The 144,179-nt window shown below is 39.7% G+C and overlaps 1 protein-coding gene across 4 annotated transcripts; it reads left to right on the forward strand.

Annotated features, from left to right (window-relative positions):
* The first annotated feature begins 12,697 nt into the window (after positions 1 to 12,697).
* On the forward strand, positions 12,698 to 101,017 carry LOC126203551 (uncharacterized). Of its 4 annotated transcripts, none has more exons than XM_049937872.1 (11): positions 12,698 to 13,325; positions 34,007 to 35,639; positions 35,745 to 35,910; positions 37,411 to 37,635; positions 42,677 to 42,782; positions 49,377 to 49,493; positions 63,327 to 65,145; positions 68,517 to 68,694; positions 83,363 to 83,514; positions 88,702 to 88,796; positions 100,827 to 101,017. In XM_049937872.1, exons 1-10 carry the CDS (start codon positions 12,952 to 12,954, stop codon positions 88,774 to 88,776), a joined length of 4,845 nt encoding a protein of 1,614 aa, XP_049793829.1. In that variant the 5' UTR covers positions 12,698 to 12,951; the 3' UTR covers positions 88,777 to 88,796; positions 100,827 to 101,017. The 4 variants fall into 4 exon arrangements, 3 of the variants coding, with proteins under 3 accessions (XP_049793829.1, XP_049793830.1, XP_049793831.1); XM_049937873.1 differs by having other exon boundaries at positions 68,553 to 68,694; XR_007540297.1 differs by lacking the exons at positions 88,702 to 88,796; positions 100,827 to 101,017 and having other exon boundaries at positions 63,327 to 65,050; positions 68,553 to 68,694; positions 83,363 to 83,500.
* The last annotated feature ends 43,162 nt before the right edge of the window (positions 101,018 to 144,179 follow it).

Below are 144,179 nucleotides of genomic sequence, written 5' to 3' on the forward strand. Positions count from 1 at the left end.
AAAATAGTTTTTAATGCAACGAAATATTTTACTCAAAATTTTCATTTCTTCTTGCACTCCCTTAGGGTATGAATTACCAGAAAAACTGGACCATGTATTTTTTTATTTCTAACCTAGAACTCAAATACCAATTGTCACAGATACAGCCTAAAAATCCTTTAGTGGTTCTTTAGTAATTGTTTATTTTCAAGAGAACTTTCACCCACTATTTCACCCTCTTAGTGATTAAATTTCCAAAAACGCTGAAACATATTTTTTTATTTTCTGGCTGAGAAACCAAATACCAGTTTTGATAATTCTAGCTTCAAAATTCCCTTAATAACGATATACTTTCAAAAACCCTTTCATCCCCTATTTCACTCCATTAGGAGTGGAATTTCGGACAGTCCCTTCTCAAATGATGCCTACAAAATAATCTCCACAACCCTGTCCTAACTTCGAGTTTCTATCCTTAAGAATTTCAAGTTTCTATCCTTAATGATTTGGGCTGGGCGATGATGATTCAATCAATTAGTCTGTCTCTATTCCCCCCACCCCCTTAGGAGCTGTGTTTCCAAAAACAATGCAATATGTGTTTTTCATCCTTAACAGAGACGCCAATCACAAATTTTCAAAGATTTAGCTTTAAAATTGCTTTTGCAATGAAATATATCCATAAAACGTTTAGGGGTTGAATTTCCAAAAACATTGAAACACGAATTTTTATTTCTAACTAAGAACCTAAATTTAAATGTTCATAAAATTCGCTTTAATAATAATTTCGTAATAAATATATCCATAAAAAGACTCATCCCCTATTTCAAACCATTAGGGGCTCAATATTCGAAAACATTTTTTTATTTGTGACAGAGAAGTCAAATATAATAGTTGTATCTTTAACAATACTTTATTAGTTCTTTAACAATGATATGTTTTCAAAAAAATCTTTTATCCATTGTTTCGGTCCCATAGAGCTAGCTTTCCAAAAATGCTGGGATACATGTTTCTTCATTTCTGACTGAGAAACCAAACATCTCTTTTCGTAGGTCTTGCTTCTAAACTGCCTTAATAGTGACTTTTTTTAAAAAAAAACCTTCATTCCGTATTTCACTCCCTTAAGGTTCGAATTTCGAAAAATCCCTTCTTAAACAACGCCTACAGCATAAGATCCACATCTTCTGCTAATTTCAAGTTTTTTTGTATATAGATTAGAGGCCTGTCGAATTGAAGAAACATCAGATGAATAATTTCTAAGTAATGATCAGGCGATTTTTCAAGGACACAAAACACATGGCACTATTTTTACAAATCTGTATGGAATTTTTTAGAAGTACAAAGCCAAGTTCATAATGTATTAATTGACACAGGAATGATTTCCATAGCTAAATATATAGTGATATCCTGTATCGTGAAATTGTTTTGGGTCTGCCTACAATATTATTCATTGCATTACCTTAAAAAATTGAGGAAATAAACAATTAATTTAATTTAAGCAACAATGGAAACTTAATATTATGTAACTTGTATAGCATTACTGTATATATCAATTATTGACACTGATACAGACCTAATACACTGTTAAAAAGTTTTATTTATTTATTTTGTATAACAGAAAAAATATATTCCTCCCATTGTTTCTAGTTTTGATTGCTTTTTTTCATTTTTTGTATTGACTAACTTGCTACACTGATTCATGCAAATCAAGAACTGTTAATATATGATTGATGTTATGAGTTAGTGTGTGTGTGTGTGTGTGTGTGTGTGTGTGTGTGTGTGTGTGTGTCTGTGTGCGTGTGTGTGTTTGTGTGAATTTGTGTGTGTGTGTGTGTGTGTGTATGTGTGTGTGTGTGTGTGTGTTAGAAGCACATAATAAGGACATTAAGTGTACAATGTTGGTCAAACAGTTTCGATCACTTATTGCAACTATGAATTTGTGGTTTAAACAGTCTGATAATAAAACAGGTATAAATATATAAAGACTAAGCACCTCTTTTGCGTATTTGAGTGGTTGCTCACATAGAGGGATGCTGATGTGTGTATGCAGTAGTACTGATGTGCCTCTACTTAAGATGTTTCTAATCGAATAGACTTCATCCCGGTCAGCTACCTGTGTAGTAATTGGTTAGCATTAGTTTACAGTTCACTGTGTACATCTAGCAGCATGTCTGTGTACCTGAACAGACTCATACTGTGTTACTTCCTAATGGGACACAAGCAGGGGACTGGAATTGAAAAACGCACTATAATTGTAGTTCTGCATCAGGAAGGCTATTCTAGAAGGACAATGGCAACAAACGTAGGCCTAACCCAATCTACAGCGGTGTACACATAGCAGCAGTTCAAGCAGACTGGTCCCAATGCCAGTGTTTTGTGAACTGGAAGACCCCAAGTAACATCATACAGAGATCACATTAGATGTGTACAGAGTAAATGTCAGAGGACTCGTACCACACCTGAAATTCGCAAGGAAGCAAGTAGTATATGAGCAGCTTCATTCTCTTAAAGAGGTGCACAATGGTCAAAAGACCTTCATTACATAGCAAAATGAGATGAAAAGATTGCAATGAGCACAACATGAAAACTGGAATGTGCAGCAATGGTCCAAGGTGTTGCTCGTGAACAAACGTAAGTCTGAAATATTTGGAAGCAATCGTCGAATGTTTCTTCATCGAATTTGGGGAAAATGTATGAATTAGTGTGTGACGCCAACCGTGAAGGATGTTGAAGCGTCATCATAGTGTGGGGATATTTTGTGGCTGATAATGTTAGTAATCTAATGAGAATTAATGGAACATTGAAGGAGGAAGGATATCACAGCATAATGATCAAGAATGACATTCCATCTGACAAGACACTTGTTAGTCATGGGTTTATCTGCAGCAGAATAATGATCCCAAACATGCTTATGAATTGCTCAGAGAGTATGCAATAGGAAAGACAAATGTGGAGAAATGGAGAATATGGTTTGGACAAGTCTGTCACCTGACTTAAACTGAGGTTACTAAATATTGAAGATCTGCAGAATAATTTGCACAGTTGGACTGAAATATCTGCAAAAATATTGCAAAATCTTATCTGCAGAATGTCAAGAGTTTGTGTATCTGTTCTGAGGCGGAAGGATGGATACTTAGAACAGGTCAAAATCTAAACCATGTTGTGTTGTACTTAATGACAGAGAGAGAAAATATTTGTTTTTTGGTCTATTTACTTTGCTTTTGCAGGAAAGGAACGCTACACTATGATAAAATTGTATACAGGAAGCTGCCAATAGAAATTAAGATAGACAATAACCTCATAAAATTAAAAGCAGGCTTGAAAGTGTGAAGGTAACTAATAATGAGAAACTCTTAACTACACTCAGTCTCGCATCCCACCCTTTGGTTGTCATCATCGCTAATCAGATGAAGGTAGACTGCTCCACGATTGAGGTGTATCTCCAATCACGATACACATGTCCTGCAAAGACAACCTTGGTTTTCCATTGCATGTAAGATTATTGTCTTCTACAGAAATCGACCTAAGTAATTTACTGGTGTCAGGTTCTTGCCATGTCATACAGTCCCTTCACGACCGTAGTGCTACACAAATCGTGCTGCGGCAGGCATCTACTCTTCATTACAGAGTTGCAAACGTGGGTGATCTCCACCTACTCTTCAGCACGGTCAAAACGGTAGGACTCGTCAGGGTTTGAACCCTGGACCACCTGCACCCAAAGCAGGAATCATATCTCCCCCCCCCCTTTTTTTTGCCTTTTCGACTGCAAGTGCTCTGCCAATTTTTTTAAGGACGCTCTCCAACTTTTTTTTGTCGAGAAAAGAAGCACCTCAGGAGCAGGACGGCAGGTAGGACAGGGGTCGATACACGATCCCATCACCACACCCACACAACATGCTCTTTGTTCTAGGATCAGGAAAGGGAATAGGCAGCTTTTTTTTTTTTTAATATAAGACGACCTTCGCTATATGATATCAATTGCAGCATAGTGAAGACTTCAAGTTTGTCTTCTCGAAGAAATGGATTCCATTGAGTCCACAATCATTTCTGGATTGTCCTGTAAGTCGTTTTCCACATTACGTTTATTATATTGGATTCTCGTAACTTGTAGCGCGCCACTCGCCAGACGGTGCACACTTGAAATTGCATCATCATTGCTCCAGATAATGACGAAGGTACTCCCCCGTCTTTTTTTTTTTTTTTGTAAAAATGTAACTCAAACAGAAATGGTGGTTTCGGGCATGCCTGTAACCTAAGATCTAAATGTGTCTTTATATTTCTCCAAAACACAAAACGTTAGTCTAAAGGCACTAACCATACGCTGTGCATTCATAAATAAACAAACAAACTTTCTGAAAATTGAAACATAGACGTTATGTGAATATGAAGAGCCTTGAAGATACACTTCTTTCATTTAGGATAAGAATGCTTGCGTTAAATCAAATTCATTCTGTAGTACGAGAAGGCAGAAAGACACGACTACATACGTAGACGGCGCTGTTTGCTTTATCACACTGTTTTCAAAACTGCCAGGAAATAGCCACCCATCTGGGCCTTCCATTTTCTTTGCTGGTAAATTTTCGCATCCTCTTGCATGAGGTCGTATTGAAATTCGATTAGAAATTTGCTCTTCCTTGCGAAGCAGAACTCTATGAACTTACCCAAGAGCCAATAGGTTGAAAGTCGTTTCTGATTTGGATAAGGTCATCTTGTGGGACCAAGCAGTTCTTCCACATCTATACTGTTATCAGTCGTGCAGTTCATTATATCCAGTTTACAATGTGTCCATTGCCATACGTCGTTAGCGGCGCCACAAGTAAAACCGTGAAGTAGAGTATCAGTCTGCTGACAGTCCAAGCATTGTCGATATTTGGCAAGCCGATCTTAAAGAGACGCTCATTTGTGCGTATGGTGTTGTATAAAGCGCAATACCACGTAGCTCTTACATGTGACGGTAAGGTTGTAACATGAATGTTTTGCCAAGCTCGACCCCAAGTGATTGTGGGGAATTTCTTCGCTAATTTCCTTATACACTTATCTCCCATAAGTACTTTATAAACTTCCTTGCTTGTGTAGTTCCTACCCTTTGTCAGATGTAGCTGTTCTCAATAATGTATGTTTTAATATGCGACAACCTATAATTTATATGGCCTACCATAACTGGCTCCTTGTTATCTGGAGAAGACACTGCGTTCACAACGTATACTGTGAGATTTCCATCATCTGCTGCTAGGGCCTTTGCCGTCTGAGATATCAACACAGCTCTGCATTTGTCTCTAATGTTGGTGAGATCTAAATCACCTCTCTTTTTTGGTAGAGTCATGGTTTAATAATCTACCCTGAGGATTCGCCCTCTCCATATGAACCACACTAGAGCAGATTCAATCCGTTTCCCTATTATTGCAGGCAAAGGGAAAATACTTGCGAGGTAGTACACATTAGGAAGTATAGCGAGATTTATCAGCGTGATTTTTGTATCATATCTAGAGAACAGGTGGAATTCTCTCATAATACCACCCGGAGACTGTTGAGCTTCATTTTCCAATTCCAGGCCGCTGTCTTGACAGGATATTTGCTAAATCGTATCCCCAGAAATTTGATGGTATCCGCTTGTTTAATTGGTACTGTTTCAACGAATCCTATCCCTCTACCTAACTGTAACATGCAAGATTTACTTACATTAATTTTAGCTCCAGAATGAGGACTATATATCTGAATCATGTCCTGTATCTTCATAACATCGGTCGGATTAGTCAGATACACGGCCAGGTCATCAGCATAACATCTGCAGACAAATTTGTTGCCTCCAATTTCAATTCCATGGAGCTTGACAAGTAATGACCGTAAAAGATGCTCGATTGATAACGTGAACAGCAGCATCGAGAGGGGACAGCCTTGTCGTATCGATGCTAGGATGGGAATTCTCGCTGTGCATTGGCCATAACAAGAATTCTTGAAGTTGCATGAGTGTATAATCTCCTGATAACATTGACGAAAGAAGGTTTCGTTCCCATTTTCGACATGACATGTAGCAAGTAGTTGGGACAGACCCTGTCAAACGCTTTGTCCATGTCTAACGACATGTGGCCAATCTGCAGTTGGACGCCGAGGCGACAGCCGTTACTTCCCAGTATTCTTCCAGCGATTGCTGTATTACCCTCCTTGGGACGGCAGACGACTGATATTGAACGATGAGGCGACCAACAATGGTATTCAATCGACGAAGCACTACCCTAGCAACTATCTTGTAGTCAGTGTTTAGGAGTGATATAGGATGCATGGTTGTCAAGTCATTAGTACATGCATTTTTAGGAACCAACACTTTAAGCCCTTCTGAAAACTCACAGGGAATAGTGACATATGTATGTAGTTCGTCAAACACTCCAGTCAGTGTACTACCGATTAAATTCCAGTACTTTAGGTAAAACTCTACAGGTAACCCATCGGCTCCAGGGGATTTGTCCCTGGGGCTTCCTTTCAATGCTTCATACAGTTCTTCTGTAGTGATAGAAGCGTCCATTTCTGCGGTTTCTGAATCCGACACAGACGGGTCAACACAGTTTAAAAAGCCCTCACACTTAGCATTGTCGCTAGTGTCCCCTTCAGCATACGGTCTCTTGAAATAATCATGGTCAAACTTTTTGATGCCCTACTGGTGAATAAGTTGGATTCCATCATCATTTCTGAGAGAACTTATGTGCAGCTGGCGTCCTCTTTTCAATTCGGCCTGAAGGTGGAAAAGTGCACCTATTTCATTCTCAATGCCGCTGTTGTCTCTCGATCTTATTTTAACTCCCTCTATTTGCTGGCGTTTCAGAGCGGTTTTTTCGCCTTGATCTGTTCAATTCTCATGGTGTGACGCGATACATTGGCGGTATCTGCGTATAGTTCTCTGAGACATTGGAAGTAGAATTCCAATGTGTGTCTTTCCCACTTTTTCTTTTAAAAATGTAGCGTTTCAATGAAGTTCGTGTTTTAGTTCTGTAGCGCCGTATATTACTTTAGCACATTTCCCAGCCTCACGCTAACTCGTGCTCAAGTCCAGTGTCCATCAGGTGTGAGATATTGAATTCCCAAACGACCCTACCTCGAAATGTCGTTTGCCTGGGCATGTTAATCGTAGCCCCAACTGCCAAATGGTCAGAAAAACTCACTGGAGAAGTTTCAACGCTGAGAACACTATTTCTTAGGCGATGAGAGGCGTAGATGCGGTCTGTCCTACTCATGGAATGGCTAGTAATATAAGTGAACCCTGGGTTCGCTCTTGACTGACTTTGCCAAAGATTGGGCGTTTGGTCGGCGGCGGAAAGAACACAGTTAATGTCACCCGCAAGGATAATGTTCTCGTTCGCGGGAGTGAACTGTACTTTCCTGAAAGAAGATAGATCGATCCAGTCTGACTTGCTAACCGGACGGAGCGTAAATATTAATAAGCTGAGCTGTGCCTGTTTGGACAGAAATTCCTCTTCCACTTGCTAACTTTTTAACCTCTCTTGAAATAATCCCGTCCTTGAAAACGTGGCAGTGCTGCTTTCAGGTCCTCTATTTAGGATAGCATTGTATCCTGTGATATGTTCCGATCTGTCCGTACACACTTCTTGCAACATGACTACGTCTATATCGAAAGCGTATATAAAATCACGTAGGCATTCAATTTTTGTCAAACTAGTGATTCTGTTAATATTAACTTTAGCTATACTATACGATTGTAGACCAGTGCTACTACACATTTCTGTCAGACTCACATTTGTGTGTTAATAGAAGTTATCTTCCTTGTCTGCAGCAGTTCCACCGAGCTTCAACGGATCGCGTCCGCCTCCATGTGTTGCCGGCGGATTACACTCCTCCGTATCTTCATGCCAAGGTGAATTGCCCTGTGGTGTTGCAGACACGTACATACTGTTAGGAGCGAGACTGCCAATGCGGCGATCACTATTTTCTGTGCCAAAAGTTGCGGTTTCGCTGCTTTGCGCCGTGTTACGAAACGTTTCTCCAGAGACGGTAGATTCAGCGTCTGCTGCTTGCGATGGGGTATCTCGTGTTGGACGGAGTCCCGCTCCTACTCTTCGTGCCTTGCCTTCAGGTGTGCCACTGCTTGGTTTTGAATACCGACGTCCTTATCCTTCTCCCATGACCCTAGATGGTTGGCTCTCCCTAGATCTTTTTTCCCCTTCAGTGCGTCTGTAGGTTGGTTGTTCGTGTTTGCTGCACCTTTCTGAATCATTATGGTGTTTGTGGATTCCTCTAATTGTCCTGTTCCTCGATCTGACAGTACCTGCTGCGCTTTTTCTCTCAAGGTGGGCGCAATTTTTTTCAGCTGCCTGATGGGAAATCCTAGGTTTTTTTGTTTTCGTTTTCGTTGGTGGAACTTGCTGGTGTTTCGTCGTTTGTCATCTGTGTTTAAATTTCATGTGAAGACTGTTTCTCATTTTTCGGATCGAAGGTGGTGCCAATGTCTGCCTCGCTGCATCGTTAAGTGTCAATCGAATGAGCTGTAACTGTATCTTCTAGAGTTTCTTATGCAGTGGTCGTTATGATTCGAGTGTCCTCTTCGACGTGGCCTGTAGTGTTATCAATAACTGCCTCTGATGTCGTAACTGGGGTTCCACGAGCTGATGCGACGTACGTTATCGGTAGCTGTGACATAGTGGGTGGTACAGGTGCCTCCCCCGTGGGTAGTTGTGTCACTTGGCGCTGCAGACACTGAGCGCGTACGTGTCCTATGGAGCCACATCCAGCGCATTTTCTAGGCTGCCCCTCATAAATACCAATGGCCCTATACCCACAGGCGTTAACATAGGGTGGAGTATGCTTCATCAAGTCAATTTTAACCTGCCGCACACCATTTAAGACCGGGAATTTATGTGCACCGGACCACTTCTCAGCAATTTTACTTAGAATGGTGCCATAAGGCTTCAACACTGCATTAACCTGCTCTGAGGTTAATTCAAATGGTAGTTCGAAAATTCTAATACTTCTGATTCCAAGTCCAACGTGAGTAGCTTTAACGTTACCGGCATTGCCGTCAGAATGTTTGAACTTTAAGTTGTTCCCATATAATTTTACAATTTGGTCACTTTTTCGGGATTTTTTAACTTAAGGTAGACGGTACTACTACTGATCGACATATGAATTCCAATTATATCCTCAGCTGTTAACTACTTCTTCCAGAAAATCCTCTACTTCAAACGATTTAGGTCATGCATAATTATTGTCAAACATAAGCTTCAAAGTATCTTTTCTTCTGCCATTAGAAATCGTATCTGCTCTGCATGAATAAGTTACGAACACTCCATGGCGTTACACTCACCGACAACAACAGTGCACGGCAGCTAGCAGCAGAGACGTAAACACAGTTCACTGCCGCACGCCATGGCCGCCAAGGGCCGACTACAACTGAGCTACTCAAGCACGACTCACGCCTCGCCCTCACAGCTTTACTTCTGCCAGTATCTCGTCTCCTACCATCCAAACTCCACAGAAGCTCTTCTGCAAACCTAGCAGAACTAGCATTCCTGGAAGAAAGGATATTGCAGAGACATGGCTTAGCCACAGCCTGGGCGATGTTTTCAGAATGAGACTTTCACTCTGCAGTGGAGCGTGCGCTGATATGAAACTTCCTGGCAGATTAAAACTGTGTGCCAGACCGGGACTCGAACTCGGGACCTTTGCCTTCTGCGGGCAAATGCTCTACCATCGGAGCTAAGCAAGAACGACTCATGACCCGCCCTCACAGCTTTACTTCTGCCATTATCTCGTCTCCTACCTTCCAAACTTTACAGAAGCTCTCCTGCAAACCTTGCAGAAGCAAAGATTATTATACATGTAAATTTGTTTACTTTCCATTAAAAATGTAGAAACGTTTATGTCATTGTTATTCCCAACAGTTTTCCTAAATTAAATTCTCTACAACTTCTGTTGATAACTTTGTGCTATTGTCTGTAATATAAAAAATAAATTGGGCTAAGTAGTAAATAAATAAAAAATTTTACGAAATTACTTCTTTGGTTCTCTGGATGTTATGGAAAACTACTGCAGATGTACGTCTAGGACATGTTTTATTAGATTCACCAGATCAATAATAACAAAATAAATGGGAATTGTGCTTCACTTTTAACTTGTACAGCTTTGCAATGGCTTCATGTTAGCGAAGTTTATAATTTCAGCGAAAATCTTTTATTAGCCGGAACTCCATAACTAAAAATTTGCTGACCTATGTTTATATGAACTTTTTTCTTTAGTTTTAATTGTAGAATAACATATTTAAATATTTGCATATCTTCATGAACCACCCTGTATATGTTCTCTTTCGGCTCAAGTGTCAGTAACTATGGAATTCATACTAAATTTTTAAGTACGGAACACATCCTTAAGCTGCTGTGACAATTCCATGTGCTTTTGTAAATATAAATTAAGCAAGTATTTTGAACAAAAACTAACCCTTTAGCAATGTTCCATTCGTTGCCATGGTATAGAGGTTGTATTGTGGAATTGGATGTAGAAGATAGTATGTTTGAACCCATGTCAATTCTTCAAATTTCTTTTCCATTTGTTACTACTTTCTCTACTTTATTGGTTGTAATGGTAATTATAACAACATTACCATGCTATTCCATACTATTGAAACGATACCTCACTCTACTTTTTCTGAGTGTTCTGGACAACTTTTGGGTAAAATTCTGTCTGCAATAACCCTATGCGATACGAATGATATTGTTTCGTTTCATTTTCTTTACATATATCCCAGCAGTCAGATGTGTCCACTGAGGACAATGGTAATTAGAGGCACCAAGCTCCCAACATGTTCCATGAAAGGATGAATCCACTCTTTGAGTTAAATAACAAGTAATGAGATCTTGTTTGGAGAAAAGTACTGAAGAGCAGTTGGAACTAAGGCTCTCAAAGTATTTGCGCTGTCCATAAGGTATCGGCCTTACAAAACAATTAAAACCAACAGCTACTGCACTCGAAGCCTTCACCTTGATGGCCAAAGTGACTTTATCTGCCATTGTTTTACACTGAATTATATATCTGCTCTCTTCCCATCGTTTGTTTCTGTTTTTTAGTTCCTATTCTCAGAAATATAACAGATTTTCTCCTGATGATCAGAGACTAGTATTTTCAAAACTTTTTCTTCAGAATCACTGTTATCAGTATTGGTTATAATGTTGTCAATGGTTTCTGTCTTTAATCAGTCATCATCATTGGCACATTGATGGTTATTTTGATGATTTTCTGTAATAATGTTTCTTTTAATTCTGATTTTCCTTTTGATTCTTTGCACATGTCTATATTTTAGCTTCCACCATTTTTATCCTTTGTAATGCTTTTGTTTTCTTTTCAGAAATGATTCAGTACTACCACTTGGAAATCTATGGGCGCTCAAAATAATTATATCTTCATTCATTAAGCGAGTAAATTTTAACTTGTTTTCCTGTGAATGCTAGCAAGTTAATATATATACGATACTCTGTATTTTGGAAGCTGTCGTTTTACTTTTAGCGTAATCTGCAGAAACGATTAACCAGATAATAGTCTCTTGCTATTCGATTGCAAAGGTCTTCTTCAATTAGGCCATGCTTACTAAAGCATAATACATCTGATTGTGTTTCACCCAGGATCAATTTTAGTTTTTTGTTGCCTCGGTGTTGAATGTTTTGGTTAAGGGTTTTAACGTTATTTTTCTTTATTGGAAATCTGCTCATATTATCTGACAGTCCTCAGCCATCATTGGTTTCGTTTCTGTTTATCCACCTTTTTTGTTTGATATTGTTGAGTGTAGCTTTTTTGTACTTCGACATATTTCACTTTCTTCTAATGGTGGTGTACGGGCGCCTGATGGTTTATTTACCTCATTTAATGCGGCAAACACTGGTTCTGGTGTTGAAACGATATGATCGTCCTGTTGATTTACAACGCGATCTTTCTAATGCTACAGTTACTTCTGCACCAGTATAGCGATGTGCAGTATTCGAATCAGTCGAGCTGGAAGCTTCATTATTCCTCGTATTTGTCCAAAGTTGACAACATCTGTTTCATAATGCGAATGAAAACGGTGTTTTTTGACTGACACTTTCTACGTCACATCGAAACCTCTCATTGGCAGTTTTCATTTGACCTGTCTTCAGCTTCCCGTCAGAAAAACAAGGCTAAAAATGTCTATTGAGTCAATGACTGAAAATGCAACTATGTGTGATATTCTTAGGTTAGGTTAGTGTTGTTTAACGTCCCGTCGACAACGAGGTCATTAGAGACGGAGCGCAAGCTCGGGTTAGGGAAGGATGGGGAAGGAAATCGGCCGTGCCCTTTCAAAGGAACCATCCCGGCATTCGCCTGAAACGATTTAGGGAAATCACGGAAAACCTAAATCAGGATGGCTGGAGACGGGATTGAACCGACGTCTTCCCGAATGCGAGTCCAGTGTGCTAACCACTGCGCCACCTCGCTCGGTGATATTCTTAGGGTATTACTGTTTACGGCCTATATAGGTGTTGCTATATGCATATATTTCCAATCCGGTAACTAGACAATAACCACTCATGCTACTTGTCCAGCGGGTTTCACATAACTGTGAAATGATAGTTAAAATTGGTAACTTTGTTGTGCTTTTTAACTGAAAGGTATCGACTAATGATGGTTATGTAGACACTATCTTAGATGTTATGAGCTTTGGCCAATCGACGCGATTATTTCCACTTTTCAAATTTATGTTGACAACAGACACTTTGCGTGTGTTTCTAAGTGTCAAGGAAAGTGGTGTTCTGTTTGTTTTTGTAGTTGAAACATTTAATATAATTTTAGTGTCGTATGATTTTAGTCTGAGGGTACTACAGACGTATTAGTCTATGAGAAGAAGAAAAATTATTATGTCTGAGCAAAATGTCGAATGTTTTATGGTGGTGATTCAGGGTCTGACGTGACGTTTGTGTACAAATTAATCTACCTGATGCGGTAATTTTTTAAAATCAATAATACAGAATGTCCCACTTACCAGAGAGACGTAAGAAAAGCAAAAATTCCGGTAGAGTAAGACGAAATTCAAATGCACTGTCAGGTTCTTCTAGCAGTTATGAGAAAGAGTCTTCGGAGAACGATGGCCCTGTCCATGTATCAATCCATTCTGGACATAGAACAATAACTGATACAAAAGGTGAAACGACAGGAAGTAAATTCAGCAGTTATTTCCCCGTTACTAGTGGAGAGCCAGTGAAAGAGGTTCTAGGGTCACAAGATACGCAGGAAGTTTTTTTGACGAGTTCAGATGGTGGCGTCGGTAGAGTACCATCACCGTCGTCGGCATCGAGCGTTGCTTCTGCTCGACGCCTAGAATGGGATAGCGGCGCTGATGTTGGGTAAGTGACCAGTTGCTGTTATTTATGTAGGCTACTTGTATTATGTTGTGTAAAGCGCTGTAAACCAGATCTGCGATAATGAGCCCACCATTAAAGAGTATTAGACACTGAAATGCTTTTGGTAATACCGGTCACGATTTAGTGTTTCCCGTAGATGGTTGTTAGGTAGAGACAATATTTTTCTAAATGCATCGGAAAACTTATATCTTACCATGACGTACAAATTTTCATAGGGAATTAATAGGGAGACACTCACCGGGAATTACTTTTTCCAAATTCATTAAAAAACCTGCTTTTTCTCATGTCCCAGTGACTTTGAAAAGTAAGTGCTGTTTTGCGACTTTTGCAACTTGGGTGGCATAGATTGATTATAAAGAAATTGATCACACGCACATGAGCAGTAGTTTAGGATGGACTGCATGACCATTTAGCAAGCAGTGTCTCTTGTAAACTCAGTGCATTTTTCCGACTGAAGTTTGCCCCTTGCTGTACATGTACTTGTGCTGTGTAATGATTCCTTTTTATATTGCCACGGATTGTTGTATACAGGTATTTTTAAGAGTTGACTAATTACAGTAGTGCTTGTTCGCACTGAAATCACTGGATATTATGTTGATTCGTTTCTGTACATTTAAAGCAATTTGTCTATCATTTATCTCATTCAAACCCTATCAGGATATTTGTCATTCTTTTTTCAGATAGGCTAGTAGTTTTTTTTAGATAGGCCTAACTGAAACATATGTAAAGTGTCACAGGTTGCTATTAATATTGTCTACTAAGTCATTACTACATAATATGAATACAAGTGTCTCAGCACACTTTCTTGGGACTTCCCTTAAGTCATTTCTTCATTTGTTAATGAGTCATAATGCAAGATAATTTGCTGTCTCCTCCCAACCAAGAAATCCTCAGTTCCATCACAAATTTTGATTGATACTCCATATAATTATACTTTCATTAATAAACACTGATGAGGTAGTGAGTCAAATGCTTTTTAGTAGTAAAGGAATACTGCATCCACTTGATTGTCTTGGTACCAGGCTTTCATGACTATCTGTGAGAAAAGCTCGAGTAGGGTTTCACACGAACTATTTTTTCAGAATGCATCCTGCTTCTATTCACAATAGCTCTTTACGCCTGAGCTTAGCATATGTTTTAAGTTACAACAGATAGATATAGATGACATTAAGACAGTGGTTTTGGGGATAACTTCTACTACACATGTAGTAGACAGGTGTGTGCTTTGGTGACTTTGTGTTTTAGTGCTTTGGTCATACTGATGAGGCAACAGTTTGTTGCGAAAGCTTGAATTTTGAGTGTATGTTTGTGTTTGTTTGTGTGTCTATCGACGTGCCAGCGCTTTTGTTTGGTAAGTCACATCATCTTTGTTTTTAGATATATAAAAACAAAGATGATGTGACTTACCAAATGAAAGCGCTGGCAGGTCGATAGACACACAAACATACACACAAAATTCTAGCTTTCGCAACCAACGGTTGCCTCGTCAGGAAAGAGGGAAGGAGAGGGAAAGACGAAAGGATGTGGGTTTTAAGGGAGAGGGTGAGGAGTCATTCCAATCCCGGAAGCGGAAAGACTTACCTTAGGGGGAAAAAAGGACGGGTATACACTGGCACGCGCGCGCACACACACACACACACACACACAAAGACAAAGAATTTGGGCAGAGATGTCAGTCGAGGCGGAAGTGCAGAGGCAAAGATGTTGTTGAATGACAGGTGAGGTATGAGTGGCGGCAACTTGAAATTAGCGGAGATTGAGGCCTGGTGGGTAACGGGAAGAGAGGATATATTGAAGAGCAAGTTCCCATCTCCGGAGTTCGGATAGGTTGGTGTTAGTGGGAAGTATCCAGATAACCCGGACAGTGTAACACTGTGCCAAGATGTGCTGGCCGTGCACCAAGGCATGTTTAGCCACAGGGTGATCCTCATTACCAACAAACACTGTCTGCCTGTGTCCATTCATGCGAATGGACAGTTTGTTGCAGGTCATTCCCACATAGAATGCGTCACAGTATAGGCAGGTCAGTTGGTAAATCATGTGGGTGCTTTCACACATGGCTCTGCCTTTGATCGTGTACACCTTCTGGGTTACAGGATGGAGTAGGTGGTGGTGGGAGGGTGCATGGGACAGGTTTTACACCGTGGGTGGTTACAAGGGTAGGAGCCAGAGGGAAGGGAGGGTGGTTTGGGGATTTCATAGGGATGATCTAACAGGTTACGAAGGTTAGGTGGACGGCGGAAAGACACTCTTGGTGGAGTGGGGAGGATTTCATGAAGGATGGATCTCATTTCAGGGCAGGATTTGAGGAAGTCGTATCCTTGCTGGAGAGCCACATTCAGAGTCTGGTCCAGTCCCGGAAAGTATCCTGTCACTAGTGGGGGCACTTTTGTTGTTCTTCTGTGGGAGGTTCTGGGTTTGAGGGGATGAGGAAGTGGCTCTGGTTATTTGCTTCTGTACCAGGTCGGGAGGGTAGTTGCGGGATGCGAAAGCTGTTGTCAGGTTGTTGGTGTAATGGATCAGAGATTCCGGAGTGGAGCAGATTCGTTTGCCACGAAGACCTAGGCTGTAGGGAAGGGACCGTTTGATGTGGAATGGGTGGCAGCTGTCATAATGGAGGTACTGTTGCTTGTTGGTGGGTTTGATGTAGACGGATGTGTGAAGCTGGCCATTGGACAGATGGAGGTCAACGTCAAGGAAAGTGGCGTGGGATTTGGAGTAGGACCAGGTGAATCTGATGGAACCGAAGGAGTTGAGGTTGGAGAGGAGATTCTGGAGTTCGTCTTCACTGTGAGTCCAGATCATGAAGATGTCATCAATAAATCTGTACCAAACTGTGGGTTGGCAGGCCTGGGTAACCAAGAAGGCTTCCTCTAAGCGACCCATGAATAGGTTGGCGTACGAGGGGGCCATTCTGGTACCCATGGCTGTTCCCTTTAATTGTTGGTATGTCTGGCCTTCAAAAGTGAAGAAGTTGTGGGTCAGGATGAAGCTGGCTAAGGTAATGAGGAAAGAGGTTTTAGGTAGGGTGGCAGGTGATCGGCGTGAAAGGAAGTGCTCCATCGCAGCGTGGTGTTATGTTGTTGTTGATAATGATGAGGTCCCATACTCCGAGGAGGGTAGAGGACAATTTGGGAGACCCGCACCATCGTACTAGGCAAGGTCCTAGTGGAGGTGGTTTGCCATTGCCTTCCTCCGACCATAATGGGGATTAATGATGATGATGCAGATGACAAAACAATGCCCAGTCATCTCGAGGCAGGAAAAAGCCCTGACCCCTCCGGGAATCGAACCCGGAACCCTGTGTGCTGGAAGTGAGAACACTACCGCAAGACCATGAGCTTGTGTTTGTAGCTGAATTATTTGTATTTATTGTTAATTAGTGTATCTTTATCAGAGTGCTTATTATTGCTGGAGAAACAAGTAGCTTCCCTTAACTTCTTATGTGTTGAAACTGAGTGGACAAGATTTACATGTGTGTGACTATTAGAATTCAAGTCCTCGGGTCAATGTAAGCATCCGATTCCAACCATCTGCTTTGACACATGACGTAAGGGTGTTATGTACGATGTCATTATGGCGCGGAGTTGGAGTTGGTTGTGTTTGTAGATGTCGTCTTGTGTCTGTTGGTGATAAGTAATTTTTTTTTTTGGGACTGTTTGTTGTAATTTTCTGTGTATTTATTGTGTATTGAATGCCTTTTAATTGATGTAGGAATGTTTGACTTTTGAATTTTTGAGATGATGTGGTTTCGGTTTTCTTTTGGGTCAATCCATACCAAGTGGTCCAAGCAAAAATAATTTGTTGCTTGACCATCTCGGAAAAACTTTATATTTGCTGGGTGAATTCCCCAATGTTAAGTAGTCACAAAAATATTTTTTTAAAGAATTTATTATTTTGAAATGGCGGCGGTATATGTTCCAGGCCACATGCGTTTTTTCGTATTTGCAGGCATCTACATTTTTTACAGTTACTCATTAGTTGATTGTCCTAAGCCTTTCAGATAAAATGCATTTAGTTAAACACATACCACTCTGTGTTACAAATAAACATCATTATCACTTAGCTGAATGTATTCTTTAATAATTTTAATAGTTCAAAGTATTCGGCCACAAATTAAAAAAACTCAATATTTGAACAGTAGTTTTCCAAAGACAGATTAATTTCTCAGCTTTAATATTTTTCCTGCTATTACACTGTATAGTATAGTTACTTTTTATAGAGTATCAATGGTGAGCAGCTTACACTTAAAAAATACACTATTTTAAAATAATGGATTTTTTAAAAGTTTTCCATTTTGTGGCCTGCAATATCTTTGTTGGGGACCAGTTGAAAATCTGAAACTTTCACAGTGTAAAGACCTTTATGATATCAAACTTAAATATAAATTTCAACTTTGAGATTCAATTGGAAGTTATGGAAAAAAATTACAAACACGAGTCAAAAACACGTTTTTTAACATCTGCTATATTTAGGCTTATGGAATAAAATATATCAGTTACAGTATATAATTTAATCATATCAATGATTACTTACTTTGTTTATTGAAAATAATCCTACTAATTACATTATATTGTTCTCTTGTTATTAGTTTTTAGTGCATCACTCATTGAACATTTGAGAAATTTGTTCACTCAATTTGGGTGTTAGATTATAAATTCGTCCGGTCACAGTTGTAAATTCCATGGGAGACAGCTTCCTTAGTACATTTTTAAGTGGCGTCCAAACTTGATCTTTCTCAAATTTTTTGAAGGATGTACTTGGTCCTGGAGGGTGATAAAATACAACATGTAAATATTGGTTTTGACAGTCAATATTATCAACTTTGCCAACCCACCACTGTTCATCGTAAACACAAGCCACTATGTCTTTATTTTGAAGAACCAGTTGTACATGTTTTCCACACTGATGAAGTTCACTATCAGGTGAAGTTGATGTGATCTTACACTTCAGTAAGTTGTGTGAATGGGGTACAAAACATTGAAAAGATTGAGTGCCTTTAATCTTCTGGTAAGTGTTGTACCTTTCCTTCAAGACACTGTCATGGACTTATTGTATTTTCTCACACTGTATAAAAAGATAGGTAAATCCTTTGGTATGTTTTTTGTAGAATTCAAACATTTCTTGAGGTGTTATGATATGATTGTCATCGGTCCGCTGCAGACTTGCTTTTGTGACAGCTTGCTTTGTTGCACCCCCGACACCATCACAAGCACTCTTCCCATGGCATGAAGCGAAAAAGTGCCATTCTCCATCAAACCCAAAATCTTCTTTATGAAAGGAGATGTTAATAAATTTTATTTTGTTTTTATATTGACTTACTGCTTCATCCGAAAAGTAAATCAGTTTTTTTATGGAAGGGTGGTGCTGTTTAATGTAGTTTGTTAATTTTATTTGAAAAATGTGCACTGCTGTAGTGTTGTGTTCATGGTAGTCACTTATGACCCAAAAGCTGTCACTCATTAGTTTATCTTCATCTTTATAATAGAATTCGAATGGATGAACTGTAGCCTGTCTGTTTACCCAGTGGTGCCCTTGTACTTATCTTGAACAACAAAGGAATAATTTTCTGAAAATTCAGCAAGAACTAAGCATTCATCAGCTGCCAAAGTTTGATTTTTGTCTTTCAAAAATTTACTTTGAGCTTTTGCAATAAAATGATGCATTTTCAGATTTTCAAGGTTACCCACCAACGCTTCAAAAAAACTGTTCTCGTGATTTTATGACTGTTGCCTTTTCAGTTCTGTCATCTACATCTACATACAACTCCACAGTCCACCATACAGTGCGTGGCAGAGGGTACCTCGTACCACAACTAGCATCTTCTCTTCCTGTTCCACTTCCAAACAGAATGAGGGAAAAATGACTGCCTATATGCCTCTGTATGAGCCCTAATCTCTCTTATCTTATCTTTGTGGTCTTTCCACAAAATATAAGTTGGCGGCAGTAAAATTGAAGTGCAGTCAGCCTCAAATGCTGGTTCTCTAAATTTCCTCAGTAGCGATTCACGAAAAGAATGCCTCCGTTCCTCCAGAGACTCCCACTCGAGTTCCTGAAGCATGATCGAACCTACCAGTAACAAACCTAGCAGCCCCCCTCTGAATTGCTACTATGTCCTCCCTCAATCCGATCTGATAGGGTTCCCAAACGCTCGAGCAGTACTCAAGAATAGGTCGTATTAGTGTTTTATAAGCAGTCTCCTTTACAAATGAACCACATCTTCCCAAAATTCTACCAATGAACCGAAGACGACTATCCGCCTTCCCCACAACTGCCATTACATGCTTGTCCCATTTCATATCGCTGTGGAATGTTATGCCCAAATATTTACTCGACTTGACTGTGTCAAGCGCTACACTACTAATGGAGTATTCAAACATTACAGGATTCTTTTTCCTATTCACATGCATTAATTTACATTTATCTATATTTAGAGTTAGCTGCCATTCTTTACACCAATCACAAGTCCTGTCCAAGTCATCTTGTGTCCTCCGACAGTCACTCAACGACGACGCCTTCGCGTACACCACAGCATCATCAGCAAACAGCCGCACATCCAAAAGATCATTTATGTAGATAGAAAACAACAGCGGACCTACCACACTTCCCTAGGACACTCCAGATGATACCCTCACCTCCGATGAACACTCACATCGAGGACAACGTACTGGGTTCTATTACTTAAGAAGTCTTCGAGCCACTCACATATTTGGGAACCAATCCCATATGCTCGTACCTTAGTTAGGAGTCTGCAGTGGGGCATCGAGTCAAACGCTTTCCGGAAGTCAAGGAATATGGCATCTGTCTGATACCCTTCATCCTTCTGTCTTGTGTTACCCATCATATCATCTCCTTAGGATTCTTCAAACATGTCAAGTAAGTCTTGTTTGCCTGGACAATCTTCACATTTTCCCTTGATCATACAATTGTAACTCAGTATTGCATACCATAACTTCCAAAAGGTCTTTATAGTCAACTCTAAGATTAGCCCCACCTATCATCAACTTTACGTTCTGATGATACAAACAAACACAAACATTATGGGTGCCAGATGCCCCTGCAACAATACACCATCTTGGTCTTAACTCGCTAAACTTTGATCTTCCAATTTTAATGTCAGTATTTTCTTTTTTAAATTCAGTGAATAGTTCATTTAAATTACACAATATTAACCTTTTTTGGCTTTGAATCTTAGAACCATTTTCTTTCACAGACACACAGTGGTTTTTGCCAGACATTAAATGACTGTTATTTTACTAGCAGGTGATATACCGAGGATTTCATAAGCTGTATGTACTTTTTTAATGGTTGCTGATAAGTCACAAAATTCTGTATCTGAGGTTTCACTATACTTTCTCTTGTGAATTACAAATATCTTAGAATAACATGAGATTGACAAAAGGGCTTTTATTTTTAGAATAATGATCAAGTGTTATTTCTCGCAGACCTTTTGTTGCAGGTTTCTTATGTTTCTCAAAAGGGTCCATGCAAGACTGACCAAAAAGTTGATGACATTTTTTTAAGTATTTCATTTTATGGTATTTCATGTTGATATGACCTCTGGGCTGACTTGTAAGTAAAACAACACTTTTTCTTCTGCGCTGTAATCTTTGATTAAAGTAATGTCTTTAGGATACACTCCATACATACTTCTATGACATGCTTCATTAATAATAACACCAACAGAAAACTGAGACACCATTTTTCAACTGCACACTTCAAGAACTTCTAGCTAAATGAGTGTGAGTAGACAATTGTTGGTGTAAGGGGGAAGACAACAATCAGACTTGTATAGGATTTCAGATGCAATTTTTAGCCTGCTGAAACAATAACGACATTGTTTCGACAAGTAATCATTAGCTAGTGTAATGTGGTGTGTTACATTATGCAATAGGTATACTTTATTTGATGTTAAAAAATATATTTTTGACTCGTGTTTGTAATCTTTTTTCCATAACTTCCAATTGAATCTCAAAGTTGAAATTTATACTGAAGTTTGATATCATAAAGGTCTATTAATTGTGAAATTTTCAGGTTTTTATCTGTTCCCCCAACAAAGATATTGCAGGCCACAAAATGGAAAAATTAAAAAAAAATCAATTTTTAAAATAGTGTATTTTTTTTAAGTGTAAGCTGCTCACCATTGATACTCTATAAAAAGTAACTATACTATACAGTGTAATAGCAGAAAAAAAATATTAAAGCTTTTCTTTCAAAAACTACTGTTCAAAAACTGAGTTTTTTTAATTTGTGGCTGATAACTTTGAACTATTAAAAATATATTAAGGAATACATTCAGCTAAGTGATAATGATGTTAATTTGTAGCCCAGAGTGTGTTGAACTAAATGCATTTTATCTGAAAGGCTTAGGACAATCCACTACTGAATAATTGTAAAAAATGTAGATGCTTGCAAATAAGAAAAAACGCATGTAGCCTGGAACAAATATGGCCGCCATTTCAAAATAATAAACAATAAATATTTTTGTGACTACTAAACATTGGGGAATTCAGCCAGCAAATATAAAACTTTTCTGAGATGGTCAAGCGACCAGTGCTTGACTACTTGGTACGGATTGCCCCCTTTTTCGTAGGTGTTGGTTTTTTCGTATCAGTAGTTGTGATTGACCTATAAAGGTCAAGGAAAATGACCTATTCCAATTTTCGTAGTTTTATATGTATGTATTGGTGTTTTGGTATCGTCAGCAGTGGTCAAGGGAAATGTCTAAATCCAATTTCCGTAGTTTTTGCTGTAGGTGTTGGTGTTTTGGTATAGTCAGCTGCGGTTGACCTATATTTATCAAGGGAAGTGTCTGATTCCTATAGATTTTGTAATTATTTTTTGTTCATCTTTTTGTGTGTTTTGGGATCATGGTGTTTCCCCCCCCCCCCCCCCCCCCTGTTATATTTAGCTTGTCCCCACCCAAAAAACCCTAATTTTCCACGATTGTCCTGTTAGTTTGATTGTATTTTAGGAGGAAGATGTTATTGTCTTATTTATACATATCTTCGTGTGTGTTGCTGTGTGTATGTAGTGACATCATAGGTGCCATATTGGAAACGCTTAGAGTAGCCATTTCCGCCATATTGATGACGTCATGCATCAAAGCGGATGGGTGGAATCAGACACTTCTGTAATCCAAAGTCCTCCAATTCTTTTCTTTAGTTGGAACTTTTCCGCATCTTTTAGAGTTGTCGTGTGGTTTTGACATGGCCTTTGTGTTCACAAAGTTGATACATATCTTAGACTTTATGAGAAAAACAGTTCACTCGCACTCCCATTGGGATGCTTTGAGATATGCTGTTTTCCAAACAAGAAACCAGACTTACTGAGTAAGGCTGTCACTACTTATTTAATTTGTTATTTAGCTGAACATCTGTATCACATTTGTAACATGTTAGGACATGTAGGCCTAGCTCACATAACTTACTGTAATAAAACAAAATATTTTAATAAAACATGGAACAGTGAAATATCAGAATGAAAGTAACACAGACTAATAGACAAACATTACAACAGATTCCTCAATTTTCACCTCTTTGTTAATGGTCAAGCAACGAGAAGATATTGGATGTGGTCTATTAACTGACACACGCTCGTAAATAAGATGGTTGGATCTTAAATAGTGGCAACTATTTATTCACAACCAATACAAAAGAGTTATATGTTTGTACCTGTTACTGTCCTTCAAAGTAGTCACCAATGTTGTGTAGAAACCGTTGCCAGCGAAGTGGAAGGTGTAGTATACTATTAGCAGAGCCTGTTCTGTTGATGGTGCGATTGGAGCGGTCTACTGCTTGTTGAATCTCTGGAACAGTTCTGAAGCAAATGCCACAAAGTGGTTCCTTCATCTTTGGAATCAAATCAAAGTCATAAGGACTTAAGTGGATGGTACAGTAATTCCCACTCCCATCGGCCGAACAGAACAGCCACAGCTTGCGCTGTATGCGCCCACGCGTTGTCGTGCAGAATGATTGGTGGGTTGCACAGAAAGTGTTGCTGCTTCTTTCGCAAAGCTGGTTACAGGTGATGCTCCTAAAACAAATCGTATGGCGTCAAGCACTGTCCACTAATGCAGCAACAGCAGTTCTTCTTCAGAAATGGTAGGCCGACCTGCCCGATGCATGTGTGCCACAGTTTGCCAACCTTCGTTGAAGGCTTTTACCCAATGTGTGACTGTTCTGTATGGCAATCCCGATTCCCGGCAAGCCTCTTGAAGACCTTGACGACACTGTCATGCTGTACGACCTCTGGCACATTCAATCTTGATCCAACTCTGTTGTTCGTGTTTCGAAAACATGGTGTCACCGTTACGTTAGACCGCTCACTCACAAGTGACTGTTTCCCCTCGGTTGTGGGCATGCCGGTGATGTGGGACGGGCAAGTCCATTTGCTCAGAGATACGGTAGGTATGTCAACAACGTGTGCTATCAGCGACAGTAGTATATTCCATTGCATAGTGTCTCCACAGCGGTGTTGCCACTATTTAAATTCCAACCTACGTATTTATGGAAATCTGATAGTAAAGAAAGTATAACATCTGAAGCACCTATTTAACACAAGGGATGATTTAATCAGATAATATGCCAAGTGTACAGTGTGTATGAGTGTAATTGCAGGATCAGACTCCGGTGGACACATACTAAATGACGTGGTGCAATGTTTAGCTCACTGGGCTTATATTCAGGAGGAGTACAGCATGAAGTGCTGTCTAACCAGTCAGCTTTGATTTTCTGTGATTTCTTTAAATTGATGAAGCTGAATGTCAGGATGCTTCCTTTAAAAAGGATGCAGCCAATTACTTCTCATATTCTTGTTTTAAAATACCTTGTAGTCTGCCTGTCATGGCCTCATCATTGCCAAGAGGTTAGTTGAACTGTGATCTTTCTCCTTTCCCAACCTGTTCACTCGAACAACAGTCAAGCTGACCGAAAGTACCCCCCCCCCCTTTTTTTTTACTAGTTGGACACAGTCTGCCACGAATTTCTCTCTTGTGTCAACTTCTTCATCACAGAGTAGCATGTGTACCACACATACTCAATTATTTACCAATGAAAATAATCAATTTTGTGAAAATGTAAGTAACTGGATAGGTAAAACAATCTACTGATCAAGCGGCAACAGGAGACCGCACAAATAAAACCTCAGGCCCCTTAGAGGGACTGAGACTTCAGTTCACAGAACTTAATATACATCCCAAATCATGCATCCCAACCTTTTACTTTCTTCCTAAGATCCACAAACCCAATCACCCTGTCCATCTCATGGTTGCTGGCTTCAAAGCACCCACCTAACATATATCTGCCTTAGTTGATCAACACCTGCAACCCACAGTACAAAGATGTCCCTCTTGTATTAAAGACACCAGCCATTGCCCAGATCATCTGAAATCTGTGCACGTATACTCCCACCTCACACTTTGCTTGTCACCATTGATGCCACCTCCCTCTATGCCAACATCCCCCAAGTACGCAGTCTGACTGCTGCTGAACATTTCCTTTGACAATGCCCATCTGATTCCAAACCTACGATATCCTTCCTGTTGCCCTTAACCATCCTTATACTTATAAACAACTACTTCATCTTTGAGGGGCAAACATACCAATAGATCAGGACCTTTTAGTTAGTCAGTTGGAGAACGCTTTCCTGGGATCCATAAGCCTTCAGGCCCTAGTTTGGTTTATATACATTTATGACATCTTTACCATGTATGGACTCTTGGTGAGGCTGACCTGTTAAAATTCCTGGAATCTCTAAATATTCTTCCAATTAAATTTCACACGCTCTTAATTCTGAATCCCTGCCACTTTCCTCAACATTGGTCTCATTTTCACTAAAGGTCAGCTACACATTTATATTCGCATTAAATCTACTGACAAAGAACAATACATCCATTTTGACAGTTGCCATCCTTTCCATGTCAAACATTCCTTCCCATACCCTAGTCTTATCCTTCAAGGCAAAGATACTTGTTAAGGTGCAGATTGTTTACAGCAGTACACACCATTCTCACCTCCGCCTTCACTGGATGTAGTTACCCCTCCAGCTTAGTTCAAAAGCAAATTTCATGAGTTATCTCATACAACCCGGGTACTACTGATTCCTCCATAAAGCAGCTTTGGAGTACACCAGTTGTCACTTAGTATTATCCTGGTCTTGAATGTATTAATCAGCTACTTCGACAAGGCTGTGACTTTCTGAAATAATGTCCTCTATTATGTAAAAACTGTTTGGTCTCTCTGTTAAGATGAATAGGCATAGGCAGAGAGTGTATACTGCCAACATACAATATCCTGTTGTAGAGCACAGTCGTGACCTCTTGTGGTTGTTTCACCACACATGCCATCTGGATTATTCCCCTCTCGGAACTCCGCTGGTGGGAAATGATGCTGTGTCCTTGGTTCTTGCCACCCATCTGGCCTAATTTACATTAATTTCTTTGGTATCAGCATTTCTTCACAGTAACTAGGCCTGTTCCTTTCTTCACTCCCTTTTGGTTTTCTGCAGCTTTCTTTTCCTGACCTCTATTTTTCGCCATCCCCCTCCCACCTCTATCACATATGATGCAATTAGCTTTTCGCTCTTATTAACTCATGCACAATGTTCTAGCAGTAATCTCTGTCTTGTATATTACCCTATCTTCCACCTTTAAACTCTCAGGTTTTCAAATCTCATTTGGTGCAGTTCCCAACACCCAGTCTTTCCTTCTCATCCCCTCTGGTAAGACTTCCTGACCCAGGGTTCTGGGTGACTTTTACGAACTGTACTACTTTTCTTAAACCTCACCAGTCCTTTTCCTTCACCCTTCCTCCTTCCCCTTCAACACGTCTGCCAGAAGCAGCAGTCACTGCCTCCAGAAGCTAGCAACCTTTTATTTACGTGTTCTCCTGCTGTTGCTTGGTGAGTAGAATTTTTTACCTACCCTATTATTTATACTCAATTATTTGTTAGATGTAGGCCCTATTCCATTTATGTCTTACCTTCCACGTTTTACCTGTCTCAGCTCCCACTCGTAACATGGAAGCTATTTCCTGATCTTTATGTGTGTTGTATCATCCTGTTCCTTCTTCTTCTCTGTGTTTTCCATATGTTCCTTTCTTTGTCAGTTCTGCAGAGAACCTCCCAATTCTTTCTATTCCATGTAGCTTTCAGTATACTTCTATAGCACCACAGCCCAGAATTTTTATCCTGTTTTCTCACAGTTTGTGATTCACTAACCGTACAATGCTGTTCTCCAAATGTACATTCTCAGAAGTTTTTTTCCTCAGATTAAAGCGGAGCTTTGATACTAGCAGACTTCTCTTTGCCAAGAATGCTCTCATTGCCTGTGCTAATCTGCTTTTTAGGTCCCTTTTGCTTCATCCGTCATATATTACTTTCAATGTAAGAGAATTCTTTAACTTCATGGTCCCCCATTTTGATGATAAGTTGACTGCTGTCACTTCTGCTACTTTTAATTTCTTTCACCTTCTCTCTCTCTCTCTCTCTCTCTCTCTCTCTCTCTCTCTCTCTCTCTCTCTCTCTTTTTTTGCTCTAAATCTCTATTGTTTACTCATTACACTGTTCATCCACTCAATGTGTAGGCCTACCGTAATTCTTCTTCAATTTCCATGTGGATAGCAGTGTCATCAACAGATCTGTGTGTGTGTTTTTTTTTCTCCAATGTATAGATTGGACTGTAGGGCAAAAGACTAATCAGAGCACTGTGGTCTTGGTCTACCATTCATATTGTTCCACCTTTACTCTGGTACATCTTGTGTATTATCCATCTTTCCCTATATCTTACTCTTATTTTTTTCAGAATTTGAAACTTCTTGCCCCATGTAGCATTGTTGGATGCTCTTTGCAAGCCGACAAATCCTGTTAATGTGTGTATTAAGTTTTTTTTAAGTCTTCCTTTCATTATCAATCTCATTGCCAGAAGTGCCTCTCTGGTGCCTTTACCTTTCCCGAAGCCAGACTTTTCATCATTTAACAGATCCTTAGCTCTGTTTCCCATTCAGCAGCTTGAATGCACGAGCTGTTAAACTGATTCGGCGATAATTCTTGCATTTATCTGCCCTTGGTTTCTTCAGGATTGTGTGAATGTGTAGTCTATGGATGATTTTTTTCAGTCTGATGACATGTCTCCAGACTAATAGTCTACACATCAACTAGAACAGTCACTTGATTCCCACTTCCCCCAATGATTGAAATTCCAAAGAAATGTCATCCATCCCTTCAGCCTTACATGATCACAAATCTTCCAAAGCTCTATTACACTCTGACTTTAACCCTGGATCCCATATGTCTTCCATATCAGCTTTCATTTCTTCATGTGTCACATCATCAGACAAGTGCTCCTCCTCACAGTGACCTCCAGTGTAGTCTTTCCTGCACTATGCTCCCACCCAGCTGCACTTAACAGTGAAGTTCCCATTGCACTCTTAATGTTGACACCCATGCTTTTAATTTTACTGAAAGTCTTTTTGACTCTTGTAAGCTGACTCAGCCCATCAGACAGACATTTCTTTTTTGATCTCTTCACATTTTTCCTGGAGCCCTGTTGCCTTAGGTACTGATGTTTGAATGTTGCTGACTACTATTTAATTTGTTTGAATGATTTACATCCACATTAAAGATTTAAATGGACCTAAAATATTACATTACATTACATTACATTACATTACATTACATGACATTTATCATTTCCCATGGATCACATTTTTCGTGGAGCCATGCTGCCTTAGGTACTGATGTATGAATGATGCTGACTACTATTTAATTTGTTTGAATGATTTACATCCACATTAAAGATTTAAATGGACCTAAAATATTACATTACATTACATGACATTTATCATTTCCCATGGATCACATTTTTCGTGGAGCCATGTTGCCTTAGGTAGGGAATGATGCTGACTACTATTTAATTTGTTTGAATGATACATCCACATTAAAGATTGAAATGGACCTAAAATATTACATTACATTACATGACATTTATCGTTTTCCATGGATCCCTTGGAGAGGAGTCTCTGGAATGTGGAAAGAGTCCAAGTTTTTTTTTTTCTCAGATACATAGATATTGTACAATTCTAATGCAGACAGAGTCATGAGCTATAATCCTTGTGAAGATATTCATCGATGGATTGGAAGGAGTTGGCCAACAGGAAGTTCTTTAATTTACTCTGAAACTGATCTTTATCACTTACACGACCTTTGATATGCTCTAATAAGTTATTGAATATATGGGTACCCATGTATTTGACTCGGTTTTGTACTAATGTTAAGTTTTTATAGTCCTTATACAGATGTTTCTGGTTCTGGTAATATAATCATGTTTTGCACTATTTTGTGTAAAAAGAGACATGTTGGAAATGGCAAAGGGCATCAATGAGTATACGTACTGAGAAGTAGTAGTTAGAGTACCAAGTTTCTTAAAGAGATCTCTGCATGATTTAGAACTGACACCAGATCTAATTCTAATGACTTGTTTCTGAATTTTGAAAATGTTCTCTTTGTGAGAGGAGTTTCACCAAAAGATGATTCCATAACTCATTAGTGAATGGAAGTAGGCCGAATAAACTAACTTATTCATTTTTAAATCACCTATTTCTGCTATCATGCGTACTGCAAATGTAGCTGAACTAAGGCGTTTCATTAAGTCTAGAGTGTGAGTTTTCCAATTTAGCTTGTGGTCAATTTGTAGCCCTAAAAATTTGACACTGTCTACAGCTTTAATTTCATCATTTGAATACATTATACTTATAGGGTCAGGTATTCTTTGTGAGGTACTAAACTGTATGTACTGCGTCTTGTCAAAATTCAGTGACAATCCATTTGCTGTGAACCATCCATTGATACTTACAAATATTTCATTAGCTGATTGCTCAGTGAGATCACGGGTACTGTTTTTTATACCAATACTTGTATCATCTGCAAATAAGACAAAGTTTGCATTTTGTGACACTGCATATGGACAGTCATTAATATATAAAAGGAACACCAAGGGACCTAAAATAGAGCCCTGGGGCACCCCTTGTCTGATGGTTTCGTATTTTGAATGACTATTGCTATGTGGTAAGCCTGTTACAGACACATACTGTTTTCTATTAAAAAGATAGGATGAGAACCATGAGCCTGCTACCCCTGTTATCTCATAATATTTTAACTTCTGTATAAGGATATCATGCTTAATACAATCAAAAGATGTAGCCAGATCACAGAATATTCCAAGTGGCAATAACTTTTGATTTATTGATTCTAATATATCATCAGTAAAAGTGAATATAGCTTGATCAGTTGACAATCCTTTCTGAAATCCAAACTGATTGTGAATGAGAGTATTTTTCTTTACTAAGTGTTTATAAAGTATATTGTACATAACCCATTCTGACACTTTTGAAAGTATTGCCAATAATGAAATGGGATGGAAGTTTTCCACTGATGATTTGTCACCTTTTTGTGTAATGGTTTGATGATAGCATATTTAAGCTTATCTGGAGAAGTACCACTGTGGAGTGATTCATTACATAAGTAACTCAGTATGTCACGAAGTTCTGAGGAGCAACATTTAATTATGGTAGTGCTGATTTCATCATAACTACTGGAACATTTGTTTTTAAGAGGGCTAATAACATTGGAAATCTCTTTCGTTGAGGTAGGATATAGCTGAATTTTGTCAAACTTCTGCGGAAATGCATTTTTTAAATATTTTAAGCTGTCTTCTGAAGAACTGTGCAAACCTGAGTTGTCTGCTACTGAAAGGAAAAAGTTGTTGAAAGTGTCTGCAATTTTGGAGGTATCTCTAAATCAACTCATTATTTACATTTAGCATAATTTCCTCATTTGTGTGATCAGTTTTTCCTGTCTCTCTTTTTACGATGTTCCATATAGTTTTTATCTTGTTATTAGAGGCATTTATTTTTTCTTGAAAATAAATACATTTTTGAGGTTCTCATTACTTTGTTTAGAATTTTACAATATAATTTGTAATGTGATTTAGCTCTGTATTCATCTTTTCCCTTGACATTAAGTACAGTCTTCTTTTTGTTTTTCAAGGTACTTTTATTCCATTTGTAGTCCAAGGTTTTGAAACTTTTAATCTATTTGCTTTGATTACTTTCTTAGGGCAGCAGTTTTCAGTGTGACCTGTGACCGTATTAGAGGAACAGTTACATTTTTCATTTATCCCGGGTGAATTGTGTACATCTTTCCAGTCTGTATTCCTCAAACAGTTTTTTATACCTTCAATTCCTGTTTCATTTATTATTCATATAGTTTCCCACTTCCTGTTATTAGTTAAATCAGATCCCACTATATTAAATGTAAGCAACTGGGCATCATGATCTGAAAGACTATTAAATATTGGATTTATACTATGATTTGCTAGTGTGGTAGTATCTATGAAAATGTTATAAATAGCAGTGCTGCTGGTACCCATAAACCTGGTTGGGAACTGTACTAAGGGAATGAGATTATAAGAAGTGGTAAGAGACTTTGGTAAGGATCTTGAGTAACAATCCTCCAAAAAATTTAAATTAAATTCTCCACTTAGTATGAGTTCATTATTTTTAGAACTTAAGAAATTCAATACTGCATCAAGCTGTTTAGAGAATAGCTGGAAGTTACGAGTTGGAGCCCTGTATATTGTGACTATAATTATTTTTCTTTTGCATGTTTCTACTTGTGTGGCACGTGCTTCAAAATGCTGATCACTACAGTATTTAAGAATGTCAGTGTTTTTATAATTGTGACCCTTTCTAATGTAAGTGGCAACTCCTCCTTTCTCCATCTCCTTTCTACAATAATTTGAAGCTAAGCTATACCCTTCCATATTAAGCATTTCAATTTCACTACTTAAATTATGTTCAGAAATACAAATAATATCAACAAGATTTGTAGGCTGTAGCTCATCTAAACAGATCTGAAATTCATTAGGCCTACTTTTGTTTTTTAAACCTCTGATATTTTGATGTAGTAAATTTACCGTTACTTTTTTTTGTCTTCACAAGTATTATGCTTAACATATTCTGATACATTCTGTTTCAATATTTTTAGAGTGAATGTAGTGTGTTAAAATTAAAGAACAAGAATGTAATTTATATTGTGACTTGTGTTACAAATTTAGGACATCCTATTGATGATGTACATTTTAGGTCGAAAGTATCCTCAAACTATTAAGAGTATGGATCTGGGTTTTACCACAGAAAATGCATAGTAGTTTGGCATTCAGATGACACAGTTACAGAGTTCTAAAAATACCTGTACCTTGTAAAATATTGTATTATACTGAAAAAAGGCGCATGACTCAATGTTACGTTAGTCATGTTACTTGCCACTTATTGTTGGAAAAACTTTTTCCTGCAAGCAGAGAAATGAAAATATGACATTATTTACCAATAAGACAAACTTAACAGTAACATTTCATATTTTAAACACTGCAAAAAATTATAAGAATGTGACATCTGGGAAAATAACTGTGAATTCAATTAAAAGTCAGAGAACTGAAAATACCATTTTGCATTGATGGCATCAAGTGGAATAATTTTCTTTACAATTTTGTCATGTGTACAGAATTCCACTACATTTTGCAGGCCGTTTCCAATAGTGACCAGCACCCTTCATTGCACTGTTTAGGTAAGAATTTCCAAAAATTGCGTGTACTTCTTGAGTGTAGAATTTATCATCATATCCTACTTTGTACCAGTCTCCAATTTCCACACTTTCTATAGGTTTTTCAGTATGATGATCTGCAGCAGGGAAATTCTGGATAAGTGTAGTAATCCTTTCTTGTAGTAAAAGGACTGGCTGCTTTTTAAGTTTGGTAGTGTTGATGCTAAAGAAAATATTGGAACCAGATTAAGTTTCACATTGATTCCTTGAATTTCATCAGTAGGCATACGATAGATCTGCATAATTGTGGTAGGCCTTCTTGAAGCTGCCTGAGGAAAAGTTGATGCATCACCTACAATGAACTCTCACTTTTTTACCGCATTCCACACTTGGCAGTTTCACAACTGCACCTGTTCCATCTACGGCTCCCTTACTGTGAGATGTAGCGATAAAGTTCCAATAGATTTCCATTTTGTGGAACAACTGAAGTTGAGGTACAACAGCAGTAATATATTAGTTTTTAAACCATGAGGCAGGTCCATCTCATTAGATTGAAACTACCTTTTTATTTTCAGGTGTAGTTGACAGTACCTTGGTGATTTATGCAGTCAGTGTCTCCTCTTTGAGATGGTTGTAAGCTGCTGAATTTACTTTTCATATTTATACAAATATAGGCTCATGAAATTGTCCGGAAAATTGTGTTCATAATACATCATGAAGAATCCAAATGTTGATTTGCGGAAAGTAAGGGAACTGGTGTTGTAAAGTTACTGTCCTCCACAATACATTAAAACAAGATCTGTCTTCATAAACTTACACCTTCAGACAATGGAAAAACCAGGATGAAATTTAGCAATAGTATGAAAAGGATAGTTGCTACTCACCATATAGTCTAGATGCCAAGCTGCAGATAGGCACAACAAAAAGACTGTCACAAAATAAGCTTTTGGTCAACAGAGACACACACTCATGCAAACGCAACTCACACTCACATGACCACAGTCTCTGGCAGCTGAAGCCAGACTCTAGCTTCAGAGTCTGGCTTCAGCTGCCAGAGATGGTGGTCGTGTGTGTGTGTGTGTGTGTGTGTGTGTGTGTGTGTGTGTGTGTGTGTGTGTGTGTGTGTGTCTATTTTGTGGCAGAGGCCTTGTTGGTCAAAAGCTTATTTTGTGACAGTCTTTCTGTTGTGCCTATCTGCGACTCAGCATCTCTGCTATATGGTGAGCAGCAACTATCCTTTTCATAATAAAGATACAACTTCATAAATCTAACACTTCAAGTTCTTCTGTGTTACACAAATGCCACACCAGTGTGCCAGGCCGTAGAAACTCTGTAATCCTGCATTGACAACTCTGGCAGACGCTCTGTGTGGAACTGAGGTTGCCTTTACACTTAGAAGGGGAAAATGATGTAGGACATTGAAACTCTGAAGTATTTTTAATGTAACAATGCTGTAACTATTCTCCCTCACAATAAAGCGGACAGACAAGATGAAAAAGCTGTAGATCTATCAGCATCCTCCCTGCAGTCTTCAAGATATATGCTAAAATTAACACCAACCACATAAACATCTTTAAAAGCAAAAAAATCTTTCAGAAATCAATGTTGGTTCGGCTTTGTGTCTACAATTTTCTGCCATTCCTTAAGAAATAGAAGACCACTGTCACCTTACTTCCATCTTCTGGTGAAATTATCTATTTAACATGGTGATAAGTATGTGAATTGGTGACAGACGACTCATTCTGGGAATGTGTTAGACTGTGTCAGATTCTAGGGCTTGTTACTGTTTACCTGCAATATGTTCCAAAAGATCTTTGTGAATTACAAATTGAAGTTCTTGGCAAGAATTTTCTTAGTTCAGTGTAGATATGGTATTTGTTATATGTATTTTTAAATTTATATTTTAATGACTGAATAATGAATAGTTACAATGAAAGTATTGTTTTATTCTGTGTGCAAAGAATATAATTTTATGCAAGTTAAATCTACTATTTATTGTTTCCAGTTTTCATCTAACATTGTCTGCTAGACTTACCTCTCCAACAGTTTTCTGTTTATTGTTACAGGTACAACCTACATTATACAGATGATACCAGGAATGATGAGAAGCGCCTGAGCACAATTGAAAGGCTGGCCCTTGCACAAGGCCATTTAGCAGTGTTTCCAGAGAGGTCTGAGCCAGAAGGGAAATCTGGACCCACTGCAGTAATAAATACCACAACACCAGGGACAAGTGTTAAATCTACTGCATCAAGAACTGCTGCTGCACACTCTACACCAATTGATACATCACAGATTAGAAGTGCTACCCTGTGTACAACTAAAAGTGAAAATGATATTACACCAATTATGCGACTTGATAATAAAGTGCTTCTGCAGAATGTAAACCAAAGCTGTAGTCCTTCTGATGCATCAATTGGAGAAAACAAAAGTGAAGGAAGGAAAACGGAAATGTCAGAAGTCAAGGAGACAGTACAAACAACCCCAGAAGAGGAGGACGATAGATGTGCTGAGAACTGTAATCTGGAAAGAACAGGAAGCTGCTCATTGGTAGATTTAAGACCAAATCAGTTGTCAGATGAAAAAGTAAGTCTTAACCTCCATAGAAGCCAGAGTGACATAAATCTCTTGCTGAAACCTTCAGATTGCAATACACAGAAACCAGAGGTACAACTTGGAATTCATAATCCTCATGCCAACAATCTAGCTGTGGCTGCAGTCCACTCAGCTTCATCATCTTCCATAGCAACAGTTGTGAATAACAGACCACCTCAAAGAAAACCTGGCAGTTTGAAAAATCTAGGAAAAGTATCAGTGTTCATTCAGACAGATCACAATGCATCATCTCACAGTGGTAGCTCGTCTCAGGTTAGTGATACCCCTGTAAGTAGTAGGAGTTGTAAAGAAAGAGTAATGGCCTCCAACAATGTTGACAGAGTCTTGATTGGTGCAGAAAGTATTGAATTTGTGAAAGGAAAGCAGTATGTTGCTGACAAGACTGTTAGCAATTTTGGAATACAAACTGAGGTATCTAGCAGCAGTGTTCAAGTGCAAAAGGAGGGGAGAAAGTATGAAGATGATGAATGTAGTCACTGTCCAGGTAGAACTTGCAAAGGAGCTCATAAGAAAGTTCGTGGAGAACGGAGGCCGGATACAGACACTCTTGTAAAAGAACGAGACAGAAATCCATGCGTCGGTGATGTAATTCAAACTGTACAGTCACAAACTTCAAGGTGTGCCACAAATGGATCTGAACAATCACATGAAACAACAGTGAATGCTTCTAATATCAATCAAGCAATTTCTTCGGGAAAGACAGTTGAGGTGAGTGGAGCAATTGACAGTGCCAACAGCTTTGAATATGTGCCAGGAGAAATTTATCAAAGGCATATAAACAACAGAGCTGATACTGTCAAAAACTTTAGCCCAGGAGAGGAGAGACCACATTCTGCTCCATCTGACGTGACATCAGCATGTACAAAATCTGATGTCACTGATAGTGGTGAAGTACAGGCATCTGGTGCTAGCACACTAGCTCGTGATTTGGAAAAGAGTGTTCAGATGTTGCAAAAACTGGTGGAAAATCACAAATCAGACGCTGCACTGCGGAAGAAGCTAGTACGATCCGTTGTAGACAAGCTTGTTAGCAGCAATTATGATGATGATCAAGATGATGATCGTGAGAGACCAAGTAAGCAGGTGAGTGGATAAAAATTAATTTGTACATTAGTTTAATGATAACTTTCTTTTGAAACCTTTATGTAAATGTAATTAGCTATAATGCGGCTTCTCTGGTATTTTCAGGAGGTGTTGAGACAGAAAAATGATATGATTTACATGGGAAATGTGCAGGAACAATTCCAGAGGTCATCTCGAAGTGTGGGTGTTGGTTGCTCTAGCAAGTCCTTGTCATCATCAAATCAGTCAACACAGTCACAGACACCTAGTACAAGTAGATGCGTTGGGCAAGGTTGGTACAGTGCACATTCAATTTGAGTTACAGACTGTGGTTGTTCTTCAGAAGGGTATGGATGACTAGCACTTTAGTAATAGTAAATCTTTCACTTAGTGAAATTTTAAGGTTAATTGTATCAGTGGAATTATTTTGTCCGGGTAATGAGGATAGTAGGAATGGATGAAATAAGTGAGAGAGGAGAATTCAGGTGAGAGTGCTTAGTGTGAAGAAAGGGCAGGGAAAAAGAGATTTGAATATGCTTCTACTGAGAAGGTTTCTTTGAACTGCTTAGAAAATTGTTATCTCACTGCTTTATGCAGCATTTAATTTGACATGTGTACCATGACTTATAACTGCCCCAAATAGTTGCCTTCCCTTCTTTTTCTTTTGTTTTCCTTGCCTTCCTCGTGACCTGTCTGACTTTGGTACTAAGCAGTCTAATGCATATAACTGAAATATTCATATTACAGATAAATGTCACACATTAAAAAATATGAAAAAAATTGGACACAGTGTGGGTATTTAATTATAAATCACATATTATGTGACAACATGTGGTCTGCATATCTCAACATTCTACAGTTTCAGTACTTAAAAGCAACTACAAAATTTAAAACATACCTCTTTTTACAACTTATTTCATTCAAGTTTTCTGTATTTTCTTCCATTCTCTTTCCATCCCATCCCATCCCATCCCATCCCATCCCTATCCGGTGCTTGGGAAGCTAAAAGGTTGTGTACAGTGCTCAAAATAAACTTTCTACCTGATTTGTGGATAATACCTGTTATATTTTTTCTGTATACATTTTCGAAGGTAAGTGCTTTTTAGGCATAGTAAGAAAATGACGGCAGTTTTGATGATATAATTGGAAATTACTGATGTGTATGTTGTTATATTGTAGCTCTTTTGGATGTGAACTAAGTACCATATTTTCAAATGCAGTGTGGCTTCAAATTTTTCCCAAAGATGCATTTCAGCAAAATTTCTCATTTGTGATGCTCAAGAACCATCTGCAGTAGATGAGGATTTTTTCCATGAGGTTAAAACTTGACTTTCAGAACTGTGAGATACATTTAAAGTACTGTGAATTTTTGACACAATTTGCTATTCACAGGCTGTGTTCATAATTGTTTGAATGTCACCATCTGTATCTACATACATACCCCACAAACCACGTTATAGTACATGGCAGATAATATTTTGTATCACTGCTATTATAGTCATCTATCCTGCCCCACTTGCAAATAGAGTGAGGGAAAATGGTTGCTTGTATGCCTTTGTACAAGCCTTCTGTTTCCTTATTTTGTCCTTTAGGTGCTTACATAAGGTGGACGTTTGACACAGTAGAATTGTTGTGCAATCTGTTGGAAAAGCTGGTTTTCTAAACCAGAACTTCTCCGAAAGTTTAGCCATTTTCAAATAATTCTTTCTAAAAATAGAGAAACCATTTAAAATATGATTTTAAAATTTAATTTAACCTTCTACTATCTTTTATTGATTTTGTACACTTTCAGGACGTTCCTCTCTGAAGAAAGTGCACCCGATGGTGTCCCTCTCCACCACAAGTGGCAGTGTGTCGTTACCTGTTCCTGCGGATAGTTGCACTGATGCAACACCTGGTGATGAGTATTACAGTTCCTCTCTTACAAATTCTTCAGCGAATAACAGGAACCGGATGCACTGGAGACAGATGAAAACAGTATCAGAACAAGAATTTGACACGCAGCATTCAAAGTCTGGTATCAGCAAATCTACAATTTATGATTTATTAATAACTTCATTAAGAATTGTGATCATTCTAACGAAGAGCTGCTCTCTCTCTCTCTCTCTCTCTCTCTCTCTCTCTCTCTCAATCTCTCTCTGCAATTACATTTATAAGGAACTTGGCAGTATGAGCCCACTTATCAGTGGGATGCAAGCACTGATTTGGTTCTGAAACATAGGGCAAGTGTATCCATACCTGAGGCAAACTGGGTCACAGTTGTTATAACTGGCCCTTGATATCCTAGTTACTGAAAGTGGGACAGTTGATGTTTCAGCTGGTCCCACACATGTTTTATCACTAACAGATCTAGAGATCTTGTTGGCCATGGGAGTAGAACAACATGCTGACAGTCCCTTGAGACATGGACCCTGTGTAGATGAACATTGCCCTCTTGAAAAATGGCACCTTGATACTATCGCATATGAGGGAGCACACGGGGATGTAGGATATCCGTGACATACCATTGTGCCATGAGAGTTTCCTCAATCACTACCAGCTGTGATCTGAAGTCATACCCAGGGGCTCCCATGATGACAGGAGTAAGACCCCTGTACTCTCCAGAATGTTGGAAAAGCGTTCCATGCTATCCAGTCACAGCACCACTCCAAACACTTTTGTGTTGCCTACACTTTCAGGACGTTCCTCTCTGAAGAAAGTGGGATGGTAGTTTCCTAGTCCAATTGCTGTTAATCTCTGACCTGTGGTGTGGGGCTACACAGAATGTTGCAGGGAATCCATTACTTGTTCTCAGAGGGCAGGCGCAGATGTGAAGGGGCTACAACATGCTTGGTGCACAATACAGCAATCCTCCCTTGTGATGGTCGAGCGGAACCCTGACAAGTATGCCTGCTCTCACAGTCCAACATTGTACGTCATGTTCAAATGCCCCACAAATCTGGCTATTGCAATATCCGACCAGCTGGACAAATGAAGACCCACAGTAGATTCCTTTCAGACTCTGTCAGTTGCAAATAACCCTGTCTCAAACAAATACAAGGCACCTACATGTCCTTCACAACAGTGATCGCTCAACATCTCATGCTATTATTGTCGTTTATACACTCTACTAGGCCTAGTAACAGCTCTAAACACGAACAACATTAATGAGATCTGGTGGTCATTCTACTTGTTGTACAGAATGACAAGCCTATCATTTACGCATCCGTCGATTGTGTGTACGTGTACGAATTATAGTGACACCCGACAATCTACCAGGGCATGTGAATGTCTACACGTGTGTGTGTGTGTGTGTGTGTGTGTGTGTGTGTGTGTGTGTGTGTGTGAAATAATTTCTCAGTTTTCCGGTGGCTTCTGCAATTATCTGCATTCAGATTCCATAATTATTCTTTAAAAAGTTACAGTACATAGATCTCAGCATATTTATTTGTTTTTACCACCAAGGGAACAAGATCACATGATATTAAAAGTGTGACTTTATTACTGCTGAAAGATGAACTATGGTTTAATGTGGCTTCCTTATGTAGTTTTCTCATAGTTGCGATAAATTAGTTGAGTGTTAGGGTGGTTGCTTTATAATTTTTTGCTTCATGATCTAAACTAACCCAGTGCCCTTCGTTTGCTGATGGTGTTCTCTAGGAGACAGACAACCATTAGATTAATAGGTAAGGATTTTCTAGACCTGCTTTCTGCAACTCTAAGAAATGCAATTAAGTTGTTTTCACCAACATTCTCTTGAAGTGCACACCTTCAGAATCCAATTTATATGCATATCCTCTCTCATTTAAGACCATTTTATCAGTCTTTGACGATTTTATTGTTTGGGAATGTAAACTATGTAAACTATAGGGTGTCTAGTTAAGGAGTCCTGATTTCAAAATTAAGTATCTCGAAAATTAGGATTGATAGACAAGTTTATTGTGAAAGCTGTAAGAATTATATGCAAGAATTATACAGAAGTTTAGAAATAGTTCGAAAAGCTGTTAACAAGTGGTGCTGTAATCACAATACGTAGTGCCTGTAAACAGTGTGTCGCATCTCAGAGTGACTAGTTCTGCTGTTGAAATGTAAAAGGACGATAGCGTACCAAAGGACAAGGTAGAAATCTTATATTCCATTGAACAACAAGTTTTTCCAGTTCTGAAGCACCACAGGTTAGTACATAGCACTGCTGGAACAAGGTGCAGTTATCAAACACAATTCAATGTTCCAAAAGGACACAACGCAAAAGTCATTTGCCAGCTCTTTGTCAAAATCCAGTAGACAGGTAACATGGCTGATCTATCATAGAATGTTGGCCCCAAGCAAACTGTAGTTACTGCTGAAAATGTTAACACAGTTTCTGGGATTATTCAGAAAAATCTGTGGAAAGAATTGAACTTAGGAGCTACCAAAAGCGTCTCTTAAATGACCTTTCAGCGAATGATGCTGTGGAGGCCCATACACAGCACCTGGTTCATGCACCTGTGCCGACTGCTGTTCATTGGTGATGAGGACTGGAATTTGCATGCCAGTACAGCAACTGCATGTCCACTGAGTGGGAACAGGTAGCCTTTTCGGATGAATTATATGCTCCATCAGACAGATAGCGTGTACATGCAATTAGTTTTTCCTTGATACAATGGCATTTACCAACAGGAGAATGCAATGTGTCACCAGCTCACAGTGTAGGTGTATGGTTTGGAGAACACCAGGATGAGTTTACCATACTCTCCTGGTCTCCAAACTTACCGAATTTAAACACAATCGAGAATCTGTGATTGGGCTGTTCCCATCGTGGCTTCTCAGCTTACAAATCTAGTGCAGCCGGTTACGGCACTGGAGTGAACATGGCTCCACATCCCTGTTGATACTTCCAGATCCTGATTGAAACTCTTCCTGCACATCTCGCAGCGGTTGACAGATAGTGACATTAATGTGTCTGGACGATGTATAAAGTTAACAGAAAATCAGTTGCTTCACATTTTTTCTGGATATTTTGCTGATCGGCTGCAATTCATTGCAAATGCTCTGCTCATGATTTATGTCTTAAAAGAATAAAAATGTTATTAGAAATTTTTTACTGAATTTTGCAGTCTTCCCAGTTTTACTTCATTTTCACCAAAAACAAATTGAGTGCCGCCAGGTGGCATTTTTCACCTGAGGGATAAAAACAAAAGATTTACAGTGATACTACGAATGTATGGTGCAAAGTGACCACACAACTCAAGCTTAAAAGTGAGTGCAGGATTCCCATCAAATGCAAGTCCACCATACCGTACTTTATACCGAATGCACAACGTTTTTAGGCTACACCTGCAACTTACTAAAAACTGTGGTGATTGATTTGCAAGTACAAAGAATTTCGTGTGACAAATGCCACCAAGTGGCATTTTCAATAATTTCCAGGTCCAGACAGGCTGTAATTGTGTGAAGTGCCCATTATACAGTGAAAGTGTGTCATAAAATTTCATTGGTGAAAAACTGGTGATGAAAAACATAATTTTATGACCTCAGAACCCTTGCGATGACCCCAGAACCATTGCCATATGTTCACTATATTAGTTAAAACTGCATTTATGCCTCAGATTGGATATTACGTGCATATTTTATGTGCATAGGAACGGTAACTTTGACCCTCTGGATCTTGGTAATGGATAGCAATATCGAAAAGAGTTTCAAGGTTCTCATAAAACATCATCTTAAGAACAAATGGTAAAAATTTCAACGATCTGCCACCAATAACAATTGTAGAAGTGACCATCTGTACAAGTGGTATTTTTTGTACCCCAAAAAAGCTATTTTTGGATGGGGGGTCTCAGGAACTGAATGTAGAAACTCTGTCTAAGGTCACCACAGACAACAAGTAATGCAAAAGAACCAACTGATTTGCTCAGTTTGCCTGGGTTGGAGGAACTGTCTAATGTTTAAATTTTGACCCTGTTCTGTAGGATATCTACAATATGCATATTCTTTAGATAGGTATACAAATGATTGTTAGGTCAAGGGCTGTTCAAAACACTTAACCCCTTATCTGTCTGGTCAGTGTGACTCCCTGAAAAATTGCCATTTTGCACGCAGGTTTTTGTAATGTATTGTTATCATACTCTCTTGTGCATGAACTGATGAGGTATGATAGTGAATATGTTAAGAAGCTGGCCTCAGATTCGAAGGATGGAGGTCTGGCCAATCTCAGTAAAATTTTCCATGATGTTCCTAAATTATTTCAGTCAAATTCTGGAATGGTTCCTTGCAACTAGGTCAGGGCCAACCACCTGTAAAACATATCTGTATATATTTATGTATCTGCATCTATGTCTTTTATCCTCATGTTAAGTTGGCAGATTGTATATTGTTGGAAAAATGATCCCTGAATGAATGAATGAATAGAATAGAGAGTCCAATCTATTCTATTCATTAAGGGATGATTTTTACAGTGATATAGGAAAAAGGAAAAGGTAAAGTTATTATTGATGCAGACATTCAAAAACATATAAATGTGTATCACAAGTGGTTGACCCTGACCTGGTTGAAGGAACTATCTTGGAATTTGCCTGAAATTGTTTAGGAATATCACAGTAAATCTAAAACAGGGTGGCTGGACAGGGTGTGAACCTCCATCCTTCCAAATTTGAAACAAGTGTTTTAACAAATGCACTGAAGTAACTAATTCAGTTTATACCTATTGTCAATACTCTTTTGTTTATACATACATGGAAAAACCTAGTTTAGCAAATAATTGTGCACTGTGCTTTGGGTCCCACAACACTGATCAGCACACACACAATACACACAAACATGCACACCTGCAAATTCTTTTAGGGTTATCGTGTTGCCCCACCTTTGCAGATATATAAACGTTTATCATAACAAAATTTGTAGAATACTATTTAAAAATGTTTTATGGTGATACATTTGTGTTCATAAGTTTAATGTAATGTCTGGTGTAAGTCTAGTCAGTTGTTATTAGATTTAATTTAAATTATTGGTATTGATTTGCTAATCAGATTGACTCTTGCTTGATAGCTTGATTTTATGTTACTTGCATATCTCTGTCATGTTATATTAATATTTTACAGATGAATCTGCTTTGAAATCACAGCTGCTCAAATTTTGTGAAACAGAACGAGGGAATCAACTGTCATGGATTCAGTTTGAAATCGAACATCTCTCTAATTTGAAACAGTTGAGTATGTTAGTCCTCTGTGATAGTATGACATCCCGCGGCCGGGTTCCCGGGTTCGATTCCCGGCGGGGTCAGGGATTTTCTCTGCCTCGTGATGACTGGGTGTTGTGTGATGTCCTTAGGTTAGTTAGGTTTAAGTAGTTCTAAGTTCTAGGGGACTGATGACCATAGATGTTAAGTCCCATAGTGCTCCAAGCCATTTGAACCATTTTTTTTATAGTATGACATTCACAAGTTTTATATCATTTTTCTATTGTCTAGTGATAATGTCAAGGCTTCTTTCTGTTCCAAACATTGACTCATTCATTGAAGTTTTAAATTTCTGTCATTATGAAAAGAATGGATTGCTGCTCACCTTAAAGCGGATATGCTGAGTCTCACATAGGCACAACAAAAAGACTGTCAGACAAGTAATCTTTCGGCCAAAATGGCATCCATTGGAACTAGACTACACACACACACACACACACACACACACACACACACACACTTGCGACCACAGTCCCACATTCTCTGCCTGCTGAGGCCTGCAGTCTGGCCTTGGCAGCTGAGACTGTGGTCATGTGTGTGTGTGTGTGTGTGTGTGTGTGTGTGTGTGTGTGTGTGTGTGTGTTGTCTAATTCCACTGAAGGCCTTTCAGGTGCTGTGCTCATCCAGGATCAGCATTCTCATTCTTAATGTACAGTTTTATCCTTAGCAGTAGTAATAGTGACAGTATCAATATTCTGTGTTTGAAGATTCGCTAGTGTGTACCATCCTTACTTAATACCTGCAGACAGGCATTTACACTAAAGTGAACAGAAGAGAGCCCAGGTAACCGAATGACGGACATGTTGATTTCAATGTCTGTGAAACTAACGTCCCATATTTGGTGGTTTTTGTATTTATACTTACATATTAGAAAAATACACACATCAAAAAAAAGTTTTGCATTACCTCGGTTCCGAGATTCCAGAACCTGTACAGGAAATTGGAATAGAGATCAACATAAACGTCATTTCTGTCCGTTTTATTGGTAATGAAAACCACACATTCCATGTTCTACCACCATACATCAAGACATTCAGAGATGGTGGTCCAGATTGCTGTACAGACCGATACCTCTAATACCTAGTAGCACGTCCTCTTGCCTTGATGCATGCCTGTACTCTTTGTAGCATGCTATCGACACATTCATCAAGGCACTGTTGGTCCAGATTGTCCCATTCCTCAATGGCGATTTGATGTAGATTCCTCAGAGTGGTTAGTGGGTCACGTTGTCAATAAACAGCGCTTTTCAATCTTCCCAGGTATGTTTGATAGGGTTCATGTCTGGAGAACATGCTGGCTACTCTAGTCGAGCGATGTCATTGTCCTGAAGGAAGTCATCCACAAGATGTGCACAATGGGAGCACGAATTGTCATCCATGAAGATGAATGCCTCGTCAATATGCTGCCGATATGGTTGCACTATCGATTGGAGGATGGCATTCACGTGTCACACAGCTGTTACGGCACCTTCCATGACCAGCAGCAGCAGCAGCAGCATACGTCGGCCCCACATAATGCCACCCCAAAACAATAGGGATCCTCTACCTTCTTGCACTTGCTGGACAGTATATCTAAGGCATTCAGCCTGACCAGGTTGCCTCTAAACTCGTCTCTGATGATAGTCTGATTGAAAGCATATGCGACACTCATTGGTGAAGAGAACGCGATGCCAATCCTGAGCAGTCCATTTGACATGTTGTTCGGTTGAGCATCGTGCAACATATTGTGCACAGTTTGTGTTGTAACATGACATCCTATTACTGCACAAGAAGCATTATTCAACATAGTGGTGTTGCTGTCAGGGTTCATCCGAGCCATAATTCATAGGTAGCAGTCATCCACTGCAGTGGTAGCCCTTGGGTGGCCTGAGTGAGGCATGCCATCGACAGTTCCTGTCTCTCTGTATCTCCTCCATGTCTGAACAACATCGCTTTGGTTCACTCTGAGACGTCTGTACACTTCCCTTGTTGAGAGCCCTTCCTGGTTCAAAGTAACAATGGGGACGTGATCGAACCGTGGTATTGACCGTCTAGGCATGGTTGAATTACTGACAACACGAGCCGTGTACCTCCTTCCTGGTTGGTTGACAGGAACTAATCGTCTGATGGACCACCTCCGTCTAATGGGCGCTGCTTATGCAGGGTTGTCTACATCTCTGGGCGGGTTTAGTGACTTCGCTGAACAGTCAAACGGACTGTGTGTGTGATACAATATCCACAGTCAACATCTATCTTCAGGAGTTCTGGGAACCGGGGTGATGCAAAACATTTTTTTGAAGTGTGTACATAGTTTTAATGATACACTACATCAACTATGTCTCCCAAATGAATCATTTGTAGTGTGGTTTGTTCTGCTAATGTCTCAGGAAATGTGTGTAAATGTGAAATGCGTGTAGGTGAAACTGAATTGCAGTTCCAGCTTTCTTTAGCACTAGTTCAAAGTGTTGCACATATAGTCCATTAAATTTTGGGCATGCAGCTGCGCAAATAAAATTTCTTCCACTGATATTTCAGCTGCATAGCGTCTGGCCATCCTCAGAGTGAGTCGCAAGACTGACAACAAGGTGCCATGTGTGGCCTTATATGTTCCACTGAGGCGGTTCTGTGCATGTGTGTCACAGACACTGGCCAGTGGCAAAGAGATACACTTACTCACGCACCATCTGTGGTGAAGGTGTACAGACATTCGATTCGCGTATCAATGTATGTTCAACGGTGGTGAAACCGTGATGACTTCTGTGCAGTTTAATTACCCCAAGAACCAGATTCCATGCTTTGTCTAAATTAAAACTGTTATCTCTATTTATTAAATTATTAGCTAATCTAATCTTCCTTGAAGGCAGGATCCCAAAAGGAAGAGGTGGATGTTAAAATCTTCACATCACTGTAGTTCATGGAATGCCCTGTATCAGTACAATGTTGGCTGCGTTGGATCATATAAGGCCATGCTTGGCACCTTGTTGTCAGCCTGTCGACTCAGTTTGTGGGTGGCCAGATGATATGCGACTGAAATATCAGTGGAGGAAATTTTATTTGCGCAGCTTCATGCCTGAAATTTAATGAACTATTCATTACACTGTGAGTAGTTGTTGCACACATCTAGGTTAACATATTTTGCTGGCTTTTCATTACAAATGAGGAGCATCAACACTGTGGTTAATTTTTACATTAGTGATTGTTTCACAAATTAGTAGCTACTATCTATCAGACACCCTGATGTCTGCAGTGACATAAATGAAGCACTTCAAGGATTTTATTAAAGTACATATAAGGGATACAATATCAATGAAATGTGTTTAATTGAATGTGAAGTATACATACAACCTGTTACGTAGGATACTTGATAAAATTTGATGTATAGTGTGTTATAAACGCATTTTACAGTGTTCATAGTTCACAGCACAAACACTAGATGTCAGAAACATGTTTTACAGAGGTGAAACAAGGTAGTGCACTTGGAGTGTCTCGATTGTTAAACAAAGGTGGTATTTATGCCACAACATAATGTACTGTATGGTGCGCAAAATTTTTGAGTGTTGTAGAGACAAAGTGTGCTTTCAGATGTTGGTACTACATTAGATGTGTCCCATCACACTGAGACATTGTTAAGGCAGCATGATAGAAACATGGAGAAAGATAATCGACAAGCCATGACTCAGAGTCAGTAAAAGTCACTCTGCTGCTTATCAGCAGAGCTGAATACATGATTCACAGTGTGTTGGAGGATCATTAGATGGTACCTTAACATGTCTCATTACCATATTCAGTGTATGCAAGCACTGACATCGCTGAATTACAGATCTCAACTCCAGTTTGTTATGATGATATGTGAGTGGCAGGAAGCGAGCGACTAGTGATTAAATTGCTGAATGTTCTTGAACGAAGTCACATTTCAAGTGAGTGGCAGAGTCAACATGTATAATTGCATCATTTGGGGAACTGAGAATTCACAAATCTCATACAAGCTCTTAAGAGCCAGCCCTAAAATGTCTGTGTGGTGCTCAGTGACTCACTACAAAGTCTTTGTCCCATTGTTTTTTGTGGAGAAAGCTGTTCACGCAGTCAATTCACTTGAAATAATTGAGTAGTTATATAATCCCCCAACTACAGGAAGGTGGGACACTGGGCATCATTAACCTCCTAACAGTCCTGACCCAATGCCTACAGAGTGTTTTGTATGGGGCTACGTCAAGGCAACAGTGTACTCACATAAACTACAGAATCTAGCCAATCTGCAAATGCAGATAACCTAACCTAACCTAACCTAACCTAACCTATTACGATGGCCTTTCTGTCAATCACTCCAGAAATACTGCGCCCCATGTGGTACAACATGAATGCTAGGTAGGATATGTGCCACATCCGCAGTGACAGACATGGAGAGTGCTAATATGCTGCGACACAAATTTCAGACACAAACTCCAGACTCTCCTACACATGTATGTACCATTAACAAGCCATAAATTTAAATAGTTTCTTGTATATAGTGTTTTAATTGTCTGACATCTCGAACAAATCACCATGTACAACTCATTATTTTTGTCTTCAGTAATGATTGTTCATATTTGAGAATGTCAGTGCCACTTTGCAGCACTATAATAATTACATCTTTTGGGTTAACTGCAGATTTTAGACAGGAAATTCCACTATGTAAACAACTGAAACATGATTACTTGAAATTGTCATTGTGCACCTCTCATGCAATGCAAAGTTGCGTTCAAAACACAGCACTTCTTTCATTACACAGTTTTGAATTTTTTTATGCGATGCTCTGTCTATCCTGTTCTTTCTTGGGATATTGTATCACTGCACTGCAGCATGGGCATGGATTTACTAGGTGTTTTCCTGAACACCACAGCAGAAACCTCTGAATTTCATTGACATGTTTTTACCAGATCCACCATACAGCACAAAGCTTGTTTCATCAGATTTTCATCTCATTTGCTAGAGCAAGATTTTCAGAACGTAATCATTTGCAGAAAATTGAAACACTGAATTGTGCTCTGGGCAAAACCTTGAGGGAGCAGGAGAACACTTTTTATGTAATGTGTGGTCTGCAGTGAAAAAAACTATGCAGAATGACAGTGATAATTTTAAGGGTTAATTCATTCAGATTCAATGTTATCAATCAAGATATGTGTAGAATTAGTGTAGTTTTCATATAAAATAGTAGATTAAAAATAGGTGACATTAAATTCTGTGTCTAGTACTCTATCAAGAACTTCTATTACACTCACAATATTAAACATAACAACGAGCATACTAAAATCTCATTATGTACGATTACTTTTAAGAAACCAAATGTTTTACTGGAAAAAAGCCATTAAAAACATGAAGGCCTCGATTCCAATGACGGACCAATACACTTCCTCGAACATTAGGTAAGGTTGATGTTTTGCATGTTACACATCTACATACGAGTTCATTGAGGAACATTGCATCGTACTTCTGAACAACACAGGCACTGCCGTATCGTACTTATTTACCGACACTGAGCAAATGACTTCCAAACAAAATGATGCCACTGTACAGGAATATACATAATGGATGTACAGGTGCATTTTGTAGACACATGGTTGAGAACATCTGGAAGTTTAGATGTGACTGTGAAACAGACTTGAACAGCGTATTGGTAAGGTGACGGCTCACAATAAGTTGGAAATCTGGGTTTGAGTCCCAGTTTGGCACAAATTTTCATTGTTGTCTTTCCATGACAGAACTGATGGTTGTCCATGTTCACTACGCTGAATAAATTTCATGCATTTGTGAAAACAAAGATGATGTGACTTACCAAACGAATGCGCTGGCAGGTTGATACACACACAAACACACACAAACATACAGACAAAATTCAAGCTTTCGCAACCAATGGTTGCTTCATCAGGAAAGAGGGAAGGAGAGGGAAAGACGAAAGGATGTGGGTTTTAAGGGAGAGGGTAAGGAGTCATTCCAATCCCGGGAGCAGAAAGACTTACCTTAGGGGGAAAAAAGGACAGGCACACACACACACACACACACACACACACACACACACACACACACACACATATATATCCATCCGCACATACACAGACACAAGCTGAAATGTCTGCTTGTGTCTGTGTATGTGCGGATGGATATGTGTGTGTGTGCGAGTGTATACCTGTCCTTTTTTCCCCCTAAGGTAAGTCTTTCCGCTCCCGGGATTGGAATGACTCCTTACCCTCTCCCTTAAAACCCACATGCTTTCGTCTTTCCCTCTCCTTCCCTCTTTCCTGATGAAGCAACCGTTGGTTGCGAAAGCTTGAATTTTGTGTGTATGTTGTGTGTGTGTTTGTGTGTCTATCAACCTGCCAGCACATTCGTTTGGTAAGTCACATTATCTTTGTTTTTAGATATATTTTTCCCACGTGGAATGTTTCCCTCTATTATATTCATGCATTTGTGATGTACATTTAGAATGACTATAAATTTCATTGATTCCTGATATATACCATACTTGACTTTAAACAAAGTGAGAAAATTATGTTGAACATTTTTACAGCGTATTTCATTATTTCACAATACCAAAAATGTATTTTATAGGTTTCTAATGGGCCAGAAGAGTTTAACAAGAAGTCTGGAAAGTCTGTATGAAAATAGGCAGAAATTACCAACAAGGCAGTTTACCAAATGTGCTTCTGCTACCCAAACATCATTCAGGTGAGTTTATTCTGCCAGAATTTTTTAGTGCATGTCATTATCATCATCATCTGAAGTATGATATTACCACAGGATGTTTCAAAGTGGACTGTAAATATTTTAGGTCGTGGTAATATTGACAATATAAAATTTCTGATTTTGTATGTACATATGTCCCATTTTGTTTGAAAATACTGTTGTTCGAAATCGTCTCAGATAGTTCTGAAGCAGCCACATAAATCTAAAATACAATTAAAATTTGCACCTCTGTTGTTTGAATCAAACAAGACTGCAGTTTCAAGCTGGCTGACTGTTATAAAACAAGTACTGAAAACTGTATTACACATCTTCACCCATCTCAGTATCCTGGCATGGTATTTGTTTAGGAGGTATGTAATGGCAATGTGCTTGTGAAGAATACTGTTGACCAATTCATAGCCACAGAATTTCAGATTCGTAATTGCACTGTCATGTTGTCATCAACATTCCTGAGACAGTACTCACATTTCTTCGGAATATGCATTTGCAGAAAATGTGGATTAAGTACACACAACTCTGCAACTGATAGAATGAAAATGCTGAATAAGAACATTGGATGTCAGCATATATCAGTTTCAGATAGACAAGTATGATTGAACATTATGTCAGCATATCTCGTATCCGTGACAATATTATGGAAAGGATAGATTAGTACTCATCATACAGCAGAAATGCTGAGTCACAGATAGGCACAAGAAAAAGACTTTCAAACAATGCCTTGGACTACCACTATCCACCACCTCTACAACAACCTTTAAAACTCCCCCACACGCCCTCATAGCTAACAAACTCTGCCTTGCAGACCACTACATTTACCCCACCCTCAAACACTACCGTCTACCATCATACAGAATCCAGAACCTAAAGAGCTTCGAAACACAGTCATGAACTTTTCCTCCATAAACCTTAGCCCCACACTGAAATTCAGTCATGCAGGTCTTGTTAAAGACCTTCTCTCCTTCTCCTAGCCCCCATAGTGGAAACACTTCTTTGCCACAATTCCTACCAATCAGACTCAACCAGAGTCCAATGTTAAACCCTGCCTGACTCAGTTTAATCGTCACCCTCACTGCCCCCAAATCACCCCGTTAGCTTTCCAGAATTTCTTAATCTCGAACCTAGCCTCACCATCATTCCATAAATCCCTCAACATGCAAGCTAACCTTACATCCGTAGAAAGAACTGCAATCTACCACCAAAAAATTGAATGCAACCTTAAAATCCCACCCACTGAGATAGGCTCCACCGCTGTTATTTTGAACCACAAAGATTACATTGCCAAAGAACTCTACCATCTGTCAGATTCATCCACCTACAAACCCTGCCACAGTGACCCCATCCAGAAATGCAGCAGGATCTCCAGTCTCTCCTCAACTCCTTAGGCTCATCCCAGAACTTCTCTCTAGAGTCCATCTCTCACCTCACCCTTACCACTCCCCACACACCTACCTTCTACATGCTTCCCAAAGTTCATAAACCCAACCATCCAGGATGCTCTACTGAGGCTGGTTACTGTGCCACCATTGAGAGAATCTCTCCTCTTGTAGACAAACATCTTCAGCCTATTACCTGCAACCCACACTCCTATATAGAAGATACCAACCATTTCCTCCATCGACTCTACAGTTCCTCTTTCCTTAATACATGGTGCCCTGCTCTTCACTATTAATGGCACCTCTATTTGCACTGATACCCCTAATACCCATGACCTTGCTCCTACTGACCACTACCTTTCCCAACACCTGGCAGATTCCAAATCTACAGCTGCTTCCTAGTGGCCATGATCAACTATATCTTCACCCTCAGTCACTTCTCCTTTGAAGGCACCACCTACAAACGAATCCGAGGTATGGCAGTGGACATCTGCATAACACCATCTTATGCCAACCAATTCATGGGCCATCTAGAGGAAAACCAATTCATGGGCCATCTAGAGGAATCCTCCCTAACTACCGAGAACCATAAACCCCAACCTGATTCAAATTCATTGATAAGATCTTTGTGATATGGACTGATGGTTAAGACACCCTATCCACATTCCTCCAGAATGTCAGCACCTTCTCCCCCCTCTTCAACCCAACAAGCTACCTTCCTCAATGCGGACCTCCACCTCAAAGACGGCTACATCAGTACCTCGTCCATGTCAATCCTACCAACAACCAGCAATACCTCCACTTCAACAGCTGCCACACATTCCATACCCAGAAGTCCATTTCATACAGCCCAGGCTCACTTGACTGTCACATCTGTAGGTACGAGCAGTCCCTCCAGAAGAACACCAAGGGTCTCTCACTGAAGCTTTCACAGATGGTAATTACCCTCCGAACCTTGTACAGAAAAAAAATCTCCTGTGTGTTCTCTCTCCAGTCATCCCCCCCCCCCCCCCACATCCCAAAGTGCCACTGTCCAGCCACAGAGGAGCATCCCTATCGTGAATCAGTACCACCCAGGGCTGGAGCAACTGAATTATATTTTCTGCCAGGGTTTTGACTACCTCTCGTCGTGTCCTGAAATGAGGGCTGTCCTACCTATTATCCTTCCCATCATCCCTCCCACAGTGGTATTTTGCCGTCCCTGAATCTACGCAATATTCTCATCCATACCTACACAACGTGTGGTCCTAGCCCTTTTCCTCATGGCTCATATCTCTTTAATGGACGTAGACACAAGACCTGTGTGATACATCCCCCCCCCCCCCCCCCAACCTCCAGTCGAGTCATAAGTATCATCTGTCCCCTCAGAGGTAGGGTCACCTGTGAAACTAGTCATGTGATCTGCAACCACTGTGCTGTGTTTTACATGGGCATGACGGCCAACAAGCTGTCTGTCCATATGAATGGCCACCGACAAACTATGACCATGAAAGAGCTGGATACGCGTTTGCTGAATGTGCTGCCCAACATGATATTCTCCATTTTAATGATTGCTTCATATCCTGTACCATCTGGATTCTTCCTACCAACACCAGCTTTTCTGAACTGCAAAAGTGGAAACTCTCCCTGCAGTATATCCTACATTCCTCCTGCCTCACCCGTAGTTAACCATCCTCCTACACCCACTTATCCTCTTCCTTGTTCACACTCTGGCACTCCTCCTCCCCCCACCTGATATAACCTGGAATTAAAAATAATATGAATGCAGTGTAAGTTAAAATGTTAATTCACTTAATTCTGGTGTTTACTGTTGTTGCTTTGGTCATCAACCAAAGGTCAGTGTGAGGAAGCTTTCCATTACTATCACTTTTCACCTGTACTCTCCATTTCAGCATAGCTGCTGCATCCCATATCATTGAGTAGCTGCTTTTTGTACTCATTATCTACGCCTGCCACTGTGATTTTTTCATCCATTATGACTCGTTGTAGTATATACCTAACCATCCTCTATTGTTATTTGATTATGTTCTTTATTAGACATTTTATCTTGTTGATTCATTGGGAGATAATCTTCATTTTTTACTTGATCAGTCCATCTGTTTTCCAAAAGTTTCATGTAACACAACATTCCAAATGCCTCGTACAAGTATAATTTAATTTCAGCCTTCCACAGTATCCATGTTTCACAGCCATGCTTTCAACATAACTTTTCATGAATCTGTTTCTAGTCTCAAAGTCATATTTTGGATAATAGTAGCTGTTTTGTTTTAGAGAAAACCTTTTTGCTTTGTACAATCCTACCAGCTTGTCTTCTTTCATAATCTATTCTATTTCTGGAATAGCAGAATTCGTTTACTTTTTCGAGAGTCTCTTGTTAAAATTTGACGTTTTATTATCTAGCATATTCACCTGCTGTGCTGCACACATTTTTACCCTAATTTACTGATAATTTAATTAGTTTATGGGTATTTGTTCCTTCAGAGCTCACGTGCAAAGCTTTTTGAAATTCAGAAAAGAGAATTGTATCTTCACAATCATCTGAATGTGTGTACCGTGTTGTCATTTTCAATTGAACTAATTTCTCATGGGCAAATACAGTGTTTGGATGTTTCTGCACGTATTGTTTCCATCTGCAAGTCTTTTTCGTGCATTTGTTATGCAATATTCTTTTTCATCTCTGACCACTGTGCTCCTTAAAGTGATTATTTATTAGTCTGTGTGAAACATATGTGTTACCGTGTTTCAATTTTGTATCTATCCTTGACATCTTCTCTTCATTAATTCTGATGCAGCTTTTATGTATTCCTGAAAATATGTATTCTGAGTGACTGTTATTTTTGCTGTTAACTTTCCACATTTCTAAATTTCCAGGATTTGGTATTATTTCACACCTTGTTTGTCAAGAAAGAGGGAAAATTGAATCGTGTAGTTTCTTTATTAATGCCACAATATCATCTCTTATCTGTGGCTGCTACTTTTCTATTTCTTTCAATACAAGTACTTTTCCTGCTACAATTACAACATGTACTTTAACTCTATTTTATTGCTTTTTCATTCCAGTAACTCCTCGAAGAGATAGGAGATCCCGTATAAGAATCAAAATTTAAAAGATCTGTGGAAGATTTAAAAATCAAATCAGGTAGAAAGCATAGATAATACTTCACTGGAATTTCTAAAGTAATTGGGGGAAATGGCAACAAAATGACTATTCGTGTTGGTGTGTAGAGTATATGAGACTGATGATGTACCATTGGACTTTTGGAAAAACATCATCCACACTGTTCGAAACATAGCAAGAGCTGACAAGTGCGATAATTATCACACAATCGGCTTAATAGCTTATGCATCCATGTTGCTGGCAGGAATAATGTAGAGAGGAATGGCAAAGAAAACTGAGGATCTGTTAGATGTCAATCAGCTTGGCTTTAGGAGAGGTAAAGGCACTAGAGCAGTTCTGACATTGTGATTCATAATGGAAGAAAAATCTAGACACATTCACTGGTTTTGTTGACCTGGAAAAAGCATTTGGCAATGTCAAAAGGTGCAAGATATTCAAAATTCAGAGAAAAATCGGCTTAAGTTGTAGGGAAAGATAGGTAATATACAGTATGCCCAAGAACCAAGAGGAAACAGTAAGACTGGAAGACATAGAATGAGGTGCTCAGATTAAAAAGGATACAAGGCAGTGATGTAGTCTTTTGTGCCTACTGTTCAGTCTATACAGCGGAAGAACCACGAGAAAAATAAAAGAAAGGTTCAAGAGTGGGATTAAAATTCAGGATGAAAGGATTTCAATGATAAGATTTGCTGCTGACATTGCTATCCTCAGTGAAAGTGAAGAAGAATTACAGGATGTGTTGAGAAGAATGAACAGTCTAATGAGTACAAAATATGAATTGTGAGTAAACTGAATAAATACGAAAGTAATGTGAAGTGGTATAAATGAGAACAGTGAGATACTTGACATCAGAATTGGGGATCATGAAATGGACGAAGTTAAGCAATTCTATTAGCTAGTCAGCAAAATAGCTGATGACAGATGGTGTTAGGAGGACATAAAAAGCATACTAACACTGGTAAAAAGGGCATTCGTGCCCAAGAGAAGTCTGCTAGTCTTAATTTGCCATTTGGAGTCCAGCATTGTACGATAGTGAGACATGGAGTGTGGCAAAACCGGAACAGAAGAGGACTGAAGCCTGCGGGATGTGATGCTACAGAAGAAAATTGCAATTCAGGGGGACTGGTAGGTAAGGAACAAGGAGGTTCTCTGCAGAATTGGCAAGGAAAGAAGCTTATGGAAAACACTGATTGGACATTTGTAAAGACATCAGAAAAAACTTGTATGGTGCTAGAGGGAGCTGTAAGGGTAAAAACAGTAGAGGAAGACTGAGATTGGAATACATCAGCAAATAATTGAGGACGTAGGTTGCAGTTGCCACTCTGAGGTGAAACGATTGGCACAGGAGAGGAATTTGTGGCGGTCCACATCAAACCAGTCTGAGGACTGATGACTCAGAAGTGTCATCGCCTGGATAAATCTTGCAGTCCTTAACCTGATTCTTGAATCTGTGTTTTATTGAAATGTAGTCACTCTGATATCCACTATATCTTCCTCGACAGTGCGGATCATCAAAAAGTGTGTTTGCTATGAGTATCTTTAGCCCAGCACAGAATTCCGTTAACCTTTCCCCACCCATTGTGCTTGTCAATACCGTGATTAAATTCTCATCCACTTTGACCTATTTTACAAGTTCTTTAATATTATCACACACTTCAATTTCAGTCCTCCATTCTGTGGTTAAAATTTATACCTGTGTGATTATAATGTCCGTTCAGTATCCATTCAATTTAGTCATTAGTATTCTGTTTGCAGCACACAACCCTTTGCTCTGTTTCCAGTTTCCCTGTGCACTATTATTCCTGCTCTACCTTTATCAGATCCAGTATGATTAACCCTCGAGTGGGCGCGTTGCGTATAAAGTATGCCAATCACAAAAACCATTATTTTCTACCATTCCATTGTTGTTTTACAACTGTGAGCCCACACCTATTTCTTCATTACTGTTTCAGCGAATAAAGTGATGTGTTATCACACATCCAACTGAGCAGCAGTAATATAAATTAAACTGCAAGCTAGGTGGGAAAAAATTTATGATCCGTGTGAGAAAATGAACCATTACCTGAGCTACCTGCACAGTCACACACTGAGGCAGTTACCTACAAGATAGTTAGTAATTAGATAAGCAGTTGGCTGGCCGAGCGGCTCTAGGCGCTACAGTCTGGAATCGCGTGATCGCTACGGGCGCACGTTCGAATCCTGCCTTGGGCATGGATGTGTGTGATGTCCTTAGGTTAGTTATATTTAAGTAGTTCTAAGTTCTAGGGGACTGATGACCTCAGCAGTTAGGTCCCATAGTGCTCAGAGCCATTAGATAAGCAGTTGGCAGGAATCTGATGCATCTGTACTGTTAATTGCCTCCAGTGAGTCATTGGCGTGGGGAGGGGGGGTAGCACTTGTACATGGCAACAGAGTGATATAATGAAAGTTTGTTTTATTAGTGTTTAGTTAAACAGGGATCTAGATCATATAATGTAAATTTATCATTGTTTAATTAAAGTGAGACTAAACTCTGCTTTTTCTCATACATATTTCCTTTGGTAACATAAATGTTGTTGTTGTGGTCTTCAGTTCTGAGACTGGTTTGATGCAGCTCTCCATGCTACTCTATCCTGTGCAAGCTTCTTCATCTCCCAGTACCTGCTGCAACCTACATCCTTCTGAATCTGCTTAGTGTATTTATCTCTTGGTCTCCCTCTACGATTTTTACCCTCCACGCTGCCCTCCAATGCTAAATTTGTGATCCCTTGATGCCTTAAAACATGTCCTACCAACCGATCCCTTCTTCTAGTCAAGTTGTGCCACAAACTTCTCTTCTCCCCAATCCTATTCAATACCTCATCATTAGTTACATGATCTACCCACCTTATCTTCAGCATTCTTCTGTAGCACCACATTTCGAAAGCTTCTATTCTCTTCTTGTCCAAACTGGTTATCGTCCATGTTTCACTTCCATACATGGCTACACTCCATACAAATACTTTCAGAAACGACTTCCTCACTCTTAAATCTATACTCGATGTTAACAAATTTCTCTTCTTCAGAAAGGCTTTCCTTGCCATTGCCAGTCTACATTTTATATCCTCTCTACTTCGACCATCATCAGTTATTTTGCTCCCTAAATAGCAAAACTCCTTTACTACTTTAAGTGTCTCATTTCCTAATCTAATCCCCTCAGCATCACCCGATTTAATTTGACTACATTCCATTATCCTCGTTTTGCTTTTGTTGATGTTCATCTTATATCCTCCTTTCAAGACACTGTCCATTCCGTTCAACTGCTCTTCCAAGTCCTTTGCTGTCTCTGACAGAATTACAATGTCATCGGCGAACCTCAAAGTTTTTACTTCTTCTCCATGAATTTTAATACCTACTCCGAATTTTTCTTTTGTTTCCTTTAGTGCTTGCTCAATATACGGATTGAATAACATCAGGGAGAGGCTACAACCCTGTCACTCCTTTCCCAACTACTGCTTCCCTTTCATGCCCCTCGACTCTTATAACTGCCATCTGGTTTCTGTACAAATTGTAAATAGCCTTTCGCTCCCTGTATTTTACCCCTGCCACCTTCAGAATTTGAAAGAGAGTATTCCAGTTAACGTTGTCAAAAGCTTTCTCTAAGTCTACAACATAAAAGAGAGGTATTATTTACATGTGTAGAGATACGTTGCATGCCCGCTTGTTTCATGAAAAACGGTGTGCCCGTTTGAGGGTTAATGAATAATCCTGTGTCCTCCACCCTCCAACCCTCACTCCACCTATACTGCCTACACCCACCCACCCCCCCTATCCCTTGCCCTACATGCATACACCCCTGACACACACACCATGTTGGTCTCTACAACTCTATCTGCATCTTTACCATGTCCATCTCTAGATTTTGTAGGTCCCCAAACTGACTTAGCATTCTAACATTTCAAGTGCCCACCCTAATTAGCATTCTCTTTTTGTATAATAGTTCTGAGTTTTCCCAACCCAAAGACCTGAAGGAGATACTATTGTACATCTGGTATCTTTTACTCTGGTGATAACAGTCATGTCGTTGTAGCAGAGAACTGTTTGTGTTGCTTAAAATAGTATGATAGTTGAATATTGCCCTTGACAACTCCAGCAGCTGTGACTACTGCGGGGAACTGTTGCCTTCCATTAGGATGAAGCTTCTCTATGTAACAGCTGTCTTGGTGACTGCCTTGTCTTGTTTGCCTCACAGGCCATTTTCAGTCTCCACTGTAACTCTTGTAAGGTACTGCCAACTGGTGCAGTTGAACCAAAGTATTTTGAGGAAGCGTTACTCTTCCATCACTTGCCTTTTAACATAGAAGTTCAAAGTTCATGTACAAGTTCAATTCATCAGTATTTTAAAGGAAACAAAGATTTATTAGTTTATTTTGTATGCTAAATTAATTTCATGGTGCCCCTGTGTCATATGAATGACAGAAAATGAAATACTTCATTTTGGTTAATTTTGCTTGTCATGCACATTACTGTGGAGATTTTTAATTTTGCCAGTACTTGTACAAGGTAGGAAGTGTGTTGAACATGCTGTTCTTGGGATAAACAAACACTGTATGTAGAGCTTCTGGTCTTTGGAATATAGAAATGATTTGGGGACACATTGTAAAATTAAGGTTGTCCTTTGTTACTCACTTTTAAGTTGTGTACTTTTCCTAGTCTCTTCTGTACATAGTATCTTTCAACATTTGAATTCACACCACAATAAAATTAAGTTTACGGTGGTGGGTAGGAGATGTCAGCAACTATTTAGACTTTACGATTGATGTTAGTAAGCCATGCCATTTATTTAAGATATACAAGGAAGTAACTTCTACAGACATAGTAATACCTACCTGTTCCTAGAACAGAAAAAAAAAGAAAAAAAACACCACTCAGGCTTCTACTCCATGATACACTACCCGCTATCTATACCACAAGCCATACCAGATTTTGTAAATGAATAAGTAAATAAGTAAAGAAGTAGCATGCAACAATGCCTCCAGTGTTACCCTAACTGACAACACACTCAGTAGAAAGAAGAGACAGAGGGTAACAGCACTTCTGTGTCCTTCTCAGAAGCCACTAAACTACACTGATAAGAAATGGACCTCCAGAAAGATGATGTAACTTACCAAACGAAAGTGTTGGTATGTTGATAGAGACACCAACAAAAACACCCACCCACCCACCCCCCCACCCACCCACCCCCCCCCCCCCCCCCCCACACCCCCCCCCCCCCCCCACACACACACAAAATATACAGGCGTTTACATATGTCTGCCTGTGTCTGTATATGTGCGGATGGATATGTGTGTGTGTGTGTGTGTGTGTGCGCGAGTGTATACCTGTCCTTTTTTCCCTCTAAGGTAAGTCTTTCTGCTCCCGGGATTGGAATGACTCCTTACCCTCTCCCTTAAAACCCATATCCTTTAGTCTTTCCCTCTTTCCTGGTGAAGCAACCTTCCTGATGAAGCAACCTTGGGTTGCGAAAGTTTGAAATTTGTGTGTGTGTTTGTGTTTTTTACTGTCTCTATCAACATACCAACGCTTTTGTTTGGTAAATAGTAAAGATACAGCATCTTTGTTTTTTGATATATTTTTCCCACGTGGAATGTTTCCCTATATTATGTATAGGATTTATGTCAATAGGATTTTTTATGATATCAAATATGACCAAAAGACAGGAAATTGACATTATTTGAAATTTTGGCTGTTAATAAACACCAATGAAAGAACGTGGACCTGGTCCTTAATGACAAAACAAAATTTTATTACACGCTCTTACTATAGTAGCAGCTGCCAGTTAGTATTTTCTCACCATTAGGTAATATGTTTGTTGCAACTATTACACAGCCACATTCCATAGACTCATACCTCCCCCCCTCCCCCTCTACTCCGCCTCCCCTCTATTTCGATCTGTCTATCACATTCACCAGTTTTTCCATATAGCGTAGTAGTTTGTTACATTTACATTTGAGTATAGATAAAATTTATGTGTTCAGAGCTTCTTTGTTAATTACATTATGCTTGTGTTTTTGTATCGATACACCAGGTGTAGAAGTATGAAACTGGAACTTCGTAGCAGATTAAAACTGTGCCGGACCGAGACTCCAGCTCGGGACTTTTGCCTTTCACAGGCAAGTGCTCTACCATCTGAGCTACCCAAGCACGACTCATGACCCATCCTCACAGCTTCAATTCTGCCAGTACCTCATCCCCTACCCTCCAAACTTCGCAGAAGTTCTGCGAACCTTGCAGAACTAGCAACCCTGGAAGAAAGGATATTGCGGAGACATGGCTTAGCCACAGCCTGGGGAATGTTTCCAGAATGAGATTTTCACTCTGCAGCGGAGTGTGTGCTGATATGAAACTTCCTGACAGATTAAAACTGTGTGCCGGAACGAGACTCGGACTTGGGACCTTTGCCTTTTGCGGGCAAGTGCTCTTTCCTTATAGATTCTGCTAGCCATCAGTGTAAGGCCCAGGAGACCACATCTGCAGCACCATCTGCTTCCTTTAATGGCTGACAGTGGACAGAAGTTCCAAACAACGGTATCTGTTTCAAACCCGTAAACATGTTGGGTTTTGTGCCTACAAATTATAATTTGCAGAGAGCACTGGTTTTCTGTTATCATTTGAGGGAAACTGCTGCAGAATCACATCGAATGCTTGTCGAAGCTTTCGGTGAATGTGCTCTTGGGAAAACATAGTGTTTCAAGTGGTTCAAAAAATTCAAAATTGGTGACTTCGACGTGAGAAACGACTAGCTCGGTAAACCACCGAAAAAGTTCTAAGACAACAAATTGCAGGCCTTATAGGATGAAGGTTATACTCAGACTCGACAGGAAGTCGTGGTACAATTGAATGTCATGTAGAAAGCTGTTTCTTTTCAGTTGAAAGCTATGGGAAAGGTGCAGAAAGTAGGAAAATCAGTTCTGCATGAAGTGAATGAAAGACAGCAAGCAAATCGGAAGACTACTTATGAAATGCTGCTCGCCAGATACAAAAGAAAGTCGTTTCACCATTGGATAGTGACAGGTGATGAAAAATGGATATATTTTGAGAATCCTATGTGTCATAAATAATGGGCGAATCCAGGCAAACCATCGACATCCACTGCAAGACAAAGTCACTTTGGAAAGAAGACAGTGCACTGTGTTTGGCGGGATTACAAGGGTGTCATCTATTATGAGCTGCTAAAACCTGGTGAAACCGTTAACACTGATCGCTACCAACAGCAAATGATCGATTTAAATAGAGCATTACATGAAAAATGACCAGAATATGGAAAAAAAGCAACAGAGAGTCATCTTGCTCTATGGTAACACCCCATCACACACAGCAGAACGGGTCACGGAAACAACTGAGGCATTATTTTATGCTTTTTCAAAGTCTTTACAGGTATTTGGGCAAAAGGAAATGACCATTAAAGAAATAACTCACTTTATGGCCATCATGACTACACTCCTGCACTGCTTCCAATGAAAGAATGCCTCAGCATGTGTCTGTTCTCCTCCAAACATATGCTACATGCTCCACCAAAATTACAGAAAGTAGTTGCCCACCAAATACAGTAAATATACAATTTTCACACAGTCTTTCGTTCCAAGATTAATCACAACTGATAAATTTAGTATTTCTTAATGAAATACAATTATTTTGTTCTATTGATAGTGGAAAGTTCTCCATAATGTGTGGTGTATGAATAAGTCACAGTCATAATGCCTAATTGTTCAGAACTCCCGAGACAACTGATGTGTGCAAGTAACATGTCTGGGATCTTAAGAGTCTCTGGTAGAAGTTAATGTTGTTGTGGGTGCTCAGTTTTGCTATACTTTTGTAATCACAAGAAATTCTTTATGAGAATGAGTTGGCACATATGGATTATCTGATAACATATTCTACTGTGTACAATATGAGTATACACCACAGAGACGACAGTATTTGTGTTATTTTTAGCAACTTTTCAGTAACCTCCACTCAAATCTTAAAATTGGATTTGGAGAGATGCTGTCTAGTGTTGTGTGTGTTCTGTTGTCAACTTTGATTTGAATTAACTGAAATTAACTCACCTCTGATATCTCTTACATCCTCATCCCTGTCTGTTTCCTTAGACACTGTTTTTAATTTTTTCTGTCCAATAATTTTGATAATGATGACAAGAGCCCTTTCTTCCGCTCACTCTTCTTGTATGGATATATTAATTTTTGCAAAGTGTTTTTCTGTTCCTCTCCTTCCCTTCTTCTCCCCCGCTTTTTTGTTCTGCTACTGTTGCATTCTGAATTTCCTGGATGTTTCATGTGACACTCAATCCCCATGTGGCGCTTGATGTGAAAAGTTAGCTGTATTGCTGACATAGGAATGATGTTCAAGAATGCAAATGATCTGATGGGAAGCCAACGTATGGGGCATCTGTAAATGAAAAACATGGTGGGTCCAAAGAATCACTATCAGAATAGATGAGAGATGCCTGTAAAGAAATGGGAAAGGTAATGGGCATAATGGTCAGAAAAAGAATACACATTTACAAGAGGGAAAACTATGATACCTACATTGCATTTGTGAACATTTAGAAAGCCTTCTGCTGTTCTTCGAGAGGGAGTAAGACTTTTTGTTATAGCATCAAGTTTAACAAATATATTTCAAGGACAACACAATACATGTAAGTCACAGATCAAGTAAACAAAGTAAGACGGGTGTACACTTTAACAGTCAAATCAGAACTGAGTCTGAGTCTAGCGGCCGCTGGCTGGCTGGCCGCTTAGCTGGCGCTGCTGCTGCATGGCTGGCAGACAGCGCCGCATGTAGAGGACGCGCGTAACTTCGTGGCAGCACTTTGAAAGATCGGCGAGTCACAACACTTTTATAATACTGAGAAGAATGTGAATTAATTACAGATGTACTGAGTAATACAGAAGTCAAGTGGCAGTAATTTCAAAGTGAAAAATTGTGAAAAACAGGGAAATGTTTAGTTACCTTTTAATAGTTTCAAACTTAGTGATTTGTTTTTGTTTTCCAGATTATTACTAGTATAACCACAATTCATGCCTGTAATGAACACAGGCTTTTTACACTTTTTCAGTTAATATCTACTTACCATATTACCAAATAAATTTAATTGGTGTGCTCTTTGGTAAAATAATACAAGGAATAGTCTTAAGAATTTATGCACAAGTTTTTGTGGATATATGTTTTTAATGCTTTTGATATGGCTTGGGAATAGGTAAGCATTATCATTATCTTTAAGACTTTGAGTCTCTCATTCTTTCAGTTATGATCACACTTGGAACCTTTTTATGAAATAGCACTAACTAAAACACACTGTTTCAGGCCTGGTGATCATGAAGCTCCTTCTCGCAGTTCATCACAAGACATAACTGGTGCTGAAAATGCAGACAAACCAAAATGTCATGTACATAGTAAAAATGTACCAAACAAAATAGCTCGGGAGAAGCTGAATGGAGGTGGTTTCTCTAAACCAATGTCAGTAAATCAAGATGTAAGACCTTATTCCCAGCAGAGAAGTGCAGGTATTTTAACAGAGAAGAAGCACATCCATACAAAGCATGTGGATCTAGTAATTGATATGAAGTTGAAATCTGGAAATAGAACACTGGTTTCAAGAACAGAGAAACTTGAGTTACCAGGTTCTTGTAGTGGAGATTTTGTTTCTCTGGAAACTCCTTCTCAGAAAACTCCAGTTACAGATGAAAGTGGAAGTGTGGAAAGAGGAAGAATAAATGTGTTTGTTCAAACACAGAAACAGGCAAAAACAGCAAACCAAATGCATGATCTTTCTTCAGATTTTAAGAATTTAAACCATAAAGAAAATATACAGTTTGTGGAGAGCAATAGGCAACAAAACAGAGTTGAGAGAACTCCAATGTGCTGCTGTGAATGCAAAAGGGAGTTGGATCTTATAGCAAAAGCTGTGAAATCAGTAAAGGAAAACCATTCTTCAAAACACAAAGTGGCAGCAGAGTCAGGTACTTCAAAGAAGGAGTGTACACAGTGTGAGAATTCATATAGAAATTACAAAGTGGAGAAAGGAAGAGTTATAAATAAAGAAGGCAGTAGTCAGAGTACTGTTGGCTCTTCATCACCAGTAATTTCAGATAACTCTTCTCACGCTGTTTTTTATCAGGGTGTTGGGCAATTGGGGATGGTCTCAGGAGGCACTGATACTGCTGATAATTTATCTTTAGCTTCAGTCAAACCTGTTTTCTCTGCTTCAAGAAGTACTAATGTGAGGAGAAAGCACTTAAATATGAATGGCAGTAAAAAGCCTATGAAAATAGACAAAGGAGAACAAGTAAATGGGCACAGTTTGGGAGCTCCTGCTACATCTGATATCTCTGTGCAGGTTACATCTGATAGTATACTCAGTGGTTACAAAAATGCTGCAGGAAACAGAAGTGGTGGTTCAGGTGATCATGTTGTGAAATGTGGTGATAATGAAACCAATGAAAGTAAGCGAAGAAAGAATGCTCACTGTGATAGAGAGAAGAAACTGGATGATTGCCAAATGCCAGTAGAAATTACTGCTTTTGGACAGAAAAGACAAACGTGCCCTTGTTGTAAAAAAAGTGTCTCAGAGGAAAGTGTGTATGCATTATCACAACAGTTCCTTGTGAATGCTAGTCAACAAAAAGCATGCCCTTGCTGCTATGTCCTACAGAAATATTCCCAAAAATCTGAAAAGGAAATAGAATCTCAAGAAACAGTTCATTTAGTTTCTGAAGATGTGCATTCAAACAATTCAAATCAGAATAATTCTGGCAAAACAGATGAAATAAACAATAACACACAGAAAGAAAATGAAGAACATTTTGACATTAATGCAGTTTCAAACTCTCCAGATGGAGACTGTAAGCCACTTGCTTACATTTTGGCATTTGAACCTGCAACTCCAAATGCAGCAAAAAGAGAAGAAGAAATGAGAAGAAAGTCATTGGAGGTAATAAAAGTTAAAGTTCCTTCGCTGCGAACACCCAAGAAAGGAGAAATTACAACTACAGGAAACCATTGGGGCAATATCCAGAAAGGAAAAGAAGGTAGCAATCCAATTAATGATGAAAAATTAGGTCATGCTGCTAGTTTTAGGGATAGGGGAACAACAGAGCAGAAAATCTATAAGACAACATTGCAGGTAGTGTATGTATGAAGTATTTCTAAAATAAGTTAGTGTAAAGGGCCTCTTATATGGTATGTTTCAGAATTTTCTGTTATTTTGAAGCTAATCTACTGTCTTCCAAGAACTCAACAATTGTGGTGTTGCTGACACTAACGTTTGGGGCACACATTAATTATGAACTCTCACTATAACATACCCTTGTTTTCTGTGAGCTGGAGGAATAAAGAAAGGGGAGAAGGGGGCAGACAGATGCAGAGGATAGAACTAAGAGAAATTCTAAATTTATTTGCGTGTATACCACTTAAAATATAGCTACTGTGTGGTATGACATTGTCCCCACACTGAAATAAACCTATGAGGGCAATCCGAAAAAGTGTCTCCCATTTTATGGGGATGTGGAGAAACTGTTAATAAGATTGTTGGCCACACTGTTTTTAAGTGGCACTGTTCCTGCTTCCAAATAAGCATTTGTGCTCTTTACTCAGATTCTCTGTCTTGGCGTGGCAGCTATTCAAAATGGAACTTCTGTTGAACGCTCTGCAAGTGCAAAGTTCACACAGATATTTAATTTTTGAATGCAAAAGGCACTAAACCAGTTGAAATTCTTTGCCATCTGACGGAAGCATATGGATGCTCATGCATGGATGTCAAAAAAGGTTCATAAATGGTGTAGAGAGTTTACAGCTGGTCAGACTGAAACTCACAATGCAGAAAGAGCAGTAGGCCATCAGTTCTGATGATACTGTCATGAAGCTTGAGTAAACCATGCACAGAAATCAGAGGATCACTCTGAATGCTCTCTGCATTTTGATTCATGAAATTTCCTGAAGCACAATCCACAGGATTTTAAAGGAAAAGTTGCAATATTGGAAGGCCTGTGCAAGACGGCTATTGCATATGTGTACAGAAGACTACAAAGGGCAGTGAGTTGATTCTTCCCCTGGAATTTCTTCTCCACTTTGCACATGAAAAGGACAACTTTTTGGACCTGATTGTCATGTGTGACGAAGCCTGAGCATTCCACTTTACATCTGACGCAAAACAACAGTCATGCAAGTGGCGGCATCTCTTTTTGCCCAAGCCACAAAAATTCAAATATGCACAGTCTGCTGATAAAGTCCTAGCGACTGTATTTTTGGAGCAGAAGGGGTTACTGTTGGTCGACATTCTGCCTGCTGGGACAGCAACAAGCACTGACGAGTACCGTGAAACACTGAAATAACTTGGAAGAGCAATTCAGAACCAGAGAAGAGGAACGTTGAGCAAGGGCGTAAGCATTCTCCTAAATGATGCATGCCCATGTCACCCATCAAACTGGTAATTTCCTGTAAAACTCTGGTTGGAATGTCATCACCCACGAATTATACAGTCCAGACTTGGTACCAAGCAACTACCACTTATTCCTTTAGTTGGAGGAAGATTTGTCTCAATGATAGGTGTGCTGTCACAAAACGGTAAAAGATTAGGTTCTACATTTTCTGAAGGACGTGGTGGTGAGCTCTTATGACATGGGCATTGTAAAACTGCCACTGTGTCTACAGAAATGCATTGATCAAAATGGTGATTACGTAGAAAATTCTCTTTAAAATGATGTAACTATTGTTTCCCCAATATTATGGTTTCTATATTTAAAAATATAGGGGATTTACTTCTGTGATTGCCCTTGTAGTTTGTTTACTGCTAGTCTGTAATATTTGCTCTGCATGCAGTCTAGGTGTAATGAATTCTTTTGCAATATTTTAGGCAGTGGTCTTGATTCCAGTGCACAACTAACAAAAGACATAATTCTTGTTCATGAGATAATTACTCCTTCATGATTTGTAGTGTTACAATTAGGTTATACTGACTTAATATAACTACAAATATCCGTTTGTATAGAAGCTTTCCTGTAAAATGCTAAAATTATTTTTGGGGATGAACTAATGCCACCATTCAACGTACGAATACAGATTACGCTGAAAAGTGATATTTTGATTTTAGAGGCAGTAGAACACAATTTGAAGCAACAAACATGAAATTTCAGTGTAGAAAAAGCTTTTAAAACAATGATTTCAGGGGAACTGTGTTACTAACTGTCAAATAAATGGTTACTGTTATTATGGTAGTATGAATGTTATAGTAATGTTATTTATGAAAAACTTTTTTTTGCAGAATTAAAATGGCAAATTTGCAGATGATGTTATAGTTTTTTCTGTTTCAGGTCCAGAACTGTTTTAAATCTCTAAGTATTGACTTGTGGAGGTTTTTGTGTTGCTTTACTTTTGAATCATTTTGGTTGTAGCGGAATATAAAGAAATACGTAGCAGGCAGCCCAAATCTGTTTTTAAATGTGAAATCCACAATTACTGGGGGCTTTCCAGCTTCCTTCATGCTTTCCAACAAGAGTTGAATATGCTCTTGTATGCATGTTTCATATTCTCTTCAACATTTTTATCTGTTATTGGTCACAAGACAAATACTTTTTGCATTCATTGCCATTATTATCATTTAACAATTATCAACAAAATACATAAATTCATTTCAAAATCATATTCTCCACTCTAAAAATAGTCTGTATAACAGCATAAGCCATACCTTGTGTATTGCAGGCAATATCTCTGCCTTGGGCAAGTAAAGTGTAACTGTTCCTTCAATTTGTTTGAGGTACTTACTGCCTTGATCCACACTAAATGTTACTCGATAAACATTCACAATTTATGAATTAGTCTCATAATGTTTGTTGTGACATACATTATGGATACAAGGAAAGGATTAATTTATTTAATAAGAGTGCAGTATTTAGGATTGGATAGCTCTTTGGGAAGTCCAGGAAGGAATTTAGTTATTTATACACAGATAAATTGCTTCACACCAGACACGAAATGTATTGGACAGCAGAATGGTTCATAAAAAAGACAATTTCTTGCTCAACTTTCAGAAAATAATTTCTTACTCACGTTTCAGAAAGTCCTCCTTCAGAGTGCAGGTATATACATGCGCACAAGCACGTGAGTACTACGTTACGCACGTGCTGCCCCCCCCCCCCCCCACCCTCCCACAAAACACGTATGTTAAGGAAAAACTTCATCAAAAACTTAAGCATGTTATCATCTATTGCTGTGTGACTGTCAGCTACTCGACACTAGTTCTGTTTATTGAGTAATGATCTGTGCTTGTACAATTAGGATTAAATGAAGATAGAAATTTTGTATTGTAGCCAGAGGACAGCAGACATAAGCAATTTTCTAGCAGAAAATACATGAATTGAAATAGCAGTGTTTATTGTGTGGTGTTTTGTTTCTAGTTGCATATGGTTTTGTTTGAAAAGTCACCATATGGTAAAATGTTGCAGAACATTACAGTCTGCTTGAAGATACACTTCTTACTGTATAATGTCTTATGTGTAGGAGTTACTACGGTCTCGCCGTCCTGACTATGTGCAGAATGCAGAAGAGAGGCGACACTGTGTTGCAGAGATGACACGTCTTCGTGAGCAGCGGTTGCAAGAGTGTCGTAATTTGCTAGCTGCAGGCTTAGCCCCTCCACCACCGCCACCTCCATCATCTGTGGCATCAGAGGTTCTTGGTAAGGCAGTTGCATATGCTTTAGTATCTCTGGCAAATTAAGCTATGTGATCTACACTCAAATTTTTATATCAGCATAACATATTGATCCATGCCAGAATACAGTCATTATAAGTAAAATTAAATCGAATCTTTCCATACTTAAATTTCCTGTTATTTATACATTTTGGTCTTAGCGATTCTGAGCTAATATAGTGCAGAAATCTTGTGGATTAACATACATAAGGTGCAAATTTAATTTTTAAGTTAGCACAGTGGGCCTGAAATATTGAGCAACTGATTTGCTAGAGAACAATGTGAATTAAGATAGACTGCTACTCATCACACAGAAGAGGCATCGAATAGCAAACAGGCACACTTAAAAGTTGGGTGCTAGATAGTAAAGCTAGGCTGCTGGATATTAAAGCTATCAGACAAAGTACACACACACACACACACACACACACACACACACACACGAGGCACATGTGCACCTGGAGATGACAGTTGTAATGTGTGTGTGTGTGTGTGTGTGTGTGTGTGTGTGTGTGTGTGTGTGTGTGTGTGTGTGTGTGTGTGCACGTGACAAAGAACTTGATCTCCTTAATAATATTTGTCAACCAGTGCCTCCTCTGTGTGGTGTGTAGCAATCTATCATAATACATACTGTTGCTACTCTATCCAGCATATTCCATTGCTTGATTTGCTAGAGAGTTGCTCTTTTTAAAATCCACAGCTGACCTGTACAATAGATGTGTGTGTATGCACAATGGGTGTGTTACATGTGCTACTATATTACGAAGTCACTAAGAGCTATTGATACAAAATTTGAAGTTAGAGAGAGAGAGAGAGAGAGAGAGAGAGAGTGAGTGAGTGAGTGAGTGAGTGAGTGTGAAACCAAATCATAAGTTGTCATATTCAGGAGCCACTTCACTTGTAAAATGAGAAACATTTGTCACTCATCAGTAGCCAGAAATCAACTTCGCTGTGGAAGATTGATTTCCGGAAATGTTATCAGATAAGGGTATATAATAATGTTCTCTGAACATTTGGAGACAATTATATGTCATAGACTTACACATATATACTGTTCAGTGTCTATTGAAGGATGCTTGTGTACCTTTATCATACTTCTTACTTCATGTCCCATTTGGTTCATGGGAAGAATGACAGCTGGTATGTTGTTGTTAAGTCAGAATGCATCATCTTCTCCTATGTATGTAGCATAAGAGTCACAGGAAGAATATCAGTACACACTCCTCATGGATCATGTACACTCAACATCGGAGTAAACTATTCTGTTTTGCAGAACAATTCTTTTGTAGTCCACCATGATGGAAAATAAGCTTGTTCTTGAATCTTCGTCTCTCAATTAATCCAACTTCGGAAAGCCCCCTTACTGACCAACATCACTTGAGAATTGCTTGGCCAGTAGTTGTTGTTGTGGTCTTCAGTCCTGAGACTGGTTTGATGCAGCTCTCCATGCTACTCTATCCTGTGTAAGCTTCTTCATCACCCAGTACTTACTGCAACCCACATTCTTCTGAATCTGCTTAGTGTATTCATCTCTTGGTCTCCCTCTACGATTTTTACCCTCCACGCTGCCCTCCAATGCTAAATTTGTGATCCCTTGATGCCTCAGAACATGTCCTACTAACCGGTCCCTCCTTTTTGTCAAGTTGTGCCACATACTCCTCTTCTCCCCAATTCTATTCAATAGTTCATCATTAGTTATGTGATCTACCCATCTAATCTTCATCATTCTTCTGTAGCACCACATTTCGAAAGCTTCTATTCTCTTCTTGTCCAAAATATTTATCGTCCATGTTTCCCTTCCATACACGGCTACACTCCATACAAATACTTTCAGAAACGACTTCCTAACACTCAAATCTATACTCGATGTTAAGAAATTTCTCTTCTTCAGAAATGCTTTCCTTGCCATTGCCACTGTACGTTTTATATCCTCTCTACTTCGACCATCATCAGTTATTTTGCTCCCCAAATAGCAAAACTCCTTTACTACTTTAAGTGTCTCATTTCCTAATCTAATTCCCTCAGCATCACCTGACTTAATTTGACTACATTCCATTATCCTCGTTTTGCTTTTGTTGATGTTCATCATATATCCTCCTTTCAAGACTCTGTCCATTCCGTTCAACTGCTCTTCCAAGTCCTTTGCTGTCTCTGACAGAATTACAATGTCATCGGCGAACCTCAAAGTTTTTATTTCTTCTCCATGGATTTTAATACCTACTCCGAATTTTTCTTTTGTTTCCGTTAGTGCTTGCTCAATATACAGATTGAATAACATCGGGGAGAGGCTACAACCCTGTCTCACTCTCATTCCAACCACTGCTTCCCTTTCATGCCCCTCGACTCTTATAACTGCCATCTGCCTTCTGTACAAATTGTAAGTAGCCTTTCGCTCCTTGTATTTTACCCCTGCCACCTTTAGAATTTGAAAGAGAATACTCCAGTCAACATTGTCAAAAGCTTTATCTAAGTCTACAAATGCTAGAAACGTAGGTTGCCTGTCCTTAATCTTTCTGCTAAGATAAGTCATAAGGTCAGTATTGCCTCACTTGTTCCAATATTTCTAGGGAATCCAAACTGATCTTCCCCGAGGTCGGCTTCTACCAGTTTTTCCATTCATCTGTAAAGAATTCATGTTAGTATTTTGCAGCTGTGACTTATTAAACTGATAGTTCGGTAATTTTCACATCTGTCAACACCTGCTTTCTTTGGGATTGGAATTATTATATTCTTCTTGAAGTCTGAGGGTATTTCGCCTGTCTCATACATCTTGCTCACCAGATGGTAGAGTTTTGTCATGACTGGCTCTCCCAAGGCCATCAGTAGTTCTAATGGAATGTTGTCTACTCCCGGGGCCTTGTTTCGACTCAGGTCTTTCAGTGCTCTGTCAAACTCTTCACACAGTATCGTATCTCCCATTTCATCTTCATCTACATCCTCTTCAATTTCCATAATATTGTCCTCAAGTACATCGCCCTTGTATAGACCCTCTATATACTCCTTCCACCTTTCTGCTTTCCCTTCTTTGCTTAGAACTGGGTTGCCATCTGAGCTCTTGATACTCATACAAGTGGTTCTCTTCTCTCCAAAGGTCTCTTTAATTTTCCTGTAGGCAGTATCTATCTTACCCCTAGTGAGACAAGCCTCTACATCCTTAAATTTGTCCTCTAGCCATCCCTGCTTAGCCATTTTGCACTTCCTGTTGATCTCATTTTTGAGACGTTTGTATTCCTTTTTGCCTGCTTCATTTACTGCATTTTTATACTTTCTCCTTTCATCAATTAAATTCAATATTTCTTCTGTTACCCAAGGATTTATATTAGCCCTGGTTTTTTTACCTACTTGATCCTCTGCTGCCTTCACTACTTCATCCCTCAGAGCTACCCATTCTTCTATTGTATTTCTTTCCCCCATTCCTGTCAATTATTCCCTTATGCTCTCCCTGAAACTCTCTACAACCTCTGGTTCTTTCAGTTTATCCAGGTCCCATCTCCTTAAATTCCCACTTTTTTGCAGTTTCTTCAGTTTTAATCTACAGTTCATAACCAATAGATTGTGGTCAGAGTCCACATCTGCCCCTGGAAATGTCTTACAATTTAAAACCTGGTTCCTAAATCTCTGTCTTACCATTATATAATCTATCTGATACCTTCTAGTGTCTCCCGGATTCTTCCAGGTATACAACCTTCTTTCATGATTCTTGTACCAAGTGTTAGCTATGATTAAGCTATGCTCTGTGCAAAACTCTATCAGGCGGCTTCCTCTTTCGTTTCTTAGCCCCAATCCATATTCACTTACTTTGTTTCCTTCTCTCACTTTTCCTACTCTCGAATCCCAGTCATCCATGACTATCAAATTTTCGCCTCCCTTCACTACCTGAATAATTTCTTTTATCTCATCATACATTTCATCAATTTCTTCATCATCTGCAGAGCTAGTTGGCATATAAACTTGTACTACTGTAGTAGGCATGGGCTTTGTGTCTATCTTGGCCACAATAATGCGTTCACTATGCTGTTTGTAGTAGCTTACCCGCACTCCTATTTTTTTATTCATTATTAAACCTACTCCTGCATTACCCCTATTTGATTTTGTATTTATAATCCTGTACTCACCTGACCAAAAGTCTTGTTCCTCCTGCCACCGAACCTCGATAATTCCCACTATATCTAACTTTAACCTATCCATTTCCCTTTTTAAATTTTCTAATCTACCTGCCCGGTTAAGGGATCTGACATTCCACACTCCGATCCGTAGAACCCCAGTTTTCTTTTTCCTGATAACGACGTCCTCTTGAGTAGTCCCCGCCCGGAGATCTGAATGGGGGACTATTTTACCTCCGGAATATTTTACCCAAGAGGACGCCATCATCATTTATCCATATAGTAAAGCTGCATGCCCTCGGGAAAAATTACGGCCGTAGTTTTCCCTTGCTTTCAGCCGTTCGCAGTACCAGCACAGCAAGGCTGTTTTGGTTAATGGTGCAAGTCCAGGTCAGTCAATCATCCAGACTGTTGCCCCTGCAACTACTGAAAAGGCTGCTGCCCCTCTTCAGGAACCACACGTTTGTCTGGCCTCTCAACAGATGCCCCTCCGTTGTGGTTGCACCTACGGTATGGCCATCTGTATTGCTGAGTCACGCAGCCTCCCCACCCACGGCAAGGTCCATGGTTTATGGGGAAGAGTTGGCCGAGAGTTTTCAAACTAATGTACCCCACTGAGAGAACCACATCTTTCTCGGATTTCTTGCACACGTTCCTTGTTCCCAGATTTATGTGGGCAGGATGAAAAGTACTCAATTTGGTAATGAAAGACTATGCTTCTTGGTACGAAAGTTCATTCATTGTTTTTGTGTCCCCTTTTAGTCCAGTGCACTTTCTTTAACATTTCTCCATGGAATAGGTAATATTCCAGAAATGTGATTCTGTTGGATCTGAAAAACTGGCATCTGTGGCTGCCATACTCTCGTGTCTATTTTCGTTTGTTTTGTACAGACAATTTGTTTTGTATTTACCAGTTATTGTTTTACTCTTTGCAAGGTAATCTATGGTATATTGCACAATATGCAGTACATAGGGTTACAAGACAATGAAAAACGCCAAGTCAAAATTGTATAAAATAATGGCTATCCCTACTCACATATAGGGAAGTGAATCTTTGCCTTTAACTGAGAAAAGTAAAAGAAAAATACTGTTGACTGAAATGAAATTTTTAAGGCAGGTTCAGTGATGTGCCCTCAGAGATCAAATACAAAACAATATGATAAAAGAACATTGAAAAAAGAAAAAAAAATCAGAGCAAGGATGCATAAAATGGGAACAGCATATCAATAGTTTGGGGGAAGACATTAGTTAAACAGGTAATCAGTTATAAACCAGTAGGAAAGAGAGATGTAAGATTACGGAGGAACAGATGGCTTCACTGAAGACAGGACAAATTTTAAGCCTACTCCTTGAGGTTAAGAAGAAGGCAAAGACTAAGAAGCTGTATCTGTAGACCTCTCAGCAGCTTGCAACAAGGTGAATCATATAATTCTCCTCAAAAGTATAAAACTATTATCAACTGCCATCTTGTCCACTTCCTAAGAAAGTAGCTGTAGAGCACTAGTTTATTTCGTAAGCTCCAGGGGCGTGATGCAAATAATGAAACAGGGTTTATGTGCCCTGCGAAATCAAGGAAAAATGCAGGAATTTTTTCATTCTGGAAAAACCTGGAAATTTTTTCATCCAGGAAAAGCCTGGAAGTTTTTAAGAATTCATGGAATTTTTCTCGTTTTAGTTTTCAGTTAATTTTTTGTAATTTTGACTAGTAAGAACTGATTCTCTAAAAAAGAAATTTTACTTTCGCCTGCTACTGCAGAATAATATTGCAGTAATAAATCATAAACGAGAGAATAACACAAAAATAAAATTTTAGTGTCCATTATAATTATCCGGGCTGTTATGCTGTGGTCGGTTGATGAATTCCGTGTCAATTCCCAAAATTTCGTCTCTGTCTGCGGAGGACATCTTCAAGGGGGTCTGTAGCTCGATGGAAGGTCCAACACACCCACTGGCTCGCTATTGACATGTCAGCAAAGAGCCAGTGGGTGTGTTGGACCTTCCATCGAGCTACAGACCCCCTTGAAGATGTCCTCCGCAGACGGGGACGAAACGGTGGGAATTGACTTAGAATTCATCAACGTACCACGGCGTAACAGCCTGGATAATTATAATGGACATGAAATTTCCGGCCGTGAAAGTCTACATTTTAGTATACAATTTTAGTTGCAAAGAAAATGCACCATTTACAACAATAAAGCACAATGCACATACAAGCGTCTGTTGATGACAGCTAAATGTGTCAAAGGCTTTCGGATGAACACTTTGTAACCACAACTGCTACGTCACATTTACATCTACATACACATTCCGCAAGCCCTGATGTGGAACATTGTGGAAGATATCCTGTACCACTACTAGTCATTTCCTTTCCTGTCCCTCTCACAAAGAGAGTGAAGGAAAAATTATTCTCTATATGCCTCCATTTGAGCCCTAATCTCTATAATCTTATCTTCACGGTCCTTATGCGAAATACATATGGGTGGCAATAGAATCGTTCTGCTGTTAGCATCAAATGTGGGTTTGCTAAATTTTATCTCAATAGTGCTCCTTGGAAAGAGTGTCACCTTCCCTCCAGTGATTCCCATTTGAGTTCCCAAAGTATCTCTGTAATATTTGTGGTTTGTTTGAGCCTAGGGGTAACAAATCTACCAACGTATCTCTGAATTGGTTTGATGTCTTCCTTTAATCCAACCTGGTGCGGATCCCAAACACTAGAACAGTACCCATCAGTGGGTCGCATTAGTGTCTTATATGCAATGGACCTTGCCGTTGGTGGGGAGGCTTGCGTGCCTCAGCGATACAGATGGCCGTACCGTAGGTGCAACCACAATGGAGGGGTATCTGTTGAGAGGCCAGACAAACATGTGGTTCCTGAAGAGGGGCAGCAGCCTTTTCAGTAGTTGCAGGGGCAACAGTCTGGATGATTGACTGATCTGGCCTTGTAACATTATCCAAAACGGCCTTGCTGTGCTGGTACTGCGAACGGCTGAAAGCAAGGGGAAACCACAGCCATAATTTTTCCCGAGGACATGCAGCTTTACTGTATGATTAAATGATGATGGCGTCCTCTTGGGTAAAATATTCCGGAGGTAAAATAGTCCCCCATTTGGATCTCCGGGCGGGGACTATTCAAGAGGACGTCGTTATCAGGAGAAAGAAAACTGGCATTCTACGGATCGGAGTGTGGAATGTCAGATCCCTTAATCGGGCAGGTAGGTAAGAAAATTTAAAAAGGGAAATGGATAGGTTAAAGTTAGATATAGTGGGAATTAGTGAAGTTCGGTGGCAGGAGGAACAAGACTTTTGGTCAGGTGATTACAGGGTTATAAATACAAAATCAAATAGGGGTAATGCAGGAGTAGGTTTAATAATGAATAAAAAAATAGGAGTGCGGGTTAGCTACTACAAACAGCATAGTGAACGCATTATTGTGGCCAAGATAGACACAAAGCCCATGCCTACTACAGTAGTACAAGTTTATATGCCAACTAGCTCTGCAGATGATGAAGAAATTGGTGAAATGTATGACGAGATAAAAGAAATTATTCAGGTAGTGAAGGGACACAAAAATTTGATAGTCATGGGTGACTGGAATTCGTCAGAAGGAAAAGGGAGAGAAGGAAACATAGTAGGTGAATATGGATTGGGGGGAAGAAATGAAAGAGGAAGCCGCCTTGTAGAATTTTGCACAGAGCATAACTTAATCATAGCTAACACTTGGTACAAGAATCATAAAAGAAGGTTGTATACCTGGAAGAATCCTGGAGATACTAAAAGGTATCAGATAGATTATATAATGGTAAGACAGAGATTTAGGAACCAGGTTTTAAATTGTAAGACATTTCCAGGGGCAGATGTGGATTCTGACCACAATCTATTGGTTATGAACTGCAGATTGAAACTGAAGAAACTGCAAAAAGGTGGGAATTTAAGGAGATGGGACCTGGATAAACTGAAAGAACCAGAGGTTGTAGAGAGTTTCAGGGAGAGCATAAGGGAACAATTGACAGGAATGGGGGAAAGAAATACAGTAGAAGAAGAATGGATAGCTCTGAGGGATGAAGTAGTGAAGGCAGCAGAGGATCAAGTAGGTAAAAAGACGAGGGCTAATAGAAATCCTTGGGTAACAGAAGAAATATTGAATTTAATTGATGAAAGGAGAAAATATAAAAATGCAGTAAATGAAGCAGGCAAAAGGGAATACAAACATCTCAAAAATGAGATCGACAGAAAGTGCAAAATGGCTAAGCAGGGATGGCTAGAGGACAAATGTAAGGATGTAGAGGCTTGTCTCACTAGGGGTAAGATAGATACTGCCTACAGGAAAATTAAAGAGACCTTTGGAGAGAAGAGAACCACTTGTATGAGTATCAAGAGCTCAGATGGCAACCCAGTTCTAAGCAAAGAAGGGAAGGCAGAAAGGTGGAAGGAGTATATAGAGGGTTTATACAAGGGCGATGTACTTGAGAACAATATTATGGAAATGGAAGAGGATGTAGATGAAGATGAAATGGGAGATAAGATACTGCGTGAAGAGTTTGACAGAGCACTGAAAGACCTGAGTCGAAACAAGGCCCCGGGAGTAGACAACATTCCATTAGAACTACTGATGGCCTTGGGAGAGCCAGTCATGACAAAACTCTACCATCTGGTGAGCAAAATGTATGAGACAGGCGAAATACCCACAGACTTCAAGAAGAATATAATAATTCCAATCCCAAAGAAAGCAGGTGTTGACAGATGTGAAAATTACCGAACTATCAGTTTAATAAGTCACAGCTGCAAAATACTAACGCGATTTCTTTACTGATGAATGGAAAAACTGGTAGAAGCGGACCTCAGGGAAGATCAGTTTGGATTCTGTAGAAATGTTGGAACACGTGAGGCAATGCTAACCTTACGACTTATCTTAGAAGAAAGATTAAGGACAGGCAAACCTACGTTTCTAGCATTTGTAGACTTAGAGAAAGCTTTTGACAACATTAACTGAAATACTCTCGTTCAAATTCTGAAGGTGGCAGGGGTAAAATACAGGGAGCGAAAGGCTATTTACAATTTGTACAGAAACCAGATGGCAGTTATAAGTGTCGAGGGGCATGAAAGGGAAGCAGTGGTTGGGAAAGGAGTGAGACAGGGTTGTAGCCTCTCCCCGATGTTATTCAATCTGTATATTGAGCAAGCAGTAAAGGAAACAAAAGAAAAATTCGGAGTAGGTATTAAAATTCATGGAGAAGAAGTAAAAACTTTGAGGTTTGTCGATGACATTGTAATTCTGTCAGAGACAGCAAAGGACTTGGAAGAGCAGTTGAACGGAATGGACAGTGTCTTGAAAGGAGGATATAAGATGAACATCAACAAAAGCAAAACGAGGATAATGGAATGTAGTCAAATTAAGTCAGGTGATGCTGAGGGGATTAGATTAGGAAATGAGACACTTAAAGTAGTAAAGGAGTTTTGCTATTTAGGGAGCAAAATAACTGATGATGGTCGAAGTAGAGAGGATATAAAATGTAGACTGGCAATGGCAAGGAAATCGTTTCTGAAGAAGAGAAATTTGTTAACATCGAGTATAGATTTAAGTGTCAGGAAGTCGTTTCTGAAAGTATATGTATGGAGTGTAGCCATGTATGGAAGTGAAATATGGACGATAACCAGTTTGGACAAGAAGAGAATAGAAACTTTCGAAATGTGGTGCTACAGAAGAATGCTGAAGATAAGGTGGGTAGATCACGTAACTAATGAGGAGGTATTGAATAGGATTGGGGAGAAGAGAAGTTTGTGGCATAACTTGACTAGAAGAAGGGATCGGTTGGTAGGACATGTTTTGAGGCATCAAGGGATCACAAATTTAGCATTGGAGGGCAGCGTGGAGGGTAAAAATCGTAGAGGGAGACCAAGAGATAAATACACTAAGCAGATTCAAAAGGATGTAGGTTGCAGTAGGTACTGGGAGATGAAGAAGCTTGCACAGGATAGAGTAGCATGGAGAGCTGCATCAAACCAGTCTCAGGACTGAAGACCACAACAACAACAACAACAACAACAACAACATGCAATCTCCATTACAGATGAACCACACTGTCACAAAATTCTCCTAATAAACTGAACTCAAGCATATGCTTTCCCTGTTACAGTCCTGAAATGCTCATTCTGTTATAGATTGTTTTGCAATGTGACACCTAGATATTTAATCAAAGTGACTGTGTCAGGCCACACAGTACTAATGCTTCACTCAATGAATGTGACGTAACAACTGTTTACATTTTTAACAGGTGGCAGAAAAATGTTGCGAAATGGTGGTTTGAGAAGTGTTACTTTCAAAGTAAATATCCTTTTACGAAAAATCAGTTATGTTATGTGTGATAGTTATGATGAATTTTGAAAATCACAGAGCATTTGACTTTCATTCAAAACTTAAAAACTTTGAGAAGGACCAGCCAGCTAGAAAAATTTCATGTTTGTTGTATGTTAAAGAGTAACACATGCTAAAAAAGACCAAACTTCAGGATTCACTTTTTGTATTTATTTTAGTGCTTTCATAGATTAAAAATTATGCAATAATAAAGGCAAAAATTGTAATTATTCTGAAAAAAGGGTATGAAGTGAATTATTGAGCAATATCACACATAATTGGCTTTTCTATGAAAGAGTCGGAAGTGCTCGGCGGAACATATATTCAACCAGATAACCCATGAGATGTTTGGTTCACAGCAATGAAATTTATAATCATGCTTGTCAGAAACATTCATCTGCTGCAATTTATGCTGTACACTTCGGATCCCACCTAACCACACCCTTGGGAAGAAACAGCAAAAAATTTTTGATGACCAGTATTATATGTAAAAGCTTAGCTTGTAGCTGCACTGTATGTATACTAACTTAAACCATTAGTTTTTCCTAGTTGTGTTTCTGCACTACTTAACAGTGATGATGTTATTGGCTGTCTACATCATGTGTTCTATGCTCTGAATGTGGGCTGTCATTGGATGGTGAGATCATGTGACATAAGCTATGATTGGCTGACAAAATTGCGTCACACAGTGCAATCTCAATTTCAGTGCTTCAGAAGCTACCATGTTGTATTTGGTGGAACGTGTATTCATACTTTTGTAATACAGAAATAGGCAGTGTATATGTTACCATACATCGAAAATCTTTCCAAATTGCATTGTTTTCTATTGAGTTTCATTTCCTAAACTGCTGGGAAGTTCTATGCCGGTGCATAAAGCCTTTACCATTCAAAGGATTCATAGGTTTTACGGCTGTGAGGGAATGTATATTGTTACTTAACACAGAAAAAAATGTATCACCTGAATAATGCTGCCTGATATTTGAAGCAGCAATTGTGAAGAAATGACCAAGGCACTAACATATGTGGCCCTTCTTTATTTTAATATCAGGTAGTACACAATCATCTGAATTCAAGAAATAGTTTATTAAGATCATTAGTGACACATACTAAAACACCTCAGCAAGCAAACCCAAAAGTAGCAAGCTAGGACTCAGAAAATTTATTAGTGGCTTGTGCTGGACAAGAGACTTCCTTTCACACATATAGGGGTGTGGTTAACTTCTGAGAGTTAATGGTTTATTTCCACATATTACAACACATTAATACTCGCATGTATAGGTATGTCAGATTCAGTAACGCATGAAGAATGGAATACTAAACTAAGTTGAAAGTCTAACACAACACACAGAATTGTACAAGTCACAGAGTATTTATGCTCACTGCCTCTATGCTTGCCATCATGGAGTGAGGCTCTACAGAGTATTGGGCAACTTGGAAGACCTGGAGTGTAGGCTGTTAAGGCTATGCTCCAATGGCACCAGAGGCAGAGTCAGTCTTGAGAAGTGGGGCATTTATGTGGTGTTCATAGTGTGTGAGTGAGTGAATGTGAAGAAGAGTAGAACACAGACTATCTGCTACAGTGCAGTTTGTGCCCTGTCGCATGCACAATGGAGGACCTGCTCATCAGAAGCATTTGAAGTGGCCACATTTTGGTCAGAAAGTTTAGTTTAATAATGTGAGGTGTTTGTTTTCTTGATATCCACTTGTACACATTTTAATCTGTTTTGTAAATGTTTTTTGATGTAATAAATAAATAAATTATTATTTATTTAGTTAGTTCATTCTGTGGTTCCTCTTTCTCAATCACAGCATGAACAAGAAGATGAGAAGTACTGAGATATATGCTAGCAACAGGAAATCAACTTAAATTGTTCAGTGGAAGAAATGTGATATTTACATGGTTCTATGTAGATTATGCAAGATAGCTTGCTCCAGTTCTAGAAGCAGATTATTGTTGGTCATTAGCATGATCCAAGCAACTGGAAAAAGTTGCAAGTCATTCAAGTTTTCAGAGTTAATGGACTGAAGAACATAATGTAATAGCCTGTATAGTTAAAGTCAATCCGTTGCAGGATCATGGAACATGTTGTATACTTGTGTGTTATGGCCTTCTTGGAGGGTGAAAATATACTTTGTAGGAATGAAAATAGTGTAAAGGGTTGTACTTTCCAGCTGCTGGTAACCATACAGTTGAGTGCCTCACAAACCAAATATCATAATAATAATAATAATAATAATAATAATGATATCAATAATATCATCATCAGTTGTACTTTCAGAAGGTGTGGGCAAGTGATTCTCTGCCGGAGGTGGTTGGAGATGCAGACTATGTACGCAACTAATATTTTTTGAAAAACTCTTTATTAACAACCATACACAAACATAGAAAACAGTATCTGCAGCAGGCAGCGTGCAGGGATGAGTCAGGTGGTAGCCAGGGATAGACAGGTAGGCAGGCCCAGCAATGGTCATGGAACTGCTGGCTGTAGAGTGGCTGCGGCTGGCAGCCGGCATAGAGGTGACTGGAACTCGGTGTGCAGTTATGACCATTGAGGCAGCAGCAGCTGGCTGGTGGCCCGGGCTCAGGCAGTAAGAGGGTGATTGCTGCTTCACAATCTGGGGACAGCAAATATAGCTGTGTCAAAAGTACTGTGATGACTGGATCAGTCTGTATGTCATAGCATGGCCCAGCTGTGCTGATGGCGAAGGGCTGAACCTGGGAGTTTAAATACCACTGCCCTGTTCTCAGTCTGCAGATGAGCTGTGTTTCTATGTTGCTTGGAAACATCTGGAGTGGAGCCTAGTGACAGGAGCCCAGCTTTTGTCATACAGCAGTCGGTCAAATGCAGAAGCTTCCTGAATGCTGTCCCGCTCCCAGGTCATTGGCATGCAGGAGCATTCAGAAGTGGTGGTGTTTGCTGAATTGCTGTATCATCATGGGTGTTTTCCAGCTGGCAAGATGTAGCTGTGGCCTGGTTACAGTGCTGATCTGCTTTCCATGCTGCTAAAGTTCTGTGCAGCTACAATGGATTACACAAACAGCTATTTTTTGAAACTCAGCTTGCTCTGTTTGTTCACAAGATCTAGAAGGTACTAGATCGTAAGTAGCTCCGAGGTCAATGCTTTATTCATGAATTTATGGAGGACATTCAGTACAGTTTTTTACCGACACCAAGTGAACAAAATACACATATTTGACTGTGTTTGTGATTTATTAGATTTAGGACTTACGAACAGACAGAACTATGTTTCAAGGGTGTGAGCATGATAATTGTAAAATATGAAAGTAGCATTTGGTGCACTTCAAAGGAGTCTTCTAGGATCATAACTGTTCACACTGTATGTAAATGGTCAACATTGTAAACTTGTTGAGGTTATGCTATTGTATACAGAAATGTCCCAATGCCAGGAAATTGCAAGACCTACAGAGGATAAGCATTTGCTGCAGTAACTGGCAGTTGACCATCAAAATTAAACAAAAGTAACATACTGCTCGTAAATACAAACACATCTTTCCTTATATGATTGGCATTCAGTCACTAAAAGCAGCCACAGCCATAAAAAATGTACAGGTATGTGTCAAAAGTGATTTAATTGAAACTACCAAATAAGACTAGTTATAGTAAAGGAAAATGCCACACTAAGAATTATTGGTAAAATTCTAAGGAAATGTAATTCATCCACAAAGCTGATAGCTTAAAAAATTCTCAGTTGATCAGTTTGAATATTGGATGATAGTCTGGAGCCCTTACCAGGTATGATTAATAGAAGAGATATAGAATATTGAAAAGTGAGCGCATTCTTGACTGGTTCATTCAGTAAACACATGAACACTAAAGAGATGCTCATCCAGTTCCAAATTCCAAGTGAACATGTTGCAAAAGAAGTATATCATAGAGAGTTCTGCCATTGAAATTATGAGAATGCACATTCTGGACGGAGAAGCAACATAATGGGAAAATCACATAAATTAGAGTTCAAGCAAAGGGTTATGATATTCTTCCTGCACCTTGTTCACAGAATATGGATGAAAATGACAGTGACACGTAAAGTACCCTCCACCTCACACTGTAAGATGGCTTGGCAGTTAAATGTGTGTTTATTTAAATTGTTATTTGATTGTTTCAAAATTTATTCTTGACATTTTTGCAATTCGTGAATGTGCACTAATTTGATTTTTTTTTTTTTTCTCTCAATAGTTAATCGACGTCGAGTGTTCACCCAGAAACAGATGAAAAGTTTGACGAAGCGGCACTATCGTCTTTTACCAGAGACACAAAACAAAAATTCAGAACGAAAGCGTAAGCAAGATTTCCGCACCAATAGACTTATGGCTGAAATATTTGCCAAGGTTAGTATGGAAGTTGCTTTTTATTCAAGTTTGTAGGTTTCAGACATGAATATGGCATCTTTAACAGCCTGAGTCCCATTCAATAAAACTCTTCTGTGTGCATGTCATGATCTGCATGTCATCTGCTATTCCGGGCATTCGTTATCAGGGTTGGCATTATCACTTCCTGGTGCAGTCACACGTCCAAAGAATTTTATTAGCATGTTTCAATACTTCCCCAAAGTGTACTTACACGAGTGTTATTCACACAGTTAATTGTTTTTGCATAATTTTGGTGGAAGATGTAGAAAAACTGGTTTACAGAAGCTTAGAAACATGCTGCATGATTATTACTATGCTGGGACCAATACATGTCCTGCTGTCTGAAGAAGATTGAATAAATGCTTGTATAGGGCTGACTGTAACTAAAAGTATGTCTGTCATAACCAGACATAACTAGCCTGCTTAGGGGCTGAAAATCACTAATGACCAATAACTTGGGGATGCAGAAGGTTATGGAAAATGTTGTATTAATCCTCTAACCAAGGGTGATTTTCCAGTATTTCCGTACAAAATTGTGGGGCATTTTTATTCAATAATTAGAGTAGTTGTAAGAATAAAATTAAAGGAATGTAACAAGAAAACCAAAAAGTTAATTTATAGTTCATATTTAATTGACATTTAACACACCGTGCGGTTTGAGGTGCCTTGTCACGGATTGTGTGGCCCCTCCTGCCGGAGGTTCAAGTCCTTCCTCGGGCGTGTGTGTGTGTGTGTGTGTGTGTGTGTGTGTGTGTGTGTGTGTGTGTGTGTGTGTGTGTTCTTGGCATAAGTGAGTGTAAGTAGTGTGTAAGTCTAGGGACCAATGACCTCAGCGGTTTGGTTCCATAGGAATTCACACCACACATTTGACTTTTAACAAAAAATGTGGGAAATGCAAAAATCATGTTCAGTGTTATAAAAGTGAGAATAAATGTAATAATAATTTTTGTGAGTGCTGTATATCTTCAAGCAAGGTTCCACAGACAAGCTGAAGAATATGGTTACTAATTTGCTGGTGTGAGAAGGTACATGTTAGAGTAAGTGAGTTAGACTGGAGTATGTATAAAATGTGACTCCTGACATTTCAGATAGGAAAATAGTGACCTCTGATATTCTGGAGCAACAGAAAAAGATTTGATGAGAAAACAGCACCCTACAATGTTTCAGAGCAGCATAAAAGTATTCAATGGGAAAATTGTGGTTTCCAGCGTGCAAACAGAGCAAAAATTACATCCGATGCAGTAACAAGGGGCCCATAAAATTGTCTAGAAAGAGTGGAATGTGCACATTTATATTACCTGTGGCTGGAGGGTTAAAGACAGAAAATGCATCCACAGAACATGCAATCTTCTAGGATTCTTTATGAAGTTGTCCTCTTTCATTGCAGAATATGTCAGAGGCAATTAGTCCTTTCTTTGAATCTCTAAATAGGATCTGTCTAGACTTGTTTGAACCTTTAGATAGGATCTGTGTAGACTTGTTTGGATCTCTGGGTAGGAATTGCTTAGTCTTGTTTAGTTCTCTAAACCATACCTGTGTAGAAGGGATATATCAAGAGGAAGTTGAATAAAGCTATAGTTCTATGAATGAGCACCTGGAATATTAGAATTCTGAATGTTGTGGAAAATCGGGGTAATTAGAAGAGAGAGGTGTCCCTGCGCAAGTTAGATGTGGTACAGGTTAATAAAGTGAAGTGAAAAGAGAATGGTGGTGTCTGGCTAGATGGTTTTAAGTCAATAAGGTCAATAGTGGTGTATCAGGTATTTCCTATGTCACGAATAGAAATGAAGATATCAGTGTGCATTGTATGAATAACACTGAAGTCAAATGATTTTACTGGGTATTGAAACAAAGTAAATGCCCAAGGGATTGGGTGATATTAACTGCCGAACGTACCAAGATGAGGTGGTCAGATTCAAATCATAACCTGTTAGTGATGAACAGAAATGTGAACGTATGGAAGTGGAATATTGTAAACTCACGACAGGATTATATAAAGTGAAAATTATGAGTGTCAGTGAGTAATGACCCAAGTAACTCTTGAGGTTATTTTGTTGCCATAAAATGTAATAGCTAATTCATCAATCCTTCGTTGATTGTTGGGAACTAGGAAAGCCAGGCGTAGGTCGTCCGGGTAATTTCGGATATGGTCCCAGTTGGCATAAAAAAACTCCAACGCAGACATTAGCTGTAAACAATAACCTTTATTCAGAATGTGACAGTACCTTTTCTTTTACAAAAAGTCATATAAACTCTATTTCTAACAACATATGTTAGGTATTTAACTTCACTCTGAACATTATCCGTTTTTTCTGGTTCATCGCCAGCAATTTGTAGTCCAATATAAAACGGGTTCGTTCCTTGAAACAAACGATTCTTTGCTTTACACTGAGTCTCCAAGTCAGTCCATGATTTTACCTTGTCTATATCAGAACTTGTTTCTCGTTTAGAATACGTTACAAACTTAAATCTATTCCTACGACTATAGTTACGCCATGGAACACCAGCTGAGCACTCCGGATTAAGATCAAATGAACCAATATTATTAGTACATGCTATACGAACTTTTTCACGAGCACCTTGATCCTCAAATATTTTTTTGTTAGCCCTTTCATCCAAAGTCAAACGTTCGATTCTGACATTAATTCTATAAACATACGTAACTACTTTATTAATTATTACTGAAGCATATTTGTTAGAAAAAAACTTGAATTCATCCGTTATATCATAATGCTGCAATTTGGCAAAGTTCTTCGCCTTTTCGTCATGTTTTTCACTAATACCCATTTTGCCATACTCAAATCGTACACCATCAGTTTGCGTAAATTCTGTGCACCACCTACACATACGACCAAAATAAGGTCTACTGAGATTCGTCCGTCGGCGTATCCAACGCCTCGGGCATGCAGCGCAAAACTTCTGGATCATCCTCATCCGACGATATGCAAACAACCTCCTCCGGGGTTTCCACATCCGACGAATCCGACGCATCCAGTTCCGCCTTCAAAGAACGACAATGCAAAATGTGACAGTCAGCGTGAATAACATTCAAACGTGAAATAAGAGCTTCGTCACCGATATTAGACTCGTTTGATACAAATATCACCAAACCACGATGCTGTATAACCATACCAGGTTTATTTTTTACATTAACAGTAACAGGTCTTCCTTCAACAATACGCTTCAAAGTAGAAGCATACTGCCTCCACTTAGACCACTCAAATTCCTCAAAAACAATAACATTATGTACACGTGCATCATATCCGCCAAATCCGAATTCAGAACAAAATGGCAGATAAATATGCTGCTTTCGTGAAATGATTTTTTCTATTAAGGTGGACTTGCCAATATTTGTATCAGCACTTTGGTGGTATAACAAGGCCTTTCGGTCCACGGAGGTGCGTAAGAAACAATTGTACCTTTATGGCGATACAAATATTGGCAAGTCCACCTTAATAGAAAAAATCGTTTCACGAAAGCAGCATATTTATCTGCCGTTTTGTTCTGAATTCGGATTTGGCGGATATGATGCACGTGTACATAATGTTATTGTTTTTGAGGAATTCGAGTGGTCTAGGTGGAGGCAGTATGCTTCTACTTTGAAGCGTATTGTTGAAGGAAGATCTGTTACTGTTAATGTAAAAAATATATATACACAAGATGCTACTAAGAAAAGTGCAAGCTATCTAAAGTCTATATTCCCAAACAAATTCCAGTCCAAGCCATGTCAGAGTTCTATCTATTACAAATAGAGTCAACTAGAATAACACGGTAGCAAATATAACAACACTTGTGGCATGCACTCCATTGCTTGCATCAAGGCATAGAGAAGAGAGTACCCTGCACTGGCTTATATGTTGGAGTGTGGCATGATTCATTTAAGGGTACATCTGAGGACCAGCACCATCTGAGTATTGGTGCCACATAGGTTGATAGTAATGTTGCGCTGACTTCTTGGTTTCCATGACAATGTCTGGTGGCACCACTACAGTAATAAAGAAGTAAATAATGTGGAAGAACAGACCATTAGAAGTGCAGTGAAATAGAGGTGAAAATTCACAAGTACCACTAAAAGAACTCCGGCTTATCACTCACAGAAGGAACATGATGCAACTGGAAGAAGCAAATGTGAATGCAAAAGAAAAAATGAAAATTCAACAGCATAGGTTGCTCATAAATAAAGTAAATAGGAATTATAAAGAGGCTGATTCATATTTGATGAGAGAGACACATTAAGAAACAGAGATGTTCATAAGAAAACTACTGCAACAGTGAAGTTTTGGAGAAGTAATAACCTATGGAATGCTGATGAGGAATTTTTTTGAGGACAGAAACAAGGGCATATGGATGCGTATAAATGGCAAGAGGACATCAAAGTTATATGTAATGGAGAAGTACTGTTCCAAAGTGTGGTGCAAGAGAGTGAGTTTGTTGTGGAAGCAACAGGTGGCCCTACAATGTCTTACAATTCACAGCACATTGAAATATTTGACATCAAGCGAGGCAGTAAGAGTCAAAGATACTGTTGGCATCACTAAAATCTCTTGGTATCCTTATGCCCTGGTATCAGAAAGTTGTGAAACAGAAACACAGAAAGAAAATGTAAAGATGTGGCCTTGTAGTTAGTAATTTACGGGGCACGGAGGGTTATAAAATCAGAATATTTTCGTAGAACTTGTTTACCTGGTGAAAAGCTGGGTCAATGTTCTAAATCCTGATATGGGTGGGTGTGAAATACAGAAGTAATTAATTTACAATAGAGGTAAAGATTGGTATACATGAAAAAAGTATTTTGTGAAAACTCCATATATAATGAAAACATATGAAATAGCAGTTTATATACAAATGTTTTGTTAGCTCCTGTCTTAAAATTGTTTTCAGCAGAACTGAAATCATGTGATATTTGATACCTTTCGGTAACAAATTAAGTACATAAAATAAAAATACAGCAGTTTAATAATGAAACATGGTCAACATTTACAGTAACTTGATCAAGTCGGCATACAGTCCATTTTCATGACATAAATAACCTTACAATCATTGGTGATACTGTATTCAGTCCAGGTTCTGTGGTGATTTTTGGAAGAGATCGTTTGCAGACATTTCACTTCAGTGTACCTCTTTAGTAACATACTATATTGAAATACTGTTTTTCTTTTTATACAGAAACTTCAGAGGAGGGTCTTGAAAGGAGAAGTGAATTTATCGAACAGTGTCACTGTTATATCAAGCTCAGCCTGAAATTTTGCATCTCGTTTCAGGTAAGTATAAGGATGTGTAGGCAATTGTCTCATTTAGTGAACCATGAATGATCCAAATTCAGTGATGATAATTTTAGTATCTGGAATCCACATATCGCCGGTGAAGAAACAATACCGCATAAGTAGCAAAATAAGAATTTTACATGAGACACAAAAAACTGTCTAAAATGCCTAATACATTTCACAGCGGTGCTAAATTTGCGTCGTAGCACTACAAGGAAATATTGGATCAAATAAAAATGTGAAACAAAAAAAATATGCTTTAGAAAGCTTAATTATGGCACATATGTGGAATTGTCTCGGTATTTATGCCATGATCTGTTACTTATGCGGTATTTGTTTGTCAGCCTCCCGACACAACTTGACACATTTAGATCGGTATTTGGTGCTGGGAAAGCTAGTAAGAGCACATTTTGGAGCATTAATCATTTTTATTGAAAGATTTCATAGAAACATTTTAAATAAATATACTGTTTACATAGTTGCGATAATGTCTGCTCATTTCTTCAAGAAAAATCCTAAACGTCACTCAAAGCAACAACAGAGAATTACACTGCACTGATACTCGTCACACAATTACCTCCGCGATAATTTTCATTCATAAGGAATGTTGTCATAATAACTATGACAATCTTCAGGAAGAACCGATTTAAGTTGTTGTAAATGATCCCATTTGGATTTATTGATTTTCCGTCTTTCCTTGTATAGTTTCAGGAAGCAAACATCTCCAAGAACTTTCCTCGGACACATCTGTAATTCTTGCCACACTTCGTTGAAAGAGCACTTGTAGTAAATAATACCATTTGGGCGGTACTGTAGTGCCCTCAGGTCGGTACCTGTAGGCTCATTTTTTACAGCTCTTCCAGGCCTAATTGAGTCGTACACACTCTGCAGCGGAGTGTGCGCTGATATGAAACTTCCTGGCAGATTAAAACTGTGTGCCCGACCGAGACTCGAACTCGGGACCTTTGCCTTTCGCGGGCAAGTGCTCTACCATCTGAGCTACCGAAGCACGACTCACGCCCGGTCTCACAGCTTCACTTCTGCCAGTGTCTCGTCTCCTATCTTCCAAACTTTACAGAAGCTCCCCTGCGAACCTTGCAGAACTAGCACTCCTGAAAGAAAGGATACTGTGGAGACATGGCTTAGCCACAGCCCGGGGGACGTTTCCAGAATGAGATTTTCACTCTGCAGCGGAGTGTGCGCTGATATGAAACTTCCTGGCAGATTAAAACTGTGTGCCCAACCGAGACTCGAACTCGGGACCTTTGCCTTTCGCGGGCGATTTTCCTTAATCCTTCTGGATAGGGTGTCCACGATGCATGTGGCAAAACATGTTGCAACCAAATCACCTTGCATTTCATCGAACCAGTAACATACTGCATCATGACTTTCTAAATTCTACATTGTAAAGTTATGAACTGCCAACTTTGTTTTATAATAAACTGCACTTGCACTTAAAAATGGAGCTACTTTGACAGGCTGTAAATCCACGGTGTACACTGAGCAGAGCTTCTGCTGGGCTTCTTTCTTGTCAGCATCTTTATGTATCCTTGCCTGCTCTTTCCGTTCTGTGTGTTGCTTCCACACTTCTTCATCAAGTTACCAAGCCTGTAACTACAACACAAGCCGCATTGGTCTTTCTTGGGGCAAAATGATGTTCAAGGTAGCCCGACTTAATGGTGAAACCTTCTCCACATGACATTTTTCCACATAGAGTACCATATTTACTCGAATCTAAGCTGCACTTTTTTTCCGGTTTTTGTAATCCAAAAAACCGTCTGCGGCTTAGAATCGAGTGCAAAGTAAGCGGAAGTTCTGAAAAATGTTGGTATGTGCCGCCACAACTAACTTCTGTCCTCGAATATATGTAGCGCTACGCAGGCATGCTTCGCAGGCACAAAGATAAATACTGGCACCACAGCCTCTGCGTCAGCAAATAAATAAATAAATAAAGTTTCGACCACTGCATTTTCATACATTATCCAACAAAGTAAATACAAATTCCGTATTGTTCCTCTTCGAATGTAGCAGCATTTCAATGTATTTCAATGTACTATGAAAATCTGACTGGCAAGACTGTTTGGGATGTTTGTCAATATGGCCAACTCTGCGTTCTGAATTTTTTCCTACCTGTGAGAAGAAATGGTTGCTAATAGGAACTTTTATGAATTGTGAATCACATACAGTATTCTCTTCACCATAAGAATAATTTGAATATAAACATTTTGCCATGTATTCTTTCATGTTTGCTGCTATCTCATTTAAATCCTGTCCGTGTAATAAACTACGAAACTAGAGTGAGACAACAGCAGACGCGGAAAAATATACGTATCATGTCATGTTTATATTTGTATTATTCTTATGCCTAATAGTGATACAGTCAGAAATGAAGCACAGCAACTGACTAGATTTTTAAATCTAAAATGACTCTAACATCTGTGCAGAATGTAATGTACTAAAGAGGCGTCTGCAAAGATTTTCAAACAAATTTTTTTTTCGCTAAACTCTCATTCAGAACATCTTCTATCATACGCAGTCTGTTACTTGGTTCTTGTTTATCTATCAAAGAAAGCAGCAGTGTAAGTAACAACAAATAGCAGTCTCTTGCCATTGTTTCGCTAATGAGACGATTCCTCTCTTTGTTTTTTTAATTGTAAGCGGCGGTAGCGTACACAAAAGCAAGCCATGCCGTGAGCGGCGACAGGCTGTAAACCCTCATTATCAGAATGCGACAAACAATGCATGACACAGTACAGTAATGCATTTTCAGCTTCCAGTGATGGAAACACCTATAATAAAGAGAACGGCACTTATCAGATCAAAGAAAAATAAGCAATCAATTCAAACGTGAAAAAGGAAGGGTACCCGTATAAATACGGACGGAGCGCCTGACACATAGCAACGGCTACCTGGTAAAGCTTAACTGCTAAGCTTATGACTCGAACCCAACTACTACAGCTGTATCGTCATTAATTTGTCCTAAATTGTGTCTCATATTACTATGGACCAACTTTGTTTCGATTTGGAGGTGCGGCCTAAAACTTTTCTCTCCCCTTGCATTTCGAGTCTCAGATTTCAGGTGCGGCTTAGATTCGGGAAAATATTTTTTTCTCGATTTCGAGTCTCATTTTTCAGGTGTGGCTTAGATTCGATTGTGGCTTAAATTCGAGTAAATATGGTACATACAGCTGTTGTTTGGATTGTAGAGTAGGCTCAAGGGACAACTTAGAGGAGGATTTCCTGCAGTAATGCGACAGAAGTTTCGGAAGGGAGTCCAGGAATTCTTTCATGAAGGTTCTCTCGTCTTTCTTCTTCGTCTGTTTGATTTGAGATCGTGACGATTTTGTATCAGGACTCATCTCATGTGTGGAATTACCCAGCCAATATCGGACTGCCCATTCTTTAATCCCAAGAGCATTGAGAAACATCTTTTTGCAAACTTTGTTTTCCCAGCTCATTTTTCAAATTATAAATGAGCATCCCTTTTCTCCTGGATTTGCCAGTGTTCTTCCCTGGACGTTTGGTTGGAATTACCTCCACAAGGTTGATAATGTACACCTTTCTCTGATCCCATGACATCATTTCCCAAAATGTGTTAAATACTGCCTGCCTATCATCAGCAGAAAACTGATGACACTTCCTTTGAACGAATTTCTGGCACATCTTCAAAGTACATGTTGGACCTAATTTTCGTGCCTCTCTTGGATTATCATGAGTGATTTTACCAATTCGACTTCTTTTGTATCCAATATACACCTGTCCACGCAGCCTCAGAATTTTATTGGCATTTTTCTTCCAATCTTCAGGATGTGGCTTAGACTTCATTTTCCTGTCAATGCTTACGCCACCATAAAATTCTTGGCCTTCACTGTCAGCATCATTATTGCTCCCGTGATCTTCCGATAATTTATCCAGAGTGTTTAGCAAACAATGAGCAGCATCGCATAGCAATGAGTGTGAAGTACTGTCGTCTCTAGTGGAAACAGTGACTGTGATTTCATTTTGAGCATTGTCAGATACAGCCACTGAAGTTTCTAGATGGAAAAATATTTATATATTAATTTAAGCAGACAAAGATAAAACTCAAATTCATGTATTTATGAGAACGACGGCATCAGTAATATTATTAACAATAATCCCAAGAAAATTTACCTGCATCATTAGATGTTGCAGGAACAGTAACTGAGAACCCCATATGCGAAATTAATTCTTCTTCGGTAAATGTAACTTCAGCGTTATGACTTTTCTCGCTTTTGTTTGTTCTGCACTTACGGAAGATCCTACAAGAAAGTGGACAGTCTAGAAATCTTTGGCAGAAATGAATAAAGCACAGAACAAGTGAAGTGGGGGCGTTCTGATTTATATCACAATAAGACACTTGCGGTGCTACTAACATTCAAAGGTGAATAATAAAACAATTTTCTTACCGCTGTCAGTCACTCTCAGGAACGATTCTCCACTTTCATAAGCTGATTTCAGCTGGGAAACAATTTCGTCTTCAGTAAAAAGATCATCTATATCTCTGTCCATTATCACGAATGAAGCTACAAGCATGGAACCACTTTCGAGCACTGTTAAATACGTAATAAAGCAGTAACAATGTGCTGTGGCCGCGCGTGCTTTTGTATTTATGCGGTATTGTTTACAGTATCCATAGATTGTAGGTATGCAGTATTTAGTTCTCTACAGTTCCGCGGTATTGCCATCTATTAATTTGCTGTGTCACATACGTGGTATTGTTTTAGATAATTTTTTCATGGTAAATAATTAAAAATTCGTCATTATGGCGTTAAGAGCAGATGTGCGTACGGTCAATAACATCATATGACTGACAAACGAAGAATCAGCAATTTGTCAGTTATGCGGTATTGTTTCTTCATCGACGATATGTTATTTAACTGCATAAATTAAAACTATTTTATGTTGATTTCTGTCCGATTTTTACCTAATGACATATAGATCATAAATTTGGTTCTCCACACAGCTATAATATGAAGTCTGTTCAAAAAATTCTGGAGCATTTGTAATTTGCGCCAGTGGTGTGTTGGAGCAAAATGCGGATGACATCCCTGCATGCACCTGCAGTTAATGTGTAACTGCTGAAAGTTTCATCGCTGCATGTGTGTTAGTTATTGTTCCATGGTGTATTGAGTAGAACGTTGTATCGCACGGTTTGTAAATTTCAAGATGGCAGAGTTAGAGAAGCAACGCATTTGCATTAAATTTTCTGTGAAACTCAAGGAAACCTTTACAGAGACACACCAAATGGTACAGGAGGCCTACAGTGATGAGTGCTTAAGCTGTACTCAGTGTTGCGAATGGTTTGCACGGTTTAAAAATGGCGGGACGGAAGTTGAAGATGACTGTCGTTCAGGACGCCCTACTGTCTACTGATGACGCTTATGTCAGGAACATCAACAAAATTGTGTGTGCGAATTGAAGACTAACTGACCGAGAGATTGCAGAAGAATGTAACATTTCAGTTGGATCGTCATGAAATCCAGACCCAGCATCTTTGAATGCATTGTGTTGCTGCCAAGTTCATCCCATGGCTCATGACTTGAGACTAGAAAGACCTTCACCTCAAAATCTGTGAAGAGCTTTTGGATCGTGTAAATGATGATGAGCTGCTCCTCAAGAGAATCATAATTGGCGATGAGATGTGGGTCTATGGCTATGATGTTGAGACCAAGGTTCAATCTTCACATTGGCTGGCGAAAGTTTCTCTGAGAACAAAAAAAAAGCTCATCAGATCAGGTCACATGTCAAAGCCATGCTGATAGTTTTCTTTGATTTTGAAGGATTAGTTCATCATGAATTCTTACCACAGGGACAAACTGTTAATCTATGGTACTATCAGGACATGTCGCAATGCCTGTGAGAAAACATGGTAAGGAAATGGCCTGAAATGTGGCGAGACAATTCATGGCTCTTGCATCATGACAACACACCCGAAAATCAATCCCTGTTGGTGCACGACTATTGTGCAAGACCTAGCCCCTGCAGATATGTTTTTATTTCCAAAATTGAAAACTCTGCTGAAAGAATGAAGATTTGCAATGATATACAAGATTAAAGAAAATTCACAGACGGCACTTCATGCAATCCAGCAAGAAGCATACCAAGATTGCTTCCGGAAGTGGAGACGATTACGGGAGCTGTATATCAGTTGTGCAGGAAAGTATTTTGAGGGAGACCATGTACAATAAATAAAAGGTAAGCATAGAAAAATTTGGTGGACAAAGTTCTGGAAATTTTTCGACAGACCTATTAAGAAACTGAACGTTTGCATAATTTTTTATTTGGATCACAGATGTTTAGCCCTTGATGTTTTCAGAAGCTCCCTTCCTTTGGTCCAAACAGTATTTCCTTTCACTACCATGTCTGCTGCTGGCAAGCTATCTAAATCTATACAGTCTTCTTGTTCAGCTACAAGAGCATGCAGTAGCCATATAATCTATGATGACAGAAAGACACGTTTTGTGTCAGAAAGCTTAATGACAGATAGATCTAATCTTGATTCTGAGATCTCACTAACATACAGCTAAAGAAAACAACATATTAACTGTTATCCTTAATGCTGAACAAAGTGATGAACATTAAGAATTTCCAGAAGGAAGATCGGTTAACAATTTCATTTTGATTTTTAAAAATGTGGTTTTCTGTTGAACTAGTTTTGGGAAAAAGTCGTGTCCAAATGTGGCTCAGTCATGTTTCTCTGGCAGATATTTACAATTTAATTTTTCTGGTATGTGGATGAGCTCAGTCCAAATGAAAGTATGTTTTATGTTTTTAAGGTGAGGTATAGTGTTACAGGAAAACATCTTTTCATTTCTCTTTGTTAAATGTCATACACTATGTGAGCAAAAGTATCCAGACACCTGTCTGAAAATGACTTAAAAGTTTGTGATGCCCTACATTGGTTATGCTGGAATTTCTATATCGTGTTGGACCACCATTAGCCTTGATAACAGCTTCCACTCTTGCAGGCATACATTCAGTCAGGTGCTGGAAGGTTTCTTGGGGAATGGCAGCCCATTCTTCATTGAGTGGTTCCAAAACATCCCAAAGTTGTTCTATAGGATTCAGGTCAGGATTCTGCGCACGCAAGTCCATTACAGGGATGTTATTATCGTATAACCAGTCCACCACAGGCTGTGCATTATGAACAGGTGCTCAATCGTGTTGAAAGATACAATTGCCATCCCCAAATTGCTCTTCAAAAGTGGGGAGCAAGAAGGTGCTTAAAACATCAATGTAGGCCTGTGCTGTGATAGTGCCACACAAAACAACAAGGGTTGCAAGACACCTCCATGAAAAATATGACTACACCATAACACCATCACCTCCAAATTTTACCGTTGACACTACACACGCTGGCAGATGATGTTCATAGGGCATTCACCACACCCCTACCCTGCCATTGTGTACCGTGATTCGTCACTCCACGTTTTTCCACTGTCCAGTGTTTACACTCCTTACACCAAGCGAGGCATCATTTGGCATTTACCGGCACGATGCGTGGCTTATGAGCAGCCGCTTGACCACAAAATCCACGTTTTCTCACCTCCCTCCTAACTGTCATAGTATTTGTAGTGAATCCTGATGCAGTTTGTAATTCCTGTGCGATGGTTTGGATAGATGTCTGTCTATTACACATTACGACCCTCTTCTGCTGTTGGTGGTCTCTGTCAGTCAACAGGAGATCGCTGATATGGCAGTAGGTGGCAGCACAATGCACCTAATATGAAAAACGTATGTTGTTGGGGGTATCCGGATACTTTTGATCATATAGTGTATGTCTGTTTGATAAACTGTTCCTAAAACAGTCTAATGTGATATTCAGTTTGTTGATTTGTATTAACAGGGACAGTAAAATATGAAGAATATTCAGCACTTCAATAGTGACTGAGTAGCATTGTCATGTGCCAGTAGCAGACAGACATACAGAATGGTACAGGCTGCCAATTGGTATGGAGCACATTGAGCAAGTGAGACTGGGCAAACGAAAATTTTTGATATGGTAATAGTATGATGACACTGGAACTGATTCATTAATTCGAAAGCTTATCAAAATATATTGAGTATTATACAGTTAGGAATTCATAAAATGTCTTTAAAGTTATACTGTATGACACTGTATTAGCAGTGCCTTGATCAGTCTCTAATGCTGTCGATAACAACAGCAGCAGACATCAAAAGGTTGGTAAAAATATTTGCTATGACTTTCTTGATTGACTTGCCCTCTCATATATGCTGACTTGTCCCATGCCATCTGTCTGCTGCTACCATGGTATTTTGCTGCTGAGGTACTGGTTGTTCTTCATGTTATTTTTTTATGCGCAGTGTTAAAGCAGTTGTCACATTACACTAATTTGCAGCAGTTTTGTTTTTGATGAGAAACAAACTGATGCTGCCTGCTGACACTGGGTATCATGTGGAACATATGATGAGTACCGAGCGAGGTGGCGCAGTGGTTGGCACACTGAACTCACATTTGGGAGGACGAAGGTTCATACCCAAGTCCTGCCATCCAGATTTAGGTTTTCTGTGATTCCCGTAAATTACTCCAGGCAAATGCCAGGATGATTCATCTGAAAGGGCATGGCTGATTTCCTGCCCCACCCTTGACACAATCCGAGCTTGTGCTCTATCTCTATTGACCTCGATGTTGACAGGATGGCCAACCCAATCTCCCTTCCTTCTTCTTCCTTTGTTTGTAGTGACTTCATATACAAACTGTAGAAACCAAATTTCAAATATCTGCTAAAACATCAGATTAATTGCCCGATGAATCTTACGAAGGACATCCAGCATAAATTTTCCCCTTAAAAGAAAAATGCTATTGAGTGTTATGAAATTTATCTCCTACAACTTGAAATGTAAAGGAGTCACTTAATACTATAATAACCTGAATTTAAAAGAAAGTTTCACACAAGATTCACAGAAGTGAAAGGATTAAATACAGTCTATTGATGTGGTTACGTTCTTATGCAGTGGGATTACGCTCCTCGTGAGAGATTGCCTTCAGTTGCACAGTTGTCTGGTAGGTGCCAAATTGGCCATGTTCATTCCAAACGATCTAGCACAGCAAGTTGTGTCCACCATTTCCTGGGATGCAACTGTGCTTATTATTAAAATATAAATTAATAATGAATTACTACTATTTAAGCTTTCTGAAACAAAAAATAAATCTTATTTCATGAGGTTCTTTGACAGTGGGAAAACTGAGGTATTTGAAGTACAGACTGTAATGTCTATCCTTTTCATAGGATTAAAGTTGTCTGACTTTTGTCTTTTTTCTGCTCATTCCATTACCTAACGAATGAAATGTTTTGAGGCCAGTTAAGAAGGCATGTCAGTGCAAAGGTATGTGAATATTTTGCAGACTGTCCAGAACTGCACTTCGTTGATAGAATCTACTCACTGGAAGAGTATTGGACAAAGTTAATTGAACTGAAACAGAGCTGTGTTGAAAAATAAGTGCATTTTCATCTAAAAACACAATCTTATGCTGCCAGACCAAGAATTTTTTACCTAGCCCCATGTAACTATTTTGGCAGAACTAGACCTTGCCTACAAGGTAAGATTGCTATAGGAATGCACGGTGCAAGATTAGTTTCCAAGTTGGATGTTGAGTTGATTCGGTTCTATTTTTCTTTTGATGACGTTATGGTGATCATATTCTGCAAAGACTTTCGTTTGAGAACTTGCATCGGCTTTAACTGGCATTGACTGCTTGTATATAATTTATTAGTGACATTTGCTATTTCGACTATGTCACCCAGTCTATGATAGGTGTAGAGACTACCATACCTTGTGTTTCCTCTATTGTCTGCTCAATCGTTGCAGTCAATCTTATTTCTCTCCAGCTCTTACACTACAACACAACATAAATACTTGTTGTCAACCAAGTAAAATACTCTGTTCCATTACATAAGTCATACAGTTTCTCAAAATCCTTTTCTGTATCAGGAACCTGACTTTGGGATGACTTTCCTCAAAACATCAAAGAAATTGAATTTATGTCAAACTTCAAAAGACATCTAATGGTTTGTCTTCGATCACAAGAGCTATGTGCCCCATTTACTTGTCCATACCTCACTCTCATTAACAGTCCCTCCCCTCCCCCCCTCCCCACTTTCCCTCCCCTCCCATCCTCACCTCACCAAAAAATGTCATCAGAGTCCTGTCATTCCTTTTGTTTCTGATAATACTAAACACAACTCCAGACATTCTTAGGTAAGGAATATTATTGTTCTTCTTAATGTCCTTTATTGTTATTATTAATGCCAGTTATTGGATGCATGTTGGTATATGTTAATAGTGTTATTCCTGGTCTTGATGGAAAGGAGGACCTTAGGTGAAATAAAAATTTATAAATTAATTAAATTAAACCAAGGATGACTTCTTGAAATACTAATGCCGCATTTCTAAAGGTATAACTATTAAATATTATACATTCTAGAATGAGATTTTCACTCTGCAGCGGAGTGTGCGCTGATATGAAACTTCCTGACAGATTAAAACTGTGTGCCCGACTGAGACTCGAACTCGGGACCTTTCGCGAAAGGCAAAGGTCCCGAGTTCGAGTCTCGGTCGGGCACACAGTTTTAATCTGTCAGGAAGTTTCATTATACATTCTTTTTAAATATATTTGTCTCCAAAGGAATATTTAGGTTCTTTTCAGTACTGTGAATATACTGATATAATGTGCTCCCAAGACCAGTGTGTGAAATTGAATTACATGTGGATTCTAGACTAACTTTGCATGCTGTTAGACTTTTGAGAGTTCATCTGTTTACTAAAGGCTTTATAGGCAATTGCACTGTTTGTTTCTATAATTTTCATGCCCAGTACTGGAAAGAGACAATTACTTTCTGTAAACTGTATGTTGGAGGTTTGTGTGAGACTTAATTTGGGGAATGGGGAAACTGTGAATTTGATTCAGCTATACTGCCATAGTACAGTGGAACTAAGAGTTTCTTTCAAGCACTGAGTTGAAAGCACTGAAAGACAGCTTTGTTTGAAAGCTTTGAAATTTTCCATCTTTTCTACATGCCTGTCAACTATTTGTTATTTCTTCTATCTGATAAGTTCTGATCCATCCAAATGTAAATATTATTTTCCATCCTGGGGTTTCATTTATCACATATTACTAAAGTTGAGCATTCTTTCAGCAGCATGTAGCTGTGTAAATTTTAAATAGATTTGTGTAACTCTTGTAATATGAGAATTCAGTAGTTATTGGGTATCATGAGAATCAACTGTGGAAAATGGATCTATGATATTATGATCACATCTGCATATATTATTGCACAATATGCAGATGTAAACAATGCTGGCAACTGCAGGAGTTACAATGACAGACTGAAGCTTGGATGGTTCAGATAGAACGACAGTATCTTGCAAGGCATGGATCTGAATTTTAATTCTGATTTGGCTTGCAGCATCACTGCACTTTTTAATTTTATTATAGTGGTTGACATTTTTGAGTCGGTGAGCAGGTATCACAGATTTGAAACTAAATGTTTCAGCGAATGGCAGGTCAATTTAACTTCATAGCAATAGGAGTAGACTACAGGGTGGACAAATTATCCTTACATATTGCCGACTGTACTTAAGAGAATGAGTGAGATAATGCAATGATTAAGAGGCTGGGGTCTTTTTCAAGAATGTAGTTCCAGTCTGTATCTAGAAATTATGATACACATTTCTATCATTTCTGTAAATCACATTAGATGGAGGCTGGGGTTATTTCTTTGGTGAGGTCAAAACAGACTCTCAGTTCCATCTCTTATGACAGTGATAGTTTCTCATCAGGACTATGTGTTGTGATTGCATTCCAACATGGAGTGCACAACATATGCTTCTCTTTGATGTGCATTTCTATTATTTCTATTATTAGTATGCATATAAAATTAAGTAAACTACTTAGTTCATTTTTAATAGCTTCAGTAATAATAATAGTTGCACAAAAACGAAGAAAAAGTGAAAAGTTTACATATTATTTCCATCTTATTTCAGGACATACCTACCAACTCATATGTTAACTGTCATTCTGGGCTTCCAACGTGGAAACAAATTAATGCTCAGCTAAGCTGTGTTCTGCTATAAAGAAGGCTATTTGTTTATGTTAGCTTGAAGAATGTTAACAAAAATGTTTTGTTCAGCCATATTCGTGTGTTATATTGTCACTCATGATGACTGTTATGTTATTACATGACTCTACAATATTTTATATGACTTTATGGATTAAAGATCATGTTACTGAAAGACATTTATTCCTTGCTTCTTCCATATCTTGTTTTTCCCCTGATGGCAGTTTGGATATGTGACATGGCTATATTTTTAAATTGTGGAAACAACCACCACTGAAATCAGTTTGTGAGCATGTATCACAGAATCTTGAAAAGCATTAGCTATGGCGTTGTTACGTACTTTACGCCCAAACTCAGCCTCCAGATTGAGGTAAGTTATTACTTTATAGCAGGGTGGTGGTGGTGGTGGATGGGGGGAGGTGGTAGTGCTCGCTGTGTCCCTGGTATTTTCGATAAAGCCACATGCCCCACCTCCCCCAGGTTGTTCTAAATAGTGGGCACCTCAGAGAGCTTAGCTTTCATTTGCTGGGTACAAGATTGGCAAAGCTAGTTTCAAGAGCTAGGGACTGGTGAGTGCCATTAGTCCTCTGTAACCATAAGCTTTGTGTGTGCTTCAGTGACCACTGTGGTGGAATGTTATGTGAACACCCAGAATCGGGGATCTTGCCTTAACTGACTGGATCGTGAGGATGGTAGAAACCTCTATAAAAAATGCCTCAATCTTTAGGTGTGCTGCACAGTTGTGAAAGACATGGCTTTGAGGTGCGACAGCCATTAGCAGGCAACCTCTGGAGAACCAGCCATACCTCAGTTGTATAAGGCTTATCCGAGTGTGCAGGGGTCTGGGTGGTCTGTTATTTACCTAGCTGTTTGTGGGACTGAGGTGGAATCCTCGGACTTCTTCTTTCAAACTCCCAGTGAAATGGGTGAACTATTGCTGTGTATCAACATCCAACCTAAGAAGAGGGCTCATGTCATCAGTCCTCATGCCATGGGATGTAATTCAAATACTTACGTTTGTATTAACGGAACCCATACTGCTAGACAAAATGTGTTTTTAATATCTAAAAGAAAATAGGGCAGTTTTGAGAAAGTTTCACCTTTCTACATACAGAAGAGTTCAGAGAGCATTGCAGCCACTTTAAAATTAATTATTGGCATTTTAAAATCTGTGAGTTGATTGTGGAATGGGACCCTGTTGGTTGAAACTTATAGTTCACAACAAGTAACAAACTTTCAGAAAGCTAAATTGTTCTGGGAATATGCAATCAGAAAAGGACCACACAATCCTTTGAATTACACAAAGGTGTTGTGTCATGCAGAAACATTGCAAATATTGCCGAAGAGGAAATGACAGATGAAAAGGCTTATGAAGGTGTTGTGGACGCACAAAATATAATGAAAAGGGTAATATTGAACTGGTCGAATTGGATTCTTTAATCCTTACATTCAGTAGTACAACACTTTCAGAGCATACAAGGCACACCTGTGTTTGTCAGAGCAGTTGGGAATATGCTGTTATTCTGAAGCCATAGCCCCCTCCCACCAACCCCTTGAAAATTAGAAAAGGCCATGGTTGTCGATATTGGGAAACTTCTAGTACCTCAAAAGACAGGTTCAGGTAAACAGATCAGCACTGTTGCCACCACTATCACTATTGCTGCCATCATTCCCACTAAGCACTTTATGGGAAACAAACCAGATGGGAAATGCTAACTACAGAAGAGAGAGTTTTTAAATCATCAAGACCATGTACACCACATTCTATCTTATGGTTCTAACACTTTGGTTCCAGAGATGATAGAATACAGCGTCTGCCTTGACATCGCCCAGACAATAGTAGAGCATTTCGTGATGACTACTGCCAGTGCCAACAAGGATCTGGCATTCCGCCACTGCTGTGCCACCGTGGAGAGGGGTGGTTTGAACTTCGGCCCAATGAATCCTTCAACTGTTCTTTCTCCATTTGGGAGCTGGATTCAGCACTGTCTGAGGTTCACGATACTTTATCTCATTGTTGCCAGATCTGGTAAATCATGCTGCAAAACTTGCAAACAGTGTCGGAGGACATCCTCTTACAACATTTTAATTCTGTATGGCAGACAGGATAATTTCCTAACTCGTGCAGAGATGCAATTTTGATAGTTGTCCTTGAGCTATGAAAGGACTAAACATGTGCCAATAGTTACTGGAGTGTTGCCTTAATGGGCTATGTAAGAAAGACCTTGGAGCAAACGATCAACAATCATTTGGTTTGGATATTAGTGGCCAGGCAGTGTGGGTTTCAGAGATGTTGATCCACTGTCAAAATCCTGACCCTGTTGGATGCATCTATTCGGCACGCTGTCGTACACGGACACCGTTGTACAGTGTAGTGTAATACGGGGTTCTATGCAATAACATGTTACACTTTTATTCTCTTAGGCCAATGAAAGATGTTTGAGCAGGTCAGAAAAATAGTCTTATGTAACTATTAAATGTGAGACTTCCCATTGTATGCAGTCTTGTTTTATGGCTGTGCAGGTGAAGTGTAAGTTACATCAGCTCCGGACGTTGCCAAGGCATGACAGCTAATAAACTCCTCCACCAGCTGTAGCGAAGAGTTTGTTCTGTGGGTGTCAGGGCTTGACAGTGCTTGGAGGCCAAGGAGCAAAGCAGCATATGCAAGAATGTGAACAATTAAAAAATAGTTGAAAGTTGGTTACATAAAAATGTCATTCATTGATTTAATGAACTTGACAGCTGATGTCATAGCAAGCCATATATATGATGTAGTCTGTCATTGAGCTACGAAGTTAGATAGATCTGTAGACATGATATTGTAAACAAACCTGTACAAGAATAATATTGTACATAAAATACAGAAGAGTTGACACTAAATCGTATGCATCATTTGGTAGCTTGAGCAGATTAAAGCTCTCTTCTGGCATCCACACATCACAACAGATTGAAGAAGTTGAACAACACTGCTCCACGATGCTGCATTGCAGGATCAGAAAAATGATTAAATGGAAAAACAGCAACCAGAATTTATTTATAAAATAAAGTGGGGTGACAGATTGTTCATGAGGTGCAATGTTTTGTTAGTCCAGTGCTATGAAAGACCTCAATAAGGATATTCTTTGACACCAGTGAGGCATATGACACCACTTGTAGGCACATTATTGTACGACAGCTCTGTCAGTGGGGCTTTCGTGGCCATCTCTCTATCTGTATTTAATCCTTCTTATGTACAAACTTCTTTAGATACAAATTTAGTGACATGCTGTCAGTTTTCAGCAAGAGAATGATCCCCATGAAGTGTTTTCAGTATCACCCTCTGTACTAGATCTATTAATAGTATAACATCTGTGGTAAGGAGTCCTGTGTAATGCTCCTTATTTGTGGATGATTTAGGAGTTTTTTTTTTTTGTTCCTCCAGCACTGCCTCAGCGACAACTTGCAGTGAAGAGACTGGAGGAGTGATCTGCAGAGATGGGGGTTTCAATTTTGTACAGATAAGTGTGTGTCCATGTGTTAATTGTAATTGTTCATGTCATATTTTTAATTTACCTGGCTTGCATATGAGGGACCCCTTTCTAAATTTTAAAAACTCTAAGAGTTATGGGCCTCATTTTTTATTCAAAACTGTCATGGCTCCACACCAAAGGACCTGAAGGCAAGGACACAGGGAATGCTTAAGATCTTAAAGTGTGTTAGCCACACATCTAGGGGAGCAGTTAGTGTGTGTCTGCTCCATTTGATAGGTTGGTTGGTTGGTTTTGGAGGAGGAGACCAGACAGCGAGGTCATCGGTCTCATAGGATTAGGGAAGGACGGGGAAGGAAGTCGGCTGTGCCATTTCAAAGGAACCATCCCGGCATTTGCCGGGAGTGATTTAGGGAAATCATGGAAAACCTAAATCAGGATGGCCGGATGCGGGATTGAACCATCGTCCTCCCGAATGCGAGTCCAGTGTCCATTTTATAGGGTTTTTGTGAGACTGTGGCTGCACTATTGCTGCACAACATATGGGTCAGTGAGACCTTCTTACCTGAAGATCATAGATGCTATCTACCATGAGGACTCAGACTAGTCCCATCCACAGTTTCTGTGCTGAGGCTAGAGAACTGCTCACAATCTGGGCAGCAATTCGCCATGGTGCATCAAGTGTATAAGCCCCTCACTGCTCCCAGTTTACCAGCATACCATACTGTTGCTCATCCAGCTATGGAATACCTTTTCTCCAATTGTCCATGAGGTATAAGCCTGCTTTGGATCTGTGTGAAGTGAGTGCTGGAATCACTTGATGTGGGTAAGTGTAGGCAGCAGGTAAAGTAGTCCGGATATGCAGAACATCCTTTTCCACTTTCAAAGGCTAAGGAAATGATATCTTTCTGCTGTGTGCCAGGGCACGTGGCTATTATGGGAAATGAAATGGCAGCTGTAGTGGCCAAGGAGGCATGTCACTATCCTCATGTAGTTCAGTGTGCCATCGGTCTGCATGCTATCACCCCACTGTTGAGGGACAGAGTTGCACGCTGATGGGAAGAAGAGTGGCTGGAAGTGACAGAAAATAAGGTGCATCTGGTAAAGCCTACTTTTCAGCCATGGCACTCATCCTTCCAAACATGCAGACAGGATGAGGTCCTTTTTACTAGTCTTCGCATACGACACGTCCCTCTGGTGCATGGCTGCCTGCTCCAGCAAAAGGACCTTCCAGTGTGTGATGCTTTTGGTGTACATATCATAGTATGCCACACTTCAGTAGACTGTGTTTTATATTCATACCAGAGGGCAGTAGCTCATTTGACGACAGCTTTGCCTTCTATTTTGACTGATAATCACACAGATGTGGTATGTATTTTAAAGTTTTATGAAATATCCGACTTGTTCCCTAAAATTTGAAGGAGATGTTTTTATTATGTTATCGAGGTGTCAGTGATCAGCCAGTCACATTTCCATGTGTAATTATTTTAGCTTTCCTCCTTTAATTGCCGCTCTCAGGAGCTCAGGGTTCATTGGCTGAGTACGAGCTTGGCGACCCCAGGGTTCCTGAGCTGGGGACTGGTAAGCACCGCCAGTCTCCTGTCACTGAAAACTCTGGGCATGTTTCAGCAACCACTGTGCAGCATGGCGGTGGAACATTATGTGTCTCAGGGAATGGGGATCTTGGCTTGACCGCCCAGATCACCGGGATGGAATAAACCTAAAAAAAAAAAAAAAAAAAAAAAAAGGACCCTCAAACTTAACGTGACTGCACACTGAGGAGATGGATGGCTGCTGAGGTGGAACAGTCATTAGCGGGCAATCTCTGGGGAACCTGACGCACCTCAGTTGTATAAGGCCTACTCAGCCATGCAGGGCTCTGTCTGTGTGGACCCTTACTTCCCTAGCTGCTTGTGGGAAGAAATGGATCCTCTGAAATCTTCTTTTCCTCCCTGCAGTGGAAAGGGTGGGCCGCTGGAAGGTTCCAATACCCAGTCTATCAACCAGGCTCGTGTGGTCAGTCCCCCTGACACCAGCACTTCTTTGACAAGTCCAGGCTCTAGTAACAGAATGCATTCTGGTCCTCAGAATGTGTTTCTCACAGTGAAATGGAAGGAGGGTAGTTTTGAGAAGTTTCACCCTTCTATATAAAAAAGGGTTTGGAGGGAATCTGTGGCTCCTTAAAATCGATAAAGCGCTTGTGCAATGGCACCTTGCTAATGGAATCTTCCAGTTCCCAGTAGGCAGATAACCTTCAAACTGCTAAATGCCTCAGGGAATATGCCTTAGACACTGAACTGCATAGCACCTTAAGTTATAGCAAGGGTATTGTGACATGCAGGGATCTGGATGACATTCCCAAGGAGGAACTGCAATGTGAGTGGGCTCTGGAAGGTATAGTTGATGTGCAACATGTCATGAAGAGGGTTGATGGCACTCTTATCAAATCCGACTCCTGTATTCTGACTGTCAGTAGTATAAAACTTCCTGAGTATGTAAAGGCTGGCTTCCTTCGCCTTAGTTGCTGGCCTTATTTCCCGACCCCAATGTGCTGTTTTAAATGCCACCATTTTGGGCTTACCATTTTAGGACGTAAAGGCAAAGTGACTTGGGGCAACTGGTAAGGCTGCTCATGAAGGAGTTGGTTGCTTGTCTCCAGCAAAATGTATCAATTGCTCTGGAAACCACTCTGTTTGGAGTAGGGACTGTCGAATCTTTTTAGAGGAACACCGAAATGATCTAGCGTATCCCCTATGGTGAGGCCAAAATGATCTACTAGTCAGTGCAGCCTCCCACATTTGCTACATCTTTTGTGTCGATGGTCTAGAAGCCCAATCCAAAAGCGGATGCCTCTACACAGATGGAGGTGGTGAGTGTTTGTACTAATACCTGCAGATGTCAGTGCACTTGCAAGGCAACAAGTGTTTCAGAGTCTGTAGCCTCTACTCAAACGACAGACAAAGGTACAATGGCCAACTTGGGCCAGCCCCTGGTGCCTCCAACAGCTGAGGCTGTTCAGAAGCCCAGCACGGCCATTTCTTCATCTGACTCTTCCCCAGAGCTGATGGAGTATGACATGTGTGGGGCAATCATCTCGCCCCTCGACTACCCCTTCACCTACTGCAGTCTCCCCACCCCATCGGAAAGACAGGATGAAGGTGCTACCCCCGTCATAGATGGCTCCCATACTTCAGTGGAACTTGCAGGGGTTCAGGACGCATGTGGAGGAACTTCCTCTACTATCTCAGGGTAGACCACTGTGTCTCTCCAGGACTTATTTCCATCCATCATACGCCCCTGAGCTACGAGGCTATACACTCCACAAAAAGGACGACCTGCGTGGAGAGAGAGCTAGAGGAGGTGTCAGTATTTTGTCAGGACAGACTACCACTCCTTGCCTCTCTCACTTACTATGACTTTACAAGCTGTTGGTGTGTCGTGCACGTGTGTCATCCATTGACTATATATTCCCTTTGCTTGCCCCCACATGATGCACTTGATGAAGAGGCCCTCACCGACTTTGTTACACAGCTCCCCCACCCATTCATCATCTGTGGTGATTTTAATCCCCACAATGTGCTTTGGGGTTCTGCAATTACCTGTGAGAGGCGTCTCCTGCCATCCTGTGCATACTTGCTAAATGCGAGACAGAACACTCACTTCTGCACAGTGACTGGGTCGTTCTCTGCCATTGATCTCTCACTTTGCTCTCCAGCTCTTGCCCACAGTGCTCAATGGGAAGTGGTTGATGACCTGCATGGAAGTGATTACTTCCTGATCTGGATTCACCTGCCAGATGGCATGGGCCCCAAAAGGAAACCACCATGACGGGTGCTCATTAGAGCCAACTGGACACTTTATAGCCAGTTGGCCCAGTTCAAATACTGCGAATGTCAAGACATGGGTGGATCATATTACCACAATGGTCCACCACGCTGCTGCAGCATGCATTCCACAGTCCACAGGCCATCAGAAGAGGCAACCTGTCCCTTGGCGGAGTGCCGAATGCCAATCTGCAATCAGGACCAGGTGTGCGGCTCTGCGTAGGTTCCAGCGTCGGCCAACTGCCGAGAATCTTGCAACCTTTCAGGTGCTGAGGGCAAAATGTTGCCGAATTATTCGAGAGAGCAAGAAGAGGTCATGGCAACAGTTCCTGAACACCATTAATCATTCCACCAAAAGTTCCATTGTGTAGGAGACCATCAGGAGAATTTCTGGGACAGAAGGGAGGTGCCCCATGGCTGCTGTAATGAATAACGGCACTTTCCACACAGATCCACGAGACATTTCCCAGACTATGGTGGCATATTTTGCCACAGTTACTGCAACAGCCAGTCAGGATCACAGTTTTCAGCGCAATAGAGTGGTTGCTGAGGGATGTAGTTTGGACTCAGTCCGACTCTAATGAAGTTCTTTGTTTGTGGATGATTTCTCTGTTTTGCTCTTCTTCAAGCCTTGCAACGACAACGTGTCAGTTGCAACATACTCATGGATGTTTGGATGAATGGGCGCAGAAGAGTGGTTTTAAGTTTTCCACCGAGAAGTCCATGTGTGTGTTCTTTCTCACCGTTCTCGTTCAATTTTAACCTTTCCTGAGTTGAGAATGAGGGACATTTTCCTTACTTTTACAAACACAGTGAGATTTCTGGGTGGCATTTTTGAGTCTAAACTTACGTGGTTATCACATCTGAGAGACCTGGAATGATGGTCACTTAAGGCTTTAAGTATTTTAAAATGTCTTAGCCACAGTACATGGGGAGCAGACAGGAGTTGTCTGGTCCAGTTTTACAGGTCATTTGTGCGATCTTGGCTCGATTATTGGTGCACGGTGTATGGGTCTGCAAATATGTTGGACTTTGTGCACCATGAATGGATTAGGTTGGCCATTGGGGCATTCAGAACAAGCCCCACACCAAGCCTCTGTGTGGAGGCTGGTGAACTGCCACTTCATATGTGGCGACAGCTGCTTACGGTGTGCCAGGCCTATAAAACTATGTCCACACCATAAACACCTGCATATCATACCATTGCTCAGCTTCCTCTGGCACGGCTTTCTCATAACTGGCAACGAGCAACAAGGCCCTACAGCATTTGTGCACAGGATTGCCTTTTCGATATGGCTATGGCTGGTCTTAATGTTTTACGTCAAGGTTGGAGCAGATTTCCACCTTGGCTTCTTCAGAGGCCCAGACTTATTTTAGATTTGACTAGTTTTAAGAAAGATGGTACGCCAGATTTTACTTTCCAGTCTCTTACATTTTAGTTGCATCACGGTTTTACTGTTATTTACACTGATGGCTCCAAACAAGGGAATTCTCTTGGCTGTTCTGTAGTATTCCCTACCATGTCACCAAGATTCGCCTGCCTGATGAATATACCATTTTCACAGTGGAGCTCCACACGATCCTGAAGGCACTGGAGCAGATGCTTCATTTTCAGGGCAATTGGTTTCTCATCTGCCCCGATTCCCTTAGTGCCTTACAATCATTACAGAAAATGTACCCAGCTGAGGAATTGGTCCAGCTGATATATGACCAACTGTACTTGCTCCAATGGCGGGGTAAGGTGTCATTCTGCTGGGTGCCAGGTCATGTCGGAATATGGGGCAATGAACAGGCCGATCGGGCTGCCAAGGCGGCCTGCAGAGAGCAGGATGTGGCACAGAGTTCTGTTCCTTTGCAGGCTGTCACTTCTGCACTCCACAAGAAGTACATGCAGTTGTGGGAGGAAGAATGGCTAGTGGTGACAGCCAAGAAGCTGCAGTTGGTGAAGTCAACCACTTGGCCGTGGTGTTCGTGCTGCTGGTTGCTCAGGCGGAATGAAGTGACCTCACGTGTCTTCGGATTGGGCACTGTCCTCTCACACCTAGCTTTCTATTATGGCAGGAGGATCCCCCGTTTTGTGATGCTTGTGGTGTGCACATCTCCGTCCACCCCATTTTAACGGAGTGCATTTTATACTGTGATGCAAGGGCAGAAGCAAAAATTGGTGGGGATCTGCTGATGGTGAGACAAGTGTAAGTAGGATTTTAAAGTTTTGCGATGTGTCTGGACTCCGGCCTAAACTTTTAGGCTGGAGGTTTTAGTGTATTGCAGAGTGGCAGGCTCCTCCCTTTTTTTCCTTGCTGTCAGCCAGCCACTTCTATCTGCTGTATTGTTTTAGCTCCTACCACTTTCTTCCTCTGTCGTCCATATTTTACTGCTGACTCCATGCTTCGTCCCGTGCTTCGGTGTGGGTACACACATAGTTTTTTGCCCTTTGTTAGCTGTGTTTTATGTTCTGTTTTCTCTTCCTGTTCTAGGTATTTTCTTAACATCCACCTCAATCTGTTTTTGAGCGGGCACTGAAGACCTTGCCGTTGTGTGCCCATACACACCTCTCCACCCATCCATCATCCTTTAATTGCCAGTTTTTGGGCATCTGTCCATTTTTATGCTATCGTAAAGGATCTTAGCTACTGTGATGGTGTGGATGACAATGAGTGAGTTTGAGAGAGAGTGTATATCTTTGTGTGAGACTTGCTCTTCCTTGTTTACGTCATTTTGACCTCACTTCGTACTTGGCATTGAGTGCCTATAAACCGCACGCGCACGCACACACTCACACACACACACACACACACACACACACACACACACACAAAACCATTATTTTATATCAAGTGAATTAAAATGATTTCGCATTCCAGCAGGTTAGCAGATTACTGATTACTATTGTATTCAGTTCAATGCAAACTTGAAATTAACTCTTACACATTCAACACACATCATTTTATTAAGATAAGAGTATACAAATGTAAATCCAATGTTGCTTAGAAGTACATAATCCTAACCCAGTATTAGGACAGCAAAGAATGGAGCATGAAAATGGCAAGATGTCGTGGTGGAGAGTTGTCACAGACTGTACATGTACTTTCGTTACCATGCGAGACATACGCTCATCTGAAAATGTTCTGAGGAATCTGTGCATGGAAAGTGTACATTGTGTATGTAGCCCTCAGAGTGGTGTAGAGCAGGCACCATCATGGTAACGTTCATTTTTAACTTTCCCAGGGAGGAAAAATACGTGATAATGATGACTGTCCGCTTGAATAAATGAGAACACCTGAACCGTGTCCAAGAGTACAGTTCAAAGCTCACTGTGTTTGACTTTAACAGCTGCTTCACAACCTGTCTTCTTGATCCCTTCTCAAGCTAACTTCTGTGAGCTACTTAGAAGTGAATTGTCAATACAAAACATACTTCGATCCTGCAAATCTCTTGTTTTCAACCTCCACTAATTCTTACCCCACACCATATGCACCCTTGACTTAATGGCCCTTAGTTCACTTGTTTCTACTCGCATCCAAGATTGGAAAAAGCACTGATACGGGAGTGTTCTGTCTGAGGGAGGTTACTTTGAAGAGGACAAAGTTAATGTTGATGAATAAATAAAGATTCTTTAAGAAAAACAAAAATTCCTGTTACTTTTTGATAGGGGTGGGCACTGGTTCTGTTATTCTTTTGATGCACCAATATTGTGTGTACACTTCAATTAATTTTTATGTCTCTACTTCTTCAGTTCCCAATAATTAGGGCATTCTACAGTCATATGGAAAGGTCAGTCTGCTTGTGTTAAATGTGCTTTACCAGCTTGCCACACTAACATACTTCAATTGTTCCAATAAATATCTTGTACAAAGCAAACACCGTCCACCTTTTCTTGGAGAAAATGATATATCAGGGTTACCCCGTGCACATTATACTTGATCCAAAGAATGCTTTTAAGCCTTCTGCTTTATCAGATGACAAGAAGTACAGTTGATACAAGAGTCTGTAATTGTAAATGTTATTGAAACATGAAGTCTTGTTCATATATAAAATACTTTTCAGAGATGACCTCAATTACTCTTTCAATTTCCAATGGAGGCAATTAAGTCTCCAAATGAATTTTTGATTTGGAAAAAACAAACACCCATTTACCTTCAAAGAAGCTTGCTAGAAGTTAGTTATCTGACGAGAGAATGTGAAATGGAGTTCTTGTAGTTGGAGTTGAATATGCCCCGCCAAGCTACAGGCCTCTCCAAAAACAATAGTCTAACACCCTGCCGTAGCAGAACTACACAACACTGTTAGCTTTTTCAGGGTGTTGTAATGTGCAAAGATATGGTGTTAATGTGAATCAGAAAGTTGCTGTTTCAGAGCTATGCAACATGATGAAAATAGTAAACCTGTAATTCAGAAAAGCAATATCATTCTGATTTTTGACATTCTAACGGTACCTAATTATTTCAGAGTGAGCCACATCAATGTTAAGATAAGACCCTATATTCTGCATCCCAAGCAGTGTTATAACTGTCAAAATTGTTGACACAATAGAATTGTGCATCAGGCAAAGCAACCAATTGGAAAGTGGATCAGCTGCACACAATTCATGGATGCTGTGTTCCTCGTATTTAGTTTATTTAGTCTAGAAACTACCCAGGGTGAAGCAATGACAATCTGAAGTTTGCCTTGGAAAATAAAGTTCAGTTGCTGAACACCACTAAATAAATATCTTATGATGAAGCAAGGAAGAAATTGGAACCAATACAGCTCCTAGATTGTTTGCTTCAACTCTGAAGTAAATTTTTGTGTGGTTGTACATAGCACAATATACAATCAAAGTGCTGATGTAGCAAATACCATTTGCAGCTACAAAATAGCCCTCATAGATGCCGTTATTGAATTTGGGAGACTATCAACAATGGAGCCAAAGGAAACAGAACTATAGTAAAAAAAGCTGCTGTCCAGAAGCCTCAAAGAAATAGTAGTATGTCTGAATTTCAGCCGATAGTGTAATCTCAACAAAAAGAAAGGAACACAGGAAATGGAAAACCTGTCTAAGAAAAGGAAGACTCCAAAATAATAGAGAAGAAATCTATAATACAGGTAGGAATAGCCCTGGAATTGAGCTTAACACCTGTACCAACAAACCACAAATTTGCGAGAGAAGTTCCTATGTGCTTTGAACTGTTTGACAAAGTCAAAATATAAAGATATACTTCTTCAGTAAGTTGTATCCCATAACCTAGTGTGATGTGAAATTATTCAGAACTCATGGGTAATAATTCAGGCTCTTACGTTGTGGGGCTGCACAAAAGGGCAGACTGCGGCAACCAGTCCGTAAATCAGGTGTATGTAGTTACTAACTGGACAAACTATCTATAATCATATCAGGTTTGTCAGCAGGATAGTACTCTTAAGCTCTAGTCATTTGTTCGTACAAGTTCTCTTTGCCACGCTTTACGAATTTGATCAAATATGCCTGCTCTTCGGCACAATATGCAGAACAATGGCTGGGACCATTTCTGACTCCATCCCAGTTCTGTCTAAATAAAACTAGTGGTTACTGCGAAGTGCCTGACTGCAGCAATTTTTTCTTTGGCCAGTGTGCCTAGTGCAAGAAAAATGTTTGTTTTTGTCATTCAATAGATACTTACCATTTTTGTGACAACTACGGGGAATAAACAAAGAACTTCAAATGTACAACATTCAAACATTATTGTAAGGAATGGGCTACAGGAATTGTTATAAAATGTAGTACTGCAAGACACATTTCATTTCAAGAAATTACAAGTCCTCATTGATGGAAGTCGTCTGTGACATCAAACTCTGCCATGATTTTGTTTTCTCTGCTATCAATTTTTATCAGAATTACATGTGCAAGAATTGAACTGTTTAACTGAAGCTATTCAAAGAAATGTTTGTTTTAAGCCAGGTTTTCACTGGAGCAAACAAACTGACAACCACGAGCAAAAGAGAATTCTGTCTGGTGTACCCAGTAGGCCTCTTGCAGGTCTTTCAACTGGACACCACTGCAACTACTTATGTGTCCCTGACCTCCCTACTTACTTAATCGGAAAATGGAGACCTGCAGTTTAACATGGAATCTGAAGCACATCTGTCATTGCCACTCCAACACCTGTGAGAAGTGTATGCTCGTTTAAAAATCATAGTGAAAAAGTCTGAATGGGATTTGATCCCGCACACACTATATCATGAAGTACACAATTTGTCACTACACCAGTTTTGTTTTAGGGGGGAAAAAGAAGAATATGACAATTAGACCGTACACGCATAGTGGAAACGCTAGCTGTGTCACCTCCTGAGATGATGCTCGATGTCAGTGATTAATGTTCTGTTTATAAATTTCCCCTCAACTGAATGAGAAGCCAGGGAAAAATGGCACCCGACATACAAGTAAAATTTTGGACCAGTGCTAAGGAGAGATGTAGATGCAATTCCGTGTAAAGTGCACTACTCCATGCATATCACACTTCCGTAGAAACTGAGACATTTAAATTATTCCTGTCCTGTGCTATTTTGCATATTCTGTCAAGAACAGTGTGCTCGCCATGGAAAATAGTATTTACTGAATAGCAAAGTTTCACATTTTGGCCCCAACAAGATAGAGTTGTATCCTGTATTCCGAATATTAGCTCCAAAAAATTAAAAACTAAGAATACAGCATTCATAGGCAATGTTCGCTACCTCATGTTCTCTTCCATTCCCTCTAGTATAAACAATTCTACCCATATACAAGCAAATATTAGTGAATTTTCTGCAAATGCTCATTCGCAAGTGTTCGCTTCCATTCACTCCATTGTAAACCATGCTTTAGGTGCTTAAAATTGCTGTCTGTGAACTCGGGATAATTTTGCTACGTGATGCTTCATGAGTGATTCGCTGAGTCATGCTCTAGGCGAGCAGGGCTGTACAAACCAGTTTATAAGCTGTTCTTCGCACACCAAAAATGTGTAACTTCAACATTTTTTACAAAATACGTGCAGTGCCTCTTAGCAGCTAAAATTAAGGCAGTGCACTTCTTTCGTTGCCTTCTTCAGCATAAAAAATTTCAGAGTAGGTTTCAACATGTCTTATTGGACCATTCCCTTGTGAGTCAATTTTAGTCTCTGACCTCCTGCTGCTTTCTCTTATGGCTTCTGCTCAGTTGATAGTTTGGTAATTACTTATGTTGTGATAATCATTTTTTTAATACATTTTTTTCCTACAGGAAACAGCAATGGCCGGTAAGATGGCCATTTAAATGCATGCTCAGCAGGGCAAACTGGCCACTGCACAGCTAGCTGATTGTGTTTCAAAAACCTTGCTACTGGAAATGGTGAAATCACCTTAGCAGTCAGTTTTACTAACTAGGGAAGCTTAAGGACATGCCATCTTTCATTTTCTTGATACTTGCAGGGTCTGAAGTTCAGTGCCCAGAAATCAGTTTCCTAAAGCATTACAACTGTTGCCAGTATCTGAATGCATAGCATAGCATAGCATGCTGTAGTGGGGGAGAAGGGATGGTGGAAAAGCATAAATAAACTGGGAGTGAGCTTGAATGTGCAAGAAATGAAAACTTCTGTTCCAGAAGGAAGAAAGACTGTAGACATAACAGTTATGCAGGGCTGCACTCATAGAAAGGGAGACTATTGTATGTCTGATGTCTACATCTACATCTATATTTATACTCCGCAAGCCACCCAACGGTGTGTGGCGGAGGGCACTTTACATGCCACTGTCATTACCTCCCTTTCCTGTTCCAGTCGCATATGGTTCGCGGGAAGAACAACTGCCGGAAAGCCTGCGTGCGCGCTCGAATCGCTCTGATTTTACATTCGTGATCTCCTTGGGAGGTATAAGTAGGGTTCAAATGGCCCTGAGCACTATGCAACTTAACTTCTGAGGTCATCAGTCACCTAGAACTTAGAACTAATTAAACCTAACTAACCTAAGGACATCACACACATCCATGCCAGAGGCAGGATTCGAACCTGCGACGGGAGTGGTCACCCGTCTCCAGACTGTAGCGCCTAGAACCGCACGGCCATTCCAGCCGGCTATAAGTAGGGGGAAGCAATACATTCAATACCTCATCCAGAAACGCACGCTTTCGAAACCTGGACAGCAAGCTACACCACGATGCAGAGCGCCTCTCTTGCAGAGTCTGCCACTTGAGTTTGCTAAAAATCTCCATGATGCTATCACGCTTACCAAATAACCCTGTGACGAAACGCGCCGCTCTTCTTTGGATCTCCTCTGTCAACCCGACCTGGTAGGGATCCCACACTGATGAGCAATATTCAAGTATAGCTTGAACGAGTGTTTTGTAAGCCACCTCCTTTGTTGATGGACTAAATTTTCTAAGGACTCTCCCAATGAATCTCAACCTGGCACCCGCCTTACCAACAATTAATTTTATATGATCATTCCACTTCAAATTGTTCCGTATGCATACTCCCAGATATTTTACAGAAGTAACTGCTAGCAGTGTTTGTTCCGCTATCATATAATCATAACGTTAATCTGCTGAACTTCCCAGCATGTATCTTCAGCTACCAATACTCATTTGCTGGCAGGCACCTTCAGCAGCCTGGTGTCCAGCAGTCACTAAAACAAAGTTGACAGGACAGTAGGATCTGTGTTATTAAATAACTAAACCAACCATCTGGCCCTAGGTGCATGATGACCATCTAACAGCTTCCAGGGGCACCAAAAATTTGCTTTTCAATATTTCATATAATTATTTAGTGAATTAAAAAATTTAAAGTGCTGTGATCTACTGAATAACAGATATATTCTTACGTTAAAGGTTTAACATGATAAATCATGTAAAAACAGATAAACGCTCTATTTTTTTGAGGCAACAAAACTCATAGCGTATGAATTATCCTCAGTATATTCATGAAATACACCGAAGAGCCAAAGAAATTGGTACATCTGTCTAAGATCGCACAGGGGGCCAGCATGCATGCAGAACTGCCACAACACTATGTGGTATGGACACGACTAATGTCTGAAGTACTGGTGGAGGGAACTGATGCCATGAATCCTGCAGGGCTGTCCATAAATCTGTAATAGTATGAGGGGTTGGAAATCTCTTTGAAGTAACACATTACAAGGCATCCCAATTATTCTCAATAATGTTCATGTCTGAGAGGTTTGGTGGCCAGCAGAAGTGTTTAAACTCAGAAGAGTGTTCCTGGAGCCACTCTGTAGCAATTTTGGATGTGTGGGGTGTCGCATTGTCCTTCTGTTATTGCCCAAGTCTGCCGGAATGCACAATGGACATGAATGGATGCAGCTGATCAGACAGGATGCTTACGTACGTGTCACCTGTCAGAGTCATATCTAGACATATCAGGGGTCCCATATCACTCCAACTGCACATGCCCCACACCTTTACAGAGCCTCCCCCAGCTTGAACAGTCCCCTGCTGACATAAAGGTCCATGGAGTCATGAGGTTGTCTCCATACCCGTAAACGTCCATCTGCTTGATACAATCTGAAACAAGACTCGTCTGACTAGGAACATGTTTCCAGTCATCAATAATGTCAGTGTTGACAGGCCCAGATGAGGCATAAAGCTTTGTGTTGTGCAGTCATCAAGGGTATACAAGTGGGCCTTCGTCTCCGAAAACCCATATTGATGATGTTTCGTTGAATGGTTTGCATGCTGACATTTGTTGGTGCCCCAGCATTGATATCTGCAGTAATTTGCGGAAAGGTTGCATTATGTAATGGGACATCCTCCTCTGGCATTACTTTTTCTCAACGGTAGTAGTCGATACCAGTAATATTTTTCGAATTTTGGACAGGTCAGTATTAGCTGTTCTTCTGAAAAATTTCATATAATTTTATACACAATATGTTACATATTAAGCTAAAATTTATGAATAGGCAGTATTATTTTAGATGTTATAATCAATAAATACTAGTTCAGAATGTACATTAAAAATTATTTTTTTTAGAAACATTGGGAATTATGAATTATTTGGCACACTTAAAATTTCTATTATTGATATGCAATCTAGTACTGTTTATTTTGTTTATTTCTGGATTCATTTATGAAATAATAATCAAAACTAATAGAAATTCATTTGTCAAGACAAATTGTAAACCCTTTGGAATACTGTTATTACCACATAGTGAAGTAGTAGTAAGCATGCCTCGGATGTGGTCAGAGATATTTTTGTATTTTGGGTGAACAATGTAATTCCACCTTTGTTAATGCGAAAATAAAAAAGACTGTGTGATATACTAAAATGTGACAAAATAAATTAAGGTAAAAACAAAAATCCTGCAACAACAATCTTCAAAAATATTTAGATAAATTCAACGTGAGGACCTAAAATGTGAGAATTTCAGCTTAAAGAATCAGACTCCTAGACAAGAAGAACTGGAACCAACTCTACAAGAAAAGATAAGTAAACTAATTACTCCTCTCAAATTTTCAGAAAATACTTTGCTCATTGTAGACAATAGCTGCATCTAGGAAAGAGGGAAATGATTACAACTTCTGTAATGTTGAACGATTATCTTCAGTCATCGTTTTGTCCCATTCTTCCATGATCTTTCTCCAGCCACAGCGATGTCGGTGATTTGATGTTTTGCCGGATCCCTGATATTCATAGTGCACTCGTGAAATCGTCATATGGGAAAATCCCTACTTCATCGCTACCTCGGAGATGCTGTGTCCTATCGCTCGTGCACCAACTATAACACTATGTTCAGACTCACTCAAATCTTGATAACCTGCCATTGTAGCAGCAGTAACCAATCTAACAATTGCAGCAGACACTTGTTGTCTTATATTGATGTTGCCAACTGAAGTGCCATATTCTGCCTGTTTATATATCTCTGTATTTGAATATGCATGCCAGTTTCTTTGGTGCTTCAGTGTATTTGAGGATGGGTGCATGTAGTGACTTCCAACAAACTTTAGCCTAGTTTCAGAGCTTTTAGAAACTTCTCCTCACTGACACTCCACTCCGGCCTGCACTCACACAAAATAATGAAAGGAAAACAGTCTATTGCTTACTACATTTTTACTATTTATGCAGTAACACTTTAGCATCCAGCATTATGTTTCAGTTTATTGCTTCTTTACTTCAGTACAAATTATCCACAACACATTTTCCAGATAGTATCCATTTATACCACCGAATGTACCTCCAAAGTTATTGTGGACTAAAACACGCAATTTTTTTCTTCGAAAAATTGCCTCCAAGATTCAGGTGTGTCTTATACTCAAAATTAATACAAAAATGTCCAGTGTTTGCTTTAAAATTCCCACCAGTTTTCTTTAAAATTCCCGCCAGTCTTCTTTAAAATTCCCACCAGTCTTAAAAATGGCCATATATTCGATACCTTTTCTCTATCTAGCAGCTCTATCTGGCAGCAGCAGTGCACCGATGCGATGAACATGAGCTGTGGAAATTCATAAGCTTGTTAACATCCCCCCTCCCCCAAAAAAGTGACAAACTCAGAACACTGTCTAGCCTATGATGCGACATTGCAGTCTGCAGTGCCAGTGACTTTGAATTGAAAGTGATTTGTGTCTTCAGTAAGAAACAGTACAATATTTTTTTTTAGTAGCTAGGGAAAAAATAAAAGATATTCATATGATGTGGGTTGTAAATTTAAAGTAAATGCATATGCAAAAGAACATGGAAACAGAGTACCTGAGCAGCATTTTGGCTCTCCACCAACAGAAAAAACCATTCACGATTGGTGAGCTAGTAAAGAAGAACTGAAAAAAAATTAGGAAGACAAAATGTACAGATAAAGGACTGAACGCAAAATAGCCCAAACTAGAAAATAATGTATTGAAATGGATTCAAGGAAACCATCAAATTGGCATCAAAATTGATACAAAAATGATTCAAATACTCACTCATAAGCTAGCACTTCATTGGAACTTAACACACTTTAAGGGTGGAGTTGATTGATGCTACAGGTTTATGAAGCTATGTGGACTTAGCATGTGAACCAAAACCAAAATATCTCAGAAAATGCCATAAGAGTATGAAGAGAAAATATTATCTTTCCATCGCTTTCTTATTCAACATCAAAAGAAAACCAGTGTGGAACTGAGCCAAATAGCAAATATAGATGAAACTCAGGACATTTGATGTGCCAAGAAACAGAACTGTTGCCCATGAAAGTTGCTAAAACTGTAACCATAGAAATAAGTGCACATGAAAAAATGCACTACACTGTTGTCCTTTCATGTTGTGCTGATGGTACTAAACTTAATCCAGTGATCATTTTCGAGAACAAAACAATGCCAAAACCTTCTGAAATATCACCAGGTGGTGTTTTTCACATACGTGACAAGGGTTGGATGGATAAAGCTGGTTTGAAATTATGGATTAACAGAGTGTGGGAGAGAAGGAAAGACGCTTTATTGAAGATGAGTTCTGTTTTTGTGGTAGATCAGTTTAATAGTCATCTGAAAAAATGCTGTGAAAGATAAATTGAGACAGGTAACCACAGAGATTGCTGTTATTCTGGGAGGACTTACTTCACAATTGTAGCCTCTTGATGTCTTGATAAATAAACCATTTAAAGTGTATTTGAGAGAGGAATTAGATGAAACACAACATGAAGTCATGCTGAAGGGAGTTTAAAACTAATTACCAGTAGTAGATAAAAGAATATTGGTGTAGAGTGAGGGAAGACAGTATTGTTAAATCTTTCAAGAAGTGAGTCATAAGTAATGCTCTCAATGGGACTGAAGATATCTTGTATATAAAAAGAATAACAATGACAACGGAGAGGCAGAAGAAGAAAAAGAAGTAGTAGTCCAGATGACGATATTGGGGGATTTTAAAGGTCATTTCAGTTTTATCAACTAAGAATTTTTTGTCTGGCTTTGCAGTCTAATACTAATAAAAATGGTAAATGTTATTTTCTTAAAAAATTGCTTAAAAATTAAGGTGCATCTTATAGTCCATAGCATCTTATGGTCCGTAAAATATTACCATATGACACCCAGTTCAGGAGATAAGATATCATAAATATGTCTGAAAAACTAGCTTTTCTTAAAATAGAGCTCAAATTACCCAAAATATATTCATCCAGTATTTGATAATGAGAGCACTTAGTAGATTCCAACAAACTTTGAACATGGACTTAATGTCAAACCTTTTCTAAACTTTCTCTCAGTTACACCTCACAAATTACGTAAATGTTACTTACTTAATGTTCATTATTCCTGCAGTAAAACTTCGGCATCAAGCATGACTTTAATTTATTTCTTTACTACTAACTGATTGCCACAAATTTCGCGGACAATATCAACATATACCCATAAAGACACCTGCAAAATTATATCATTGTATGACACACAATTTACAAGAGAAACAAGCTTATAGGAAAAATGTAAATAATCCTCAGTATCAGTTGTATGAGTGTTTGTAGAAGTAAAAAAAGTGTTGGGAGGTAGTTCTCATATGACTCTCACATATGGCTTGTGATTACTGAATTACAAAAAATAAACATGACTCATTGTTCCTGACATGGTACTTTGTACAGAAATGTTGTATTGGACTATTGACACATTAAGTAAATTGTTGTTTGTAATGAAAGTGTTGCTGTTTCCCAACATTTTAGCATGCAGAGTATTTAATCTTTTGGAACAGAGTATTTCTGATTATTTCATACTTCTGACTTTGATAGCGAGTAATTATGAAAATGAACCACATGTTGGTTTTGACATTTTTATTAGTCTGTGAGTGAATACTCTGAAACTAATAAAATTGACACAATTAGGCTTTTGCACCTTCAGCCATAAAGGTTTTTATGCTTAATGTCAAATTTTTAACATATTAACTCATTTGTAATCAGATGTTTGAAGCTGTTTTATACATGGTAGTCCAATTCTGTACAGAATCTGAGCATGATTACTGGTACTACATAATGGCATCCAACACGGACCAAAGTTAACCCCAAATTCTATGGTGTCCAATGTGGGGTACCACACACTAAAGTAACTGCTACAGTATGTAACTGCCCCTCCACTCAAATGGGAGTCAGCATCAGCTTGAATAAAGGTGGAACATGTAACAGATACTGACTACTAGCAAGTGTGGTCAAGAACCATTTATCATGAAATATCAACTCTATTTCGCCACTCACCTATCCTTAGCCATGGTCCTGGGTACGCTCTTGCAGGCTCGATTTTCTTTCATTAATTTTTGTATTTTCATCTATTAATTGAACTCACTCCAATCGAAAAATAGTTGCCCTGTATTTGCTTGCATATCAGACTGTGCATGGTAATGCGTGAGAATCTGATTTTTCAGGGGGTCATATATCAGGTTCTATTGATCACAGAGCTATGGAGTCAAGTGTTTGGGATAGAATTTGGCCTAGCAACCATTTGTGTACCCATCAGGAGAACAAGCATACTGCAGCTGTCCTACAGTACAGGGTCATCAAAATTGTTATGAGGCCACCAAACAACGTTTTTACTCAGAATATTTTCTCCAGTAAAACATTGACAGACTCTCTTTGTATAAGACACCCCAGAACTTGAAAATATTGCTTAGTACACCCTCAGAAATACCACTACACGTTACATAATGTTTGTGACCACCACAAAAAATGTAGAAAATAGAGATTTTGTTAATTATGTTGACTTTTACTCACAACATACTTTCTAAAAAGACATTGATGTTTAAGCAGGGCCCTGAACTTGAAAAGATTAAATATGATATTCATTATAGGAAGTCATACCTACTACTGAGATTTTAAATTTATGGATTATGTTTAACGGAGAAATTCAAAACACTTATGGAATTAAGTGGAAGACTTCATTAAAAACAATAAATTACTTTTTTAAAATTGTAAAATGTAAAGTACCTAACAGAATTACAATATTTTCAAAAGGTGGGCACAAAGAGTGACCCCCTCCACTCCCCCCCCCCCTCCCTCCCTCCTCCAACCCCTCTGAAGGTATTGCGAGGGTTAAGGGAGTTGTGACACATTAGAAACTTTTTTTCTAAGCAATCAGAGCTAGTCTGTGAATAGATAGCGTGGCTTGCAGTACCCCGTTTTAAAGCCAAATTCATAGATATTCTTGGATACTGCAGCATAAGCTGCAGTGAAATATTCCATTGACAGGAACTTTCACAGTCCAGTCAGTGACGACATATGCTGCACATTCGCATATTTTGGCATTTTACTTGGATAAAAAACTGAATAGTGCAGAATGGTGTGTTGTTATGACAAGCTGTTGCTCCATCTGAGTTGAAATAAAGCATGCTCATTGAAAGAAAGCCAAAGCAGAAAATATTTTTCTCTCTCCATTACCTGGATATGATCAAAGGTATGAAGGAAAATGTGTACGTGATGCAGATGTGCATCATAACTGATGTAGTATTTCACTGCAGGAAGTCACAAGGGAATGAGGGGTGCAAATGTCCTATGCAAACTGGAGGTGGACCCTGCCATAGAAATCATAATTTACTGATGAAGCAGAGATGGGTGTCAAGTATAAAGGTTAATGCTATACACAAAATGAGGAAAGAAGAAAAGATGTGAGATCTAGGGTCATATTTATGCAACAGTTTCCCAGGCTAGATGCCACATACCCTCCAGGAGGCTCATCGTTCATTTGTGAGTTCGTTTGTGGCACACACAGGGCCCTGAGCTATTGAAGACCGTTCTTCCTTCCCTGGCTGCATTTCCTTCACCCTTCTCCTCCCTCCCTATCCTTGCTCCTTCCCCACTGCCTTGTCCTTCCCTTCTCTTGGTGTTCTGATTTATGTTGATCCAGCTATTCAGCTGGGTCCCTGTATTGCTTGCAATTTTCTTTGACCTGTCTTTTGCCTTTCATCCTTTTTGGCGTTTAGGTCCCCACTTGAGGTTTGACCTCCACTTCTAAATTTTCTGTTTTTAGTGTGAGCCAGTTTGGGGGAGAACTCCCTCTCTAGCGTCTACGGTATGGATTCCTCTCCCCTCTTCCTTCCCCACTGTAGCCCCCCTCCAGCCTGCTTGTTCACAAGTGCATGTAGCCAGTCTGTGTGGCGTGGCTGTCATGTGGCCATCTGGCTCGCTTTTGAAGTGTATCAAGCTGTCTCTTCAAATGGTGAAGGATCATTGAATGCTGGTCTATACGACCCGGCAGCCTTCCCTTCCCTTGCTACACCCTGGGAGGAGAACGAGGCTCGCCATCTTCGGATGAAATACATTCCCTGCTACCTCGTCTGTACTAGGACAGATGGGAATGCATTCTCCAACGCAAAGCCCTGTTGATCAAAGCTGCTTCTGCCACCAAATCTGCAGCTCTTCATGCTTGTGATTGTCTTGGCAATGTCCCAGTGTCTATTACCTCTCACCAATATCTGAAGATGATCTAGGGAGTGATTTTTCATAGGGACCTCATCCTGCAAACTGATGAGAAACTCTGGTGTAATATGGAGCAATGCAGTGTTCATTTTGTTTGTGTGCAGAAGGGTCACAAAGACAACCGCTCTGATTCCAGCACCTTCATTCTAGCTTTTGAGGGGCATACCCTCCCAGTGAAGGTCAAGGTTATAAGCTACAGATGTGATGTGAAGCCGTGTGTCACACCAACCATGAGATGCTTTCGGTGCTTGCGTTTTGGGCATATGCCTTCCTGCTGTATGGCAAACCCTCTGTGTGGTGACTGTAGACACCCACTCCATGAGGGAAGACCCTGAGTTACGCCACTTGTGTATGTCAATTGTCATGACCGCCACTCCCCTCATGCGCCAGATTGCCCAGCTTACAAGAGAAAAAAGAAGATCCAAGAGTACCAGTCCCTCGATCACCTGTCTTATGCGGAGACTTTCCAAAGGTAGGAGAGGCTCCATCCAGTGTCACTTTCTTCAACTTTTGCCTCTGTTACATTCTTTCCCGCTCCCACCTCTTCTTACCCCAGCCTCATCCCCCTCTCCTCTCTCCCCTCCCCTGCAGTTTCCACGACCTCCCCTCTGGGAGCCACTCCCCCTCCCCGGCCAAAGAAGTGCCCTCCTTCTTCGGCACCTGACAGTGATGGGTACCGTCTCCCCAGTGTCTCTCAGACTGGAAGCCTACTACCACAACTCGGCCACTCACCATCCATGTGCCCGAAGGTCAGCCACTCTCCTTCAGTTCCAGATCTTGCAGAAGCCTGTACTTCCTCTGTGCTCTGGCCTCCTCCACTGCCAAAAGAAATGAAGAAACATAAACCCCAGGACAAGGCTCCCCTAGTGCCCCTGGGGGTGCCATCCGCCCCCTCACAATCTGAATCTGACATTTTATTTATGAATGTTGCCCCATCCTTATCAGTGATGACCACGTACCGAGTGACATTACTTCCTCTCGGCTTCTTTATGTCTAACCTGGACTTTTGCCACACGATAATCCAGCGGAATTGCAACGGATACTATCGTTACCTACCAGAAGCACAGTGTCTTATTTCGTCCTGTTCTGTGTTCTGTCTTACTCTTCAAGAAATGCACTTCCATGATGCCCGCTCTCCAAGTTTCGAGGTTATTGGGCATTCTGTCAGAACCGTGCCAGCCCCAGTATAGCATCTGGAGGGGGTCTGCACTTTTGTTCACTCCAATGTCATTAGTGACTGGATCTTCCTTCGTACCAACCTAGAAGCAATAGAGCTGCAAATGACTCCAGCCATCACTGTTTGCAATGTCTTCCTCCCTCCAGGTAGGCCACTTCCTTATGTTGAACTGGCAACTTTAATACTGCAGCTCCTGCCACTATATCTCCTCAGGGACTTCAGTGCACACCACCCCCTGTGGAGGACTGCAACTTCAACGGGTAGGGGTCTTCTAATTGACCAATTTATTATAGTCTTTGATTCGTATTTCCTCAGTGACAGTTCCCTTACCCACTTTAGTGCTGCTCCTGACACCTTTACTGCTATCGATATTATGATCTTCTCCCCTGCTCTTGTGGCTTCCCTACATTGGTCACCCCATGATGATCTTTGTGACAGTGACCACTTTCTGGTGATTCTCTGCTAGGCAGATGGACCCTCACGTTGGGCATTCTGCAGGGCCTGTTTGCCTTTATATACGTCTGCTGTGCTCTTTGACACCTCTCTCTCAAGTTAAACTGATGCTGTCATGTAGGGCTTCTCTGCCACAGTTCTTCATACTCCGGGCACTGCTGTTTGAGTATCCACAGGTCCCCCTCCTCATTGACTGGTACTGTGGTGGACCAAGGCCGTAGCAGTCGCTGTCCAGGACTGCTGATGGGTGCTGTAGCAATTTAAATGACACCTTTCACAGCCCAAACTCCTCTCTTTTAAGTATGGCTCGTTACCTTATTAAGCAGAGTAAAAAGGAATGCTGGAAGCACAATGTTTCCTCCCTGGGAAGGCACACATCTTCCTCACAGATTTGCTCTAAGCTCCATAACCTTCTGCCCTGCCAGCAACAGTCAACTGGGCAGGATCTTGGCCTCCAAGGCGCTCTGTGCTCTGATCCATTGATCATTGCAGAATGCCACGCAATATACTTTGCGACGGCATTGGCATCCTCTTCCTATCCCACTACCTTTCTGTGGCAGAAATGCATAATTGCCAAGTTGAACAGACCTCCCCCCTGCCCCCCCCCCCCCTACTGTTTCAACCTCCACCATGCGGAACACTATAATGAAACCTTCACTGGATGGGAATTCTTGTGGGCTCTTACCTCTTCACATGATGTGACCTCATATTCGGATTTCATCCAGAATCAGATGATCCAACACTTGGACCTTACCCAGAAGAAACATTTACTCAGGGTCTTCAGCTGTATTTGGCTCACAGTTGCTTTCCTGTCACAGTGGAAGTGACAGCTGCCACCCAATTAGCCTGATGAACATACTTTGTGAACTGCTTGAGAGGGTAGTTTGCTTCCAATTATGTTGGGTACTCAAATCTCAGAACCTTTTGTCTCTGTATCAGTGTGGCTTCCAGGGAGGATGATCTACAGCTCATCATTTAATCACAATGGAAACAGCAATCTGACTGGCTTTTACTAACTGCCAGCACCTTGATCTACAGAAGGCATACAACATGACTTGGTGCCATCACATTTTAGTTACCCTCCATGAATGGGGCTTACATGGACCCCTTACGATTTTTATCCGCGAGTTTCTATCCTACCGGCTCTTCCAGGTTTGAATTGGCACTTCACTCAGCACCCCTTGGATTCAGGGATGGTATCCCACAGGATAGCCATCAATGGGCTTGTAACCTCTGTTGCACCTGTGGTTACCCCGACATTGTATGTCAACGATTTTTGCATCTGGTACAGCTCCCACTTGGTAACATCTGCTGAGCACCAGCTCCAAGGTGCCATCCAATGGGCCTCTGTGTGGGCCATCTCCCGTGGCTTCCAGTTTTCTCCCTCCAAAATGCGGGTTATCCATTTTTGTCATTGAGCTACAGTATACCCCAATCCAAAACTTTATTTAGGTGACCAGCTCCTTGATGTTATAGCACAGTCCCATCTCTTGTTCCTTCTTTTTGATAAAAAGGTGACGTGGCTGCCCCATACTCGGCACCTGAAGACTACATGCATGCAGAGGCCTAATGCTCTCCATCTCCTGGTCCACACATCTTGGGATGCAGATCATATTACTATTCTCCATCTTCACTGTGCTCTGGTCTTGCCCAGACTAGATTATGGTGGTCACGTTTATGGCTCAGCAGCTCCTTCCACTCTGAAAATACTTGATCCTGTTCATCATTGTGGAGTGCATCTGTCTATTGGTGGCTTTCACACTGGTCCCATTGACATCCTCCTCACAGAAGTGGTGATTCCCCCTCTAAAAATATGACAAAGCCAACTCCTGGTTTCTTCTGAAATCACCATTTACCGATTCCTTATACCATCCTGTGCACCTCGGCCTCTTTGCTAATGAGGGATATCTCCCTCTTGATAATCACACACAGTGGGATTGCTGGTTGGAATGCATTTCACTTCCCTCTCTTGGGATCTCCATCTCCACTCACCTGGAATGTATCCTGTGTATTTCCTCCCACACTCCACCTTTGATGGTGCCTAAACAACAGCTTAGGACCAACCTATTTGAGGGTCCTAAGGTCTCTGGCACCCCTATGGTTTCCTAGTGCCTTGTAGCTCCATTCTTGCAGTGTTCCAGGGTGCCACCATATTCTACACTGATGGTTCTAAAACAATAGATAAGGCAGGATATGCTTTCACATCTCCTACTGGCTTAGAACACCATTTATTGATGGGATCATGCAGCGTGTTCACAGCCATCAACAGGGCCCTCCATTTTGTTTCTCAGGCCTACCTCCACAGTATTATAATACATACCAACTCAATGAGCAGCCTGCAGGCTATTGACCGATGCTGCTCTTGTCACCCTTTGGTCTCTGCTATCTATGACCTTCTCTCTGCTCTTGGCGGTGCCACCTGCTCACTTGTCGTTCTGTGGGTCCCAAGTCCCGACACGCCATCACCGACTACATCACCGCTCGGTGACTGGGCTGCTGAAATGGAGACACAAGATGCACAAGACACCCTTGACACCCCTTCACCGCACCGGACCGGTGGCCCACACGGGGAGAGCCTAACACCCATAGAAGGGCCACTTTAAGGATACCTGCCGCAAAGAAAGAGTAGCCAAATGGCCCCATTATCACTGAGAGGCCACCATTTGCATCTACTCACTCCACATTTAGATGTCCCAATCCTACTCTGTGGGCACAGTCAACGTTAATGGCATACGTTCTGTTATCAAACGTGCATGTTCCATGATATGCTCCGGGTGGCGGACCTGGACATCATCGTCCTTCAAGAAGTCCATTCAGAGCTGCAACTGTATATTTATGGATACACAGTCGACAGCATTCTATCAAGCGAAGGTACCGGCGGAACCACCATCCTGCTACACGAGGACATTGAGGCATTGGAAGTTACATACCTGCCATCTGAACGAGGTGTTGCTGTCACGGTGGGAACAGTCCGCGTTGTCAATGTTTACACACCCTCTGGGTCATCTCGTCGCAGAGAAAAGGGGAGGCATGATCAAACACATGATAATGGTGGTTGTGGTACACTTAAGATATGGTCAGAAGTTACAAGTGTACAGTGCGGTCTTTAGTCGTAGCAACATGCTGCATCTATTACATGGCATGGTTGACAGTTGCTTGCAGTGTAACTGGTGTAATATGAGTGATACATAATTGTATGCTACCCTTTAGATCAGGAAGAGTCTAGACACATCCCTGATGGAGAATATCTTTCAGATATCCCCATAGCCAGAAGTCACATGGATTTAGTTCAATGAATCTGGAAGGCCACACATTTTGAAATTGCCTAGAGATCACGTGGTCATTATCTAAGGTTTCTTGAAGCAAATCTTTCTCCTGCCAAGCGACAGCTGGTGTTGCCCCATTTTGCATGAAAATAGTGCAGTGTACACAGTTGCAGTCTTGCAGTGCTTGAATATTATGTGTAACAGGTGTAGGTGAAATCAAGTTAACTGTTGAGAATCAAACAATGGAAAATCCAGGTGAGGGATTTGTTCAAAGTATTTTCATTGGAGGGAATGCAATGGGGAAGCCAGTGGGCAGTCTAGCGAGATCCTCTCCTGGGAATTCAGAATGTGTAGTAGAAATTAGTTGATAGAGGAGCAGGAACATAAGATCTGTACCCTTCAGGTGCAGTTACAATGCGCAAAGGAGGAACTAGATAAGTTGAGGAGGGTAAAGGGTGGTGGGGAATGGGAACTGGCAGTTGGCAAGAAGGCAGCTAGGAAGAGGAGATATTCAGACAGTTATACTTTGCATATATGCAATAGATTTGATGAACTGTCAAGAGTTGAGTGGAGAGGAGCCTCTTGTAGCTGTAGATATAGGGAACATGCAGCAGTCCTCAGCAGTTAGGAGGCCTAGGTCAGTTGCAAAGTCTAACAGAAAGAAGAAGGGTCTACTGCTAGGTAGTTTGCACGGTAGAGGTGTGGGCCAGCAGTTGTAGGAAGTGTTGGGGAGTGAGTACCAGGTTACCAGCATTGTGTAGCCTAGTGCAGGGTTGGTTCAGGTGACTGACAGCATAGGGGAGCTATGTATGAATTTTATGAAGGAGGATCAGATAGTGATAGTGGGTGGAGCAGGGAACAGTCCTGATATAGACGGGGAATATGATGTAGGTGGTGACCTGGTAAAGATAGCTACTCAAACTGGTGGCACTAATGTGCATTTCAAGCAACTTTTTCAGCATCATGATCAGCCTCATCTTAATGCGGTTGTTAGACGCGTTAACATGGCACTGGAGAGGGCGCTGATGGCAGAAGGCATGGGTCACATTTCAGTGGTGACAGTTGGGTCTATCAATAGGTCGGGTTTCACTAGGCATGGCCTGCACCTCAATAGGTATGGGAACGGGAGGCTGGCAAAGCTTATAGGTGACAGTGTAGTGGGTGGTGGTGGGATCACCCACGGAAAAATTCCTGTAGTAGTTGGTGTTAGAGCTGCATCTTTTTTAGATCGAAGCCAACTGATTGGTGTACCTGCTTAAAGGAAGTCCCTCTAACTAAGTGATCACCTTCAGAGGATGTCATGTTTCATCAAAATATAAGAGGTATTAGAGAGGGTTCTTCATTGACTTTCTAGGAAGTACTAGAAATTAGTTATATGTGGTGACTTCAATATAAATTTTGTATATGATCGTGCAAGAGAAAGGATGTTGGTAGGTCTCCTAAATTCATATGATCTGATGCAGACTGCTTATAGATGTTGGCTCTGAAATTATTGGTATATCTGGGCACCACTTAAATAATTTGACATTTCAGAGCCTTGTTTTTCAAGGAGTTCTTTGTGGGGTGAGGGAGTGGCTATGTACGTAAAAAACAGTTTTCCATTTGAGTCGATAGACACTGCACTGAACAGATATTTGATTGTTGTGGAGGGGCAGTTGAATTTTGAGCGTTTTTGCTCAAGCTAGAAAGGGTTCTTTATTCACTGAGTAGGAAGTACCAGAAATTAGTTATATGTGGTGATTTCGATATAATTTTTGTACGTATATGATGGTGCAAGAAAACGGATGTTGGTAGATCTCCTAAATTCATATGATCTGACACAGACTGTGTTTTTTCCAACTAGGGTGCAGGGGAACAGTAGCACAGCTATAGACAATATTTTTATTCATTCTTCAGTACTAGATGGGCATTTTGTTAGTAAAAGGGAGAATGGCCTTTCAGACCATGATGTGCAAATTTTAACACTAAAAGGCTTTTGTACTCAAACAAATGTCACATATTATTACAAAGCATGTAGGAAAGTTAATCCAACAGCAATAGAGAATTTTTTAAAACCTTTTCAAGGAACAAGAGTGGCAGAATGTCTATAGTGCCAATAACATAGATGATAAATATAATGGTTTCCTTAAAACAGTTCTCATGCTCTTTGACAGTTGTTTTTCATTAGAATGTTCTAAACGGGCACTAGCAGTAAGAGGCAGCCCTGGTGGATGACTAGTGGGATAAGGATATCATGTAGAACAAAGTGGTAATTACATCAAAGTGTTAGAAGTAGTCACAATCAAGCTACAGTAACCCATTACAAGCAGTATTGTAAGGTGCTTAAAAATGTTATTAGGATGGCAAAGAGTATGTCATACACAAATAGAATAGCTAATTCACAGGATAAAATAAAAAACCACATGGTCAGTTGTGAAGGAAGATTCTGGGCAGCAGCACAAGATCGACGACATAAAGTCATCTGGCATTCATGGCCGTTGTCACTAAAGTTAAAATCTTCTGGGTTATTAGGCCGCGTCATGTTTCTTCTAAAATGATCGACTGCTAGCAGTAGTGCATACCAGAAGATCCTGAGGAAGATCCCAGCAGTTTTTACAGTTTCTAACACACAATTCAACAAAACCTGACATTTTACTTTCACAGAATGGGAATATTATTAGTGAAACTGAACAGTTCAAATTTATAGGTGTTCAGATAGATAGTAAACTGTCATGGAAAGGCCACATTCAGGATCTTGTTCAAAGACTTAATGCTGCCGTTTTTACTATTCAAACGGTATCTGAAGTGAGTGATTGTTCGACACGAAAAATTGTCTACTTTGGTTATTTTCATTCGCTTATGTCGTATGGTATTATATTTTGTTGTAACTCTTTCCATTCTAAAAGGATATTTTTTACTCAGAAACGGGTAGTTCGGGCAATAAGTGGCAAACCTGTAGTTGACCCCCTGCACACGAGTCTGGGTATTTTGACATTGGCCTCTCTCTCTCTCTCTCTCTCTCTCTCTCTCTCTCTCTCTCTCTCTCTCTCTCTCTATATATATATATATATATATATATATATATATATATATATATATATTATTCCTTACTGTCATTTCTTGTTAACAATATTAGCTTATTCCCAAGAATAAGCAGCTTTCACTCAGTTAATACTCGGCAGAAATCAAACTTGCATTTGGATCAGACTTCCTTAACTCTTGGGCAGAAAGGTGTGTAGTATACTGCTGCATTGATTTCACTCGAATTCAAAAACCTTAGCAATAATCCACACGCTTTCAAATTGAAACTGAAGAGTTTCCTCATGAGTCATTCCTTCTATTCTGTCGAGGACTTCCTTGAAAAATTAAGCTGATTTTTATTATATTGTTGATTGCATTTACTTAAACTTGTGGATTGACATTTTTCGGGTTCATAAACATTTTATTTTTATCTGTTATAACTTTTATGTTGTAATTTTATGTACTGACACATTCCATGACCTTGGAGATTTGCTCCTCGATTTGGTCCTACGGAACTCGATGTGTAAATAAATAAATAAATAAATGCAAATAGCCTAGGCATTAACAATGATGTCAGTATAGAAATGGAAATTAGTGATCATGATGTCGTCATAACAAGTACGATCACGAAGGTTAATAAATCAGTTAAGAAGCCTAGATGAGTGTTTCTGCTAGATAGAGCAGATAAGCAGTTGTTAGCATCTTTCTGAGAGAGTGAATTGACATCACTTAATTCCAGAAAGACAAATGTAGAGAAATTATGGACAAAGTTTAAGCAGATCATATATCATGGTCTGGAGAGTTATGTGCCTAGTAAGTGAATAGAGGATGAAAAAGACCCTCCATGGTTTAATGATGAAATTCAAAAGATGCTGAGGAATCAGAGGCCATTGCACTCTCAGTTCAAAAGAGAGCACACAAATGATGACAAGCAAAATTTAGTAGAGATTCATGCATGCAACAGCTCACTGGCATCAGGAACCTTCCCTTCGTGCTTAAAAACAGCAAAACTGAAACCACTGTTCAAAAAAGGAAATCCAGAATGTGTTTCAAATTATAGACCAATAGCCCTACTGCCTGTATTTTCAAAAATTTTAGAACAAGTTTTTTATGAGAGCTTGTCTGATTTCCTAAATAAAAATAAAATTCTCTCTCCTTCACAGCAACAAGAATGTCACAGGAAATTGTTATTGGCTGGCCACTTACATAAAATATGGGCGAGCTTCATTTTCCTTCTTTTCCTGCTTTCTTTGAGTGTGTGCTTTAGTTTTCTTAGGTCTGTCCACATTCGTTCCTTTTAATGTGTGTCAGGGCGCTGATGACCTCGATGTTGAGCGCCCATAAGCCCCAACACACCACCACCACCACCACCACCACCACCACCACCATCCTTCGCAGCATGGCTTCAGGAAAGGCTATTCAACTGAAAGTGCAATATTTGAATTTCTTAATGAAATCTATACTAAACTGGTTGCAAGTGAGTTTGTGACAGGCATATGTCTTGATTTATCTAAAGCTTTTGACGTCCTTGACCACAATGCCCTACTGCAGAAGCTTGACCAATTAGGAATTAGAGGTATATCCAATGAGTGGCTCAATACATACCTATGTGGTCACAAACAGGTGGTTGAAGTGCAATATACTGACAATAACAAAATCAGCTACTAATATTCAGGATATGAAAATGTGAAATATGGCATCCCTCAAGGATCAGTACTAGGACCCATTCTGTTTCTCCTCTATGTCAATGATCTTATGTACAAGAAGTATTGCCAAACTACTCTCCAATTTGCAGACAATACAAGCTTCCTTATTAGTGGTAAAACAGAAGAAAAACTAAAAGACCCCACTATCCGAACAATGAACAGTGTAGAACAGTGGTTCTGCTACAACAAGCCAATTATAAACAAAGAAAAGACAGTAGCACTAAACTTCTATAATGTAAAAGGAAAACACCACCCAAACATAGAAATAGAACTTAGGGACAGAGTTCTTGAAAGTGTTGATAGCACTAAATTTCTGGGACTCTGGCTCCAGACCAACACAAAATGGGAGATACACATTGAATATTTGCAAAGGAAACTAAGCAAAACTTGTTACATGATACGGATCTTAAAAACTTGTTGCAGCAAAGCCAACCTGTTAAATGTATACTACTCCTATGTGCATTCTGTAATTAAATATGGCATAATCTTCTGGGGCAATACAACAACAAATATTAAACTTTTCAGGATGCAAAAGAGAATACTAAGAATTATTGAAGGGGTAAACAATACGAAATCATGCAGACCCATAATCTGTCAGTTCTTCCTCTTCCTTGCATTTTTATCTATGAAACATCAGTTTTCATCAAACAATATATTGATAGACACCCAGATATCTTATTAAAAACTAAGATATACATTCACACAATACAAGGCAAAAATCTGACCTTCATATGAAATAGGTGAGAACATCATTGTGCCAAAAAGGCACACTACATGCTGGGATAAAGATTTTCAATAATCTACCTAACCATATTAAATCAACAGGTAAACTCTGTAGTTTTAAGGCTGAAGTAAAGGCATATTTAATTCATCATTGCTTTTAGAGTCTGACAGAATATATAAAAGCCAAACAACAAAAATAGGATTGCAATACAAACTGTATTTTATCTTGTAAATACCTAACCATATCCAATATCCTTGTATATATTCTATACATATAGGATTTGAAGGATTAAATAAATAAATGAATAAAAACACTGCAAACCAATGTGAAATAGAAGGAGCATGTGATAACTATGGTAGGGAAGGCGAATGATCGACTTCGGTTTATTGGGAGGATTTTAGGGAAGAGTGGTTCACCTGTAAAGAAGATTAATGTAGTACACTGGTGCGACTTATTCTTGAGTGCTACTCTAGTGTTGGGGATCTGTAGCAGGTCAGACTGAAGGAAGATATTGAAGCAATTCAGAAGCAGGCTGCTAGCTTTGTTGCTGGTAGACTCGAACAACACATAAGTGTTACAGATATGCAGTGGCAATTCGAATGGGAATCCCTGGAGAGAAGACAATGTTCTTTTCAAGTAACACTATTTAGAAAATTTAGAGAATCAGCATTTGTAGCTGACTGCCGAACATTTCTACTGCCGCCAACATACATTGTGCATATGGACATTAACATAAGATGTGGGAAATTAGGGGTCATACAGAGGCATATAGATAGTCATTTTTCGCTCACTCTATTTGCCAGTGGAACAGGAAAGGAAATGACTGGTAGTGGTACAGGGTACCATCTGCCATGCACTGTATGATGACTTGTGGAGTGTCTTTGCAGATAGGTTCTTATAATGTGCAGATGTCATTGTACACCCAACAGGCCTGCACTGTGTCATCTCCTCAAAGAAATTTGGACTGAGGATGAAGGAAGTTGTGAAACAATACCACATAGTCACATAAGGTGAGTGCAGTAGATGTTTCTGTACAACATGTGGTGGAGTAGAAGCCCATTGTGACAGTCCTATGCACTCATGATGCTGCAGAATAAAATGTGCCTTCTCTGTCCAAAGAATATGCCCTGGTCACATATATCCACTTCTGTGTGTGCCCAAAACCGAAGGGTGAAGTCACGGTGCTGTAGCCTATCTTGGGGTTTCATTTGGTGCAAATTCTCAATTTTGTAGGGATACCAGTGTAAAATGCACTGCAAAATCTTTTGAACTGTTGGTCAGTGGACAGAGAATTCCCATAATACAGCTCAAACGCTGGCTGCTGGTTTGTGGCATGTGCTGCATGATTGGCTATACCTACATCAACATGTGGGTTAATGAGCATTGTACTCTCATTTAAATATATGGTTGAAAGAGTCAGCCTATGGGAGATGTGAAACGAACCCTATCATCCAGGACTGCATGTCACAATGGGTGCAGATTCACGACGAGATGGGGAAACTCACAGGCATCTATTGTCTATTGAGGCCTAAGGACTGTAGTGTCTGAGTGAGACAGACGAGAACCTACACCATAGGGAAACCCAGTAGAAGCTGTTAGTGGCCAAGGAGACGTAGCAGTGTGGACCTAAGATCGGCCATAGAGGGAAACATTTATGAAAACTATTACTCTGCTATCCTCCATAAATTTTCATGGTGATCCCAATAAAACTTGAATATTGATCATATCTATAATAGTTTAGGATTTACTGTTAAAGTGAAATTAACAAGTTTTGTAACAAAGACCTGAATACTAAAATATGAATGCTTTGGTTGATCTTAACAATTTACATTTCATATAGAAGCACATCATTAAAATGACAAACATTGTAAATATCAACTCTGTAACTTTATTTGTTTAAAACATATAGTAAATTTAAATTATCAGTATTTACAGTTAAGCATCATATCATCATTTCCTCCACACAAAACACATTGAACAATGACAGCATGACACCTTATTGAATCATTAGGTAATAGAATATTTGTTGAGTTTAGTGCATAATAGTTACTTTTGTTCTTTATTTATTTATCAGAAAGCACATTGGTGCAAGGCTTCTGGCCATGGTATTCAAAGCTAAGAAGGAAATTGTATTGGTTTTATGTAAAAGAATTTAATTTTTATTATGTAATGGATATTATTGTTATTTTATTTACAATGTGAAGGTGGTCAAACTTCGATTATTTAAATATGTTAAAATGCAAAATAATGTAGAATAAGCTGTAGATGGATGGCTTCAGGAAAGGGAACTGCCGTAGTTAGTTGAGCGAGGATATTTGGTGCACGAGAAGTGTGGCTGGAGATGCCGAAGTGCACAGTGCTGGTGCAGATGCAGAAGCAGACAGTCCGGCTGGAGACACCAAAGGGTACAGTTTGGATTGAGATGTGAAGTGGACAGTCAGTCTTTAGGCAGCTAGGAAGTGAAACGACTTAGAAAATGTTATGCTAACTTTGTATTTCACGAACTTGCCATCAGCCAGACAATTTAACCAAAAGGTCTCAAGTGTCTAATTTGGGGTGTGTAATGCAACATATATGGTTCAACCCTTAGGTGAGTTTGAGCCAAGAAATTTCAAAGAAGGGGAATCACATGTGAACCTGAACATCACTGGGATGTTAGCTCGCAAACAACTGCAATGGCAATGGGCTGCCTCTCTCTCCACATAATTCAGTGGCTCCTTCAGATTTCTTGATTGTATTCTTTAGCCCATTTATTGACTTGAGGCCTTTTCGTAGCTATTTCTGTTGGCAATTATCCCTAATGGAGTGCTGTTATTGCTGCTGTTCAGCTAAAACAACTCTACCAGCCGTGCACGGTCTTTCTTCACAATAGCCATTGCATTTCATATGGAAAAACTTCAATGTTCTTAACCTCTTACACCAACAGCCCCCCCCCCCCCTCCCACGGGCTTGGAACTCTTCTCCCTTCCGTGCTACCTCTATCGTCTTGCTATTCTTTTTCTCCTCCATTGTAGATACCAATGTGAAGTGTCATTTCGTGCAACAAGAAGTTTGTGTGGTAAGTCTCTTACTGACCCTGGCTGTGAATGCTCATGATAGCGATTGTCTGCTAGTTAGTTAATTAGTTATATGTTTCATACATTATCTGAACAATGCTTTATTGATGTGCTGTGGAACAAATCAGTTTACAGGATGCATATACATTGTTCGTGTTAATATTAATGAACACATTAGTTATTACTGTTGCTCATGCAACTACACTTACACTTGTTACAACTTACACTAAAATTCACATGCAGGCCTGTGACTGCCGGTAGGTCAAGCATGCACATGAATCAGTTTTACAGCAGTTTTAATGTAGAATCATATGAGCAACACTGTATTAATGTACAGGATACACATTTTTAAGTGTTGTATAACCAGCTGATGATTTTTCTTCATAACACAGATGGGGCTGCTTGAAAGGGAACACACAGTGTAACTCCATATAAGGTTGCTTGGATTCAGCAGTGTAAAGGTTCTGAACATTAGGCTACAACAATTTACCACCAATGCCAGGTTTGCTTCATGTTCTTTCTTGATACTACTGGGAAGTGTCACTGAGAGAAAGATCACCTGTAGGAATTACATTCACAGTCAATTAAAATATATCCATTTGTATGAAAAAAAGAAAGAAAAAACCAACTGATTGCATTAACCTCCTCCTGTTACAAGTTACACTGCACTCTATGTGATATTTAGGATTATTGACTAATCAAGCATGCTACAATAGGCTCTTCCAGGTTTTCAAAGGTACCTGACATTACATTTTTACACATTTCTCATATACTGAAAGTACAGCAGCACCCCAGATGCATTCAGATCAGACGAATTTGATGGCTAAGATATCAACATCAGCAGCATTTGAGGTTCTGATAGTATTTAAAATCCTGAACACAACTATCAAGCACATGGTTAGAGAAATGTGTGTGTTGAGCTCTCAAACCAACATACCATGATTTGGCCCCTGTACCATACATGCCTATTGTGCTGGAAGACAGAACACCGTTCATTGTACTGGACTGCAAATGTCCCACAGGATTAATTGTTCTCTTTTCTGGAAAATCATCTGAGGATGTGCAGTTGTTCATAGAGGACCTTAAGATATTGGCAGAGGTGAGTGGTTGGACTGATAGTTGTTGCATGTAGCAAAACTGTGATTAGTGGGAGATGTGGAAACTTATGCAAGATGTGTGGAGGCATTAAAGAATGCAGTGAGCTTTGGACAGTTGGAGAAAGGGCGGTTTCGAAGATACAAAAAACAGATTAGTGCAAGGTATTTTTGGGAGCAGTTTATCACTGTTGTGAAGAGGCATGTGGAAACTATAGAAGATTTCATGGAGAGAATAAGGGAATTTAGTGAACTCACATAAAAATTAGGAAACACAGTTTCATTGCAATAGCTGAGCAGTGCGTGCTCAATGCTTTTCTGAGGGGATTGCAGTCAGACATGTCAGGAAGGATGCATACATGTGCACCAAACTATCTATATTCTGCTCTTAGGTTTGCAATGGAATGGGAAGAAATTGGCACAACAGTGGTACAACATAGATGTGGGGTATTTTCTGTGAACATTAAGTGATACACATGTGTACAGTGTTGCCAACTACAGAGAAATAGAGGAAATGGAAGGTATCAGCAGCAGAATTTTGTTAATGGGCATAGGGGTGGACGGGAAAGTGGAAAGCAGCCATTAAATACAAGGAGGACCCTGAAGTTCACTTAATGATATTCCTGTTACAATTAGATGCAACTAATACATCTGCGGAGGTGGAGTGTACAGAAATAGGTTTGGTAAGAGGTAAAGAGTAAATGTTTTTGTTGGACCAGGGACACATGTGTCACTTGCCAGTAGAGACTTAGTGGTCCCAGGCAACTGAACCTGTCACACTAAAGGTTACACAGGGTCAGGGATAATTATGTAAGACCATTGGGGTCGGTGGACGTAGATTTTTAGTATAAGGCTTGTTCAATTTGAGCGGTGTGAAGAGAAAATACCACATGTAAGCAAGGGCTACAGCATCATCATGATATTAGACTTCATGTATCAACATCAAGCTAAAATTGACCTTCGGCATTGTACAGCAGAACTCAATGGAATGATGTTCCAGCTAAGGGAAGCCATTACCAGTATAGAACTGTCACAAGGGGAATCTAGTATATATGAAAAACCAGTTGAATGATTTGCAATTCCACCAAGGCTTGATTTGCATGACTGTGTGCCAGGTGGCTCAGGAGACTAGTTTGTGTGAATGTGAAGCCAAATTTACCTGTAGGTATGTTAAGTGTTGTAGAGCCTCTGGAAGAGGACAATATACTGGATCCAGCAAGTTCTTTTATTAATAGAAATGTTGTACATTTACAAGAGAGGTATGGCAGGATAGTGATGCTCATGAATATAGATAACTTTGTTGCTAAGGAAGTGAAGTTAAGGAAGTGGATGTTGACAGCAAGTGTGGAGACTGGATGAGGTCCCACCAGAATGATACAAACTAGCCTGTGCACATGTGCAGTAAAATTGCCCAGGCAGAGATCATCCAAGGGATGTTGTGAAACCCGGACTGCATTTCCAGCAAGAAGGTTTCCACTGGTTTTATTCTACTTATGAAGATTTGGTAATAGTGATGAGTTTTTATGAGCAGGGGAAACTCAGAGAGACCAGATGGATTGAACTTAAGAGAAGTGAATTATCAAACAGTGGGACTACATGTAACATAACAGAATCAACCTCCCATCTACCAGTCGTCATTATGAGAATTGTGCTAGCGAACATCTCATAACCACAGTTTTATTGGCGAGAAGGACATTTAGAATTATTGCCAGCACCAAATTTAACATTCCTAAATCAAACTCTAGAACCTGACCTAACACATTCCCTGGATCAATTCATTGTTGTGCAGGAAAGGCGCATTTCAGCTGAGCAGTTAATGCAGCACATATAGTAGTTGAGAGAAGGCCAGCAATGTGTAACGGCGATTTTGAGTGCCACAACATTAAGTGCAACAGTGGCTCTAACTGTACAGTGCATAGCTTTTATTCTTTTTGAGGTGAAGAGTTGATCATCCTCACAAACCACCAATAGCCCAGATTCCAATAGATTGGATACGTAGAGCATATGAGAGTATGAGAATGTAACTTTGCAATGTAAATGCAGAAAAAATGTAAATTTAGGGTTAAGAGGAAATGAAGCAATAGGACAAGCCACGAAGCTTAAATTGCCAGTGTGATAAGTAGACTCATAAGTAAAGTAGCAGTAATCAGCATAGTAAGAGAGACTGGATGTGCTTTTGAAGCCATGAGGGCAAACCACCAATTGTTTTGGTTGTCAATTCCTCTGTATTTTGTAGAACCATATAGTATGATGTGAAACTGTTTGTAAGGTTGACTCAAAGGGCTAGGTCTCATTCTTAACTGCATCAGCATCATGGGGCATGCAGGCAGCCAGTCCAACAGAATTCAATGGCTCACCAACCAATGTGCCATGTATTAAGCAGCACAGATGTGTCAATAAAGAACTTGTCACATTTGCAGCTGTCTTTCTCTGAAACCACCTTGGCCCTGCCTCTCCTCACCACTTGCTTGCACCATATTGGCTCATAGCCTCCACAACCTGCACTTTTGGAAGGGGGAGGGTGCGCTGTAGTTTAATCAAAGATAAAGTCAACATGCAGAAATATTATTAGACTTTGAGTTTCCACTGTCACCAGCATCTGCAAGACCCGTCAAGCCACTACCAAGGTATAGTGAAGCTCTGTAAGTGGTATTATTCTCTGCAATATACAAACTGAATGCAAGGGACAGTAAATGCTTCATTATAGGCATGTCCTCAGATCATGAGTTCAAAGTAGTGATAATTTTTGAAAACCAGTGGTTTAGCTGACATGATAATAGTGTTTTCAGGCTATGAATAGTAAAATTATGTCAGAATCCAACACAAATAGCTGCTATCTTCAGCTCTCAAATGCTTGCAGTATTACTGGATTGTCATACATGAATCAAATACTATTAACAATACTCAGGTACATATGGTTTTAAGTGTATGTCTCATAACCCCACCTCCTTGAATCACATAACATTAAAAGTTCTCCTTTACTGTTCACATACAATTGCTAACCTTCTTGGTAATATAGCTAGTCATTTTGACATATTTTATATGAGGAATTGCTTCAGAATGTAATGCTGGATTGTTTTATGCTCATAAGTGGATAACATGATCATGATGTCACAACTAAATTTAGAACAATATTGACACTACTGAGAAAATCACATTGTGTTATTGGCTGGTTTGTGTTGTTGCCTTCAACCATGTGTCAGAGTCTGTATTCCTCTTAAAGACACGAACACATAACAGTATGTATTGCAGTCCTCATGACAGTACACCACTGGCAACAAGCCACCATAAAATACCTCTGATTACTCACATGGTCTGATTGAAACCTACAATTATTTTTCACGTGCATGACGTGGTTTGGGAAATAATTCCAGTTTTAAAGTGTGTTTTATGTGAATCATTCATTGCATGTTACACAAAAAAAAATTGCAAGTTACAAGACACTAAGTGCATTAAAAAATGACTGGTGAATAATTCACACCATCATAGCTACATACTTATATTAGTTACATAGATACTCGTATGAGTGCATCAGGATTTTCTTCACAATTGTTACTGATTCTTCACTGTCATGTGGAAGCTATAGGAACCAACCAGTTTCGGTTGTTGAATTAGTTTTAGGAAAATAACTATGGTATAGTACACTAATGGACAATTACCCACTGTGATGATTTTAGTATCAATTCATTACTGGAAATATTCTCAGGATTTAGAAAGACATTTAATAAAAGATGCAGTGTTTTTAAAACTGGTTGCATTCCATTCTGCTGCTGGCTATTTCTCATAGCATGCCAGTCATATCACAAGTATGCTGGCTCTCAGCCGTTGGCTTCCACCAGTGCATCAGAGCTGCTGATGGGCAGGCACCTTTTGGAAGTGAAGCAACAATGGAACACGTTGCTTCTTATATCTGGAAAAGGTATGTGCAATGTTCAGCAGTGCTCTTGTATCCAGTGTGTGGAATACTTGGCTGTTGGCTGTCTCAGGTACAGAGTGGCTAGTTTCACAGGTTCATGGTTAACAGTTGCTGCTGCATCTTGAGTTAACACCTATCAGCTTCTTCTTATCCAGACAGCTGTGGGTGACCATATTTCTCTGTCTGTGTGTGTCTTTCTCTCTTTCTGCCTCCAATGAATCTCTGACAGAAAACTGTATACGTATACAAGAAATAGAGGTATACGGTGGCTGTGAGTGATTATGTGCCAGTACTTCCCTGGGATAGTGGTGCTGGTCATAGGCTCTGTGGCAGTGCTTTCTGCAGAGACAATGACACACAGACTTGGTGTCTAGCCTCAGTGCTTCGTTTGTTGCATTGTGGCAATTGTTCAACATGGTATTTATGTGGCTTTGTGGAATTCTGGGGAGAAAACACTGTCAAAAATGGAATAAACTGTAAATAACAATGTGAGGTGAATATATGTTGGAGTCCTTGCAAAGTATGCCATTCTTTTTAACACACTATGATGTCATACATTAATATAATGCAGGGACATGTCCGTCATAGATCTGATAGATAGCAATAGCTTAAATAATGCAGTGTGATAATTGTTAAACATTAAAAGTTTTGTATTTTATGTGCATTTTTGGTTGGTGATCTTGAAATGTGGGAGAAAATCAGGCAAAATGTAACAAATTGTAAATTGCAATGGTAGGTGGTTATACATTGGAGTGTTTTTAAGATGCTGTGGCAGTAATAATGCTGGGACAGATTCATCATAGACTTGGTACATTAGTACACATTTCACTGTTCCAGAGTGTTAATTATTCAGTCTAGTATTTATGTGTGTCTTTACTTAATGATCTTGAAAAGCAGGAGAAAATCAGTCAAAAATGTAAACTACAGTTGGTGCTGGTTATACATTGAATTGTCTATGAAAAATGCTATTTTTTTTAAACACATTACAATGTCACATATTAATATTGCAGGGATTTTTTTATAATTCCACCTGACATAGAGGGCATACAATATATATTCAAATACACACATGATTCATTATCTATGTCAGGTTGTAATCATGTACCAGACATACTGATTACATACACACAACACTGATTAAAATTCTTTGGTAAAAACTTCCTCGAGGTGTTCTGATTGACAGGCTTTGTAAGTACCGTATATATCATAAATTTCTAAAAATCCATACAAATTGACAGGCTTTATAAGTATATATCATAAA

The sequence above is a fragment of the Schistocerca nitens genome, chromosome 9, assembly GCF_023898315.1.
Source record: "Schistocerca nitens isolate TAMUIC-IGC-003100 chromosome 9, iqSchNite1.1, whole genome shotgun sequence".
NCBI lineage: Eukaryota > Metazoa > Arthropoda > Insecta > Orthoptera > Acrididae > Schistocerca > Schistocerca nitens.

Coding starts and splice junctions, on each gene's coding strand:
- LOC126203551 (XM_049937872.1), top strand. CDS start 12,952: ATGTCCCACTTACCAGAGAGACGTAAGAAAAGCAAAAATTCCGGTAGA. Junction 13,326..34,006: donor GATAGCGGCGCTGATGTTGG/GTAAGTGACCAG, acceptor TTATTGTTACAG/GTACAACCTACATTATACAG. Junction 68,695..83,362: donor TGTGGCATCAGAGGTTCTTG/GTAAGGCAGTTG, acceptor TTCTCTCAATAG/TTAATCGACGTCGAGTGTTC.